The 144055-nt window shown below is 43.0% G+C and overlaps 1 protein-coding gene across 2 annotated transcripts; it reads right to left on the bottom strand.

Annotated features, from left to right (window-relative positions):
* Window positions 1-28016: 28016 nt before the first annotated feature.
* On the bottom strand, window positions 28017-138989 carry SUSD4 (sushi domain containing 4). Of its 2 annotated transcripts, none has more exons than XM_030557435.1 (9): window positions 138863-138989; window positions 137904-138080; window positions 72965-73177; window positions 64501-64680; window positions 59375-59563; window positions 32634-32825; window positions 30724-30868; window positions 28826-29208; window positions 28017-28293 (listed from the first exon to the last, which is right to left on the bottom strand). In XM_030557435.1, the coding sequence occupies exons 2-9, from the start codon at window positions 138043-138045 to the stop codon at window positions 28265-28267; spliced, it is 1473 nt and encodes a 490-aa protein (XP_030413295.1). In that variant the 5' UTR covers window positions 138046-138080; window positions 138863-138989; the 3' UTR covers window positions 28017-28264. The 2 variants fall into 2 exon arrangements, with proteins under 2 accessions (XP_030413295.1, XP_030413296.1); XM_030557436.1 differs by having other exon boundaries at window positions 64501-64674.
* Between the last annotated feature and the right edge of the window lie 5066 nt (window positions 138990-144055).

Here is a 144055-nt window from a genome sequence, read left to right as displayed (position 1 = left end):
CCCAGGGAAGAGCTCTGTGTAGTGTGAAAGCTCCTCTCTTCCACCTACAAAAGCCGGGCCAATAAACAATATTACCTCACCCATCTCCTCACACTACCATACCAGCTGGTTTGTTGAAAACACTCCAGATTGTTCAGTGTAAATGTTCAGTAGAAAAGTATCTTCAATAAATCTGGCAGTGTCCTCTTTTCATTGGAGGCTTCTCTTTGATCACTTCTGCTACTTTCATTTTTGATCCTGCATCCTCCCCCCCCCCCACTTCAGTGTAGTTTCACACTAGAGGAATATGAGGCCAGATAAACTAGTCTATGTGAACACAAATTATTTCAGATCAGAAATAGCAAAAACTAGCAGCACATATGTAACAAAAAAATGTGGGTTTGGTTCAGTTTGCAGCCTGTGCTATTTCAGAGCACTGGCATGATTTAGATTAGTTACTGATTAATTAATAAATCATTAGGATTAGCAGATGGAATATGATCTCTGCTCCTGCAAGATTTATTCCCAGGCTAAGAAAATTGTAGATGGGAGAAGGACCAGTTTAGATTCATCCATGGCCCACTGTTGACCCTCTCATAATCACTAAATTGCTTACATTTACACACTCAGACAAGTTTATACCATCAAAGTGATGCTAGTGTTGATGCAGTTTATACAGGCAAAACTGCAGCTATACTGCTAAAAGCACAGTTTTGCCAGTATAAACTGGTGTGTCTACATTAGGGGCTTTTGCTGGCTCAGGTATGTCAGTCAGGGAATTACATCCCTAACATACCTATGCTGTCAGTGGTTTGTAGTGTAGACCTGGCCTCACACGCATGCATGCATGCACACACATTCAGGGAAGGACATGCAGTCCCAACCAGAGGAGAGTAGGCAGCAGCAGAGACTAAGGGAGGTCCCATTGATCCACAGGCGGAGGTGGGAAAGCCAGTGACAGCCCTTAGGATGCCTTGGAGATGTATCCAAGTCAGAGATAGCAGGCAGAAAGGCAAGATAGGAGTGATGGCCAGCCACCGCCCCCCCCCCCCCACTTCCCAGCACACTCCCTCACACATCAAATATCCCCAACTTCCCTGCCCTCAGTCTCTCACCAGGGTTGTCAACAGGTGGTGATTTTAAATCCAGGCCAGACCACCAACTAGGGAGCGTGTTGTGCTATGAAAATCTTAGCTGCGTGGCTAGATATATTGGCTTCAAAAGTTCTGGCTGTCTTATTAGGCCTGGAATCATCTCATGCATTAGGAACATAAGAACGGCCATATTGGGTCAGACCAATGGTCCATTTGGCCCAGTATCCTGTCTTCCGACAGTGGCCAATGCCAGGTGCCCCAGAAGGAATGAACAGAACAGATAATCATCAAGTGATCCACTCCCTGTCACCCATTCCCAGCTTCTGGCAAACAGAGGCTAGGGGTACTTCAGAGCATAGTTTTGCCTCCTTGCCCATCTTGGCTAATAGCCTTTGATGCACTTATCCTCATGAACTTAACTAATTCTTTTTGGAATCCTGTTATAGTCTTGGCCTTCACAACAGTATTTCCACAAGGCAGTATGCAGCCCAGCTATTGGGCTGGAGGAGGAGCGAGGTGCACACTGTGGGAGCCCCTTTCATGTAAAGGCTCTCTGCTATTGGAGGTTTCACAGTAGGTCAGAACCAGGCCTGGATTGGAAGAATGAATGTCAGTCATCATATGGACTAATTCTGAGTGTGACAGAGCTAGGAAAGATATTTGCTGTTGCCTTTCCCACTGCTTCAAAGTGCAAGACTTCAGAGGTGGCAGCAGAAGCTGCAAGGTCTCTTTGCCTCATAAAGGCGATAGATACCCACTATCTCCTCCTCTGAATGAGATTTTGCTCAGGGACCATTTATTATTGGAACTAGTGCAGGGACAAGAAACCGGGGGGGAAGAACAAGTAATGAGGTAAAGCAACGTGCAGGGTCAGGAAAAGCAACTGAAGTTGAGCAGAAACATTTGAATTCTCCAGCGTCAGTCACAAAGCCTGTTTGGCAGCTCCAGTTACAGTGAGCGTAGTGCTAGCAAAAGGCACTGATGTCCCATCCACACTACTGTAGCTTTTGCCATTTCAACCATCATGAAAGCATTTAAATCTGAGTGATGGCCTAGCAGTGCAAAAGGCAAACTTAAGGCCCTCTCCACAATTTAAAGGGCTATCATTGCCTTGAAAACTAGTCCTGTTTCATATATATAAAGTGAAAGTAATTCCAAACACTGCACCTGGCCCTGAATGTTACAACTGCTTTTTCTCATCTCCTCCCCTTGTTTCTGTAAAATCTACAAGGGACAACTTAACTGTGCAGGTGAAACAACTGAAGTGACTTGACAACACTTTGGCCCCGCTCCACAAAAGTTGATGGAAGTTAGTCTAAATACCTTTGTGAGATCTGGGCCTTGTGACCTAACGCACAGTGAATAAAATGAAAGCAAAGACTTTTCCCCTGCAATCTTATAGTCATTTTAGGTGTTAATTGTAACAATAGAGGGTAAAACATCTGTAGACAGAAATGTGTTTTTGAAACAGACTATATCTCCTTAAAGCCCCTGGCAAGCCAGGCTATGGGGTTTAAGTTGTACAGGAATGCATTTCCACCTCAAGAGACTTATAGTAAGAGAAGACCGGTGTTATGCAAGGTGAAAGGGCAAAAAGAAGATGAAGGCAAGAATGAGATAATTGTCGGGTGTGAAATGTTAGGGGAAAGCTGGAAAGGGCAGAGAATGGACCTTAGTCTTTTAATCAAAATGTGAATGTGGGGAATAAAAATGAAGAGCACACAAGATTAGACAGAACCTTTCAAGAACAGGAGGAACAAAAAGTCAGTCCCCTGAAATAGACAGAAGGATCTGAGAGTTGGCAAAGCTAATTTTGCAGGAGCCACCACTGCTAAATTGTAATTGGTTACTGTACTTAACCGCTCACAAATTAAGAGGGTGAACGACAACAGCTAGAGAAAAGAAACTAAAATTCAGGCTCTGGCAGGGCCCAGCCCTTTACAAGCAATTTACAACAGCACTGTTTAACAGAGTGACAAATGAATGGCCACGGTCAATAACAGGGCCAGTGGCTACAAGGGTAGGTGGCCTAACCTAAGGGATGATTGGCTTCCTCTCCTTATGAAACTGTAATAATTATCCCCAGCATGTGTCATATTCAAAGTACTCTGCAATCATTCTCCAGTTCATCCTCTGTCCGTCCCCTGAGGATGAACAGGAGAACGTCATTATTATAATCATCATTTTACAGATAGGGAAGAAACAACAAACATTAGCAAACATGCCCCTGGCCATGTGTGTAGTCAAGTGTCAGAGCAGAGATTTAAACTCAGTACTCGTTCCCAGTCCCATGCCTCAACCACTAGATCACCGCTGGTGAGGAGCTCTATAGATGAGAAAAATCCCTCTTTATCAGCAATATAACATACTCCATTTGTGCTACAGGTGTCCATTGCCTGGTTCTTGGCAGAGTCTAGAACAGGGGTTCTCAGGACCCCATTTTAATGTGGTCACCAAGGCTAGTGTTAGACTTGCTGGGGCCGAGGGCCGAAGCCACAGCCCGAGCCACGCCACTCAGGGCTGAAGCCCTTGGGCTTCAGCTTTGGCCCCCCCAGGCTGGAGTGGGCTCAGCCTTCAGGCCCCCTTGCTGGGGTTGTGTAGTAATATTTGTTGTCAGAAGGGTGGCTCATGGTGCAATGAAGTTTGAGAACCGCTGGTCTAGAAGGCTGATTTCCATCCAGCTGTTGGAAACTTCTTTCTTTAAAATCCCAAATTACACACATTAGCAAACTACTTCCAGGTAGAATTATGGAGATCAAAATGTGGACTGAGAGGGTCTTAAGAAAGCCATGTAGAAGACTATATAGTTCAGGTAGGATTCTGCTTGCAGTGCATCTTTCTTACAAATACTGCTTGAATGCTTATATTTTGACAGCTAGTCCTGAACTAGAGGGAGAGAACTAGTTCTTCCCAGGGCTGTCGCTTGTCAAGCCAGCTGCTAGCTTTGATCTCTGTTCTTCGCCCCAGTGGGTAGCTCAAGAATTGATACCTTTCATCAGATGTAGTCCAGCAGCATACATTCCTACTCTCTAGGCTGTAACAGTTATGTTTAAGACTGTGCTGACTTCCAGTTATCATCTTTGGCCAGGAGGTGTAAGGTTTTTAGTTCACAATTGCATCCCTGACTTGGTTTAAACCTAGGTCCACACTGACCTGAGTGTTCAGCAATAAAACTGATGTGCTTCAAGAGCTGGGCTGGAGCCGGACAACTCCAAGAGAACAAGTCATGTGGTCTGGAGATAGTGTGCTCTGGGGGCTAAAACCAGGGCTTGAAATTGAGGGCTGCCATGTTCTCTACCTGACACTGCCAGTAGCTCATTGTGGATGACCTTGGGCAAGCCAAATAACATCTTTGTGCAGGTCTGGCTTGCACTTTACACCCTGTCCCCACCTCATGTGAGCACTGACAAGACAGTTACCTTTTCCGTAACTGGTGTTCTTTGAGATGTGTTGCTCATGTCCGTTCCACAGTAGGTGTGCATGCTCGCCACGTGCACTGGTGCTGGAAGTTTTTCCCTTAGCAGTACTCGTAGGGGGGGAATGCCCCCCGCAACCCCTAGAGTGGCACCTGCCTGGCACAGTATAAGGGGCGCTGCGCACTCCCCCCCACCTTCAGTTCCTTCTTGCCAGACGTCGGCAGAGGGGAAGGAGGGCGGGATGTGGAATGGACATGAGCAACACATGTCGAAGAACACCAGTTACAGAAAAGGTAACTGTCTGTTCTTCCAGTGATTGCTCATGTGCGTTCCACAGTAGGTGATTCCAAGATGTACTTGCTGGAAGTCAGTAGGAATTCACAAGTTCTCAGGACGGAGCACTGCCCTGCTGAACCCGGCATCATCCCTGGTTTGGGAGACTATTGCATGGTGCAAGGTGAACGTGTGAATTGAAGACCATGTGGCAGCCCTACAAATGTCCTGAATGGGGACATGGGCCACAAGGCAGCTGACGAGGCCTGTGCCCGCGTCAAGTGTGCCCTAACAATAGGTGGCAGGGGAACACCCATCAGTTCATAACAGCAGCCGATGCACGAAGTGATCCAGTTGGACAGCAGCTGAGTGGAAATTGGCTGGCCTCTCACGCGCTCAGCCGAGGTGACAAACAGCTGCGAAGACGTTCTGAACAGCTTGGTTTGCTCGAGCTAGAAAGCCAGAGCCCACCTCACATCGAGCGTGTGGAGGCAGTGTTCTTCATTAGTCGTATGAAGTTTGGGGCAAAGGACGAGTAGAAAAATGTCCTGACCCATGTGGTAAGCGGACACCACCTTCTGGAGGAACGCAGGGTATGGGCGGAGCTGGACCTTGTCCTTATGGGACACAGTATACGGTGACTTGGAGGTCAGGACCCTGAGCTCCGAGACCCTCCTGGCTGACATGATAGCCACCAGGAAGGCCAGTGAGACCAGGAGCACGTGGTCAGCGACTCAAACGGGGGCCTCGTGAGCTGAGCCAGCACCAGATTCAGGTTCCACTGTGGGACTAGAGGCTTAGAATATGGGTAAAGCTGGTCCAACTCCTTAAGGAACGGGTCGGTCATAGCATGGGAGAACACCGTGTGTCCTTGCACCGGGGGATGGAAAGCTGATATGGCTGCCAGATGTACACTGACGGACGAGGGCACCAGGCCCTGGGCCCTCAGGCTGAGGAGGTAATTGAGGATAAGCTGGATCAGGGCAATCATTGGGGATGCACCTTGGTCCATCGCCCACCTAGCAAAACGAGACCACTTCACCATGTAGGAGCAGCGAGTGGAGGGCCGTCTACTCTCAAGGAGGACGTGCTGAACCAGAGCTCTCCTCTCCTCACCACCTAGCCACTGAGCAGCCATGCTGTGAGGTGAAGAGCTGCCAGGTTGGGGTGGAGGAAATGGCCCCTGTCCTGAGAGAGCAAGTTCGGGCAGAGCGACAATGGCCACAGCGTAGCCACTGCCAGGCCCAAGAGGGTCCCGTACCAGTGCTGCCTGGGCCACACCACGGCAATGAGGACGACTCTGGCCTTGTCTGTTTTTATTTTCTCTAGGACCCTGCTGATCAACAGGAATGGGGGAAAGGCATATAGAAGCTGGCCTGACCAGGGCAGGATAAAGGCATCGGAGATAGCACCCCTCCCCAGACCCCACCTGGAGCAGAACTGGGGGCATCGTCAGTTCTGTCAGGTCACAAACAGGTCCACCTGGGGAGTTCCCCACCTCCGGAAAAGCTGGAGGGCAACTTCTGGCTGTAGGGACCACTCGTGCTGAGAGGAAAAGTCCTGATCAAGCGATCTGCCCTCATGTTCCAGGTGCCTCGTAGGTGAAAAGCTTTTAGGTGGATGTCATGGGCTATACAGAAGTCCCATAGGTTGAGGGCTTCATGGCGGAGGGTGGAGGATCAGGCCCCGCCCAACCTGTTGATATGGAACATCGAGACCATGTTGTCCATGAGAACCCTGACTACCTTGCCCTTCAGGTGCGATTGGAAGGCTGTACACGCCAGTCGCACTGCCCTGAGTTCCTTGACGTTTATGTGAAGGGTCAGGTCTCGCAGAGACCACAGACCTTGGGTCTGAAAATTCCCCACATGGGCTCCCCAGTCCAGGTCTGATGCATCGGACACCAGCTCCACGAACGGGACCCTGTCCCTGAACGGGACCCCTCGGAACATGTTGCTCAGTGTGGACCACCGCCGTAGGGAGGCGGTCACTGAGTCCGGCACCATGAGGACCTTGTCCAGCCTGTCCATGGCTTGGGAGAACTGCGAAGCCAGCCAGAGTTGTAGGGGCCTCATCCTGAGCCTGGCTTGGCGGATCACATACGTGCACACCGACATGTGACCTAGCAGCTGCAGGCAGGACCTGGCTGTTGTCACCGGGAACCTTACGATCGAGTCGATGAACCATGTGGCTGTGTCCACTGCATCCAAAGCAGCCTGCAGAGATGCCCTTGCAGCAGCTGCCCCTTCCTCCATGAGTGCCTTAAACTCCTTTCTATCGCGCTCCCGGAGGGAGTCCTCGAGCTTGGGAAGGGATCCCCAGAAATTAAACTTGTAGCAACCCAGGAGAGCCTGATGGTTTGCTACCCTCAGCTGGAAGCTTGACGATGAATACATTTTTCTCCTGGAAGCATCCAGCCTCCAAGAGTCTTTGTTCTTTAGGGTCGGGGCTGGCTGCCCTATTGCTCCCTGTGGTTGACCGACTTAACCACCAAGGAGCTGGGTACCGGGTGGGAATACAGATACTCATACCCCTTAGTGGGTACGAAGTACTTGCACTCCATCTTCTTAGAGGTGGGAGCCAACGAGGCTGGTGTTTGCCACAAGGCATTTGACATTTTCGCCACTCCTTCATGGAGTGGTACAGCCACACTGCCAAGTGCCAAGGGGGATAGCACATTGAACAGGGAGTCTGAGGGCTCTTCCGTTTCCTCAGCCTGGAGATGGAGGCTCACTGCCATCCTTTTTAGTAAGTCTTGATGGGCCCAGTAGTCCTCCTGTGGGACAGAGGGGGGCGGGGCCACAATCTGCTCCTCTGGACGGAGTGAGGAGGCCGGTGCAGTACTTTGGGTGTCGGCTGGCACCGGAGGATCTATCACATGGTCAGACTCCAGGCACGGACCCAAGGAAGCAGGGCCCATCAACTCCTTTCCTGGCAGTCTAGGAATGGAGGCTGATGGTGCTTCCAATGCCCTGGCCACTGAGTGAGCCCTCACCAGAGGCTGCGCTGGAGGCCACGGTGCCCACTGGTATCACTGGGCCACCCACAATGCATGGTGCCACTGCACTTGCTGAGGCACTGATGAGGCCATCCCATCAGACTGGCTAGCCTGGCCTGTAGATGGGTGACTGTGAGCGGAGGTCGGGCTGGCATACGACATGCTGCTGCCTCTGGACCAGGAGTGGTGGCAGTGCCGGGATCTACGTCCACCATGGGACCACAACCTCGAAGCAGGAGAATGGTACCGACGGTAGTAGCTGCTCCACGAGTGATCTCTATGGGCAGACCCACGACGGTGGGGAGCTGGCGATTGACGCCCGGAACTACAGTGCCTTGGCGGAGATTTCAAGCAGGATTCCTAGTGGGAACGGTGTCGATGGTCATGCCGTGACTGACTGTGATAACCCTTTTGAGTCAAGGACCGCTGGCGACATCCACCACAGTCCCGTCTGGGTTCGCTCCCTGAAGACGAGCGGTGCCTGGAGTCCCGATCGGATGGCACCCACCCAGACAGTCTGGCCAGTGTTGAGGGTGATCCACATGGATTGAGCCCTGAACGGTCACTAGGTCGACCGAGACCAGTACTGGTCCGGCGATGACTGCGGTGATCCCAGCAGCGGCTTGCCTCTGGAGCGTGGGGCCGACATCGGCAGCGCACCTGGCACTAGCATGGACATGACACCCTTAGTCACCTGTAGGGGACCAAGGACTACCCGACATGGGTCCAGCCTCTGTCCCAGACTTCCCTCAGTGCTGTTGCAAAGAGGGAATCTTTCCAGTCCTCTTGACATGTCCTGTGGAAGGGGAGCGGTGCCGACTAGTCGAGGGTACCTCAGGGTCTCCGTGCACTGGTGCTGCCAGGGTCGGGGCCAGCTCTGACTCAATCAGGATGGCCCAGAGTCTAATGTCCCTTTTATTTTTTTCAGTCTGGGGCTTGACCGACTTGCAGATCTCACACCTTTCACTGATGTGGGTTTCTCCCAAGCAGCGCAGACAGTCTGTGTGTAGGTCACTCCTTGGCATAGAACGTCTACAGGAGCCGCACGACTTAAATCCCGGGGTATGGGGCATTCCCCGGCCTGGGCTCACTAAGTAACTAAACTTCACTGAAAACTAACTGACTACAGGTACTACTGAACAAACAGTTCTGGGGACAAGCTGCAGCAGCGCTGGAGCTGAGCAGTTCCGACGCACCTTCATTGACGGCAAGAAGGAACTGAGGGTGGGGGGAGCGCGCAGTTCCCCTTATACAGGACCCCCATGGTTACAACACTGTGAAATTTCAGATGTAAACCTCTGAAACTGACTATTTAAAAAACTTATGACCTTGAAATTGATCAAAATGGACTATGAATTTGGTAGGGCCCTATCAATGTACGATGGTGGGAGAGCTCCATATGAACACAGTGGGATTCAAATTCATAGTGCTGATGCTGCACTGGAGTCCTGTCCTTGCATGGGAAGTTCAGCTGTAGGGTCAGGAAGTGTCATGTGCATACAGCTACAGCAAAACTGAGTGGATTGGCCAACCTCGGTCCTAGCCTCCTGGCTACTCTCCTAACCATGAGGCTGCTGTGCTAGCACCAGGCAGAACAGTTAGCACAACAAGGTTGTGAAGCAACTCTGGACAGTGCAGGCCATGCTAGGGGGTGGTTGTCCACTGCTGTGTTTTCATATTTGTTCAGGCACCATGGTGCACTTTTGCACTTTAATGTCAATGAAGCTACATCGATTTACATTAGCTTAAGGTTCTGGCCAACAACCGCTTCCAAATAATCAATCTTTGTATTTTTATTTTTTAGACCCAGAGATAGAAAGTGCTATAATACATGTACATTATTACTGCTATTTACTTGTTGCAGGTTAACAACAGACATGGCTTACTTGTTGCAGGCCAACATGTTTCTGATCATAAATCACCTGGTGATGAGAACCTCAGCGATGGCGAGAGCTAATTTGTCATTGCAAGAGGAGAGATTTTTAAAATGTCACTGTTTGCCTTTGAGTACAGCCTTGTGCATCAAGTGCTGCTGGAAATATCCGCTATAGCTGGACTTTTTTCCTGTCCTCTTACAAGACAGCGTTAAGCAACATCCTGTACAGTACACAGAGTTCTGGCTCACAAAGGAAAGAAGAGCATGAGTCTCTAGTTGCATAATCAGTTTCCAATGCCTAACAAAGGAACTCTAATTTACAGAGTGATTTTTTATAAAAGCCGTTGCCAGATTATGACAGCACATTCAATCTGAAGCTTTTGGGGGTTGTGTGTGTGTAAACCTGCCATATATAAATCAAAGATATCAGGTTGTCACTGAACAATAAACAGAAGATATTCAGCAGCCACACAAACTATTATTACAGCTGAAAAGCCTCTGCTGAATAAAAACTTTATAGTTAATTATTAAGCAGCTCCATCTTTAAAATACAAACATAACAGTGCTTTCAGTACATGGGTACCAGCATATCAAGGTATAATAGAAGCATCTCATCCTAACAATATGATTGTATAAACATGCTACAAAGGAGAAACTACTTACTGCTACACTGCATAGGAGAGGCAGCGTGAGCTAGTTGCAGTAATTGGGGACCGTGAATTGGCACACCTGGTTTCTATCCAGGGCTTTGCCACAGACTTGGTCTATGCCTTTGAACAAGTTACTTGACCTCTCCTTGCCTTTTTGTGAAGTATTTAAAAATACTTACATGAAAAGTGTTTGATAAGTGGATTTGCATTTCATCTATGAATTCTAAGCACTCACAACCACTACAGAAATTGATGTGGGACTGAAGCCAATGGGAGTTGAAGGTACTCAGCAGTTCTGAATATTAGTCCACTCTCTTTTCCTTATCTGCTGTGTGGATGCTGTTTACAAGCCAGACTGGGACATACTCCTTGAATATCACTGGGGTTTCTGACCCCATTCTGAATTCACCTCGAATTACGGCCCTTGTATAAACAGAGTTGACACCATCCTAAAGTTTGCATCTGAGCATTTTTTAAAGGAGATGCTTCTAACATGATAATTATTTTGGGATGATGTCAGGTTATGAATATGAGATACTTCAATAGAAAGTTTATGCTTCTCTCAAGATAAATCCAGGGTGATTAGTGCCAGATTACTGTAGGAGAAGATATACCCTGATGACCAAACTAACACCTCCATCACCACCTCAGGCTATATTGCAGCTGCTGTATTTGACAAACCAAGAAAAATCACTTTGCTGTATTAATTTGTCATTCTCCAGGGACACAAATGAGATGTGGCAGCTAAACCAGAAGCTGCCTTTGTGGCAGGGACTGGGCAACCACCGTGTTGTTTCAGTTCCTACATTTATCTCAAGCTGTGACACACACACAGTGAGTTAAACCCCTCGCTGGCTTTTTTTGCATGCAACTCTCTGCTTTTCACATGCAGTTGCAGGCACATTTTTGTGACCACAGATCTGTCACTTCTAAATGCCATATTGAGGTTTCCACTGTGACTACAGTGGAAATACCAGGGGTACTTCCCTCACCCCAGTGAAAAACACTGAAAAGCTTAAAGAGGAAGCCTATTTGTGGAGTTTCCTTTATTTTGCCTGTGTCCCCCCGATCGAAGCATTGATCAATTAAAGCATTGAGGTGGAACAGTAAGACACAATTATTTGTAATTTAGGGGGAAAACCACATCAAGGCTATTGGTTGTACATTTATAAAGGGTTAATAAATGATTAATGACTGGTTAACCTGTTGTTTATATATATTGTTATAGTCTCCAACAGGACAATATGTTGTTTATCACCATGGCTTATAACGCTGACTGTTGATACTGCTCAGGTCTGTAACATGATTATAACATGTATCAATAACATACAAAGCCTTGCTAAGCCACTTATAAATGGAATCTTCATATAAAGTGTGACCAGAATAGTTACTGAAAGATGACCAAAACCAGACATTTTCTTGCACGCATGAAAAAAAAAATTAACTAGGACTAGCGCTGGACTTATACTGCAAAAAGGATTTGTCCTCAGCTCAGGATCAGGTCAAAATGAACTTAACTGAACCCACGAAATGTGAATAGCCATGGATGAGATCTAAGGTAACGACCAATACTTTCTAAGTGAAGTCCCCTAATTGTACTTCGGTGATTCATAAATTAATTGACAATTTATTTCATGTATTGCACTGACTAAATGTATTTCTTATTGCACCTTTGGCCTCTTGCATATTGTACAACAGGCAGGTTAAATCTTCTTGGGGGACACAATGGTCTCATCTATAATGGGTTCCCAACCATGTAAAATCAAAATCAAAGCCATTGCTTCTGGTATCCTCTCTATGCCTGCACCATAATAAAGAACTGTGTTCATTTGGATATGTTCCAGTAATAATAAGGCACAGTTCCTGTTATTTCTTGTCTCAGCATTTAAAAGATCAGCCTGGAAAAGGTTTTAAAATACCAAGTATTTGAATTTTTCCAGCTGATTTTCACAGGACGTATAGAAAAATCTGTTCATTTTTCAATAAACTCACAAATTCTGAAGAGCCCAGATGTGTACACAGGCTGGGAGGGGAATGGAAGGTGACTCCTGGATATTCTTCAGGCTTTTTAGAAAGCTTTTATTAAAGCTACACACCCAACAGTTTGTTCACCAAAATTATGGAGACACAAAAAAAATTACAGTATGTGCTTGGACATCTTTTCTTCCCTTAGAAAGTAGAGGTGAGCCCAAAGAAGATCCTCTAAGCCAACACCTTCCAATTTCACATGGCTTGGATTCAGCCATGGGTTTCTGTGTGCTTTGTTCTGGGTCAACTCTGAAACTGCAAGGAGAGTATTTTTTAATTCTCATGTGGTCAAAAATCTTGCAATCACAGCACGAAGAAGTTACACTGGGGATTGATCTGGCTCAATGGAAATATGAACAAAGGAACAGAAAAGTAATGACAGTCGGACAGTGCAGTCTGATTAAACCAAATAATCTCATTGATCAAAACATAGAACATTCCTTCAGACTTGGGGCTCCTAGCATGTTTTATTTTGACTTGCAAATACCTACATTATGATTATGGACAACTGAAGCAGCACCTAGTTGGCCAAAGTTTCAGCTACTTGAGTTACTATCAGATCCTGGTAAAATGGCTCAGAATTTAGACATCGTGCTTTAGAGACTATGGCCAAGAAAGAGGGAGGGAAATGATAAGGGTTAATGTTGGAGGGCCCAATACTCCCAATTTAAAATGGTCTCAGTGGAATTACTCATATGATTAAAAGTTGGACACTGAGACCACTCTCTATTTTTAAACTAGTCTAAACAACATACAAGCTTGATGAACCCTGTTAAATCTACCTGTAACAGCTTTTATCATATTGGTGTGTCTAGAAGTTTGCACATAAACATAGGCGGACTGACCTGTTGGTCCCTGCCCATTGCATCCCCCTGAATCTCCCATTCTATGCAGTGTCAATAAGCCAGCTAGTGATATCGGCAGCGTGTGAACAAAAGCAGGGATGAAGATCAAAGCCAAGCCACCAGTAATACCAAAAGAAATACCCTGTGAAACAAATTATAAATTGCACACACTGGCACACGCTTAACTCCAGTGCAACTGCAGCTTAAACTCAGCACCTTCAAGACAGCCTTGTGCCTCACAAGTCACTGAGGAGAGCTGTAATTATGAAAAACAACCCACTGGTATGGCTGTATTGCTTCACTCTGACAACGTCCTCAAGTGTGGAAATAGTGGAAGAGACGCTATACTGTAGCAGAAGTAGTAACATTTTGTACACGTATGAAATGGCAAAGCATAAAAATTGCGGAGCTAGTCACATTTGGCACATCAATTCCTCTTTTTTATCTAGTGCTTTATCAATTCTATTTAATGAGCGCATAACCCTGCAGTGACATAATCCCAGTTTTAGAGCTGAGGAAACTGAGGCACAGTGATTGCCAAGGATCATACTGGCAAAGTTCAGAATAGAGGCTTGGAATCCTGGCTGCCAGTCCCCTACTCCTCTTGTGTAGCTGCTAAACCACATTTCCATCCATAAGCAAGTGGGATTTGCATGCAAAAGTTCAGCAGGAAGGACAGCACTGCCTCATGTCCGCCTTTGTGGGCCTTTGCATTCAGCCCTCTCCCTTCCAGGGTTTCACTTCCTTCCATCTCATCCAGTGTCCATTTGACCCCTCCCTTTGCAAACTACCTTTGCAAACACCAACCTGCTCCCTTCCGGAGGTTCTCATATTTTGGTAAGTGATCACTGATCAGGTATACTTAGAGCAAGAGCTCATGAGGCTGTAAAATGAAGATGGTGGTCCAGATCGCTGCAGGGAACAACACATGGAGTGTGGGCTGGGGCATCAAGGAGGTAGTTTCCCTGATCCTGGAGTCAGTCTTACATCTGAGTTTAGAATAGCCAGGAAGCTGTTGTAAACTTTGCCCCCCAGGTGATGACTTCTAAGGAGCCAGACTGGAGCATGCTTTGGAAACTGCCCCTACACTATAGAGTGAGGTCAACTCGTCCGGGGCTTGCTGCCAGTCTCTGCAGATTTTGGGTACATCTACACTGTAATAAAACACCCATGGCAGGTCCATGTCAGTTGACTTGTACTGCAGGGCTATAAAATTGTAGTGTAATGTCCTGTGATGGGAAGAGGGTCCCAAAGTCCAGGCTCCAGCCCAAACCCAGATTGTCTACATTACAATTTTATGGCCCCGCAGCCCGAGGCTGACATGGATCAGCGGGTGATTTATTGCAGTATAGACATCATACCCTTTGGACAATTGGTCTAAGCCCCACAAACACTGCTCACATCTGTTCCATTTCCTCCTGTTGCCCTGTGGAGGCTTAACCAGGGCCACCCAGAGGATTCAGGGGGCCTGGGGCAAAGCAATTTCAGGGGCCCCTTCCATAAAAAAAAAGTTGCAATACTATAGAATACTATATTCTTGTGGGGGCCCCTACGGGGCCTAGGGCCTGGGGCAAATAGCCCCCACCCCCCAGGCAGCCCTGGGCTTGACTGAGGTCATGAGAGAGACCATGGAGCCCAAGTTCCACTGGACAGATACCTACTATTATTTTAAAAGTCAGAATCAAATTGGAAATCATATTTGCCTCAAAATTATGTTCCTGCTATTACAAGTAGCCACCCAGATTGATAATTTAGTTTCTTTATTTTGTGCATTTGAGAGTTTTTGAGTATAGTCACTTTCATTGCAATGTTGATGCTCGGTTGCCCTCCTTGCCTCATGCAACTACTCTGTACAAGGGTGGGTTGCAGTTAACTGCAGCAGCAAAGCTGAAACAGAAGAGGCTGTGGCCAGAGGAGTGCACAGAAAGGAAGGTGGGAGTAGGGCAAACACATTTGGTGGTGTTACTCTCAGGCCCACCTGTTTTTCTCTACTGGCAAAAGAGCCTTATAGGGTCTGTCTATACTGAGATTTTTGCACTGATGTTGCTACACAATGCAACCCCCAGTGCATGTGAGCTGCAATAGTGTAAAACCAGTGCAAAAGATTAATAAGACTGGGACTTTTCAGCTTGGAAAAGAGACAACTATGGAGGAATAAGAGGTCTATGAAATCAGGACTGGTGTGGAGAAGGTAAACAAGGAAACAATTTACTCCTTCTCATAACACAAGAACTAGGCGTCACAAATGAAATTAATAGGCAGCAGGTTTAAAACAAACAAAAGGAAGTATTTCTTCACTCAACTCACAGCCAGCCTGTGGAACTCCTTGCCAGAGGATGTTGTGAAGACCAAGACTATAACAGGGTTCAAAAAAGAACTGGGTAAGTTCATGGAGGATAGGTCCATCAATGGCCATTAGCCAGAATGGGCAGAGATGGTATCCCTAGCCTCTGTTTGCCAGAAGTTGGGAATGGGAGACAGAGGATGGATCACTTGAGGATTATCTGTTCTGTTCATTTCTTCTGAAGCACCTGGCATTGGCCACTGTCAGACCGGATACTGGGCTAGATGGACCATTGGTTTGACCCACTATGGCCATTCTTATGTTCTTATGGAACTAAATATTTTTTTCGGAATATGTCGGGAGACCTTAGCTTGTTTGCAAATGTTTGGTTTGGGATTTAGAAGTCCCCTGTTCCAGAACGATATAGGGAACAGAAGGCACGGTTGTATGGCAGAAACCTTAATACCAGTGTAACAAAGATTGTTGTAAGTGATACTGATCTGCAGGGATGCAGATGACTCAAGTACAGTAATTTATTTTAAAGAAACTAAACAAGCTGCTTAAAGTGTTCTCTATCAGAAACCTGACTTCTAAAATTAGGTAGTTAAAAAAAATCCAAGTTGACAGAGCCCCTTTACCATCCTTCAAAACATACTTATCACCCTCCACACAGTTGCTTTTATTCTCCCCCACCTCCCGAAACTACTAATCTCTTGACTCGTTATCCTTGAAGCTCTAAGTAATTCTATTCATTCTGTAAAAGAAAAAAAATTTCACCAAATGTCAAAGTTCACAAATGTGTTTTATTTGTACTGCACTTGTGAATATTACACACAGTTCCCTTCTGACTGGTGGCCAAAGATACAGGCCCACCTTTGTAGGCGTACAGATCTATTGTACAGAGTATAAATATGTAACTGCATTGCAGAAGTTGTATCTTTCCAGCAAAAGCACTTATAAACACTAGCAATTAACGCAGGGATACAGCTTGCATTAAGCTTTGAGATTTCAGTACAGTTATGGGCTAGTACTAACTCTTCTTAACCAATGACACTTTCTTTCTGGGCTCTAATTTTGACCATGAGTCTGATCTGCTTTAAAGTGGGCTTCCTTAGCTACTTAACTGTTTTTATATTAATTTTCAAATTTAAAATTAAAAAACAAAATGAAAAAGAAGGGTAATAAGATCAGGCTCAATCTCAACGTCTAATGTGCATTTTGGTTATTTTAACCAAGTAACCAGTTCAGGGCCTTCCTGAGAGGTGCTGAGAAGTCAATGGGAGTTGAAGGCATTCAGCACCTTGTCAGACTGGCCTGAAGAATCCATTCGGCATATTTATTGATGAGGGTGCAGTGCACTTCTGATGCAAGATTTAAATGGGCATCTTAGGAAAAAGGATCCATTAGGAATCATAGAATGGGGAGGCCAATTCATCCATAAACTATAATGTAAACAAACAATGTCACTGGGGATTGTAACACTCCATTTATTAAACAAGCAGTGTTAGTGGCACAGTATAGAGCAGCACATGGTCAGTGGTGAATGGCCCTCAACCCCTTGTAGGCTCAGGCCTGTTTGGTTTCCTCCTAGTGGAACCACAGACTGTAATAGTTCTGATTGTTTCCTATAAAAACTGGATTTAAAATTGCAGGTATTATCAGATCTACAGAAGAAAGAAATCTATTGCATGAAGATGCACCATTAATGGTATTTCTTGTGGAATCAAGATGTGTCATAGTGGTGAGGATGCAGAACAGCACAGCTTTGCTTGGCAATTCTTTCCCCATCCCATAAAAGAGAGAGACTCCCATACCACAAACCATCAGTGAAATGTATTTGTAATAGAAACTGCCCACCCCTTGGAATCATAGACTCATAGATGGTGGGCAGTTTCTATTACAAATACATTTCACTGATGGTTTTGCTAACTCTGAAATTCCTGACTCTTAATAGCCACCATCCCAATGTTCTTAGGAAGACCTTTTGTACCAAGCACCTTGTTGAGAGGCAGCAATTATATCAGAGGTGGGCAAACTACGGCCCGCAGGCCTGTCCTGCCCGGCCCCTGAGCTCCTGGCCAGTGAGGCTCGCCCCAGGTCCCTCCCCTGCCATCCCCCCTTCTCCGCAGCCTCAGCTCGCTCGCTCCGCCACCAATATAGTGCTCTGGGTGGCAGGGCTGTTGGCTCCCGGGGCAGTGAAGCTGCAGAGCCTGGCCTGACCCAGTGCTCTGAGCTGTATGGTGGCAGCAGTGGCAGCATGACCCAGCTCCAGCCAGGGAGCTGGGGAAATGGATTGATATCACCACTCATTTCACATCCCAACATCTTGTCAGAGAGACAAGTAAACAGTGTGAAGAGTGGATAGAGAAAACAAAGAGGAAAGACTAAGAAGAAGGAAAAAGCAGAGGGGAAGTAAAAAGCAAATATAGAAAGATTGAGGAAATTCATCTGAGCACAAAGAAAGTCTTATCCATGGCAGACAAGAGACAAGCAGAGCTAATTCAGGCACCATGAAGTGCAGAGGCAAGAGTGAAGAACAGAATCAGTCCAAGGTACCTGAAGCATATTCTTGTGGAATCTCTCTCTTTGTGCCTTTATTTCATTTTGAATCAGTTCCAAGGCCTTCCCATAGTGCCTGTGAGGGTGTTTCCACTGGCTTTCACTGCTTTTAACCCATCTATTCTGCAGGCTTCTGCTTCAATTATGTTATTGTATGGATCTCATGTTCCTTTAGTTATTAAATAATGACTGAATGGATCTTAGCCCAGCTCCTCCTGCCTTATCCAGAAGAGGATTTCTTTCTGACTCGCCAAGGAAAGCTGCCACCATCAGATCACAAGGTGGCTAGTTTGAGTCTCAGCTGTGTTAACATGCAAGGGGGACACACACACACTTTCTGTTATTGTTAAATATTGGCTCCTCCGCTCATGGAAAAGGTGTGTCTGGAAAGTCTGGGCCACATTGCTTCCGTATGGGGAAAATCCTAACGAGCATGAAGGACGCTACATGAGTTCCTACTGAAGAGCTGTCTACCAATTATTCTGGGACACAGACGGGAGAGCGGCAGGGTTTGGCTGCTCCTCTAGGATGGCTCCCTCACATTACCTGCAGAGGGAAGGAGCATACATAAAATGACCCAAAACAGGACAGGGCAAAGCACGGCCCCTGTCTCTCTGCTATGGCAGCGTAACTCCCTCAGAAGCAGCCTGAGAGGGGTGGGTGTTACAGCTGCACAGTGGGATTTGTTACTGGTTCAACCAGTATTAGTTTTGGAGCAGATGTGCCCTTGGAGAACCAGAGAAGCTGCTCTCTGGTTCCTCCATGTTCCTGTCTGCTCCAAGAGAGACCAAAATCCAAGAGAGACCAAAAGACAGGAGCTCCACGTGTAGAAAGCCGCAGGTGTGCTGCTCTCCCCCCCTAGGTCCAGGTTTGACTTTTAATGTGCCATGCTGTGCTAACTGCTGCATTAGGAAGCAGAGAGGATTGGGCAGCCTTATGAAATTCCTTTCATGGAACCAGAACAATGCTGAGGGGAAGGAATATTCTGCATGAACCTGACAATCTGACCATGTCAGTAATATAATTACTGCCTTCTCTGTAGCTCTGCACTCAGAAACTATTGTCTTCAGCTAAATGCGGAGGTTGAATGACCTCGCAAAGTGCACAGGGAGTTTCCAGTAAAGAGCCCTGCACCCACTGAACAGCCAAAGCTAGAAGTGAAGAGCAGATGAACACAATCTCCGATTTGATATAGGGTGAAAGTCATAGAAGACAATGGCAAAGCTCCCATTGGCAGCAGTGGGGCTCAGATTACACTCAAGAGGCTCTGAGTGGAGCCCAGGTATATGGAGTACTTCCACTGCTGGACTGGAGAACAGCTCTGTCTGGAATCTGTGCAAACACCAAAGGGACGGCGAACATGCAGAAGAAAATGTACAGGATACATGACTATACAAATAACTCTGAAAACAGGCTGAAATGATGAGACCTGGGCTAAGCCCAGTTATTTCTCCTAAATCCTTTGAGCCAGTGCATCTGTGACACTTCTGGAAAGGTCTGAGAGTTGGCCAGTCAAATTTGCCTGACGCTTATTTTTGAGCATTTTTTTTCAGGGGCAGATATGATGTCCGCAGAGATACAGATGCTCACTGGTTCAGAATGAGGCCTCAGAACACCTCTGTCTATATTCTTCTGACCAAACCTGTTGGATCTCCTGTTCATACTTCTATGTTAACGGCTGACATCTTAGTTAACACTTCAGTACCAATATATGCTGCAATATCCTTAAAGAGAGGTTTGTCTGCTATAAGCAACTACACTTCTGTCTCCAAATGGTTAATGAGAACATCTCATACTGGACATGACAGGAGCATGTTTCTGTTTTTTCAGTCTGCATTTGGCAGCACTGTGTGTGCCGTCTGCACCAGCATTCCTCCTCTCACTAGGTGGGTCTTTCACATGTTGACACAGGAGAGAAACTTTTTTTTTTTTTCAAAATAGGACATTATCAAACCAGGGAAGCTTGCAGAGGGACTGCACAGGAGATATAGCTGCTGGAACTACTTTTAACCAGTTTTTGAAACTGGCTAGATTTCAACATTGATGTTATTTCTTTAAAGGTGACTATAAAATTGAGTTTGCAAAATTCCCCTCACCTGTACCAAAACAATAGATACTTTTTATAGTGCATCTCTGCCCCAAAGCCTCTGGGAACCTCAATGTGTCCAAAGGCCAGGGTAGTTAAAATATTCTTTTTATTTTTTGTAGGTTGCAGGATTTTCAGTGTCACTTAGGGGCTGCAGCAGCTTCTTGTATGCAATGCACCAGCAGGTACTACGTTGTGGTCATCCTAGCAACCACATTACCCAGCTGGAACTGATTCACAGAGGAAGATAGTGGGTGCCTTTACAAAAATTAATACAGTGAGCCCTATTAGCAACAGTTGATTCCCCACCCCCCTTCTCAGCTCTTCCCCAGAGGCAAGGAGTGAAAGGGCTTAAGGGTACCCCACAGGAAGGAATTCCCAAGTGTGCCTTCCTGGTCTCTCAAAGGGGTTCTGCACTTGAGCGGTGGCAGCATCTACCAATCCAAGGTCAGAGAGAAGCTGTAACCTTGGGAGTTTAATACCAGCCTGGAGTGGCCAGAATTAATTTTTAAAATCCTCGCGAGCCCCCACCTTCTGCACTCGAAGTGCCAGAGTGGGGAATTAACCTTGACATGGTGGCAATGGTCATAGGCGCTGACTCCGTGGGTGCTCCGGGGCTGGAGCACCCATGAGGAAAAATTGGTGGGTGATCAGCACCCACCGGCAGCTCCCCACCCCACCCCTGCCTCCGCTCTGCCTTCTCCCGAGTGTGCCTGTGCCCACTTTCCCTCCCTAGCTCCCAGTGCTTGCGCCATGCTTGGGGAAGAGACGGGGCCAGGATGGGGATTTAGGGAAGGGGTCCAATAAGGGCAGGGATGGGGCGGAGTTGGGGCTGGGACTTTGGGTAAGGGGTTGGAATGGGGACGGGGTGGGGCCAGAGATGGAGGGTCACGAGCACGCACCGGTGCTGGGGAAAGTTGGCGCCTATGGCAGTGATGAGATCACTTTGAACGAGAGGCACTGACCTCAGGATTTTAAAAGGACACATTTTTCCTTTTGGCAGCCTGCAAAGCCAAGGAGTTTCTTTTCTTTTCTGCCTGAGGGGGAACAGGCACACAAAAGGTTCAGCCTGAAAAGCCAGGGAGTCCAACAAGCAGTTTATTTTTTTTCTAGTTTTGTGGCAACAAAATAGCTAGGCTAGAGTAGGGCAGCCTGGTGCATGAGGTTGCAGTCAGACACCTAAACCCTAGAGCAACTGGTGTTCCCAAATTCACACGCTACCGAGACGACAGACCCAGATCAAGCCCAGACATCCAGCTCCATGACAGAAATGCACGGAGGGGATGGAGGACCGGAGATTTCCCTAGAGGGAATGGTCAGCCATCCCTAACCCGAGATCCAGGTGCCCAGATGAAGGGATGCCCTTAAACCAGACTGAGTTCTAACTGTGGAAGACAGGAATTTCTTCCTACAGATGAAGCGCTTGGAGGCAAAAATGGAGGTGAAGCACTTAGAAGCGGAGACAGAGTGGAAACACTTAGAACTGGAAAGGGCTAAGCTGGGTCAGCCAGGTAGCCCTATCAGTCCTCCTCCAGGTATCACTCCCCATTCCAAGAAATTCCCCCAATACAAGGTAGGCAGTGATACAGAAGCCTTCTTAGAAAATTTTGAAAGGGCCTGCCTTGGGTACAACATCCCTACAGACCAAGATATGGTGGAGCTGAGGCCACAACTCAATGGACCCTTAGCAGAGGTGGTAGCTGAAATGCCTAGAGAACACATGAACGAGTATGAACTTTTTAAACAAGAGGCCAGAATTAGGATGGGGCTAACACCAGAGCATGTCCGTCGGCAGTTCAGAGCCCTAAGGTGGAAATCAGACATGGCATTTTCCTGACACACCTACCACAGAGTAAAAAATTGGGACACCTGGATATCAGGAGCAAATGTTAGGTCCCTGGAAGATCTGTCTCTCCTAATACAAGTGGAGCAATTCTTAGAGAGTGTTCTTGAGGAAACAGAAAGGTATATCATAGATGGGAAACCCAAAACTGTAATCAAAGTGGGGGAGATTGGAGCCAAATGGGTGGAGGTGGCAGAGAAGTAGAAAGCTAGTTGCAGTTAATGGGGATACCAGAAGGGGCAACCCGAAAAGACATCCACCATTGGAGTCAGCCCAAGGCCCCACCTCACAAGGAGGAGCCCTCCACACGGTCAGGAAGACCCCAGATGTCCGCTCGTCCCACACCCTACTGTCCAACCACACACCTCGCCCCAGCCCACAGTCAGCTAGGCAATGTTTTAAATGTAATGAGCTGGGGCATGTGAAGGCCAGCTGCCCCAAGAGCACCAGCTAACTGCAACTCATCACCCCGGGATCCCACCGAGAGCTGTCACGCCCAGATGCCTCGCAAATAACCCCAGAGCAAAGGGAAACAGAGTGTGGGTAGGAGGAAAATTACTGCGTGGAGAGACACTGGAGCACGGGTGTCAGCTAGCCACCAATCCCTGATGGACCCCAAATTCATCGACCCAGAGGCTCAAGTGACAATGCAACCCTTTAAGGCCAACTCTTAACTTGCCTACAGCCAAGCTGCCTGTCCAGTACAAGGTCTGGTCAGGAATATGCACTTTAGCAGTCTCTGATGATTATCCCATACCTATGCTACTGAGAGAAGACTTAGCCAACTATGTGAGGCTAACAAGGAGGATGGAGATGGTCACCCGCAGCCAGGCTAAACAAGCTAAACATTCCTGAGCCTCCTACAAGGACCCAGTCTATGTCCCCTAGGGACCCAGTGAGTGGTGTGGAACCAGACCCCAGACCAGAGTTTATGGCAACAGCTGTAGATCCAGTTCCTGGGACCTAGCCAGAACCAGCCCAAGGACTGGAACTGGTGGAGCAGTCAGCACCAGGCCCGTGTTTGCCACCCCACCAGAGTCAGGGGGGCCAGTACCAAAGGGTGACACAGAGCCTGCACCTGCAGCAGCAGCAGCTAAACCAGCGCAAGAAGCTCAACTGGAGCCTGAAATACAACCTAGTGCACCCACAGAGAGTGGTTCGCATCGACAGAGACATCCCTATCACCTGCATCACTTCCATTGGGACTACGCCCAAGTCCACAACCCAGCAAGGAACTAATGTCTCCCGCGTCAAGGGAGCAGTTCCAGGCAGAGCAGGTGTACTGTACGAAATCTCCTGTACAATGACTGTGTTGAGATATGGAAGTAGACATCTTGTAGGTCTAGGACTGGAAATCAATCTCCATCCTTGCTCTAGAGCTGGAGTAATGGCTGCTAGCATGACCATCTTGAACATCTGCGCCTTCCCATATTTGTTTAATGCCCTTAGAACTAGAATGGATCTCCAACCTCCCTTTGCCTTGGGGAATCAGGAAATAACGGGAGTAAAACCCCTTGCTCCTGAGTTCCACAGAGACTGGTTCTGGGGCCCCTTGGCATAAAAATGATATATTTCCTGATTAAGTAGGCTCTCGTGAGAAGGGACCCTGAAGGGGGACAGGGAAGGAGGGTTGGAATGGGGGGGGAAGAGGAACAACATGAATTGAATGGTGTAACTCTTCCAAATACTCTCCAGGACCCATCTGTCAGAGGTGATATTCTCCCAACTGCTGTGAAAAAGGGCCAGGCAATTTCTGAAACGGCATGACAGGTGTGTAGGTGGCAGCTGATGTTGCAAGGTATAACTGTTCGGGCGCTCAACCAGCCCATCAAAAGTGCTTAAGGAGGCAGGTTGAGAAATCATGGATTGGGGTGCGAACTGATTCTGTTTTTGAGCCCTGGTCCTCTTACGCTGCAGCTCCTAACAGCACTGAGATGTTGAATGTTGAGGAGGTTGTGACCTGTGCAGTGGCTGAGAGGTGTATCTTCTCTTCTGTCTCACAGTGCAGATTCCTAGGGAGTGTAATGTGCTCCGGGAATCCCTCAGGATGTGGAGAGAAGAATCTGTCTTCTCCGCGAAGAGTTTGGGCCTTTCAAATTGGAAGTCTTCTGCAGTTCTTTGGGCAACCCAGAAAAGCATTGCCAAGAAGCCCACCTCAGTATCACGATCATGGAGAGCGGGCGGGTCACTGTATCAGCTACAACTAGTGTTGTCTCTAGCACCAGTCTGGCAATTAACTGACCCTCTCTGAGAATGGTCTGAAACTGTTCCTTTTGTGTCCAGTAAATGTTCCAGAAATGCATTGAGTTTCCCATAATTAATAAAATTGTATTTGGCCATGACAGTTTGGCAATTCGTGACTCTAAATGGTAATGTTGCTGACAAATATGCCATCGTGCCAAGCCCAATTGTATGGGGTCGACTTGGCATTATGTTGCTTGCTTTGTGCATTAACCACATCCACTATGATGGAGTTTTGTTGCACCCGGTACTAAGTTTTCTCTGGGCCACTCTTTTAAAAATGGTACAGTAGTTGTCTGTCTCCTTAGGGGGCAGTATTGTTGCCTCAGAGCCTGACTGCCTGAGCCCCTGGCTTCTACAAGTGGTGCAGCTCCTGCTGCAGACAGCAGAGCTCATAGCGAGGCCCCCTTCTGGGTACCATGCTTCAGAGCCGCTGGTGCCGTTGGTACAGAGGTGGCTGCACCGGGAAACCCCTTTGGCTGGCCAAGTTGGAGCCCTTTTTATGAACCTTTACAGGGGGAACCTGCTGAATTTTCTTCACGACTCTACCCTCTTTGAAGTTAAAGGCTCCAGGGATGATCCGGGGTCAAATAAAACAACTACGACTTATGCTAATGATGCAGATAAGGAAGGGACCACTGCTCACTCCCTTCCAGGCCAAAGGCAGTTGAGAAAGAAATGTGTATGTGTGTGGGGGGGGCTGTTCACCAGCACAGTGCTAGATATCCTTGAGGCAGACCACGAGGGAGGGAGAGCACAGGCACGGGCTCAACAGACACTGCTACCAAAAATCTCTGATTAGAGTCGCAGGGGCACACATACACCTATGGTGGAGCACCCGTAGGGCACTACTAGAAGAAGAAATGATTGTCTCTTGCCCTCTCTACAAAATAAAATTTTTCCTGTTTATTTTTCACCTTAGAAATTTCAGAAATGTCAAGTCTGCTGTTATTGGTTTTCCTGGAGATCTCAGAAATGTAGGTTGTGAGCTCTTAACCGTTAAATGAAGGAGCTTGTGTGCAGAATCTGTAATAGAGTTTTTCCCCCAAGGGTTTCTCACATATTTATGTTAAACAGATGTTAACAAAAAACAAACAAAAACCACAATAAGAATAATACCACCTTACCCTTCCAATCTGCTTCCACTTGCCAGGTAGTATCATAATCTTAGCAGTTCTCCAGTGACCTAATGTGTCTTCCAAGAAAAAACATAAGACCTGAATTTCTAGGGGGGAATTTTCAAACATGCTCAACACTGCTGCATGTAACTCCCTTTATAATTCCACTCCAATGTAAACAATCAGAAAAAAATGTTAAGCAAGCAAGTAAGCAACAAACCATCTGGAAAACCCTTTCAGGCTATCCTGCATATCATAAAGAATTAAACAGGGCACAAACTCAATTTTTTTCCCTCTGACGGTCACATTTAATACAGCACAGCACCGTGATCAAAAGACTACGGGCAGCTTTCACTTTTCTATTGCATTTTCAGGTCTACAAAAAAAGTCCAAAAAACCATAACTCTCAACTGATACTTTGAAAGTGTTTTGAGCTAAGTTCTTCATTTGAAAAATAAATTTCCAAGTTTGGAAAAAGCTGCCCTTTCTGACCATCTCAGCAGGCTGACTGTAATACAATGTATCGAGCAATGCCAGTCTGCGGACAGGCAGACATACATTAACCAGGCAGCTACCACCATAAGAGTTAACATAAAGGAAGTAAGTAATTTCACAAGAATTGAGATTTTGCAAACTGTTAACACAGGGGACTGTGGATAGCAGCAAGTACATATTTCACTATATTTTTATAGAATAAATGTAATATGTTTAATATTTTGCAAATCTGTGCAACAATACTATAAAATGAAATCATTTCATTAACCCTATGCTCCAGAGGGTCTTCCTTGCTTGATATCACGGCACCCACACAGTATATATGCTGGGATGGCAAACTGAACCAGCAATTGGTAATACAAGCACAGCTGGATACTGTGGAAATGGCCTGCATATGGAGGAAATCTCATAGATATTGATACAACTGAGAGAACTGTCAAAGCAATTTGCAGGTCTCATTTAAGCAACAATGGAAGATGATACTGTATGCCTCTTACCTTTCAACACCATGCTTTAGAGATTCTGATCTCAGTTAGTCTGGGGCAACCGAGATCATAACAACCATTGTCTCAATGTTACACTGGCTCCCTCTCCCTGTTTGCTGTATCCACCTATTGTCTCATCATATAGTTAGACTGTAAGCTCTTCAGGGCAGGGACCATCTCCTCCTTCTATGTTTGTACAGCGCCTGGCACAATAGGGCTCTGATTGATGTCTGGGGCCTCTAGCTGCTCTCACAACACAAATTAATAAATAAATAAATGAAAATAACAGTGTAATCTGGAGTGACTCTACTGATAACAGAAATGCTTCTGATTTGTTCTACTGCAGTTAAAACTAGATTTAATTGCTATATTGCTTTCTTTCTTTCAGCCAGCCTGCACAGATGACATTCTGTCTCAGTCAAGATAACTGTGAGTTATTGTTTAAACCATTGTAAACTTAACATAAGTTTCTTATATCACTTGTGCCATGCTAGAAATGAGATGGAAAATTTGCTTGGCAAATGAATAGCCATGTTGAAGCAGGGAGGAATATTCCTTACAAATAATGTAGCACATAATCCCCCAGGAATATACCATAGATACAGGATTTGTTTGCAGTGGTTAGATTGTGCCCCAGCTCCACATGAGGAGAAGGAGAGAAATGGAGCCACAAGTGGATCAGGAAGCCTGCTGTTCCATTCTTGCAAAGGAGGAAATCCAATTTCAACAGCACTCTGAGCACCGTGCATTTTCTTTAAACAAAACCACTGTGTCTATTTGTACCCATGATGAGTGCGTTTAAGGCTGACTCCATTTCCTTATTTCCTTTCAAATGTTCCTGCATGGAAGCCAACATGGTAGCAGAGCACTTGATTAGTAATAACAAACTCTATGAAGGTCAACTGGATACAAGCTGGTGACTCAGAAAAGCACTGAAATACATGTAATGTCCCTTATTTTTTTTTAAAAAGGTACTATAGTATAGTACAGTAATGACCCAGAGTACTATCCCATACAGTAGGGACACTGTAATGCTTTGGGTTTTGGCGGTAGAATAATCTATGTATATTTGTATGGGATGGGTGTAAGAAATGGAGAAACTAGACAGTCGTTTAACACCTCCTTCATCATGACCTTGTTATTTTAACACTTTCTAAATCCATTCATTAAATAACAGGATTTATTAAATGTAATGTAGAAGTGCTGCATAAATACAAATATTGATACTTTACCCTGAACATTATATATTATATAAATCCTACTTTACTTAAAAAAAAAAAGCTCCAGATCATCTTTCTCTTTCTTTCTAATTTTCTTTAAAAGAATGTGTGTGTGAGAGTGTATATATAGATAGATAGATAGATATATTTATTTTTATCTTAATGTCAAAATTTATAAGAGTCACATCTCTTCTGTTATGCTCTCTGCAGACAAGGTCTGAAATGATGTTAGCAAGAAATAAAACAATGGCTTCCTCTTAAAAATCTGGTTAATACAGGAAATTCCAAGGAGTTTGTTTTCTTTTTTCAGATTTCAACACTGATTTAAAAAAAATATATAATAATCATTCATAAACCAGGGTCCACAGATATTACAGAGCAGCCTTTATAAGCAAATCTACACAATCTGACATGCTTTCATGAGGCAGTTAGTACTTGTATCAAAATTCAACAATGTTTCCACGGAATCATCTGACTTCCTGCGATGCAGAGATACCTTTATTTCAGTTCCAAGAATTCACAGTTCTTTTTTTTTTTTAAACAAATGGTCTCATCAAACCGCCAGGATTCATTTCACAAACCTGCTGTTCAATTGCTCATGCTGCTAACCACACAGTTGATTAAGATGTGCACACAATCTGGTGACATCAAACGGAAGATCAAAAAATAGGAAAAATCTTTAAATAGTCTTTTTATCTCTTTACCTGTATGTATATATATGTGCATGATTCATTTTGCCTAGTGCGATCATATAATGAAAAAATTTTGTGCTGGTTAAGGGTCTTCTTCCATCAATGGAATTTCTAGGGGAAAAAAAAAAAGAATTATTGGCTTTAGCCTATAGACTGCTTGGATCAAGGGGACCTGTCATTTATTTGCCTGCAGAGTGCAATCTCACACCTACCAATTGGTGATATACAAATAGTGCATGATGAAAGGCTGTACTTTTGAGCAAAACATCCCCAGTCTAGTCCCTCCTCAAGACCTGCTTCTGTTGTGATGCCAGGAATTAGCCAACTAAAACCTCCCTTCACTCCAAAATAAACAAGGAAAAACTCTCCAAGGAGTGGTTTTGTTGCCATTGTGAGACTTGTGAACATTCCTCCCTGTTCCATTCCTGGAGAGCCAACTCTCCTTGCTACCTGGCTAGGGATTAGCCTGGTGTGGTAGGGGAGATGAGACCCTAAAAGCACTGAAGAATTTGTTCTGAAGAAAGCATAAAGAACAACATGTATGCTGCAAATAATTCCTGCTCTGAAGCATAAGCACATGAATTGTATTTATTGACCATTACCTTTGACACACATCCCATGTAACATATCCAGCAAAACTTACCATCTGCAATATCGATACTTGGGCTTGTGGATGCAGCCTCCCCAGTGGTGCTATTGATCACCTCAGTTCTATCTGAAATAGGATGCACACCCATTTGGCACACAGAAGATGAATATAAACTTTGGAGAAGTTCGGAGGAGCCTGATATGCTATCACAGCTCTCAAATTCAGCAGGTAATGTGTCTGTATCTCCTGGGCCGGGATAAGCTGGAGGGTTCTGATCTTCTGTCTGCAAAACATGCCCCTGGCCTGCAGGAGATGAGTATCCTGGTGCCAAGGAATTCAAACCACTGCTCACAGCTTCATCATAGGAAGGCAGCATGACAGGAACACCATCCACTACTACGAAGTTGGGGTCACTGGTGGAACTCTCCTGGGCACCTCTACATCAAACAAAGACAGATTATCATGGAGTCTTTGAACATTTTCAATAGCATCTTGAAGCAACCACTTCAAAATGCAACATTTTCTAATCACATGAAATGGAGCTATACAAGGTCGTTAACATTCAGGGAAATACCCACTTCACAGATCTGCAAAAATCAGCTCAGACTGATAGGTGTGTGCAATTTGTTATGATGAGATAAACAAAGCCAATAACTGAGGCATTGTTTAGAGAAGGAAAGGAAAACAGGTCTGAGGCAGAGATAAGGAGCATTCTCTGTTGTCCCATGCACAGTAAATATCAGGGATATAGAATCATATTGAATGGGGGTGAATCAAAAAGTGTGTGAATCCCTGAAGAGATCAGCACTGGAGCTAAAAGGGTAGGGTATTTGCAGCACATCCAAAACCATACAGAGCTGATAAGTGCTGGATGACGCAAGCTTTGAGGTTGAGATTTTGAGCTCGCTTCACCCTTAGTTTGGAAGGATGCACATTTGCCCCCACCTCCACACTACTAAGAGGATATTTTCAAGCAAACCATGTCAATTAGATTACAATGGAGTCCCACCAGGATCCCATGTGTTTTTAGGATATGGGAACATCTGAAAGAGGAAGACAGGAGTGTATTTCAGCAAGTCAGAGGAACACAGGCCCGGACACCTGTCACTGGAGCTGCCTCTTAAATCTAGAGGCCTTTTCACTTGCGTATATATAATTTAGGTGAACTAGTCCATCACCTACACTGGCACAGGGACAAACTAGTTGACCTAATATATTTTTCCCATCTCTCATTTCTACAAACGACATAAAGAAGAAACACAAACAGAGAAAGACAGACTGAAGTGTCGTCTAGCAGTCTAAGCACAGGCCTGGGTCTAGAAATATGACTGAACTAAGCTATGACACCAACTCACTTATGTAGCCCTGTCTAGTCACTTAACCCACAAACCTTTGTTTTCCCATTTGTAAAGGAAGGGTAATAATATTTACCTCCCTGTCTTGCAGGGAATAGCATGAGCATTAATAGCAGGTAGTTGATGTCTGCACAGTGGTGAGTGAGTTAATGAATATCCTGGAGGGGTTTCAATGGTGGCCTCACTGAAGTTTTAAAAAAATATTTCCATTGAGAAAAACATTGTTTCTGAAGTTTATGCTACTAAGTCCAATATATTTAAAAGAACCTACTCCCCAACCCCCAAAATTGACATATTAAATTATGTGGCTTCTACCTGTAAGTATATCCAATCAAAGACAAAACTCTCAATATTATTATACTCACACCCAATGTGAATCTGGCAAACTTTGCCTCTTCTTTTTGCCCTAGAAAAGGCCAGAAGTACTATGGAATTCCTGAGGTTCCAACGCCATGGGTTGCCTAGATATTTCCCCATTCCCTCTGTTATTTATTGTTCAAAGCAAGAAAAGGAGATATTTGCAATGCCATTTTATTTTCTCTCCAAAGGGCATTAAGTGAAATAACTAAATTAAAGCCCTTCATCTCCAGTACCAACCTTGGAAGGAAATGCGTCTTAAATTTGGTCTGGAACATCCTGGCTAGAATAACCAATAGAAGTACCAGTAGAACACTGGTAGCAGTAAATGCCACTATTTTCCATGTAGTCAGGAGGGTTTCCTGTGTATTTGGCCACGTTTGTTCTGTAGCAAAAGGACAATAAGTAATTGCATTAGATTATTATTGTTGTTTCATATTTATACTGCAGTAATGCTCAGAGACCTCAATCAGGATCAAGGCCCTAGGTTTTGTATAAATGCATAGACAAAATCCCTACCCATAAATTACTAGATCTTTCAGTGTCTTCCATGCTATTTTTATTAATGTGTTTGTAATCTGGATTTATTTACAACAAAATAAAGAAGAACTAACAGACATTTAATATGCACCTGTAAGGGGACTGTTGCCCCCTTACTAACATTCAGTGGGAGTGTTTGGTTGCTAGCTCCCAGCACTAAAAAGGGAGGGGTCGATGGGAAATCAGGAGCCTGACAGTGATAGTCTCCAGGAACAATGTGGAGAGGCCAATGCTCTAGATCAGCCTGATTGACAGGGCGGGCAGGCTAATCAAGGAGTCAGGAAGCCAGGGGGATCCTGTCCTCCGTGTGAGCTGGAATTGTCTGAATCAGATGGAGTGGGGCCGAGCTAAGGAGAGAGTAGGGGCCCAAGCTGAACTGATGAGAGCAGAGCTGCAGCCCAAAAAGCCAGAGCACAGCCCAGAGAGAGCAGACCTGCCCTAGGAGGAGAGCTGCAGCAACCAAAGCCAGAGGGGCCAGACAAGCAGCCCAGGAAGCAGGTGAGAGCTGAGAGAGAGTCACAGAAGCAGCTTGCAGAGCAGACCTGCCCTGGGAGCAGAGCTGTAGTAGTTGGAGCCAGAGAGGCCAGAGAAGCAGCCCAGGGAGCTGAAGGCAGAGCAGCAGCAGCAGCAGCTGCCGTGCTGAGGCAGTGTGGAGCTGGGGCTGGAGCAGTCCGAAGGTGGGTGCGGTGAGCAGCTGGGGAGCGTGAGGGAGACCCTGGGCAGTGGGCCCAGCACAGGGAGACGCCTCAGCCAAGAGGCTCTGCAGGCTAGACTTGGAGGGGGATCATAACCCTGACAGAGCGGGGGTGACACTGGGGAGAAAGGTCCCTGCCACCCAGAGCCTGAGAGTGTGTGGCCCCAGCCAGCGCAAGTGTCCAACCTGCAGAATCTCTGCAGCACAGCCAGGGCCTGAGAAGGAGGCCTGGGACTTACAAGGAACAGACTGTGAAGTGCCCTGATGTCCAGAGACACTGTTTGTGATGGTTCCTGCCACAGAGCGGGGTGATGTGTTTTCCTTTAACCTTTCCCATTTTTCCTTATTCTTTTTTAAAATTGTCAATTAAATAACTTGTATTTGCTTTAAATTGCATGATGTGATCAATGGGTCAGGGAGGCGCGCAGTGCAAAGAGTGTACCCCGGAGTGGGGACACCCTAGCTCCTGTCCTAGGTGACCACAGCAGGGTTGGGGGTTGAGCCCCCCAGGAATCCTGGGCCCAGCCTTGTTGGGGTTACGAGGACTCTGCCAGACAGGAGAGTGGAATGGGAATCCTCAAGGGCAGGGAGGGCTCTGGGTAAAGGAAGTGGGAGCGAGGACTCAGATCCTTTCTCCAGCCCACTTCACCGGGGTAGTGCAGAAGCCAGGAAAGTTCCCCACAATAGTGGGACCATTCCTCTGCTTACATACCTTTTCGCATTTGTGGAGCTAGCTGCTGAAAATTCAAGATCATAAAAGCAGAAAATAACTACATCTTACTAATGTTTCAAAATGAACCTGTAAAATTTAAGACATGACAAAAATGTAGTTCGACAGGCAATGTCAGCCTGTGATTATACTGTTAAAATAAAGGGTAAACTCCCTCAGAAACTGTGAGTTTAGTGCTATTTTTACCTGTTCTGACACAGTATACTTGAGCTGAGGGAAACCATTCTCCTTTTTGGCAGGTGATGTATTTGTAGTCATTGGTAAGCGTGTAACCAGGATCACAATAGAATTCAACCACAGTTCCATGGTTATAATGCTCACAAGGCCGCGGATGGCAAATATAATCTCCATGAATCACCACTGGAGGTAGTGGACAAACTTGGGCAAAATGAAAAAAAAGTCAACAGCAGCAGCAACCATTTCATACAGAATATCTTCAGTGTATGGATTTGACATGACACTGTACACAGGATCATAAACTGCCCCCTGTATAACTGAACTCCAAACCATATTAATGCTACTGGAAGCCTGAATTCTGACTGTGAATGACCATTGTCACTTGTTTCTGGTGCAGTGTGGGAGAAGGAATGTAGTGCCCATAGCTAGGTCAGGAAAAATCACATGGCAGAAATGTGCAGGCCATACCTCAAGACTTCCTTCCCAGAACTCAGTGGCATTTATCATGAAGATGTTGCCTTTCTGTGGACCTTTTGGGGGGGGGGGTGGGGGAGTGGAGGGGATAAAAGCGAAATCATAATTACGGCAGAAAACTACCACTCTATAATCCCCCTCTATCTTGAGGTTTTGTGGCAAGCACCTTTACTCAGCAGCTGGAATTCAGTCCTAAGGTCCTGTTAATACATATATCATTAATACTATCAAATAGTTTAAACAATAATTCCATTCTTAAACAGCTTATGCTACGAAACCAGTTGTTGTAAAGCATACTGTAATAGACACAATACAGGTAATATTGCTAAAGCAATTAAAGCCCCTAAAATATATTATTTTGAAGCCGGTGTCAGAGTCTGATAACTTTACTCAAGTCAGGTAGCACTTCACATCGTGAGCAGCCCCTTTGATTTCAGTGGGCCTGCTCGGGAAGTAAGGCATTAAATGCAACCATGATAGATTCTGGCTCTGTATTAATAAAGCATACTACAAAGGGCCATGCAAATAAGAAAGAATTGCAATATAAACATGCTTTAAAAAAGACAGTGAAAGAAAAAGAAATCACTTTGTTGGGTGGATGAATTAAATGAAGGAACATTTTTAGAAAACAGCAGTAGCTGAAGGGTTTCAATGCATTGCTTTTTTGTATAGCAGAGAAAGCCTCTTTGCCAAAAATAAGATTAGTTGACCACTGGTTTGGTTACTGTTTCTCAAAGCTGCTGCTGTGATTAATAAAACGACTACAATATGGAACTGAGCGTTCTGAGAGCCCAAAGTGTCCGAATTAGCTAAAAGGGTCAGTTTATTTCCCTTCAGAGGAGTAACAAATAACCAACACAATCAGTGCCCCATAAACAGGCTGTTCATGCATCTGCTATGCAGTAAAGACTCACTGCATAGATTTAAATAATGAAAATGCCATTTCTCTAAAAGAGAATCTCCACTGAAATCACAGTTCAGTTGCTTCTCTCTGTGAATCTTGTTACGTGAATAATGGATTTAAACGCTTAAACAAAAAAAGAAAGAAAGAAAACCCACGAGACATTAAACGAAACTTCAAGAGCGGCTGATTATAATATGCAGCACTGTCTACTCCCTATACCCTGAAGACAAGCTTTGTTTGCATTTTCGCTAGCAAGGCTTAATAATAATGTGAAACCAAAGGCAATACTTTGCATACTTTCCAAAGTGGACTAAACCCAGAGAAAGCAGGAATGTTTATTAGGAAATCCAGAAAAGGTCTGAAGGTCTCTTTTCTTCTGCCTAAAACAATTCTTCTAAGTGTGGCTCAAAGGAGGGACACCAAGACGACAAGGGACAATGCCTATTATCTAGATCATGGACAACCTCACTACATCAATCTATGAAAGCACAATCCCAACCCACTACCATGAGACATAGTATGTTTTATTCCATACATATATTGCCATCTTCCTAAGGTCCCCTGCTATCTAAACTTCTTTGCACCTGGGTTCAAAGCAAGCTTTGCAAGATGTAACAGGGCTGCCAGAGATGTGTCCATATACAGTACTGCTCCAGCCATGTGCAAAATAAAAAGCTTCTCATCACAGAGATCAACTGCTTCAAGAAGCAAATTTCTAATCTAAAGCAATGACACCTGCTGCCTCTCCTGGCGCTCAGTCCATTAATGATATTAGGGGTTGCATCAATCTTCTGAATGCACAACACCGGCCTTCCAGCATTCTGTGTTGGACCAGTAACCAAGCATTTTTCAACAGTAAGATTAAAAAGAGTACATTGCCGGCTCAACTCAGCTATGATACTGTCACAGCCTGCTTATATTGGGAGACGTATTTTATTAAATCCTGAAAACAGGCGCATTAATCTTAGTGTGTCCCTAATGATAAAACTGAAGCTGGTGCCACATCCATTGTAAATGTCCTCCAGCTTTCAAGGGAAACTCATATTGCTGCTGCCTGAGAGCTTTTGTAAACAATCCGCTTTTTATCTTTGTAGAAAATTTGTCTTGGGTAATAAATAAAACGAAATGAACCTGTTTTAAACACTCTAGCCTGCCAATGGCTCTTTTTATTACATTACTTATTATGGACAACAGATGGGAAAAGAATGGAGCAGGTTGAAAATGAGCAAGTTAAACTTAATTCAGGCAGTACTCTATTCTTATTTCAGTTACCCAAGAGAATAAGGGCTTTTCGCTCACTTCAGGCATGTCTCACTAATGAATTTTATGCTAATCCAGTCTAAAGAATCTTCAATGCACTTCAAAATTTGCATAGAACACAGGCCTAGGGTTATATTCAAGTCTGCAAATTGAGATATTGATACTTGTAATCTAGAGGTAATTAATTATTTTTGTCAAGATCCAAATTTCTTGGTCAAGGTATGGTCAAGGTAGAGACACCAGAGAAAATAATACAACAACAATGATAATAATAAGTGAATAAAAAGTTTTTGTGGTCCATTGAAAAGCATCTGGTGGTCTGGATTTGGCCCACGGTCCATCTATTGACAGTCCCTGGTGTAATCAATAACATTCAGATTTATTGAGTCCTTCTCATATCAAAGCAAGCAAGCTACATTACAAACAACCCCTTTCAATCCATTAATTGAGTATGGAGCAGTCTGTCATATTCCCAGTTCTCTTCACAAGCCACCTTGTGTAAAAAATAACTACAGGCCTGATTCAAGTCAATGGAAAGACTCCCAGGGACTTCAAATACGCAGGCACTAAAACAGCACTATTTTTAAGGGTCTGACCATGGAGGCTGCTGAACACGCTTGCCTCCCAATGAATAGAGGGTTCTGAGTGCAGCAGGAGGCGCTAGCCACTTCACAGGATCAGACCCTACATTTCTAACACCTTAATTATAATTAAAACACGATGGAACTCTGCAGCTATTAAAATTCTGTTTCCTGTAGGTGCTCAGGTGTGTTAGAAACCAGTATATCACACTGGTGTCCTACAGATTAAACAGACCCTATCAGATCAAATATGGCCCCAAATTTAGGTTACCAAACTGAAGACAAGTAGCAATTTTTCCATGAAACTAAAATGAAAAATTCCATTGCATGTTAAAAAAACAAAACAAAACAAAAAAAAACACCACAAACAAAAACAGTTCTCACTGTGTTTGTAATCCACAGACTGAAGCCTTGGGCTAGTGTAGTAGAGATCCAACAAAATGAAAATGGCAACAAACTTATTAAAATAACAGAGGTGAAGCTGACAAGCCTTTTTCGTGGTCCAAGCTCAGAGAAATGTGAAAAGTAAATAAAGAACATAGAGAGACAAGCAATTCCACTTCAAAAATTCTTTCAGCTTTAGTAATCTATGCCATTATTTGTAACATATGTAAAGAATCCTTTTACATTATGACTTTTAAAATGACAGAATCCTTTTAATATCTGTAGATTTCATTATTTTCAGCACTTCATAATGCTTTTTCAGACTTTATTTCAGTAATTACACCCTACAGTCTGGAGAATCTAAAATCACCTTTTCTGAGAGTTAAAAAAAAGACAGTTTCTGAGTTTTTAACTCTTAACTTTAAAGCTTCTCAGTGGCATGTGTGTGATTCACGTCTTATCTTCTGCTGATTTTGAAATGTGTGACACTGGGTAGCCAAGATCAAATGAGCCTTGTTCCTCTATATCAGGGGTCAGCAACCTTTCAGAAGTGGTGTGTCCAGTCTTCATTTATTCACTCTGATTTAAAGTCTCGCGTGCCAGTAATACATTTTTATGTTTTTCGATGGTCTCTTTCTATAAGTCTATAATACACAACTAAACTAGTGTTGTATGTAAAGCAAATAAAGTTTTTAAAATGCTTAAGAAGCTTTATTTAAAATTAAATTAAAATGCAGAGCCCGCCAGGACCCAGGCAATGTGAATGCCACTGAAAATCAGCTTGCGTGCCGCCTTTGGCACATGCGCCATAGGTTGCCTACCCCTGCTCTATATTTTTGTTTCCTGAGAATTCAGGTATTATGGGCAATGGCCACAGTCTGTAGTAGGCTCATTATTTGGCTGGGTGTTTTGCAGCTGCACATTCCAGATGAAAACCTAAATGGTTAACCAGAAATAAACTACCCTTTCCTCCTGACAAGAGAAACAAAAATCACGTCTGTTTAACATAACAAATCCATCCTCGGATACTCAATGCTACAGTTGGCGAATGAAACTAAGGGAGCTCAGTTTGATGTGATGAGCTTGTACAATTTTTTTTTTTAATGACAGCAGGAACAAAGGGCTCTAGTCTGAGATATATTCAGTGCCCTCAACTCCCACCGATATCAATGAGGGTGTGCAGCAACTCATAAGAAGTGCTTATAACCTTGAGACCAGAGGCGCTGACTTTCTGGTTTCCTTGGGGTGCTCGACCTCCACCCCAGGCCCTGCCCCCAACTCCACTCCTTCCCCCAAGGCCCCACCGCTGCCCTGCCTCTTCCCACCTGCACCCCACCCTTGCTCCGCCTCTTCCTGCCCCTGCTCCTTCCCCTCCAGTGCCTCCTGCCCACTGCTGAACATCATTGGTGGGCGGGAGGCACTGGGGTGGGGGTGGAGCTGATCCGTGGGGCCGTTGGCAGGCAGGAGGTGCTATAACTAAATTTATTTATTGAAGCTCACTGTAAAATACTCAGGGCGAGAGTCTTTTCTGTGTCTCCTGAGAGAGTGCAGAAGGCACAGAGAGAGGCAGCGACAAAGGTAGTTGCTGCACCTTGTGGCATCCTCCAGAGTCTGCTCTGCCGTTCAGAATCCTCAAATATTCTGCACACCCCCACCTCAAGGCCTTCTGGGGAGCGGCTGCAGCATGGGGCCACTTACAGCTTAGACGCTACAGAAGTTGATGGTATTTCCTCAGAACAGCTTCCTACTCATTGTGGACAAGTGGATTTGCCTGCAGGATGTTAGCCTATTCCTACATTTTTGGCATTGCTAACTTCAGGAGAGATTCTGGGCATTTGACATAACTCCAAGTAACCTTAATAGGGAAACAAGAGAGATGTAGTGTTACATTTTTTGAAGGTGCAGACTGGAAGCTGACATTGTGTTACAGTATTAACACAACTAAATTAACAGTATACAACAATTTAGTTCCTTAAACTGCAGGGGTCATAGTTTCATGGGCACAGAGTTATTTTTCATCCTGGCTGATATGCTTAGTCTTTGGACTTCTGCTAAATGGTAGGAAAATTATTCAAGCTTTGCCTTGACTTTCACACTCAAGGCTGATAAAAAGAGCAATATAATCTGTTGATCCAGGGCATTTCAAAGCCCATCTTCTGCCTTTGAATCAGAATCTGAATCAAATATGTTTTCCTCTGGTTAGCAGACTGCCTCCTGTGTCAGACTAGCAGCTGCTTTTCTGTCTGTGCTAGATTATCTTCAGAACATCCCTGTGCATGGCCTGATTTTTAATGTTTCATACGGGGAACATAATCAAAACGCAGGTGCTTTTAACAAAAATAACATTTGTTCGAAATGTGCTGTGCATCCCTGCTTGTTATTTTTTAAAGAATGAAAAAGAATTAAGATAAATCTTTATAATGAGGCCAGTGCAAGTAAAAGCTGCAGTGGGCAAAGTGCAGGGAAAGCACTTTTTCGCCTTTCGCTTAGATAATAATGGAGATTGGAAATGTCCTGGCATGCCTGCGAAGTGCATACCATCTGTGCACAGATCAGGAGAGAGAAGAACTTCTCCTGCCCCTCTTGTTTGTCATGCTCATACACACAGTGCACACCAACAAGCTGGATACTTGAAATCCAGCCATCTGCATTTCTCCCCTTCCACAAGTAGTCTTAGTGTCCCCCTGTGTACCGGAAAGGCAACTGGACTTCATGTTAACTAAACTGACGTTAGATGCCAGTCTATTACTGTACTGTCAGCAAAACTCTTTCCCTCTCTTTAATTAATGTGAAGCAGATGGCAACGGAAAAACAAGGTGATTTTCACATTTGTTCCACAGTGACCAGATAATCACTATTTATTTTATCGCGAAGGAGGCACACAGGAAACCTCAGTCTCCTAAACATATGTTCCATTACCTTCCCCAAGGCTTATCATCTTGTCATAGGCTTTGGAAACCAAGGAGGAAGAGCATTACTTACCTTCCAGATTGGTCCACATTACCAGAGTGCAGTGAAAGTCATTCGCTCCCCATTCACAGGAAATGAGAGCCGTCTTTTCAATACATACTTCCTCTAATCTACCATCCTGAAAGAGAGACTCTGACCTCTCTGAAAGGAGCATTTGCAGGTAATGTGCTAACCTTTCCCATCATCTTCATCCTGGCCCACTAATTTTCACTCTGATAATACTCCCCAGCAGAAAAGAAGCAGGCGGCCCCTTCAAAGGTTAGTGTTAGCAATACCACAGCTGGCCACTAGAGGGGAGAATAGAGCCAGGAGATCTAGTCATTCTGGCTGGGGGACAGGGGTACTGCCAACAGAGTCTGCCCAGGAGTGGTGCTGAAGGAGCCTCTCCCCTCCAGGTGGCCTGACCCAACTATTCTGGAATGGCCCCACCCCCTTTTGATGGCTCCAGGAGGCCAGTAGAGAAAAGTGTCTCAAATACTGACTCAAAAGCAATTACCCCACATCACAATGTAAACTTTTGCACAATTTGAAAAATAAGGTTTTAAAGGTAACCTGAAAAAGAAACAAAAAAATGATGTTTGTGCCCATTTCTGCTTCTTTATGAATATTGCCACTAAAAAACATTTCACTTTCAACAGTGTCACCCTCACTCAGTCAAACGCCCAGTTAAGGGACCATTCTTTCACAAACCACATAACCTAGTATCTAGTCTATCTGACAGACTCGACTACTCCACAAATAACTCCATGTATCTCTAACATGTGCACGTGTGCCCTATACACACACCGTATTACTCACGCTTGCACTACAACTCGAAGCCTTAACTCCAACCTCATATTCCCCCATTATAACATATATCACTACAGAAATTACTGCAGTGCCTATATCTTCATATTTAATTGAAGTGGCATAGGTGTCAGAATCTTTCACAAAGAGCCTTTTTTCTTCTAAGAATTTTGTCAGGAGTATGTGGTAACAAGAACACACAAAAGGATGAGTGCTTTAAACAAAAAATAAAACAGCCAGTTACTTCAATTTTAGTCTTTAGTCTCATTATATCATCATCCAACCAGTTCTCCAGTTGTCCATAAAGACTTCTGGAGAAAGATCAGTAGCCAAGAACTGATATGTCTAATGCGAAAACAAGCAAGAAAAAATATCTTATTTTAGGGCTGGAAAGGGAAGGAACAGAAATTCTTTACGCATTATAAATAAGCAAAAAAGGGCACTTTTTCTATTTTTCTGCATCACTGAAGTTATAGGATCATGAAAATAAATTAAATTAAAAACATCTTTCATTCTCACCTGCAAAATAAAAATATCTCAAATTATATACAAGTCCCTTCTCAACCCACAGCGTAGTCTGACACTGGTAGGAGAGAGATTTATTCTCAGACTCAGCTGGTCTGCAACTTGATGAGAGCTGGAGAATAGAAGAAACCACAGACCCAGTTGCTTAAAAAACAAGCATTATAAAACCACAATGATGTAGAAAAGCTTCATAAACCATAATTTACTTCTAATCAGTTTCTTATGAAACAGGAGTAGAACAGGAAGCTTTATTAGTAAATTCCTATCAATCATGACAATAAATTAACAATTTCCTATTCGCAAATGAAAAAAACACTGCCAGGGTCATGAAAAGGGTCTCTACGAAGAGTAGGCATTCTGGATACAAAGTGGGGCTGACAGTGTCCTCATTTGCATTCCAATACCCAGAATGCATTTCCAGTGTACACACAGCTGTGTAATAGCTATAACGGGACAAACTGGAAAGTTCTTGTGCATGTCGAATTCATGCTGACAGATACTGAAGAGGTGCTTTCAAAGAATTTTTCAGATTGCCCCACACACCCCGCAGCAAAACAACATTGAATTAAACTAATTTCTAACAACAAAAAAGTCACCACAATCGGTAAAGACAATAGCATGAAGACTTGTAACTGACACAACTTAAAGTGACAGAGGTATGAGGTGATCACATCGATCATGGGAAGCTGTTAAAAGGCACTAAGAAGAATCTTGTGGAGGGTATGATGGGGTCTCCACACCACACAAGGTCTGAGCAGGTTAAAAAGGGCTGATTAACCTGATAGGCTGCACCTGGAGGAGAGCCAGGAACTGATGAAGCCCACCTAGGGGAGGAACTGGGCAAGGCTCATAAAGAGGATGGCAGGGAGAGGCTCTGCAGTCACTACCTGTAGAGGAGGGGAATTGGCAGAAGACATGGAGATGGTCTAGGGGGAGAATAAACCCTGAAATCCTCCCTTGGACTATAGACTCTGGCAAGAACCTAAAAGGGTGTGCAATAGCCACAAGGAGTAGAGGAAGCTCCACTGGTAACCCCAGAGGGCCAGAGTTAGAGAAGTGAAGTAGGAAAGAGCCCAGGAAACAGCAACAAGTTGGAGCAGGAGCAAACAGTGGTTGGTGGGCATAGAGTCCCTGGCTGGAATGCAGAACAGTGGGCATGTCTGGGTTCCCCAATCAGCAACTGGGGAAGTGGCACAGTCTGACTAGCAGATCAGAAGACTGCCTGAGACCATTTGTCCAGAAGGATATACCAGAAGGTACAATCTATAGTGACCTAGCCCCAGTGCAGAGCCACGAAGAGAGAGCACCCCAAATGCAGAAAGAGACACATACACACATACTACAGGTGGGCAACCAAAGGAGGGGGGCATCAGACTGGTCGAGAGCTAATCCCCCGATGAGCCACAAGAAGGCACCGCAGCAGTGAGTAGTAAATCCCATCACAGAAGGTTGAAAATGTGAGAATAATATGCGATTGGATAGCACCTTTCATCCTAAAATCTCTCTAGCTCCTACAAACACCAGTCAATTAAGCCTCACAACATTGTGTGTATATTTTACAGTTGAAGAAAAGAAACACAGAAGAGTTAAGCGACTGGTTGAAGGTTACCCAGCAAGGCAGTGGTAGCTAACAGTAGAATCTTGGTCTCCTGACACCCAATTGTTTGCTCTAGGTACTAGACCAAAAATGTCTTAATTCTGTGTAATCTCCAAGAACATTTGTTTGAGTACAAATTGTAAGATTCAGAGAAAAACTAGCTATATTAACATAGCACAGCAAGCTGAGCGTTCACATGATGAGCAGCATTTTTCACCTTACAAAAGTTGTGAAATGAGTTGAATAATTACATTTTTAATGAAAACCTGTTTTTCTAGTTGCCTCCGACAAATTTCTTGCTGAAAATTGGTATCAGGCTCATACTGCTGGTGTCCCACTAAGTGAGAGATTACAAAACCAGTTCCCATTCTGTTTTTATAATAGTTTCACACTGAAATGACTTTCTGTGCTCCTTTAACAACCACTTCACTTCCTTGTGACTGGAGGTACAAATAATGGGTTCAGTTTTGCAAGTCCCCACTCAAGCAAAACTCCCACCAAACTTTCAGACTGGCCTCTATAGCCGTTGTTAGTAATGCAACCATTTGCAGCAAAGCAGCTGGGGAAATGCTGATCTTAATTAAACGTTGTAGTTTCGAATACATTTCACAGTTTATACATGGAAAGGCACAATTCTCCTGATCTTTTGCACAGAGGTTGATAACCTAAACAACTGCAGCTTTCATTTAAACTTCAAATTTTGGTTATGATCTTGCTGAGGTGCTAGGGAGTAGATGACAACACTTTACAAGATGGGGTCTTTTTTTTTTTCTTTTTCTTTTTTTTTTTTAAAGAGGCATGAGCTGAATCATGTTTGAATACATTTATGCGCTGTGCTGGGAGCACATGGAGTTTGGAGCACTGGGGCTGCAATTACAGCAAGTACTGTATTAGTCAGTCACAACATTACCTACCTTCTGTGCATTGTTTTTCCTTCTGTAAACATGTACCCCAATGAACTCAATACCTCTCTGAATGATGATGTGTTGTCTCTTTAAAACCTCCAGGGCCAGACAGTCAATACCTGGCCTTGCTATTCAGGCTCAAAATTTGTGGGTGTGAGTTCAGTTTGATGTTCATAATTATTTGCATGTGCAGTTGATGTCATTTAGACATCCCACTACCTGAACTGCTGCTACAATCAGGTACTGTACTTAGGTGTCCAAACAACATCAGTTGCATCCACAATCATAGGCAGGAGTCCAGATCTGAGCCCTGTTCCAAATCAGGCCTTTAATTTGGTACAGATGTCAAAAAGGACATTCCAGGAAGCTCCATCTTTCTGGACCATGTGTGATGGATGTGAAGCTGAAATAATTTATGAATGCTGAATACTGACCTGTGCAGACTGCTTGTGGTTTTAAATCCTTTTTCCTCTAAAAGTTTTGTTCCTAACTAGTGAAATAAACAGTGCTTTCGTTTTAAGAAAGCTGCCTGGTCACTATATACATGAATGATCAGAGAGTTCCTAAGGGAAGAACCACAGCTGCTGAACCAAGCCACATCTGCTGAGTAAGCATGACTCAGGCACAGGGTACTATAGTCCAGGATCTGGTCAAAGAGTGGAGGACTGCATGATTCTGCCTTAGGAGAGGCCTGAGGGCGTGCACTCAGAGAGACCAGGAACCAAACAGACGCGCAGCTTAGAGCCTTGCAACCTGACGGAACTTGACAAGTGTCGGGTCTGAAAACAACCTGAACCTCTTGTGCTTGGGTCGGGTAGACTCTGATCACCTTGGCTTGCCTGCAGAGTTGGGGTGGCACAGGTTACATGCCTTGCTTCTGCTGGCTGCAGCTGCCTTCCTGCACTGTGGAGCATGGTGTTGATACATTGCCAGTCACTCTGCAACATGTGCGGTGCAGCAAGGCAGGAGTAGGGCACACAGCCACTGCCATGCCAACTCCACAGGCAGGAGGGGGGTCAGAGACAGACTGTGGCCATGGGACCTGGGAAGTCCCCACCAGGCTAAGTCCCTAGGATGAGATGGTGGTTTTGACACAGGTGGGTCAGTTCTGAAAATGACCTGATACTCTTGGGTCAGCTGTGCTTGGCTTAGGCTTTAAAATTAGACCAGAGCAGACTCTAATCCTTACATTACATCACCATACAAGGCCAGGGTGGTATCAGAGTACAAGTGACATAATTTTGATTCCAACCCTTCGTTTGCTTATAGCCTCTTCTATTAATTGAGTTTGAACCTTTGACTCCTGCCTAAAAAGTGAACAAACCGATTTAGCACGTAATATATATACAGTTTAGACTCTATAGTGAGAGGGCCAGATCTTCAGCTAGTGCTAATCAGCATAACTCCAATGACTTGCAGTCAATGGGGCTGCACTGATTTCTACTAGCTGCGGAGCAGGCCCAGCGATGGCAGTAAGTGGACTGAAAAAATCAATAAATATGACCTTGATGCACAAAGTAATATTTCTCCCTCCAGTGACACAGCGTAGAGCTCTTGTTCTGTTAGAGGTGCACTGTCAGATAACATTTAAGTTCAATATAAAACAGCCCTGAGGCAGAAACCTGATCTGCTTTCCCCTGTCTAATCCCTCACACATTTGCAACACCATGGATAAAATGTATCATGCATCTGTGGGCAAATGTGAAACATGAGGACAGGAAATTATGGTTGCATGAAAGTTCCGATGTCTAGCTGATTTGGGAAAGGCTAAGGAGTTTCTGCAAAGAACACAGGTGATACAGCAAGTGTAAAATGGTGATTTGTTTCAGCTTGATCCATAGCGGTGCCATAGTAAAAGACCAAAAAAGGAACACACTACAAGTTGGCTTTTGCCTTTCTTGTAATGCTATGAAAATGCAAGGTGCATCAACTTCAAGACAATGAAGATGAAAGAACATTTCTTCAATGCAAAGAAGGAGCAGTCATTTGAAATGTAATATTGTTTCACAGATTAATCATTTTCCCCAAATTATGATTGTAGATTCAGTTAATTTAAAAATAAGAACAACCATTTCCTTTAGATTTTTCAACTAGCCAGGCCATCTTCATAGATAAATGAAGTAGGGAACAGGTCACCATTGGTGTGAATGTAAGTCTTGTGAGGCGGCTGAGAATCAGGTTGAGGCCACAAGACAGGATGGTGTCTCTAATGTGGGAGAAGAGATTACCCAGACCCTTAATAATTCTGGATGATACCAGGAGAGCAAAAATGGAGAATCCCTCTACTGGGGTATGAAAGGCTGATATGGCAGCCAGGTGTACCTTGACTCAACTGATGGACAATCTGGATGTCTTCAGATCCAGCAGGTAGGAACCAATTCCAGGAACCAATTCCAGCTAGAGGTGCAATGGACAAATGGACTGCACCACTGGACAATTTTTTTTAAAATTCTGCAGGGAAGAAGAATAAGTTGATGTTTTTCTGCTGTTTAATAACTTCTGCTGCACAGCCATAGAGCAGGAAACCTATATTCCCAAGAACTATCCGGAGTCACACCCTGAGGTGTAGAACCACCAGGCTGGCACGAAGCATGCAACCCACATCCTGAGACAGGAGGACAGGAGAACAGGAATGGCTGGGAGCTTGATTGATGGCTGGATATTTTGTTGAAGCAGGTAAGGGTAATAAGCTTGTCTCAACCAGGTAGGTACTCTGAGGATAACTCTGGCCTCGTCCTGCCTGATCTTGTTCAATGCCCTTAGAATTAGGGGCACTGGGGGAAAGGCACAGAATAGACTCTTCCTCCAATGTTAAAAAAAGGGCATTCCCCCAGGGAGTGGTGATCCAGGCCTCCTGTCCTTGACCAGAAGAGGGGACACTTCCTGTTCTCAGAGGTGGTGGAAATATCCATCTTTGGCATATGCTGTGCAGGGCTGCCCAGCGGATTCCGGGGTCCTGGGGCAAAGCAATTTCGGGGGCCCCTTCAATAAAAAAAAATCACAATACTATACAATACTATATTCTCGTGGGGGCCCCTGTGGGGCCCAGCACAAGTTGCCCCACTTGCTCCGCAGCCACGGGCGGCCCTGGGAAAAATAAACCTCCTGCATCTCGCCACAAACCCAGTTTTGAGAAAACTTCTTTACAAGGTATCACTGGTTCTCAGCATCAGCTAGTGCTAAAAGGCACTAAAGCTCATTAAAAGGGTTGAACAAATATGTGCCGCCAAAACTTTTTCTGGATTGAAAACTAGGGGTTTTTAAAAAGCAGAAAAAAAAATCACGGACAATGTCTGCTTTCCTTCAAAATATGTTTTTTTTTTTAATTGAAAAGCTGAAATTAGTCTGCCAAAACCTGAATATGGTTTGGAGTTTCAGAAATGTGTGGCCAAATATTTGCTGCTTGCTGTGTTTGATTGTTTAAAGAAACAATAAAAAAATTCTGCTTAAAAAAAATCCAAAACTTTTGAACCACCTCAGCTTGTGACCAAATGCCTGAGCCCATCCAGTCAGATTTTTCCAGGTTTCTGATACTCTGCTGGCTTCCTTGACTCATATCTGTCTCCATAACTTTGGGTTCATTTAGGTTAGAACATAAGAACGGCCATACTGGGTCAAACCAAAGGACCATCCAGCCCAGTATCCTATCTACCGACAATGGGCAATGCCAAGTGCCCAAGAGGGAGTAAACCTAACAGATAGTGATCAAATGATCTCTTTCCTGCCATCCATCTCCACCCTCTGACAAACAGAGGCTAGGGACACCATTCCTTACCCATCCTGGCTAATAGCCATTAATGGACTTAACCTCCATGCATTTATTTGTTTCCTAGAGACTAGCTCCATGGGGTCCCTCATAAACTGGAGACGGTTACTGTGCGTTAGTCTTTAGTATAGCTTATGTACATACTCCACGAACTGAGCATTTGAGCTTGTTCCAGAAAGTGGGATAAACCCATGTTGTGAAAACTGAAATGTTCAAAATAGCACATGCATGTGACTGGAACAGGCTGCTAAAATTAAATTAACCCAGGGGTTCTCAAACTGGGGGTCAGGACCCCTCATGAGGTTATTACTCAGGGGGTCACGAGGTTATTACTGGGGGTCGCAAGCTGTCAGCCTCCACCTCAAACCCCGCTTTGCCTCCAGCATTTATAATAGTGTTAAATATATTAAAAAGTGTTTTTAATTTATAAGGGGGGGTCGCACTCAGAGGTTTGCTATATGAAAAGGGTCACCAGTATAAATGTTTGAGAACGACTGAATTAACCACTCTGAAGCCTCAGGGAATGCAGGGCAGGGGGGACTCCCTTGGTAGGGTTGGGAAGGAGGTCGGGGGTGTAGATATTGCTCTTCTCATGTGATCCCTCCCCTAGTGGCTAATTTTAAACGAAGCTACCCTCCCCTGACATGAATCGCCCTATGGCACTGAAATTAAATATAGACTATAATTTGGCATTTGAGAAGTGAAAGGGATGGTAGCCCTAATGGAAAAGCTAACAGCTTGGCTCTTCTGCAAGCCTCAAACTGCTGAATGAGCTTTAGGGTAGGGAAGGCTGTGCCTCTCAAACAGCCTGGCCCTGGCTCCCTATCCAACCCCCACCCACTTCCTGCCCCCCAACTGCCCGCTCCCCTCAGAATCCCCAACCCATCGTGCTCCTTGTCCCCTCACCATCCCCCAGAGACCCCCCACCAGCCACCATCCTGGGACCCCACCCCTGCTCCCTGTCCCGACTACCCTGACCCCTATCCACTCCCTCGCTGAGTCCTGACAGGCCCCTGGAACAACCATGATCCAACCCTCCCATTCCCTGTTTTCTGACTGCCCCGACCCCTATCCACCCCCTCGTTGAGTCCTGACAGACCCCCGGAACGCCCACGATCCAAGCCCCCCATTCCTTGTCCCCTGACCGCCCCCTCCCTGTGCCCTGACTGTCCCCAGGATTTCCTGCCCCTTAGCCAGCCCCGGCCCCTTACCTCTAGATCCCCCCTCACCCGGAGCCTCCAGGACCATACCTTAACAGCTGCAGCGTGGCTCCAGCGAGGCCCGAGCGCCACCCCGCTCAGAGTCGCGTGGTAAGGGGGTGGGGCTTCAAGCTCCACGCCAAGCGGAGGGAACTCAGGCCCCGCTGGAGCTCACAGCCCCACCCCCTTACCACGCGGCGCTGAGCAGGGTGGAGTTCAAGCCCCACCAGAGCCATGTTGCAGCTGTCAGGGTACGCTGCTGGATGCGCTGAGGCTCTGGGAGAGGGGCGGAGGTGGGGTCGGGCCAGGGAGGAAGCCTCAGCCATCTGCCCTGATCCCTGAGGGTATTGCAATGGGCACCCAATCTTAACAATGATGCATCGGTTGTTAGCGTCATTGATGAGCTTGGGTGACAGAAAGGGACACCTGCACAGATATGGAGTTCTGAACATGCAAAGGGACCATCACTGCCCTGTCCAAGGTGTCTGTTTGGAGCACAAGCAGTTCTGAGCCAACCCTGGAATCAGCAGAGCTATAGCCTTGTGTAATTGGTCACAGAAGTGCAAGCTGCCACATGGCTGAACAGTTTTTTTATTGTGGTCCTAGAGCTTCCCTGAATTGTCACTACCAGTCCTGACAAGGTCACAAATCTGTCTAAAGGGAGGTATGCTCTGGCTGTCACAGAGTCCAAGAACACCCCTATAAACTGTATCCCTTTGTACCAGCATTATCATGTATTCTTTACGTTCAGCTGGAGGCCCAACTTTTGGAACAGAGTAAAGGCCTTCTGGGTACATAATAATATTGCCTTGAAGGATTGGCCCTTGAGTAGCCAGTCATCAAGGTACAGGAAGACCAGAATCTCTTCCTGCCAAAAGTAAGCTGCCATTACTACCAGAACCTTTGAAACACCCTTGGGGTTGAGGATAGGCCGAAGGGGAGCACTTGGTACAGTACTGGAACTGATCTTGGCCTGTGGTGAATCGGAAGTATTTCCTGGGCAATGGATGTATAGAAGTAGACGTCTTGTAGGTCACGGGCTCAGAACTAATCCCCTTTCTCTAGTAAAGGAATTAGAATTGCCAGATTTACCACCCTGAACCTCTGAAGCATCACAAACTTATTCAACTGTCTTAGATCTAAGATCGGCCTCCAAACCTCCATCCTTCTTGGGCACTAGGAAGTATTTTGAGTAGAAACCCATGCCCTGTAAGGGAAGGGACCAGTTCTATTGCTCCTAGTTGGAGGAGAGACTTCACCTCTTGCCTTAGCAGAAATTTGCGAGAGGGGTCCCTGAAGAGGGCTGGGGATGGGGAGTGGAAGGGAGGGACTCACAAACTGTATGGTATAGCCTGATGTTATGTCCTCCATGACCTATTGGTCCATTGTGATTTGCTCCAAAGCCTGGTGGAAATGGATAAGGCAGTCCCCAAAGCGAGAGAAGCAGGCTAAAGGCCACAACTGTAAATCCAGAAAAGTGGGAGAATTCAAACTCTTGACCAACCTATCAAAAGTGCAGTTTCGATGACATCTGGGTGGTCATATGGGTGGTTGGGTGGCTCTCATCCTCTGAAACCTGTGTCTCTTTCTGGAGGGTTCTGCATGTCTATGATACCCCAAGAACTGAACAGGGCGTGAGCTCAAGGCAGTCTGTGACCTACTAAAACACTTCTTGCTCATAGCTGTGTAAATGCTCAAGGAATGTAGGGTAACCCTGGAGTCCTTCAATGTGTGCAGTGCGTCATTCGTGGTCTCCAAGAAAAGCCTATGACCAAAGGGGAGGCCCTCTACTGTGTTCCGAACCTCTCTCAGAAACCACAGAAGTTAGGGCCAAGACACCCTTCGCATAACTACCACCGCAGAGATGGATCTGGCAGAAGCATCTAGGGATGTTTGGAGAGCAGTTGCTCCCTGCAGTCATGCAGCAGCTGCTCAGTACAGGCGGTGAGCTTGTTGTAATTAGTAAGGTTGTATTTGGAGACTGCCTGATAGTTTGCGATCCGGAGCTGCAGGCTGGCAGATGAGAGACTTTCCTCCAAAGAGATTCAGCCGCTTTTGTTCCTTGTCATAAGGGGTATCTCTCAAAAAGTGCTGCCTACCCCGTTTATTCATTGCATCCACCACTAGGGAGTTAGGTGGGGAATGGGAAAATAAAAAGTCAGACTCCTTAAGGGGCACAAAGTACTTATCTGTCCTTTTGCACATGGTGAGGCAGTAGAGAAGGAAGTGAGGGCAGTTCCCCCAGCACACCTAGATAGCCTCGGTGTCTGCCATGAAGAGGCATAAGGCACTTGTGCAGGCCAAACAGACATTGCTAGCTAGAAATCTTCAATCAAGGGCTTGAGAGACACATGCACACCGGAAGTGGGACCACATAGGGCCACTACTCGAAGAAGAATGATAAGCAACTGAAAACAGAATCTTATAATGGCAAGTGTTGAGCAACCTTAACTATGGCATTAGCAATTATTGTCGAGAACTCATGGAAGATGGATGAGGTTCCAGAGGGCTAAAAAAGATAAATATAATATATATATATATATATATCTTTAAAAGGGGGTACAGAGGACCCCAGTAAAGCTGATTGGTCTATACTAACTTTGATACCTGGAAAGATACTGGAACAAATTATTAAACAATCAGTTTTTAAGCACCTGGAGGATAACAGGATTATAAGAAAGAGCCAGCATGGATTTGTCAAGAACAAATCATGACAAATCAACCTAATTGCCTTCATGAGGGTTACCGACCTAGTAGATGGGGGTGCGGGGGGAAATAGATGTGAGGGATCTTATGTAAGTAAGGCTTTTGACACAGTCCCACATGATATTCTTGTAAGTGAATTAGGGAAGTGTGGTTGTCATAAACAGATGGTTAAGGGTTAATGTCTCTTTTACCTGTAAAGGGTTAAGAAGCTCAGTAAACCTGGCTGACACCTGAACAGAGGACCAATAGGGGGACAAGATACTTTCAAATCTTGGTGGAGGGAAGTCTTTGTTTGTGCTTTTTGTTTGGTTCGTTGTTCGCCCTCGGGACTGAGAGGGATGGGACATCATTCCAGGTTTTCCAAATCTTTCTGAATCAGTCTTTTATGTTTCAAGATTGTAAGTAGTAGCCAGGCAAGGTGGATTAGTCTTATGTTTGTTTTCTCAACATGTAAATGTGTCTTTTTGCTGGAAGGATTTTTACCTCTGTTTGCTGTAACTTTGAATCTAAGGCTGGGGAGGGGGTCCCTCTGGTCTATAAGAATCTGAATACCCTGTAAAGCATTTTCCATCCTGATTTTACAGAGATAACTTTTACTTTTTTTCTTTCTTTAATTAAAAGCTTTCTTTTTAAGAACCTAGTTGATTTTTCCTTGTTTTAAGATCCAAGGAGTTTGGATCGGTGAGAAGCCTCTCAAGGCAACCCAGTAAGGGGATGGTGAATTTCTCCTTGTTTTAAGACCCAACGGGTTTGGATCTGGGTTCCCCAGGGAAGGTTTTGGGGGAGCAGAAAGTGCGCCAGACACTAAATTCTGGCTGGTGGCAGCGTACAAGACCTAAGCTAGTATTAAGTTTAGAAGTGTTCATGCAGGTCCCCACTTCTTGTACTCTAAAGTTCAAAGTGGGGAAAAAACCTTGACATGGTGAGCAGCGGTTGGGATTTTTAGGCACCAAAAGCCAGTAGGATTTTTTTTTCCTCTCTCCTTTCTAGCTGCTTGGAAAGCAGCCCGAGGACAGAGATGTTAAGTTTTAACAAGGGTCTTTGTTAAGAGGAGGCTTCAAGGTGTAAGCCAGCAGACAGCCAGCAAAAGGCATTTACAAGTTGAATTGTTTTCTTTCTTTCTACCTCTCGGGTATAGCTAGTTAGAAAATCTCTTGTTAACAACGCAGCTCTGAGTTGAAGCATCCCAGTCAGTAAGCTGCAGAAGTAGTGTGGCCAGCACAAGAAAGCAGAAAAAATTAGCACCAAGGAAGCAGTTAAACAGGAACTGGCTAGACTGGATACAGAAGAGAAAGCCAAAGAGGCTGACCACAGGAGAACTATGGAGATGAAACAAAAAGAGCTAGAGATTAAAGAAAAAGAGATGGAGATGAGAGAAAGAGAAGAAAAAGCCAAAGAGGCTGACCACCAGAGGGCTTTGGAGCTCCAGAGGGAGGCCCTGGAATTAGAAAAGGCTAAGCAGGATGGAACAGCCAACCCTAACAACCCTTCTCCAGGTACTGTTCCCCATCCCAGGAAATTCCCCAACTACAAGGCAGGTGATGATACAGAGGCCTTCTTAGAAAATTTTGAAAGGACCTGCCATGGGTACAACATCTCTACAGACCAGTACATGATAGAGCTGAGGCCACAGCTCAGTGGACCCTTAGCAGAGGTGGTGGCTGAAATGCCTAAGGAACACATGAACGATTATGAACCTTTTCAAACCAAGGCCAGAATCAGAATGAGGCTAACACCTGAGCATGCACGTTGGTGGTTCAGAGCCCTAAGGTGGAAACCAGATGTGTCATTCACCCGACACGCCTACCACACTGGAAAGAATTGGAATGCCTGGATATCAGGAGCAAATGTTAACTCTCTGGAAGAACTGTCCCTCCTAATGCAAATGGAACAGTTCTTAGAGGGTGTTCCTGAGGAAATAGAAAGGTACATCCTAGATGGGAAACCTAAAACTGTAACCGAGGCGGGGGAGATTGGAGCCAGATGGGTGGAAATGGCAGAAAAGAAAAAAGCTACTAGCAAGGGGAGCGAATATCACAGGGGGTAAACCGAAAATAAACCCTATCATAGAGGCCAACTCAAGACCCCACCTACAACCCAAGGGAAGCCCCAGACACCCTATTGTCCCACCTCACCAGTATCTAGCAACCCACCTCGACCCAGAGATCAGTCAGCTGGGCGATGTTTTAAATATAATGAACTGGGCCATATAAAGGCTAACTGCCCCAAGAACCCCAACCGAGTACAGTTCATTACACCACCAACACACCAAAGATCCCCAGGCCCAGACGCCTCTCAAATACCCTGGGACCGAAGGGAAACTTTGAGAGTGGGTGGAAAGAAGGTTATCACGTGGAGAGACACAGGGGCACAAGTGTTAGCTATCCACCAATTCCTAGTGGACACCAAATTCACCAACCCAGAGGCCCAAGTGACAATTTACCCATTCATGTCAAAATCTGTAAACTTGCCTATAGCTGAACTGCCTGTCCAGTACAAGGGCTGGTCAGGAATGTGGACTTTTGCAGTCTATGACAATTAACCCATCCCCATGCTACTGGGGGAAGACTTGGACAACCAGGTGAAGCGGGCCAAGAGGGTGGGGATGGTTACACACAGCCAAGCCAAGCAAGCTTCCAGACCCATCCCTGTTCCTGAGCCATCCACAAGGGCCCTGTCTGTGTTACCAGAGACCCAGACAGAGCGGCTCCCCTGCCAACGACTGCAACAGCCATAGTGCATCCAGTCCCAGAACCGGAACTGGAAAAGCAACCAGCACCAGAACCGTTGCCAGCACCGACTCCAGCGCTTGCAAACCCATCTCCAACCCCAACGCCAGAGGGCACCAGCGGGCCTGAACTGGCAGAAGCAGCAGACAACCCTACCCAAGAGGCTCAGCCAGAGCCTGAAATATCGCATAGTGTACCAGCGGAAAGCGGTTCACCATCAATGGAAACAACCCCATCACCTACATCGCTTCCAGAGGGACCAAGCCCAAGTCCAAGGAAGAACTGGTGTCTCCAGCCTCAAGGGAACAGTTCCAGACTGAGCAGGAAGCAGATGACAACCTTCAGAAAGCTTGGGCAGTGGCACGGAGCACTCCACCGCCTCTCAGCTCTTCTAACAGATCCTGGTTTGTTGTAGAACAGGGACTTTTATACAAGGAGACTCTTTCTGGTGGACACTAGGAAGATTGGCATCCTCAAAAACAGTTGGTAGTTCCAACTAAGTACCGGGGAAAGCTCTTAAGCTTAGCCCATGATCATCCCAGTGGCCATGCTGGGGTGAACAGAACCAAAGACGGATTGGGGAAGTCCTTCCAATGGGCAATTATGTCCGGTCTTGTGAGGTGTGCCAAAGAGCGGGAAAGCCCCAAGACCAGGTCAAACCCCTCTCCAGCCACTCCCCATAACTGAGGTTCCATTTCAGCAAGTAGCTGTGGATATTCTAGGTCTTTTCCCAAAAAAGACCCCCAGAGGAAAGCAGTACATACTGACTTTCGTGGACTTTGCTACCCGATGGCCGGAAGCAGTAGCTCTAAGCAACACCAGGGCTAAAATTGTGTGCCAGGCCTTAACAGACATTTTTGCCAGGGTAGGTTGGCCCTCCAATATCCTTACAGATTCATGAACTAATTTCCTGGCAGGGACCATGAAAAATCTGTGGGAAGCTCATGGGGTGAATCACTTGGTTGCCACCCCTTACCACCATCAAACCAATGGCCTGGTGGAGGGGTTTAATGGAACTTTGGGGGCCATGATACGTCAATTCATAAATGAACATTCCAATGATTGGGAACTAGTGTTGCAGCAGTTGCTTTTAGGGTTTTCACCATTCGAACTTGTGTATGGCCACGAGGTTAAGGGGCCTTTACAGTTGGTGAAGCAGCAATGGGAGGGGTTTACGCCTTCTCCAGGAACTAACATTCTAGACTTTGTAAGCAAGCTACAAAGCACCCTCCGACACTCTTTAGCCCTTGCTAAAGAAAACCTAAAGGATGCTCAGGAAGAGCAAAAGGCCTGGTATGATAAATATACCAGAGAGCGTTCCTTCAAGGTAGGAGACCAGGTTATGGTCTTGAAGGTGCAACAGGCCCATAAGATGGAAGCGTCATGGGAAGGGCCATTCACGGTCCAAGAGCGCCTGGGAGCTGTTAACTATCTCATAGCATTCCCCACCTCCACCCTAAAGCCTAAAGTGTACCATGTTAATTCTCTCAAGCCCTTTTATTCCAGAGACTTAAAGGTTTGTCAGTTTACAGCCCAGGGAGAAGATGACACTGAGTGGCCTGAAGGTGTCTACTACAAAGGAAAAAGTGACGGTGGCGTGGAAGAGGTGAACCTCTCCACAACCTTGGAACGTCTGCAGCGGCAACAGATCAAGAAGCTGTGCACTAGCTTCACCCCACTGTTCTCAGCCACCCCAGGACGGACTGAACGGGCATACCACTCCTTTGACACAGGTAGTGCTCATCCAGTTAGAACCCCACCCTACCAGGTGTCTTCCTCATGCCCAAGCTGCTATAGAACGGGAGATCCAAAACATGCTACAGATGGGTATAATCCACCCCTCTACCAGTGCATGGGCATCTTCAGTGGTTTTAGTACCCAAACCAGATGGGGAATATGCTTTTGCGTGGACTACCGTAAGCTAAATGCTGTAACTTGTCCTGACAACTATCCAATGCCAGGCACCGATGAGCTATTGGAGAAATTGGGACGTGCCCAGTTCATCTCTACAATAGACTTAACCAAGGGGTACTGGCAAGTACCGCTAGGAGAACCCGCCAAAGAAAGGTCAGCATTCATCACCCATGCAGGGGTGTATGAATTTAATGTGCTTTCTTTCGGGCTGCGAAATGCACCCGCCACCTTCCAAAGACTTGTAGATGGTTTCCTAGCAGGATTGGGAGAATATGCAGTTGCCTACCTCAATGATGTGGCCATTTTTTCTGATTCATGGGCAGAACACCTAGAACACCTGGAAAAAGTCTTTGAGCGCATCAGGCAGGCAGGACTAACTGTTAAGGCTAAAAATGTCAAATAGGCCAAAACAGAGTGACTTACCCTGGACACCAGGAGGGTCAAGGAACAATAAATCCCCTACAGGCCAAGGTGGATGCTATCCAAAAGTGGCCTGTCCCAAAGTCAAAAAAACAGGTCCAATCCTTCTTAAGCTTGGCCGGGTATTACAGACGATTTGTACCACACTACAGCCAAATCACTGCCCTACTAACAGACATGACCAAAAAGACCCAGCCAAATGCAGTTAAGTGGACTGATGAGTGTCAGAAGCCTTTACCCAGCTTAAGGCAACACTCATGTCTGACCCTGTGCTAAGGGCCCCAGACTTTGACAAACCATTCCTAGTAACCACAGATGCATCTGAGTGTGGTGTAGGAGCAGTTTTAACGCAGGAAGGACCAGATCAAAACTTCCATCCCATCATGTTCCTCAGCAAGAAACTGTCTGAGAGGGAAAGCCACTGGTCAATCAGTGAAAAAGAATGCTATGCCATTGTGTATGCCCTGGAAAAGCTACGCCCATACGTTTGGGGATGGCGTTTCCAGCTACAAACCGACCATGCTGCGCTCAAGTGCTTCATATTGCCAAGGGAAACAACAAAAAACTGCTTCGATGGAGTTTAGTTCTCCAAGATTTTGATTTTGAAATTCAGCACATTTCAGCAGCTTCTAACAAAGTAGCTGATGCACTCTCCCGTAACAGTCTCCCAGAATCAACTGGTTAAAAATTGTCCTTAAAATGTAAAAAGTCTTGTAGTTTACATAATTAGTAGTATATGTAAAGGTGCATATGTTTTATTAATCTGTTTATTCTGAAGTTCTAGGAAGAAATCACTGCCAGTGTGGTTCCACACTGTCTGAGATTTGGGGGGCGTGTCATAAACAGATCATTAAGGGTTAATGTCTCTTCTACCTGTAAAGGGTTAAGAAGCTCAGTAAACCTGGCTGACACCTGACCAGAGGACCAACAAGGGGACAAGATACTTTCAAATCTTGGTGGAGGGAAGTCTTTGTTTGTGCTTTTTGTTTGGTTCGTTGTTTGCCCTCGGGACTGAGAGGGATGGGACATCATTCCAGGTTTTCCAAATCTTTCTGAATCAGTCTTTTATGTTTCAAGATTGTAAGTAGTAGTCAGGCAAGGTGGATTAGTCTTATGTTTGTTTTCTCAACATGTAAATGTGTCTTTTGCTGGAAGGATTTTTATCTCTGTTTGCTGTAACTTTGAATCTAAGGCTGGGGAGGGGGTCCCTCTGGTCTATAAGAATCTGAATACCCTGTAAAGCATTTTCCATCCTGATTTTACAGAGATAACTTTTACTTTTTTTCTTTCTTTAATTAAAAGCTTTCTTTTTAAGAACCTAGTTGATTTTTCCTTGTTTTAAGATCCAAGGAGTTTGGATCGGTGAGAAGCCTCTCAAGGCAACCCAGGGAGGGGAAAGTCTGGGGGGAAAAGGAAGGGGATGGTTAATTTCTCCTTGTTTTAAGACCCAAGGGGGTTGGGTCTGGGTTCCCCAGGGAAGGTTTTGGGGGAACAGAAAGTGCACCAGACACTAAATTCTGGCTGGTGGCAGCGTACCAGACCTAAGCTAGTATTAAGCTTAGAAGTGTTCATGCAGGTCCCCACTTCTTGTACTCTAAAGTTCAAAGTGGGGAAAAAACCTTGACAGTGGTCTAGATTAAATTACTATAAAGTGGGTGCTTAACTAGTTGAAAGACTGTACTAAAAGTAGCTATCAATAGTTTGCTGTCAAACCAGGAGAGTTCTCTAGTGGGGTCCTGCACATGTCTGTCCTGGGTTTATGACTTGGATAATGGAGTGGAGAGTATACTTATAAAATCTGCAGATAAAACCAAGCTGGGAGAGAGGTTGCATGCACTTTGGAGGACAGAATTAAAATTCAAAAGGACCTTGACAAAATTGGAGAATTGGTCTGAAATCAACAATATGGAAGTCAATAAAGACAAGTGCAAAGTATTTCACTTTGGCAGGAAAGATTAAATGCATAGCTACAAAATGGGAATAACTGGCTATGTGGCAGTATTGCTGAAAAAGATCTGGGGGGTTATAATGGATGGGAGACAGGACCCCTGAAGTCTGATGCTTCTTAAATAAGTCATTTAGGCCAATATTTTCAAATGTGAACACCCGAAGTTGATTTACAAGTGCTGGATGGAACTTTACAAGTTCAGTGTATTCTAGTTACACCAGTCCCACATGACACTTGAAAAAATGGAATTGTCAGCTGTAAGACTCTGTCCTCCCCATACGGAAACAGAAAGGATCCAAAAATCTCAAGATAACCCATTTTTGTACTATCTGAAACATTTGTGGTTTGTCCATCACCTTATATATGGGGTTTCTACAAGTAATCACCAGGAAAAAAAATTGGTCTTAATGTTACAATAGAACAAGACCTGTGCCAAAAGTGATCATGAGGAAAGATGAGCTTGTGATTAAGGGACTGGAGCAGGACTCAGGAAGTTTAGGTTCAATTCCCCACTCTGCCACAAACTTCCTGGATGACCCTGGGCAAGGCACTTAATCTCTGTCTCAGTTCCCCATCTGTGAACTGGAGATACTACTACTATGCCTCTCCCACTCTTTCTTTGTCGTGTCTTTTTAGACTGCAAAATCTTCAGGGCAGGGATTCTCTCATACTCTCTGTATACTTTTAAGAAGTCTTCCACAATGGAGCTCTAGGTGCTAATATAATACAAATGATACATGCCCTCATTAAAGTCAATGAGAGTTTTGCTATGTACTTTGACGAGAGCTAAAACAGGCAGTTCAGACTGTCATCTGTGTTAAGTGAGCACAGGGAAATGACATACAAATGTATGAAACTGAAAATTTTGTGTTTGTGGGTTTTAATGCTCCTATCTAACACATTAAAGACTTAACTTCTGGCTTATCCTGTTTCATTTTGTAATTTCTTTTACGATATCTGACAGGCAGTCTCTCTAATAATTTTGTCTGTAACACTGTATTACATGTACTACAAAAAATAAAAAGAAAGATGATTTATGCAGGGCTGCTTTGTGTTTAAATTTCTAGGATGTTAGATCAGAAAATCAGTTCCTATAGGTGGAACCCTCACACTGCAAAGCTCTTTTAGAATTTTGGAAACTGAACTGCTAATTAAAAATAAGCAACACTCCAGTACTTTTGGATAGTGCATCCAATATTCTTAATGCAGAATCACGCAGTATTAGATTGTGCATACACCTGGCATGCAGGCTGAAATGAAACTTGATACTTAATAGTATTTACAAATGCTTTTAGTTCAGAATGGTGTGGTGCTGAATCTTCAGCTACTCAGGCTGTCCTTACGTGAATATAGATTCATTAACTTTCTCAGCATTTCATTAGAAAGACAGCAGATTACATAGTTTTTAGATTTTAAGTATAAACAGTTTTTGTTGTTACAATCTGCATCTATTATGATTACGATACCGACAGAGCAAACATAATGGAAGTAACTTTAACAATTAAGCTATGCGATGTTCCAGATTACACAGTATACATACAACAAAACCGGAACTTGAATGGATACACTTTGTATGTCCTCAGAAGGCAGTGGGCAAAATGGAGCTAAAAATTGTAGCCCTAAGTTCAAATAAAATATATCATGTTAATTGTACAAAATTAAAAACAAACAAACTGTTTTACCTTCCACATCAAGGCATCTAGGTGAGCTATGTGACCAGATAAGGTTATACATGCACTCAAGCAGCTCTGTCCCCTTTAGTTTATATCCAGGAAAGCACTGATAATATACCACTGTTCCTACTGGGAAGGAGGACTCGAACTCAGATATGTTAATGTGACTATGAGGAAGAAGCAATGGCCTCAGGCAACCTGCAAATTAAGAAGAGGAAGGTATCTTTTATTATGAGGCGCTTGTCTTAGTCATTGTAACACATCTTGATTATGGTTCCCAAGTTGAGAAGCACAATACTTCCCATCCTCCCCACAGTGAATGGCATTCCTACTTAATCTTTCTCTTAGATGCTCAACTGTCATTACCTCATTTCAAGTTCTTTTATTGCTTAGCCCACACATTCTGCCAAGATAAGATATATCCTTTGCAAATCCAACATCGCATTAATGACAATTGCAATGTTTTGTTTTGCACACCCACACCAGGTTAGCAGTTGTCACTTATTATGAGGTGGAATCCTTAATAAAGGCTGTCACTTATACAAAACCATGGGTTTTAGTCCTCTCCTCAAACAGGCAGTCACAGAGGTTATGAGATGTGCAGAACACCAAAAGAGGCCAAGATTTCAAACATGAGTAGTGATTTTGGGCCCCCAATTTGAGATAGTTTAGAGGAGCCTGATTTTCAGAAAGTGCTCAGTGCACTCACCTTCCGGAAATCAGGCCCTTCAAGGTGTTTCAGATTGGGCACCCAAAAATGGAGGCACCTAAACTCAGTCATTTTTGAGAACAGTGGCCACAGCCGATCTAGAAAGGGACAAATTTGCCGTCAGTGGAGTTACACCAGGAATGAGTTTGGCCCAGAGTGATTAACTCCAGGCAGACTTTGTAATTTTGGCACCCTAGAGTGGGAATTGTCAGCAGTTGGCTTCACAAATGAGATGACTTTTGGAATAAAAGGAAAATCACTACATGATCACTCATGACTTTCTAATATTTAATTCACATGTATGCAAATCATGTTCTGAGTGGATATAGAGACTTGAGATTTCAAGTTGTGTACTGAAAAGAACTAGAATTATTTTGCTCACTGCCTTAAAAAATGACCCTCTTGGTAATGACTAATGGTGTTGATTTTTAGCTTGCAATGATTTTGAGGAACGATGATTAGCAATCTGGGAATGAAAAAAGCCTTATGAAAATTTATGAGACTAATAGAAGCTGTTTGTTGTGGCAACAACCACCGTTAATAGGCCTCTTGTCACTATCAGGAATTCCAGAAGGAAGGTCACATAATTTCAAGTCTTGTTAGACAAACTGTAAAAAATTAAAGTCTTACTTGATCAAAATAAAAGCTACAGGACAGATCTTCCAATTTGAGTACATTCCGCAAAGCGCTGGGTACCATCAATTCCCTTTTCTTGAGATGCCCAGCCTCTATTTTAAAAACACAGCTTCTAACTAGTCCAAAGGGAGGAGAATAATTCAGAGCACTGGCAATTTGGGGAGAAGGGATGGAAACTTACTGCAGCACGTTCAGCCCTCAGCACAACGGCTTTTAATAGTATTTTTACTAGTTCATGAATCCCCATCGCTCAAATAGAGCCACAATGGCCCTATTTATTGGCTATTACCTCCTCTTCTGTACCAAATATAAAACACATGCACTTCTCCAGGCAAAGAGCCCTGACTATTAAATGTTGCAAGTTTACCATCAATGGAATTATACCAGGGTGAATTTGGCTTCTTGGCTAGATTTCTAAAGATATTTATGCCCCTCACGAAGAAGGTAGGCATCTAGTGAGATTTTCAATAGGTGCTTTAAAAATCCCACTAAGTGCCTATACGCATCTGCAGACACCTAAATAAATACCTTTGACAATCTGGTCCTATCTGTCTAAGTTCAGACAAGGTTTTGTTTGGATTTCCAAATAAAAATGACACAGCTCTTATGCACGCACCCCAACAGACCACTGTGTAAGTGCAAATTTCAAAAGTACATAGTGAAATGTACTATTAAAAACTGGTTATAATTCCTTATGTGACTGTACATGATGTGCAGAAAATCATATTACATTTCAATAGTAAATCTAACCTGCCCTTTTCTCAGACATTTAATCTGGGCTCATAGAAAGATGGTCTCCCATTTCTGGAGGCAAGAGAGTTTGGAGGGGAGGGAGGACCCCTCCAATATGCAAGTTTCACAGAGCATGGTATATAAAAAAAGTATCAGTCTTCTAGTACAGTTAAATGGAGGTCTATCCAGAAACAAGGAGCCTCCCATTTTCACTAGGAGCGTGAAAACTTTAATTCCACAAGAATCCATCTTAAAAAACAAGAAAGACAGTGGCATCATCCCGTGGGTCACAATTCTTGGTGATCTAGAAAACTTTTTTCTATTTAATACATAACTAAAATCCTGTCATTCAGTAACAAGGAGTGTGTAATTCCAAAATCAGCCCAAAAAGATAATCTGTGTTATTACACATCAGACAAATGCACTCATGAAGGGTATGTTTACACTGGAGCTAAAGGCGTAATTGCAGCTTGGGCAGACATACCAATGCTAGCTTTGATTGAAATAGCACCTAAAAATAGAAGAAACAGCAGTGCAAGTGGTGTGAGGTGCTGGCAATCAGAGCTAGTGGAGGTGTGTCTACTTGGACTGACAGTTGCACCTCCAGCTCCAGGGCAGGTATCCCCAAAGTCAGAGGTGAGCAGATTTATGGGCCACACTTATGCTTTGCACTTAAGGATTGATGACATCTAGGCCCTGATCTTCAAAGGTATTTAGGCACCTAACTGAAATCTGTGGGAGTTAGGCACCAAAATACCTTTGAGGAGCTGGGCCTTGGTTTCCAGGCTCAGCTTCTCTCACCCAAAAATGTAATTAGAAGGTCATATTCATTTTCCGCTATTTTTAAACAAATTAACTTTATCTACTCTAACAATTTTTCACTGTTTTTTCCTTTGCTAAAATTGCTAACTTGGCGAACAAAGGCGCAGAGGGGGTTGGTATTAGAAAACAAAGCCATTCACGTCTATCCATCCCAGTACCGTCTAATGCCTAAAATCATTGGGTACATTTCTCATTTAGACCAAGACCTCTTTATACTCCTCTGACAACTTGAAAGGGGCCTTAGCGTAACAAGAATCAGGTCCTAGTGGACAAGTGCTCACCTCATATTTAGCACTCATGATGGCAATCTTAACAGACCAGATACACCCAGAACAGCTGCTAACTCTACAATAAGACTTGAGAACCATTGGAGAGCAACATAAGGAAGCCAGCACTGTGACTGCCTGTACTGTACCTGTTTCATAAATACTGGATTTCATATCGCTTACTTGCACTAAATTTACTTTTAAAATATGGTTAATGTTGAAATAAACAGGAGGAGAACTGAGGTGCGTATTTAGGGGGCAATATCAATCCACTGCAGCTGAGGTGTGTGTGTAGCAGCAGTTGTCTTTTGTTCCAAGGCTTTAATATCACACTGGAGGAAAGCAATGGATGCTACTGCTCATCTGAACAATAGCCCAGAAAAATTCCACCTGTAAACTGGGTGAGCAGGTCCCTTAAGTGCAAAACAAATAGTGTTTGAGTCTGTCACTGTTTAAAAATGGCCGGGGCACTTAAAACTACTACACAAATGTCCTTTGCACCAACATGCAATGGTGCAAAGTGCATTCACCATTTTGACTGGAAAAGGTGATTTTCTTAAGGGTTCTGCTTTTTCTGCTAGCATCTACAGACACAATTTATTTAATCTCTAAGATATGTGCAAAGCAACATTGGGCTATGGCAGTTGCCTAACTTCAACATGCTGGTGCCACATGACAGCAATAAGACCCTTCTTTGTGAAATATGTAGAGACTCTGTGGCCCGTTAAATTAAAAAAAAAATAAAGCCAGAATTAATCACTCAGGGGCTTGTTTTATCTTCTATTTGGCCACAGCATATTTAGGAACCATCTCTTAGGTGAAATTTGATTATTTTTCTGCTCTCCCTGCATTTTAAAAGATTTACAGAATAATGGGAACTATCGAACTGACAAAAAATACACATGCACCATGCTGACAAGTTTTAATGTTCAATGCTTTCTGCAATCCCCAACGCCATTAAAAATACAATAGTTCATTACTACATTTCCAGATGTGTTCCAAATGTATGGAAATACCATGAAAGGGGCTGAGCATCTGTGATTTCAACTCAAAAGGGGGCTCAGCACTCTCACGTCCAAGCCCCAAATGACAGTATACTTCCTAAATTGTATTACACACAGAAGACCTGTCTAGATAAGGAGAAGAGGTCAAGGTTAGCCAATCCTAATCTTTCCCTTGGTGCAGAAGCAGGTTAACACCTTTGGTCTTGACTAAAATGGTCAAGACTAACCCCAGGGGAGCCTAGGATCAACCTCAACTAGCTAAATTGAGGTTAAAGGTGCTAATCTGTGGCCATGCAAGAGAAATGGGTTGTGGTTAGATCAGGGTATTTAACACAGGTCCACTAATGGCAGCCTAGCCTCAATCACTCTTCTCAAGTCTAGACAAACTCAAGCTGCCGCCTTCTCATACACCGTCACTAGCACTAATGGCTCTGCTGACCAGATTAGTCCCTGTGCAACTGCACAGTGTTCAGTCAATATCCATGGGTATAACTGATTTAAAACGTGGTGAACCTCTCAGTTGATAATGCACAAGATGAAATAGACTAACTTGTTCTCTCCTAGTCGCATCAGCTCTGCAGGGCTAGTGAAGTGAAAAGCAGGAAAAAACCTAATTCTTTCACTAGATGAAGTAGTGCACAGGTTTAGGTGGTCCAAAGGGCCTTGAGCTGACCTAACCGGAGTGAATTTCAACCTGTTTCATTAAAAGAAGATATGCCCTCCTTGGATTTTAGACTAGCAAAAAGTAACATTTAACATAATATTTTAAAATAAAGCTATGCTGGAACATGGAATTTTACCTCCAAAACCAAATAGTAGGGATGAGCAAATCCAAAAGCCTTTGCAGATATACTGTACAACTGGATCTATCAGCTTATTGCTATCCTCTGTAGCTGAAGAAAAAAGTGCTAGTAAATGATTACAAGGTGAAAGAGCTATAAAATAAGGTGCTCTGGTGTACTATACCTTGACAAGTGGGCAGATTATCCCACATTCCATCATCTTGACATATTGAAACCATGTTGTCTAAGTCAGGGTAACGGATCTGGAATCCTTCATGACAACTGATTATTAACTTATCTCCAGTCCTGTATGTCTTGTTATGAACCTCTGCATCTTCAACATGTGGAGCAAGGCAATCTGTGACTTAACAAAATTATGTATTATTAATTTAGTTACAAAAGAAGAACCATGTCCAGTTGCTCAATAGTCAAGCTCTTAAGCAAAATTAACCCATAATATACCTGTTCTGGTTAAACAGTTTGCCGTCTGCACAGCACAAAATGCAATTCAGTTAATATACATTTTCTTAGTCACTCATCAGGACCATAGTCCACTGTATGATAGTAGAGTCTGGTGTGTTATAATGAGAGTACATATTTCCAATTGTTGTATACAAGCAGATGAAGAGAGCATAGCTAGATTGATCTTAATATTTTCCTTCGGTTGCAGCACAAGTTAAACTGCATGTACAGTAAGTCAGTGCAAGCAGGAGGGAGCTGGGGGAGGGGAGGCAGGGGTGGACAGGAGGAAAGAAAAAAGAGGAAATGCAGATACTGTGTAAAGAATAAAGAATTGCAATTTAAGTGAAGAGAGAGATTGGGACCCTTATAAATGTAGTTGGTTCCACTTAGATCTGTTCTACAGAGTTCACACCAAATATGCCTTTATTTTAAGCTCCTTGTCAGCTAAGTCCCCCAGAATAGTATTAATAACTAAATTTCTGTGGTCAGTGGCATATTTCCCCATTGCCTGGGAATCTGTACATCAGCAGGGCAGCACACTTAATTTAACCCCACACCCTTATCCCACCCTGCTTGTCTTTCAGATCTACTTGCTGTGAATCTAGCTGTGGGATGGGGTTTGCATATTTATATCTTTCTCCTTACACACGGTCAATGTTTAGCCAGTAGCAAGTCCCACATTACTAGCGTTCAGTTTGCTCATTCGTTTTTTGCTTTTAGTGATTTACATTACGATCACTCACAGACAGTAACAGAATAAACACATAGCTGAAGAGATCACATCATGTTATCCATTTGCAGACATCAGTCCACAGGTTGGTCATAAAGAGGCCACAAAGTTGTAATTCACATGCATACTTAATCTTCCCAGGCTGCATACTGTGCATATTAGGCAGAGATGCTGAATAAGGTAAATCAATTGAGGACAATGTCCAGGGCTTAAATTCAGTCGGAGCTGTCTGGAGTGGAGCTCCAGTAAATGTTTTCAACCCCCGGAAGTTTTTATAGCAATGGCTGGGGGCCTCCCAGAAATTCTAAGAGAAGTTAAGCCCTGATGATGTCTATTTGTAAAAATGTGTAAACTGTATGTGAGGCATTAGTTCAAAGAATGAGAAAAATTCCCTCTTTCCAGAGAGAATGGAGCAAATTCTCTGCTGCATGCGTTCCAGCAGTTGTATACCAGTATGCCTCTGCTGAAGTCAATGGAGTCGCAACAGTGTAAAATGGTGTAAAACAGTAGAGACTCAAGCCCAGCGTGTGTTCAGTGGCCAAGACTTTCAAAAGTTACAAGCGATTTTGGATGCTTCAGTTTTTTGGTGCCCAAACTGATATGCCTTAAAAGGTATTTGCTCAGCACTGTCAGAAACTTCCCTCTGAAAATCAGGCCCTCCACATAGGTACCTGAAAACTGAGCTGACCCAAAATCAATAGCCACTGTTGAAAATCCTGTGTTCACTGTATGAAATATGAGGAAGAATGGTGGAGAATTGATACACAGGCACAGACACAAACAGTGGTGCCAAAGCAGCAAAAGTGGAAAAATACACAAATAAATAGATGAAACAAAGGCTGGAAGGTGAGGGAGGACAAAGAGAGAGAGAAATTCTACTAATACTAAACAGTTAACAGCCAGGTAAATTAATAAGAGAACTGTATACATAACTCAGAAAGTTCATCCTCCTCATAAATATAAAACAACATTAGAAAGAGGAATAAAGGAAATCTTGGAGAAATATGCCCATGTAATCATCTGTCTGAATGCCAGGAACCAATTCATGTCAGAGACAGCAGTTAAGAATTTGCAGACACCGGAAAATAGGAGAATAAAGGGCTCCAAAAAAAAAAAATATACACACACACACACACACACACACACACCATGAAATCCCTTTTTGTGCTGCTTTACAAACATCTCTCTCCCAGGAGATGATCACCCGCACTATTACAAAAGGAGCCTAACTACCTTGTTTTGAAAATCACTTGGGAGCTGCAAATTTTAGAGAACTAAGAGAAATCTTCTGCCAATTTCAGTGATAATATATTTTTAAATTTACAGTTCAGGAATCAATTATCCATAAAGAAGAGAAACTGAAACCTCTTGCTTTCAAGCTGCTTGTATACTAGGGGCACAATTTCTAAGCAAGGCCTAGACATTTAGAACTGGACTAGATAAACTTCTAGTAATGGCATGCAGAGGAACTTCTGTTCTATGATCCTTTCGGCCACCAAATCTCACTGACTTTAATTGGAGACTGGTGCCTTGCCCCAATTTAAAAACACATCCCTCTGAGTTTTCAATTTATACCTGTCCTTTCCGGATTACATTTTATTTAGCAGACTTTATTATATCATCTGGAAACAATCAGTAGTAAAAAATGTGATGATTTCCTAATACCTTTAACTATTTCACTACTGCTGAATTTGCCAGGTATTTTGGCAGAGCACACCAACTGTCCACTGGAGTGTTAATAGATGATGGCGGGTGTTGCAGGGGAACAGCAGCAACAGGGATTATTAATTTATAGAGTGCCCACATATCGGATAATGTGTACACTAACAAAAAGTTAAACTCACGTCATGTTAAAAACCCTGACATTCCCTCAAAAAACTGGACAGCTAGTGAGCATGGGAGTGAAAAAATGGTGTCCTGACCCAATAGAAAAGCCTTACGCCAAGTCTTGAATACTGTCATGAGGGGGCTTCAGTGGAAGTCTTCAGGGATGGAACGACAGACATGGATCCCAATTCCTAGCCTGATGCAGATGGAAGCTCAGGACAGATGGCGAGAGACAATACCGATGAAAAGCTTACTCACGGGATAATGGTGTCCTGCTGCTACATAAACACAGGAGCAAACTATACACTGAGATGAAATATGAAATTTTATTTTCAAAGCAGAGAAAATTTATCCTGTAACTATGATCTATTACAGTGACTTCATTCCTGTTATCCCAAATGATGGCTGCAGACTGAAACACTTTACTCCGATGGATATCAGCAGAATACAGTGGCAGTTGCTCACTGTACCATTATTAATCCACTACACCCTGCTTGGCTTAAATAAAAGAATAAACTGCTGTAGTCTTCCCCTCTATAAACTGGATGAGCTGCCACAGATTCCATTTGGAATAGCTGAAAGTAAGTGACTGAACTGAAAGACTTCTTCATCAGACTGAATAAAATGTGTTCCTATCACTGCTTTTCTAGGCACTCTTCAGCAAATCCCCTGGAAGGAGAAATCACATCACATTATAAGTGATCTTTTATCAGCATTATAGAGCAAAGGATTCTACTTGCATGCTCTGCTTAGATCTCATAGGTCAATGTGAAAGCAGGGGAGCCCAAACCATTCTCTTTGAGACACCTTTGTGAACTTCCAACGGCCCAATGGCTGTAAATGGAGCTCATCTTTCATACCAAGGAACATGTTTGTCTGTTCCATTCTGTTGTGACACTGAAACATACACGACCTCTTCTAAATTAAACTTTCAGGAATTATTTCTTAACTGCTTCATGCTTCCAAGAACAGCACACAAAGGCAGCTCAGAGGGACGACAGGACATGCACACAACAGTGAAGAAATCCAGTACTTCAGGTGTATTATTGTAGAGTTGCCCACCAGAGTGGCTTGTATTTTCTCTATGCAGCAGTGCTTATTAAGGGGCAGGTATAGGTCTTTCAGGATTAGGAGGGAAATATGACAGGAATGGCATTATTAAGAACATGCTCAGTTTTAGGTTAACTGATTTTGCCAGTGTCCTCGTAAAAACAAATACAAGGATCAATATTTCCTCATTAAGTTATATTTTTGTAATCTATGGAAAAACTTGGTCTGTGAGTGCTATAAAATAAAGTTGGTAGAATTAGGCTGGTATGATAATTCTGTGGATGGTAAAGAGATTATATTTCTGTAGACATCACAGGATTCCTGCACTTTGTTAATTATCGTTACTCATTGTATAATAACAATGCCTAGAGGCTCCAACTGAGACTGGTGTCCCACAGAGGTAAGCACATGTTTAGAAATTTGGAGCAATTAGTGGTGAAGCAGGCTTTTAATATTTTAACAACCATCACTATAACCCATCAGAAGGTGAAATAATCTTTGTGTTCCAAGCACCACTTGACTGTTTAAGACAGAAGTTGATTGGCAAATATAACAATGTGCCTTATGTAAATTTCAGGTACTGCCATCTGGACCATTAAAATAGCTGACCAAAATATGACCAACAATGAGACAGTCCCGGACTTAACGAGCTTGCAATTTAAATAGACAAGACAGAAAAAAGATGGGAGGAAGAACATATTATCATCTTTATTTCACAGATGGGGAACAGACACAGAGAGATTAAATCATTTGTCCAAGATCACACAGGAAGTCTATGGCAAAGCTGGAAAATGAACCTCAATTTCCTGAGTTAACCACAAGACCATCATTTCTCCCCCTGGGACAGCCTGGCACTGAAAGAACTCAACAGTAACAAACAGTCTTGGAGAATGGGAGTGAGAGAGTTCAGCCCGTAGCACAATAGAGCATCCTCAAGTGGACTGTGTAACTGTAGATTTAGCCGGAAAGGAGGTAGTAGTCTGGTAGTTTCAGCAGCCACGTATTGCAGTGAGAGATTATGGTGTAGAAAACATGACACTTATTCTTAAACAATAAATACAGAATTCTCACCTTGTTGCCTCGGGATTTACGTGCATAATTCCATTAGAACTGATGGAAGTTAGATGCATCACACATTGTAGACTATAACTGTAAGTAAACAGATTTTCGACAAGAACATTTATCATGTATATAGTTGTGCTGTGTGACTTTGTCCTTGCATTGACACTTAAGATCTTCTGCACCTTAACAGGAAATGGAAGGTCTATTTAATCAAATCAATTGACTGAAAATCTCCTGATAAACTTATTCATTTAAAAATGAATAACTTTTTATATAGATTGACATTTCATAGTCTTTTAAATAGCACTAATATCTGAGATTGTAGAGCAAATATAAATTTTAGATTGTTCTGGCAAATGACTGTTGTATGTTAATGGTTTTTAATGATCGAGTTTTCTAATGTTGGTCATATTAAAAACAGCTATTTTAATGGTCCAGGTGGCGGTACCTGAAATTTACATAGGCACATTGGCAAATATAACAATCAACTTCTGTCTTAAACAGTCAAGTGGTGCTTGGAACACAAAGATTATTTCACCTTCTGGTGGGCTATAGTGATGTATGTTAAAATATTAAAAGCCCGCTTCACCACTAATTGCTCTAAATTTCTACACATATCATTAAAGAAGAAAATGTCTGTGATGCAGACTTTTATGTAAGTCACTAAACCTCTGAAAGGTGCCAGGAGAACCCAAAAAGGTGTTCCAGCTCCTTCCCAACTACACTCCAAATATGCTACTATATTGCCCATCAATCTACAGTTCTCCTGCTTTGTGACTAAGGCTCCTATTCAGGAAAGCATTTATATAACCGCTTAAATCCCACAATTAAAGTTAGGTATGCGCTAAAGTGGTTTTCTGAATCAGTGGCTTATTAGCAGGGGGATGAACTATATGATTTAAATCATTCTTTTCTATTGCTAAATCTATTTGGGTTTCTTTGTTGTAGGTTTTTTTTTTTTAAGTAGTACGGTATTTAGACCTCAGTTCCGAAAAGCATCCCTAACCAGTAAAGTATTATGTTTAGCTGCTTTCCTGAATCAGGGCCTTACTCTCTGGGGTCCCAATCTAAAAAAGCGCTTAAGCAGATACTTAACTCTAAACACAAGTCGTCATGTGTTCACAGTGAAGCTTATGCTTCAGAGTTTTGCTGGATTAAGGCCTTGACAGGCAATGATATGTTATGCCCAATCGTGTAAGTTAACGACTGCCTACGGTGAGATTGTTGGGCACTCAGCCCATCTCATTACCATCCCCCAAACATGGGGTGAAATCTTGACACACACACTCACAATGAACTTATGGGAGTTTTGCCATTGACTTCTATGGGGGCAGAATTTCATCCATGGATGATGATAAACTTTTTTGTGTACACAATAAAAATGCATTCATGCTCGGTATAACAGTTGCAGCAAGTGATGCATATATTGGCTCAGAGATATGCAGAACCCCCAAGCAAACACTTAGCAATGTCTAAAAGAAAATAAGTTTTTACAAGAACTTCTCTTTTTCCCCTAGTTTTACTGCTAACTTTAAACATAACTGTTTCCATTGTCGTTCCATTTTCATTTTTTCATCAACACTCATTTGGTTAGAGAGTATGGATGTCAATGCCAGGTGAATGGAATATGCAAGTGTGTGAATATTACACATGTGCTGTTAAAATGTGGCTGATTTTTATTTTGTAACTATTTTGCTGGTAATGAGACAGTGAAGTAAAAACAAAAAAGTTACTGCTAATTTTACTGTGCTATATCTACAGTATTATTTCTGCGACAGCATGAAATGTGCAAAACATTGTATAACAGAAGCGTCTCTTTCAGAAAGAGCAAAATGGGATTGAACTGTCCTGGGAAGGTGGTAATTTCCTGCTTTGCCAATGGAATAAAGGAGCAAAACTCTCATGTCTCCCTGTTAAAAAGTAAAACAAAACAAACAAGCAAAACTATTGAGATTTACTGAAAGAAAAAGTACCAGAAACAAACTGACTGCAAAAGGTTCAGTTATGATTCAGAAAGAACATGCCACCAGGATATAATTTTACCATCCAGAACCATAAGCCTCTGTACTTTTCATGCTTAGAAGATGCGATTCATAACCACTGACAAAATATTAAAAGGGTTTTCCCTCATAATATATTTGCAGTTACTATATACCTTGAGCTAAGGCTTTAAGTCACATAGCCTTCAGTTGTTTCTTTTGAGTCAGATCTACCCATCTAGGTTATGGTATTTTATCTTCTTTTACATAAAGGGAGCCTTAGCAAATAAAATTCGACCCTGATCTCACTTGTCAATGGGTAATTTGCTACTGACTATAATGGGGGCAAAAGTAGGCCCTAAAACACAACAGGTATACAGTTAGGCAAAAAAAACCAAACAGCAGAAGAAAAATTCTTCTTGGATATACAGGACTAGTTGTTCAGCTGGAGCAAATCAGCATGACTCTACCAGCTGAAGATCTGCTCCCCAGTTTTTAATATCGAGAGAGAGATAACACTCCCAGCCAAATATTATTTATAAGTTCCATAGAGGCAAAGCATTCACGCTAAATCCTGCTGACACTTTTTATGTCTCTTGATTATAGTATCTCTGCTGAACAAAAATAAATCCATTGCAGAAAGAAGTGATAGTTTTAACATTCTTGGTGAAATGAATAGTATGTACTACTTGGACACATTTTTGGCCAGAATTAATGTTTGTGATTTGATAGTCTAATCCTGCTTCCATCTAACATCTTTGAAGAAAAGGTAGCAGTGTCTCAAATACTTAAAACCAGATACATTTTTAAAGAGATCATATTTACATAAAACAAAAATCAAGTTGGTTTTACCCCATGAATGTCTGAATTCCTTAAAAGTAAACATATGCAGTACCAATAAACTACTGCTTGCTCTGCCTATTTCATCCTGTAATTAATTATGAACTATGTACATGTAATAAATAATAATTGATTTAAACCTCTGATTAAAATTCATTTCTAATGATACCAAAGATGCATTATATTTTTATAGTACAATATTACAGAAAGGATCACTAAGTGAACAGTAACGGTAATAATGTTACATGCATCTGACGAAGTGGGTATTCACCCACAAAAGCTCATGCTCCAAAACGTCTGTTAGTCTATAAGGTGCCACAGGATTCTTTGCTGCTTTTACAGATCCAGACTAACACGGTTACTCCTCTGATACTTGACAATAATGTTTCTGTTATCAGTGGCAGTATTCTCTCTCTCTCTCTCTGTTTTGACAAAAGCAGTGATAAATCTATTTGTAATGGGACTTTATTATTTTCATGGCTAAGATTCATTATCTTCCCCTGTTTCTGCCTTGACAACACATACAGGCATGTTCTAGCTAATTTATCTCGATACAAACTTCTCAGAAATTAAAACACATATTGAATGTAATCCTATGAAATGGGTTCCAGGCTTTTGCACTCTGCAGGGAGACATAATGGTATGTAGTAAGTGATAACAATTGAGATTTGTGAAACGTTTAAACAAAGTTAACTTACCTTCTTGTAGGCACACAGGTTTATCGCTTGGTTTCCAGCTCAAGGAGCCATTAAAATGTCTCACACAAATCTTTTTCGAAGGACCCTTAAGCCTGTATCCTTCTTGACAGTGAAGCCGGACTACAGCACTTTCAAAGAAAACACCTGCACTGGGTGTCTTGTATCCATGTTCAAGGACTCCAGGATCAGCACAAGCATGGGGGTCATCAAATCCTATGTGAACAAACATGTAAGTCAATGATGTTCATTTATTACTCAAATAAGTGCAATCTTCCGTTTTCTAGGATTCATCACGTTGGCAGGCTCTGGAGAACAGCGACAGCCAGTGGGCGAACAGTGACATAACAATCACCCACTGCAATCCCAGTAGCATATGGGAGCCCTTAAACCTCCTATTAGTGCCTGTCAGTAAGCTCATCACTAGGGGCATTCTAGGGCACCCCGTCCGCACTAGAAATGACCCATGCCCAATCTCCAGTAGGAAATTCCAGGTGCTGAGGTACTTTGCCCCTTCTCATACCCCCAGCCACACACCTATTGAGCTAGAAGGAGAAGCGATGTCAGCCTAGCCACTCAATATCTAATCAAAGTCAATAAAGACCTGACCCACATGTCTGCAGGGAACAAAGCAGAGTAACGTATCTGTAGCTCATCACAGTAGCTGGGGGACCAGAGTGATGTGGAAGAGCCAAAAGAAAACAGGGAAGAAGAAACAGAAAGAGAGAAAGCGGGGAGGGGAGGAATAGGAAGGGACAGTGAAAGGGAAAGCATAGAGGGTACGAAGTCTAGCTGCGATCCAAGGAATCAGGTGCCAGTCTCGGAGCTGAGCTGGTTGGGGGCAGGATGGGCATTTTGGGGAGTGTCAGTACATAGGAAAAAGTGACTTTCTATGTTGGGCAAATGAGATCCCACAATGAAGCTGGCTTGTGGGTCAGTTCACATATTGGTAAAACCCTGGTTGAGGACCACTAGCAGGAGGTAACACCAGGAGGGATTATGTTAAGACATTTGCTTTCAGAGAACTAACTAATCAACAAACAGCCACGAATCACATTCGTAAAATGAGCGTCTAGCACTTTTTCAAGCTCACTACAACGTATACAGTGTCTTACACAAAATGTTGCCCTTTTTTTTCTTTTGCTGAAGAACTACTAAGGTTTAGTGTTGTACTGAATATGTACAGCATACTGAAGAAGCAAACAGCTCTGCAACAAGATCAGCAGGGGGGCAATCAGCCAATGGGAGGGATGCCTGGAAAAATCTGAAAACCATTTAATGTTTTGACTTTAAAAGAAACATATCGTAAGGCCTCAGTAATTTCCTGCATGATAAGCCTCAAGCGCCTCCACTGTACAGTCAGTCCAGGCTCCATGGCTGCTCTGAACTCCACTAGCTGATCACAGCCCCAGGAGCCACTCCCCCACTTTCAACAGACCCCATCCGCCAGGGGCTGCTGCAGGAGGAATTGCGTAGGAACTGGCTCCACTAGGTCTACACCCTTGGGGTTCTCCTGTACCATGAGGAACCCCAGCTAGAGGGATGCAGCCAGTCTCCACTTCCTTTGCATTGCTGGAGAAGCACCAGGGGGAGCAGCACAGGCCACAGGCTCTTACCCTACATATTCCCATCCCCAGTTAGATGAAGCTCACCCTGAGCAAAGAGTCACAGGAGCTTAAGTCTCATCTGTGATGATACTGTGAAACAAATCCCAAATACACACAGTACAGACCTCATACAACTCAGGACCTACTGCACAAAATAGACATGCTTCCACCACTTTAACAAATGCGGCGATAGTGCAGCCATGGATTCATTACACTGGTGGGGTTATATACCTCACACAAGTCTGAGTTATGCAGAGAGGGTTAAACTCATTATCTGATTCAAAGACAGCTCCTTATCCTGCCACCCATAGAAGCAAAAGCCTCCAACTGAGGCCAATCATGGTCGGTCTCAGCAAAGGATGAGAGGCTTGGAAGATATCTTGGACAATACAGGGGGAAGAAGGTGGTCTTGTCTCTCTTTGGGCCTTGACCAGAAAAGTCATGCCATCTTCATGGGCGTGTCAGCCTCCTGCACATAGAACCAACCTATTATAGATAGATTATTATGGTTGGAAGGGACCTCAGGAGATCATCTAGTCCAACCCCCTGCTCAAAGCAGGACCAGTTCCCAAATCCCTAAATGGCCCCCTCAAGGATTGAACTCACAACCCTGGGTTTAGCAGGCCACTGCTCAAGAAGGGCAGGGGAAGGTAAAAACAGCCTCCAAACAAATATCCCAGTCCGCATGCAGAAACAGCAGATCTGCACAGGGAGAAGCTGCTCATTTAAACCCTAGACTGGTTGGTGATACATTACATCTGTGAAGGCAGAACTAGCCAAATACAATTGGACACTCAAAGAATCTGCCCTTACATTCCACCCAAACCCAGGGATAGCTTGAATTTTAGCATCATTTGAATGCGAATGGTAGTGTAGCAGAATGTGTGCCATCTCTTCAAGGAGATTCCTAACTGCACAATGGAGAGATGTGCAAACTGCCTGGTTCAGAAGTCATGTGACAAAGGATACAACGGTGCCCAGATCATATGCAACTTACAGAGGAAAAAGCAATTTAAGCGTATTCCTGAACCTGTTAAAGCCAAGTATACAAAGTTCCAGCTGCCCTGGCCTTCTGTGAAACCCTGAAGTACATGGGGTAGGAATGTCTTTCTACAGTCTGATATGTACTCTGTCTGCTGATGCCTTTCCAATTACCTTTTGCAACTCAAAATTCTCACTCCTCTCAAGGAACTTTTAGCAAAATATTGATCTCTTAACCCAGGGATGGTCAACCTGAGCCTGAGAAGGAGCCAGAATTTATCAATATACATTGCCAAAGAGCCACAGTAATAAGTCAGCAGCCCCCCAATCAGCTCCCCCCCCCAGCTCCCAGCACCTCCTGCCCTTCTATCAGCACCTCCCCCTCCCTCCTCGCACCTCCTGATCAGCTGTTTTGTGGCATGCAGGAGGATCTGGGGGCGAGGAGCGATGGCATGGCAGGCTCAAGGGAGGGGGTGGGAAGGGGCAGGGTCTGTGGCAAAGCCAGGGGTTGAGAAGTGAGCACCCCCCTCGCCCACTGACAAGTTGGTGCCTGTAGCTCCAGCCCCAGAGACAGTGCGTATACAAGGAGATGCATATTAACTTCTGAGGAGCCGCATGTGGCCTCTGTCTTAACCTATGTCCACCCCTCAGACACAATTTGTGTGTGGAGACTATGTGCACACACTACAGTTTCCAGGAGGGAACTGGAACAGCAAGGAGAAAGTGGAATTATATTCCCTGAAACTTTCCCAAACCCCTGCTTCAAAGTGTTTCCCACAAGCTACACAGTAATATAGGCAGTATAGTCCAGTTGCTGCTCTACAATATTTCAGGTTTCTTGTCAGTGGAGAAAGGAAAAGTGGGGGAATGGTACAGGGAGGAAACACTCAGACCAATTACCTATAGAATATTAGGGTTGGAAGGGACCTCAGGAGGTCATCTTGTCCAACCCCCTGCTCAAAGCAGGACCAATCCCCAGACAAAATTTTGCCCCAGTTCCCTAAATGGTCCCCTCAAGGACTGAAATCACAACCCTAGGTTTAGCAGGCCAATGCTCAAACCACTGAGCTCTCCCTCTCCCCTGATTACACAATAAGGTAATTTATCTTGCAGTAGTTAAAAAAAAATATGATAAAAGCCAAACCCACAATTCTTTTCAGTAATTGCCCAAAATATCCACAGCAGATTTAGGACAAACCTTGGCCCCACCTAAATCAGAGGAAAGTTACTTACATGTAATTCTGCTTTGTGAAAATATGGAGCCAGATGCCAATTAGCATTCAGGTACCTTTATGCTGCTTCAAAGACACGAAGGGAGGTAGAAAACTGGTTTAAAACAGCAAAGCCAGTTCAATGCCACTTCTTCCTGCCTCCTCACCCCACACAGGGAAGCAGGGAAGGAAGGCAGGCAGGCACTGATTGGACTGCATCACATTCTATGGAGTCCCCCGCTCCACATCATGGCCCCTAGAGGGCCACTACAAACGGCTACAAGTTAGAGCAACTCTGAGGCTACTCTGTGTTTTGACAGAGCTGCCCCAGAAAAAGACAGTGTAACCTTCCTTTCCACCACCCCATCCCCCCGCACCAGATAGACCAAGTATTGTTCCACGGCAGCTGAAGATTTATTCCATCATCATGTATAATTCTCAAAACAAACCTAGTACAAAACCCAAAAGTGAGAATCCAATAATAAAAAACAGGAGTGTTTCTGGTAACTTTAACTGGACTAGGATTTGACCCTCTCTCTCTTTCATAATTTAATTTATAGTCTGGGAGCCCAAACGGAAAACGCTCTCTGAATTTGAAATTCATAGCATTTCCCTACATTTTTATGAAGATATTAACCTTAGGAGTGATTTTACAGGGGGATGGTATATTATGTAGTGGTTGCTTTGAGAATTATGGATGTTTTTGTAAATCATGTCTGTGACAGTTTCATAATCATACCACTATGATGAATATGGGGTGCAGAGTGTCACAATGTCAAGCTGTTTTCTGAAATTTCTTTAAAAAGCCAGAGTAATGACTAGTATCAGAAGGGTAGCTGTGTTAGTCTGGATCTGTAAAAGCAGCAAAGAGTCCTATGGCACCTTATAGACTAACAGATGTATTGAAGCATGAGCTTTCATGGGTGAATACCCACTTCACTGGATGCATGTCCTTTATCATGGGTATAATTATACATTGGGGTCATCTAATGCTGATTTCATTACGGCAAATTTACTCTAGATATTTTCTCTGCTCCCACTCTGCCTCTTCAGCCAAGGCCCTGCCCTTGCTCTTCTTCTTCCTGTCCCCTCTCTGCCCTCTTCCACCAAGGCCCCACCATTGCTCTGACTCTTCTTGTCCCTGCTCTGCCCTCCTCCACCGAGGCCTCACCATTGCTCCACTTCTTCCTGTCCCTGCTCTGCCTTCCTCCACCAAGACCCTGCCCTCACTCTGCCTCTTCCTGCCCCCACTTTGCTCCCTCCCCCCTACATTTCCAAAATTTGCCAAAAAATTCCTGCCTGGGATCCCAGACTCATTAGTTAAGATTCAGTCTATGCTGTTGTATAGAAGGAGCACAAATGTATGTCTCTGATACAATTTATAACATTCCAATACTTCATGTCTTTTTTCCCCTCTTACTATATTGTGTCACTTTTTCATCTAAGCTAACTTATTAGGAACAGCCACTGTGAAAGTACTCTGTCCCATCATAAAAATGAAATGAACGCCAATCTCCTCATACGGAGTTGACATCTTTGCTTTGTGACAGGTTTAAATAAATGTGTTAGTCTCTATGTGCCACAAGTACTATTTGTTGTTTTATCTTTGCCTTGGTCACTTTAGAGCATGATGAAACCGGGCAAGAATTTTCAACATGAACCATAAGATAAATCTTTGAAAAGAATTAAAAGATGCTCCAAGTATGAAAAACAATTATTTTTGATATAACAGAAAAGTCTTAAGACACACTCTTTGCAGTTAGCCAATAGAGTAAAAATAATTTCAGAACCAGTGATGGCTCCATTCCTTTGCCAACTGTTAGATAAGTCCCTGGAGAGGAAAGGAATACAACCTTTATTTTGCTTACTGGAGTTTTTCTTGCTATGTTGAACTGGCTCTGACCCACCATCACAGGGGAAAAAATTGCAGTGTCCAATACATATTATATGATTGTAAGATGCAGAGCCAGATTCTGATCTCAGTTACCCCAGGGTATCTCCACCGGTTATTTGGGAAATCCAAAGGATAAACAGTAAGGTTGTGTCATCAATAATGATGTTAAATAATGTTAGTATTCTGATTTAAACCCACAGAAGTAAAGACTGCAGAATTAAGGCTAAAAATCTACCCACCCTTCACCTTCAGGATCAAAACTCCATCCTTTAGCCAGCTTGTTAGGTCTATGTACTGATGCACATCTAGGGCCTATCTTGTAGAGTTATGTGTAATAACTAGGGCTGTCAACGGATAAAAAAAATAAATCATGATTAATCACGCTGTTAAACAATAGAATACCATTTCTTTAAAGATTTTTGGATGTTTTCTACATTTTCAAATATTTTGATTTCAATTACAGAGAATACAAAGTGTACAGTGTTCACTTTATATTTATTTTTTATGACAAATATTTGCACTGTAAAAAACAAAATAGTATTTTCAGTTCACCTGATAGAAGTACTGCAGTGCAATCTCTTTACCATAAAAATTGAATTTATGATTTATGTACTAAAAAATAACTGCTTTAAAAAATAAATCAACGTAAAACTTTAGAGCCTACAAGTCCACTCAGTCCAACTTCAGCCACTCGCTCAGACAAACAAGTTTGGTTACAATTTGCAGGAGATAATGCTGCCCACGTCTTGTTTACAATGTCATCTGAACGTGAGAACAGGCATTCATACAGCACTATTACAGCGGGCGTTGCAAGATATATACGTGCCAGGTGTGCTAAAGATTCATATGTCCCTTCATGCTTCAACCACCATTCCCGGGGACATGCGTCCATGCTGCTGACGGGTTCTGCTCCATAATGATCCAGAGCAGAGCCAACCGACGCATGTTTGTTTTCATCATCTGAGTCAGATGCTACCAACAGAAGACTGATTTTCTTTTTCGGTGGTTCGCGTTCTGTAGTTTCCGCATGTGAGTGTTACTCTTTTAAGACTTCTGAAAGCATGCTCCACACCTCGTTCCTCTCACTTCAGATTCTTAAACCTTGGGTCTAGTGCTGTAGCTATTTTTAGAAATCTCACATTGGTACCTTCTTTGCGTTTTAAATCTGCAGTGAAAGTGTTCTTAAAACGAACAACATGTGCTGGGTCATCATCTGAGACTCTTATAACATGAAATGTATATGGCAGAACACAGATAAAACAGAGCAGGGGACATACAATTTTCCTCCAAGGAGTTCAGTCACAAATGTAATTAATGCATTATTTTTTAAATGAGTGCCATCATGACAGAAACATGTCCTCTGGAAGCATGAAGGGGCATACAAATGTTTAGCATATCTGGCACATAAATACTTTTCAATGTCAACTACGAATGTGCCATGAAAATGCCTGTTCTTATTTTTTGGTGACATTGTAAATAAGAAGAGGGCAGCATTATCTCCTGTAAATGTAAACAAACTTGTTTGAATTAGCAATTGGCTGAACAAAAAATAGGACCGAGGGTACTCGTAGGCTCTGAAGTTTCACATTGTTTTGTTTTTGAGCGCAGTTATGTAACAAAAAAAATCGACACTTGTAAATTGTACTTTCACAACAAAGATTGCACTTGTATGAGGTGAATTGAAAACATTATTTCTTTTGTTTATCATTTTACAGTGCAAATATTTGTAATAAAAACATACTTTGATTTCAGTTACAACACCAAATACAATATACATGAACATGTAGAAAAACATCTAAAATATTTAATAAATTTTCATTGGTATTCTATTGTTTAACAGTATGATTAAAACTGGGATTAATCACAATTAATTTTTTTAGTTAATTGCACGAGTTTACAGTGATTAATCGACAGCCCTAATAATATTATTGAGATAAGGGATGTCCCTTTTGATAAGGGACTGTTGACAATCCTAGATTAAATGTCCCTGGATATCCTAATAGTTTACTCCAGTGGGGACATGTGCTACATTTATTTTTATCAAGGAGTAACCTGCCATTTTTACAGGCCTCATAAAGTCTGGATTAGGAAGCAATTGTCCATGAATGGAGATGCTTATGTTAAGAAGTGTTTTATTAGGGTTGGCCCTATAAAAAGCTTTAAAAACATGGAGCAAATCCTGTCCTGAGGTGTCCTGACAATATCTGGCAGAGGGATTTCCAGAAGGTGAGCAATTTTGTGAGTAGCTAAAATTTTGGTTCAAAATTGAACTTGGTTTGGAAACCTCCAGACTTCTGAGAGATAATTAGCTGCCGATTTTTCAGGCTTTTTATCATGAACAAGATGAATCATTATATAACAGACAATGTAAAATGTAGAATTTCAGTAGTAGTCGTTTCAAATGGATTATAATGGTTCATTATCTACCCAAAACAGAGCCCTGCTTTTTTAGTCTTCTGATTGATTTTTCATCATATTTTTACACTGACAATACAAAAGTAATTTAGATAGAATGAATCTGAATAAAATGCTCTCTTGAACATGCCATCTTATCCATGTTGTGAGAACTGCTATATCTTTATGACCACAATTTGGTCCAGTAGTAAAATGCAGCCTATGGCAAAAACCCCTTCTGCATCAGGACACATCTTATTGCTGCCAAGTAACTTCCTCACCCCTGAGCTACAGCAGAATGTGGTATTACTAGGGCTGTCGATTAATCATAGTTAACTCACCTGATTAACTCAAAAAAATTAATCACAATTAATTGCACTGTTAAACAATGGAATACCAACTGAAATTTATTAACTACTTTTGTTTTTCTACATTTTCAAATATATTGATTTCTATTACAATACAGAATACAAAGTATAGAGTGCTCACTTTATATTGTTTTTATTACAATTATTTGCACTGTAAAAATTATAAACAAAAGAGATAGTACTTTTCAATTCACCTCACACAAGTAATGCAGTGCAATTTATTTATCATGAAAGAATAACTTACAAATGTAGATTTTTTTTTGTTTCATAACTGTACTCAAAACCAACAACTTACAGGAGATACTGCTTCTTATTTACGTCACCCGAAACATTTGTATGTCCCTTTGTACTTTGGCCACCATTCCAGAGGACATGCTTGCATGCTGATGATGCTCATTAAAAAAAGAAAGCATTAATTAAATTTGTGACTGAACTCCCTGGGGGAGAATTGTATGTCTTCTGCTCTGTTTTACCTGCATTCTGCTATATACTTCCATCTAGGATGATGCTCATTTTAAGACACTTTCACAACAGATTTGACAAAGCACAAAGAAAGTACTCTCCAAAATCAGAGGGAGGAGATGTGGAGCATGCTTTCAGATTAGTTAAAAGAGTAACACTCCAATACAGAAACTGCAAAACCCAAACCACCAAAAAAGAAAAATCAACCTTCTGCTGGTAGTATCTGACTCAGATGATGAAAATGAACATGTGTCAGTCCGCATTGCTTTGGATCATTATTGTGAAGAACCTGTCAGATGTTTAAAGAATGTTTCCTCACACTTCATTTAATCCTTTTCTAAATGTTCCTTTCTGCATTCATCCTTCCTCATCTGGTTTCTTCCATCTTCTCTCCTCCCATTTTGTACAGCTGTAAATTAGAGTCCATCTCCCATCCCAGGAACTCAAGATTTCCAGATCATGCTACTGCTGAGCTGATTTCTAATCTGCATATGGCAGATTCCTTCCCTTCCAAACCACTGTGTAATATTACATTGTTAAACATCTGCAGCCTGTCATCCCAAAGGTGGTTGCATTTCAGTGCTGGAAGAAGCAATCCCTTGTCAAAGTTTTTATTTCAATTTGTTATGATTTTAGAGGGATAGAAGAATGCTATGCAAATGTGCGGTATTGTTATCGTTATAATGTATTTGCAGCGTTTCTCTTTGGCTGTAACATTATGCTGGTGTGTGGGGTTTCCTCAACCCAGTATGTTAGTCTTTGGGCTTACCAAATTGGGTGGTCTTTTCTCTGTCTTTCTACAGTGTCAAGAAGCAGAGACTTTGTGGCTTACAGGGGGACTGGATCCCCAGCTCACACTTCTCTAAAGCAATCTGCATGTGCAGCTGCAGCACTACCTAAAGTCAAACCACAAGAAAAGGCCACAAGTGCAAACATGCTGAGGGCTCATTTGTCTCCTGCAAAGAAAAAAAAGAGTCATTTCTGTCCCTTTAACAATCAGTACTCTAAGTGCCTCTGTTTTAACCACACAGAGTTCTGTGCCTGGGGCTACTTATGCTTCTTCGTAATCAGTGATATTAATTTAAGCATCTGCTTACCACTACAGAAAAAGAAGGATCTGCTTATAGCATTTTCCCTTGGAAGAAGTGAAATGAATTATAAACCTGTAATTTCATTAGTGAAATCCCTGCTAAAATGTAGCCTCTCTTTAATCCCTTAAATCACTATTACTTGGGCTTCCTCAAAGCATCAGCAGCTCTGTGAAACCCAGCCCTGCTTAAAACACAATTCCCAATCTCATTTGCTATTCTTCCAGAGTGCATCCCAGCTCACAGCGTTGTTGGGGGCTCCTGCTTCTCATACTATACAATCATATCAAGAATAGCATAACAATCCACTGAGAGAAAGGCAGGTATTCCAATTACTATGCAGAAGCAGAATAGCAAACACATACTCCAGGGGGGTGGAGAGTTGGTTTAAACCACAAACTGATCCATAAATCCAAGAACATTATTAAGCAACAGTTTCCTTCACATAACCGTACAAGTGGGGTGGCAGAGAAATAAGGAACTATTGTGCACTGCAATCCACAGGCACCAAAACCTCCCAAGCACAACACAAAGACGACACAAGAACTGCAGAAGTGAGGCAATAAGCCATGAGAGAATGTTAGAAGCCATGAGAGAATAATTAGGGTTGTCAGTTAATCACAGTTAACTCAGGCGATTAACAAAAAAATTAATTGTGATTAAAAAAAATTAATTGCACTGTTAAACAACAGAATACCAATTGAAATTTATTGAATATTTTGGGGTGTTTTTCTTCATTTTCAACTATATCAATTTCAATTACAACACAGAAAACAAAGTGTACAGTGCTCACTTTATATTATTTTTGTTACATATATTTGCACTGTAAAAATGATAAAAGAAATGTATGAGGTGAATTGAAAAATACTAAGTACTGCAGTGTGATTTCTTTGTCATGAAAGTGGAACTTACAAACGTAGGGTTTTTTGTTACATAACTGCACTCAAAACCAAAACAATGTAAAACTTTAGAGCCTACAAGTCTACTCAGTCCTACTTCTTGTTCAGCTAAGAGAAACAAGTTTGTTTACATTTACAGGAGATAACACTGCTCACGTCTTAATTTCAATGTCACCGGAAAGTGAAAACAGGCATTCGGATGGCACTGCAGTAGCTGGCCTTGCAAGATATTTATGTGCCAGATGCCCTAAAGATTCATATGCCTCTTCATGCTTTGGCCATCATTCCAGAGGACATGCTTCCATGCTGATGACGCTTGTTTAAAAAATAATGCGTTAATTAAATTTGTGACTGAACTTGGGGAAGAATTGTATGTCTCCTTGCTCTGTTTTATTTGCATTCTGCCATATATTTCATGTTCATATATTTCAGTCTCGGATGATGACCCAGCACATGTTGTTCGTTTTAAGAACACTTTCACTGCAGAGTTGACAAAATGCAAAGAAGGCACCAATGTGAGATTTCTGAAGATGGCTACAGCACTCGACCCAAGGTTTAAGCATCTGAAGTGCCTTCCAAAATCCGAGAGGGACGAGGTGTGGAGCATGCTTTCAGAAGTCTTAAAAGAGCAACAGTCTGATGCGGAAACTACAGAACACGGACCACCAAAAAAGAAAATCAATCTTCTGCTGGTAGCATCTGCTTCAGATGATGAAAATGAACATGCATCGGTCTGCATTGCTTCGGATCATTATCGAGCAGAACCAGTCATCAGATGGATGCATGTCCTCTGGAATGGTAGTTCAAGCATCAAGGGACATATGAATCTTTAGCACATGTAAACATCTTGCAACGCCAGCTACAACAGTGCAATGCAAATGCCTGTTCTCACTTCCAGGTAACAATGTAAACAGGAAGCAGACAGCATTATCTCCTTCAAATGTAAACAAACTTATTGGTCTGAGCAATTGGCTGAACAAGAAGTAGGACTTATTGGACTTATAGGCTCTAAAATTTTACATTGTATTATAGTACATAATTCTATATTTGTAAGTTGAACTTTCACAATAAAGAGTGCATTGCAGTACTTCTAATGGGGGAATTGAAAAATACTATTTAGTTTGTTTTTTTACAGCGCAAATACTTGTAAACAAAAATAAACAAAGTGAACACAGTACACTTTGTATTCTGTGTAGTAATAGAAATCAATATATTTGAAAATGTAGAAAACATCCAAAAATATTTAAATAAATGGTATTCTATTATTGTTTAACAGCGCAATTAATTGTGGTTAATTTTTGTAATAGCTTGACAGCACTAATAATGATATATTCATAATATGAAGTAATATAAATTGGTTTAAAGGTGGCAAACAGAAATGTGATCATGAATTCATGGAGGATAGGTCCATCAATGGTGTTATTTATCCCTTCAGATAATAGAAGAAGCAGTGATCACCCAACGAAATTAATAGGAAGCAGGTTTAAAATAAACATAAGGAAGTGGTACTTCACACAATACACAGATTACTGTGGAACACATTGCCAGGGATGTTTTAAAAGCCAAAAGCATAACTGAATTCAAAAAAAGAATTCATAGAGTTCATAGAGGATAGGTCCACCAATGGCTATTAGCCGAGATGGTTAGGGACATAACTCACAGTCTGGGTGTTCTTAAAACTCTGACTGCTAGAAGCTGGGACTGATGACCATGGATGGGTTGATTACTTGATAATTTCCCTGTTCTTTTCATTCCCTGTGCAGCATCTGGCATTGGCCACTGTCAGAAGACAGGATACTGAGTTAGATGGACCCTGGCCTGACACAGCATGCTCATTCTTATATTTTTATGACTCTGCAACTTGCTTCCCCACTTGGTTCACAATAGCCCGAATTTGATGGCCTTCCAGGCACTCTGCAACAGGTGCTTGTTTGATAGGATGTTTGTAAAGCATTAAGGGCATAGTTCCTACAATGACAAAGGGGTAGAAATAAATCTCAGTTGTAATGATTACATTACTGTTGCTGGGATGTTCCTATATTATCAATATGCTAGGGTGCTGAGCGCCTTGGGTAGGCATCTATTTAATTATTTTAAAGATAAATAAAATATAAAGTAAAATAAATAGAGATATAGGATTATTCTGCTGACATCCATCAAGCAGACCAGTTGAGTCTCATCACCTCCAACTCAGAAGGACAAAAGGCCAACAGAGAGTCTGAAGGCAAAAAAGGGAAAGCTAAGGAATGAGATATAATTACTATCATACTATCTACTATTCTTAAATTAAATATAAAAGAAAATCCCAGGTGGAGCGAGTTTTAGACAGATATCAAGCATGTTTGTGAGAGTGCGCATGCAGAGTTCAAAGTAGGCTGACTATGTGGCTGTTTAAAGGGACCTCCTTCAGTGCAGCCTCCCATCCCCCTTTGTTCTAGTAAAAGACTAGAGTAGGGATCGGGGGGGGGGAGTCTAGGGGCTCCAATAAATTTTGGGGGCAGGTTATCCCATAACTGCCTAGTGCAGGTTTCTTGCACCTTCCTCAGATGCATCTAGTGCTGCCCGTGTCAGACACAGGATACAGGACTAGAGACTATTGGCTTAATCCAATGTGGCAGTTCCTAAAGGTTCATAGGCAAAGAGAACCCTCTCTTAAGTACACCTAGACAATCGTAGATTCCCACCTACGTGATAAAAAGATGACTCTGTTAGGCTACAATTTAATTCAAACAGTTTTCAAGAAACATTTTACCCCCTCAAAAAGATTCCACAAAGGTTGAATAGGAGCAGAAAGAAGGCTCTTTTCTCAAAAACTACCCTCTATAGTGAAGGACATTTGTGTATTTGAATCTATATACATAATAAGAATAATCAAGGCCCATATCGTCAATCAACTTTGCACAGGTGCAGGGGTCCACCCAAGCAATATTTGTTGCAGGATCAGGTCCTAAATCTTGTCAATTTATCTATTATTTATACTTTTGTCTGCATTTTATGAAATCTGAGGGATGAAGTGACAGCTGGGTCAGGAACTGTCAAATCCAAATATGCAGATTTCGAGTGGATTCACATACATATCAGGTCCAATTCAGACAATCATCAAATCTTTAATTTACGTATATGGCCAAAACAAAATTTTAAAAAATGCATTTGTTTCTTCATGGAGCAGTGTGTTTATTCTTAAAAAGCATCAGTCTGTCTCCCTAATCACAAATTCCTCCTACAATTAAAGTATATATATGCCTCTTTACAAATACGCCATTTCATTTATAATGCAAGCGGCATTTATTGTTTCCAGCCTCTTTTTGTTTTTTTAAAGCTGACAAGTTTGACTGCATAATTTATTAATCCCTATGAAATAACAAACGTTACACACTACGGTGCAATTCTCTGAACTTTGCATCAATTAAATGAAAGACAAAATTTAGAAAGTAAATCTGCCAGTTCTTCTGACAGCATTTAGCTCATAGCAACACAGCTTACATTTCAGTTATAAAAACTCAGCATAACTGTCAAAGGAGTGTATTTTCATCTTTTATGTCTGAGCTGGAATTTATACACAAAACTCATCGGCTTAACAGGGAGTTTTCCCAATTCTTGCTGTGAGAATATACCCTTAGGTACGCAACATGAAGTAAAATAAAGAAAATCAGAAGATTACTTCTATGGCATTTTGAAAAATATATTTAATATTCATTTCAGTGTTGCTGTTGTGTTTATCATACATTTTTCAGCAGTATGGAAAAAAATAATTACTATTACCATTTGTTAGTTTACTCTACATATGCATCCCTGAAAACTCCCAAAAACAACAGAAATGAAGCCTGATGTGGTTAGTATAATAATACTTATTCTAGGCCAATAGTATAAAATACATTTAATCAAAGCAAATCCAGAACAATAAAGTGTCACTTAAACCATGAAGCAGAATACCTGGTTTCCTTCAAGGCACAATGACAACTTCAGGAATCAAATACTCATGTACATGGATGGAGGTTTCAGCATTCATGTTCTCATCTATGATAAATAATAATCCACTTTGGAAGTGGGCTAAGCCAAACCACACACAGGCGCTAGTAGTGCAGAATAAGTGTCTACACAGGGAGCTAATGAGGAATAGCTTTGACAAATACCTATTCTGGCCTATTTTCCCATGTAGACAAGTCTGAAGAGTACAGAAAATGTGTGTTTTGCAAGCTGGCTACTTATTTAGTTCTAGGTACAAATATAAAGAACCAAAAAACCAAGATACAAACCCCTGCTAGGCCTGGCACATTATTTACCTAAGAAACTGGGACAAATAAGATTGGCTAGGTGCTTTTGCTGAAAGCAAGGTGTTTTTTAGTTGAGGATCCCCACAAGGTCTTTGGACGTTGCCTCAGGTCATACAGCATTTGGCAAAATACTTCTATTCAAGTAAGAGTTTTAAATGAAACATTTAGAACATTTATTTTTTTAAACATGGTCTTCCTTTGTGCCTCTAACTTGCATACACAAATAATTCCAAGTTTATGTCATTGAAATGTCTAACTACAGGACTGTCACTGTACATTAGGTAGACAGACATTTCTGTGAAATAAAATGCACAGTCAACTGTACTATGGACACAGAGAGGGACCAGGCTGGAAAAAAAAAATAAAATCAGGCCCTCCTTTACTTTAGGAGTTAGATATTATGGCAGGTGAGTTCTCTGCGAGGAATTCTGTTTTATAGAAAGCACCTAGACACAGTTCAATTATGCATTCTCTATACACTGACGAATAAAATATTCTCCTCATCTGAATTTAATACTTAAGGATTTCAGGATACACTTTTACTACCCATCCACCCCAAGCCCTTTCACATTGCAATAACTTCAGGAACAATAATACTAACTGTAATTTAACAAGCGCCTCAAGGCACTGAACTGCAAGAACACAGCAAATAGCATTATGCAATACCAGATTTAAGTCAATACACAAAAATGTAATAAATGTGTCTCAACGCATGTATTCAAAATAATAAGGCCACATAAAAATCACACAGGACTCAAATATTCTGACAAGCAACATGAGAAAGTGGAAGCAGCATGTTTTGAACTAAATTCTGCCTTCAGATCCAAGCAAAGTGCTCCCACCGACTTCATTAGGACTTGTATGTGTACATACTATGGCAGAATTTGGCCCCTCAAGTTTAGATTTAAAAATTGCCAAAGCTGAAACCTGTGGGAGTGACTTAACATACCATTCACACAATCTTTAAAGTGAAATATTCCCTCCTAGCAAAGAGTGCTTTTGAAGACATGGGCCAGATCCCCAGCTGGTATAAATTATCATAGCTCCACTGACATCAGTGAAGTAATTTCCAGAAGCTGAGTATTTACCCCTTGGTATCAGTATTCCCCTAAAAACGATTAAAGAAAGAAAAAGTACCAAATTGGACCAATACCCCCACCAAATCCAGCAGCCTGTCTCTGACAGTACCCAGGCTCTTCCAAGGAAGGTGCAAGAATCATCTCTGTAACAGACATTTATGGGCTAACCTGACAATAGGAGGACTTTCTTCTTAAAACCAGGCACTTAATGTCTGGCTTACATCTTGAAGTTGGAAGGTTAATACCCCAACACATTTTTATCCTATCTACTGTAACCAGAGATATTCTTATTATCCATATAAATAGAAAATAATTTTTAATCCTATTAAGCTATCTGTTCAGTAATATCTTGTGGCAATGAACTCTATAGGTTAACTGTGCACTGCATTTGAAAAAGTGTTTCCTTTTTATCAGTTTTATATTTGTTGCCTTTTAATTTCATTGGGTGTGTCGTTGCCCAGAGGAGAACTATGATCACAAACTTGACCTTCTTTGAAACAAGTCCCCTCTTATTAGTCTCTTCTCTAAGCTAAATAGCTCCTAATCTTTGTAATCACTCCCTAAATCAAAGTCTTTCCAGGGCTCCAAATCATTTTCATTGCTGTTCCTTGGTGTTTTCCATTTCTGCTATATGCTTTCTGAAATGGGGTGACCAGAAATACAGTATTTGAAATGACGGCGTACCATCAATGTATATAATAAGCACTCTCTTATCTTCAGATTATTCTTTACATCTTTCTTAACACAAGCTAACATTTATTTGCTTCTTTTATTACTTCTGCACAATAAGCAGATGCTTTTATTGAGGTGCCTACAGCACCCAGAGTTTTGTTTTCTTTTCTGGAGGGGTTGTAGTTATAACGCAACCATCATCTCACCCAGCCACCTAGCTTTGTTAATGGAGTTCCTTAATGTCTTTTCTGAACTTGACTAACTTACTGTTAATAATTGTGTATTACATGTAAGTTTGCCACCTTACTGTTCATCCCCTTTTCCATGTCACTGAAGGAATACATTAAACAATATTAGCCCTAATATGGATCTTTGGGGCACTCTTCTACTAATCTCCTTTCATGCTGAGAGCTGCCCATATATTCCTACACTTCACTAATATAAAACATCCAGCACAGGTTTTAGTTTGTGGTTCCCCTTAACAAGTGTACATTCCTTGGAGACAAATGACAAGTTTGCTTGCTATTTTTAGAGAATGATATAAAATGAAACAACTGAATACAAAGGAAGAGAAATCTACTTGGGCGTAGCTAATGAACCATCATCATCAAAATGAAATGGCTGTATTAGTGAAATTATACATTATAAATGCTCTGAACTATAATGAGTCATCTTATTCATGATGAAAAGGCTGTAAAAATGAGAAGTAGGTTACAACAACAAAATGCAGAAGTAGGTTTCTAACCCCTGTTTCTTCCTGTCCTTTTGAATCAGAATTGCTTCCAATTCAGTTTCCACAATACCAAAGGAAAATGCTCCTAAAGCTTGTACGCTTCTTCCAGATACAGTCTAGATGGCTTAGTAAAGACCTTGAACCTCTTAGGAAAGCACTCCATTCAGGGCCGGCTCTAGCCATTTCGCCACCCCAAGCACGGCGGCACACGCTCTGCCACTCGCCAGTCCCGCGGCTCCGGTGGACCTCCTGCAGACGTCCGTGGGGAGGGTCCGCTGGTCCCGCGGCTCCAGTGGAGCATCCGCACATGCAGGAGGTCCACCGGAGCCGCCTGCCGCCCTCCCGGAAACCGGCAGAGCGCCCCCCGCGGCATGCCGCCCCAAGCATGCGCTTGGCACACTGGTGTCAAGTATCAGAGGGGTAGCCATGTTAGTCTGGATCTGTAAAAGCAGCAAAGAATCCTGTGGCACCTTATAGACTAACAGACGTTTTGGAGCATGAGCTTTCGTGGGTGAATACCCACTCATGCTCCAAAACGTCTGTTAGTCTATAAGGTGCCACAGGATTCTTTGCTGCTTTGGCACACTGGGGTCTGGAGCCAGCCCTGACTCCATTCTAGGGAAGTCACTATTAAAATACTCCTATAAGCACCTCTCTAAGATCTGTGGACCTATGGTTTTGAGCAAGGAGGCTGTCAAAGTGACAAATAGTAACAGGACACTAGGTGGGCGAGGTAATCTCTTTTATTCGACCAATTTCTGTTGGTGACAGGGACACATTTTTGAGCTTACACAGAGGAAATGTACACAGAGTGTCACAGCTAAATACAATGTGGAACAGATTGTTTAGTATAAGTAGTTAACACATTTCAAGGGACCATTCAAGGTGAAGTGGCCCATTAACATCTCTACAGTCATAGGAGGAAATGAAGAGGGAGGGAAGGCAGCTCGGCGGGGAGTAGCAGGTTACAGATTGTGTAAGTAGCTATTAATCCAGTGTCTTTATTCAGTACATGATGTTTAGAGTCTAACAAAGTTAGAAGGTTCATCTTTTGAAGGTGTTGTGCAGATTTCCTTTGAGGATGAGGACTGAGAGGTCAGATACAGAGCAATCACTCATTGAAAAGCGTTCACCCACAAGTGATATGCTGATTTTGTCTTTTATGGCATTTCTATGAGAGTTCATTTGAGCGCAGAGTGATTGTCTGGTTTCATCCACATTGTTGTTGCTGGGACATTTAGTGCCCTAGATGAGGTACACTACACGTGATGAGCAAATATAGGTCCCAGGGATCTCAAAAAGTGTGTTGTAGGGAGTGATGATCATGTAGCAGACACATTTTGCATCTGTTGTTCTGGTAGGATCTGGTGCCGCTTTGATTCTGGACAAATGAGCTAAACTCCCTCATATTTCCACCACAATCTCAACAACCACTACCCGTCCATTAAACTCCTTTCAGAACACTCCCACGCTAGCATCAGGTTCCAGGTCACCACATTCAGCTTCAGCAATGAAACTCTACAGACAACCATAAACCCAGGTAATCACCACACCTACCTTCACAGATCCAGTAACCACTCCAAATACACCAAGAAATCGGTTATCTACAGCCAGGCACTGAGATACCAGAAAATATGCTCCAAGTCCAGGATATAGTCTTAATACACCTTAATCAAACAAGGGTACGCCACCAGAGAAGTAGTTTGCATCAGGAAATGGGGTCACTTAACTAACTTTGCTTCAATGCAAAAATAAAAGACTCCTCTGACCATACACCCCCTAGTGGTCACTTACCACCCCACACTGGAACCCTTATGGGGTATAATTAGACAACTGCAACCCATGCTTGATGGGGACCCCTCCTGAAAGAAATTAAATCAAGAAAGAAAGAGCTTGTAAGCATCATGGAAATTGTTTTGAATAGCTGTATCGTGCCATTCACAAAAAGATATTCATATTTAACCCTCTGATTTCATCTGGGTGCTAAAGAAAGGTGGTTGATAGAGGAAATGTATGGAAAAAGCAGATGGCACTGGGGAGCAGCAGCAGCTGTAGGCAGAAAGGGTGGCTGGAGCACTCATTCCTGAGCAAGTTCATGGAGAATCTAGCCAAAGGCCAATTTGATGCACATCTAGTTGAGGTCAATATTGCAAACTCAGAACAATCTGTATTCAGGCCAGGACACAGAACTGAAACTACTTTTAGTGGCACAGATGGATGATCTCCTGCTGTCAACAGATAGAAGACATGCATTCTCATCCTCCTAGACTTCTCTGAAGCATTTAACAATATCGACCATCATACTGCTGCCTTGCCTGAGAGAGAGACTTCTTGGGAGCTAGTTGTACTAGGTCGACTCAACTCCCACAGGAACTAAGGATCATTATAACCTCACTACCTTCCACTCCAAGTGCAAGGCATTTTTCTTTGACTTGCCTGCTCTAACAAACACAAAGCAACATGGGTACATACAGGCAATGCATTGCTTCACAACAATACACTAGAAGATTTATATTTTGTGGACAACACAGTCCTTCTAAGTAACAGCTATACCAACATGCAAGCAAAAAATGAAAGATGGGGTTAATAATGAGTTACAGAAAAAAAACAAATTTAATGAGAACCCCAGCAATTTCCAATTCAAGCATTATGTTAGATGGCAAAGGTGAGTCAATTTACATATCATGGCAGTAACCTGCAAGGTAAATGGGATATCCAGAAGGAAAAAATGTCATGAATTGGCAAGGCAGCAGCTGCAAGAAAAAAACAAAACAAAAACAAAAAAACCCTACAACTCAAAAGCCCAAACTACACATATTCTACTCCAATGTTATTTCCACCTTAATATGAGGATGTGAAAACTGGAAATCCATCAAAAAGTAGAAAGACAGACATCTAAACGACTTCAAAAACAAGCGCTCAGAAAAGTGCTTGGTGTGAAATGGAATAAATTTATAACAAATGCCGAGATTCAGAGATTTCAACAACTCCTTATCTCCAAATAATCCAGAAAAGAAGATGGAAATATCAGGGACATGAGTTGTTAATGCAGCCAGAGCATCTGCCATTGCAGAGGTGCCATTGAGTAGCTGGAGCGGTTCTCAGAAGGGGCCGACTGAAATAATCTCTCCATTGAACAGTACTTAGACAGGAAAAACTTGTTGGACTTAACAGAGAGGACACGCAAAGAGCGGCCCAGGATTGTCAGGTATGGTTGAGTCTGGGTCATGCCCTAAAAGGGATGTCTGATAGCAGGGAAGGATTCATATTCAGATAGTTAAAAAAAAAACAAAAAAACACACTAACCAAAAGCAAAACACTCCAATGTTCACATTTCTCCCCCGGGGAGAAAATAAGTAACAGACTCACATGACACATGTTAGTCACACTGTTTAGTACACTACTGCATGGCACTCAGATATGACAGTGATGAGAGTCATGGGTTGTGGGTGAAGCCCCCTTTTGGAGAGGCTAGACCCTGGCTCCTCCCCTTCCACCCGCACCCTCCCCATGACCAGAGCCCCTCCCCCCACCACCGGAGTCCTGGACTGGCCAAAGCCCTGAGGGCCCCCCTCCATCTGCCTGGAGGAGCCCTGGGCCAGCTGAAATCCAGAGTGCACTCCCATTGGCTAGAGGAGCCCCTGGCTGGCCAAAGCCCTGAGCCTCCCCCCCGCCCCGCCTGGAAGAACCCCGTGCTGGCTGAAGCTCCGAGCCTCCCCCCACCCTGCCTGGAGGAACCCCGGGCTGGCCGAAGCTCGAGCCTCCCCCACCCTGCCTGGAGGAACCCTGAGCCTCCCCACCCCCTCCCCGGCCTGGAGGAACCCCGGGCTGGCCAAAGCCCCGAGCCTCCCCGCACCCCACCTGGAGGAACCCCGGGCTGGCCGAAGCTGCACCATACCGCCCCTCCCCAGACCCAACCTGCCCGAGGAAAAGCATCTGTTAGAAGACGCTTTTGATATGCCCTATGCAGGTCCCCAAGGGGGGTCTGGTGGTTGCAGCCCATGATGAAAGCATGATGATAAATACCTATATAGAACAGAATAGAGCAGGAGGCAGAGGTGGGGGTTGAAGTGACAGCTGCAGAAGGTGAAGCAGTGAAAATGGGAGAAGCTAGAGAAGCAGTAGAGAGGCTTTGCTGGACTGGAAAGGGCAGGTGAAGTAAAACCTCAGGCTGTAGGCTGGGTGAGAGTGGTTTGGATGCAGCCATCATTAGAAGCTGGGAAGACATGAGGAGTCGGGGCAGTATGAAGTGTGGGGAGGGATTCTAGGATCCAGAACAGCAGAAGGCTGGGGGAGTGGCACGGAACCAGTAGGGAAGAGACGAGTTGACAGACAAACAGATGTGAAGGAGAGTTGGGGGGGCAGAGGTGGGAGGTGGCATTGGTGCCAGGAGAGAAATGAAGAGAGGCAGAGCATCTGCACTGCACACTTCTGACATGAACAAGCACTGACCTTCCTCCAAAGAACTATAGGTGGCCATCACATGCAGCACAATGACAGTGTTGAAGACCTAGGTAGTCAAATTTATACAGTAACAAAAATACACACCCCATGATTAGTTAACTGTGATATCTGATGCTCAAAATATTTTAGATGTTGGTCCTGTTCTTCTGGAGATATTCATATCCCAAGCTGCCATGCAAATAGAGTCATCATTTCAAAATACTGGAGGCAGAAAAAAAACAGCTGTTATATGTATTTTCTATGGATAGCATCATTTGTCTGATTAGCTGGGAGCTAGGAAGGATCTGAAAGCAGCAACGATATAGTCCACTGTTCTTATTCCAGTAATACTGATAAGAATTTTAGACACCTAAACAAGCAACTTATTTAAATGTTATTTTTCTTTGTAGGGTTTAAGGTAAGTATTCCCACAGCCTCTTCTCCCTTAGTGCTGTATTTCTTTCTGACGCAACAGCTACATGAGATTTATCTTAAATAAATAACACATTTTTAAAAGAGTGCATTCAGTCAGATCTATACATATGCTGTGCTAGAGAAACGCCACATACCCAGATCTGTTTGTGTGCAGGTGACCAGGGATTGTTCTTTCAAGAACTTCATGCTGCAGTGATCAGACTAAAAATTCCAAACTAAGGCTGATGCTTCATCCTCAGCAAACCTCACTATCCTGAATTACATAGCAAGGAGGTTTAGAAAAGTGCAAGACCCTACATCCTTATGCTGCAGCCTCCAGCCATGTGCATAATGGGTTGCCTGTCTCAAGTCTTTCCTTTTCAGTTCCCATATTGTTTTTACTAAGAACTGGACTTTGACTTTTTCTTGTGAGGATAAATGTTGTCTGTGAGATAGATGGTAAGGCCCTGGGGCAGGCGGGCAAGGATCTTACCTTTTACTTATATGTAGTACCCTATATGGCCTCCTACATAGATTATACTTAAAGATGGTCCTGATAAATTCTTATCTTTTAATTATGTTTTGTGTTCTTGAAAAATCCTGAAGGTACTTTGTGGAATTTCCCTTGCCTGCAGCTAAAATTCTCAGTATACAGTATCATACTTCAGTACAGGGACACCATCCTTTATCTGACTTCCAAGGTAAGAACTAATTGTTCCAGGACGGCAAAGAAATACATTTACTTCTAGAAGCATTTTTGATCGGATCCACCTCAGCTATCCCTTGGGTCACAAGGGATGCGGTCTTGACTGTTTTACAATGAATGGTAGTGATGTTCTAATATCCCTGGCAAACACAGCCACTCCAAACCAGAATGAACTCAGCCATTACTGAATGTCATCCAATCAGTGCCAATAAAGCTTCTGGTTCATATTTACTCTGACAGCTAAAAAACACACATGGGTACATCCATTTCAAAATGTACTTTACCCAAACAGAAGAGGAAATTGTTTTAGATTTAGAACAGTGAAGACCTGTATTCTTTCTGGTAAGTACCTTGTGAAGAATATGCTTTCCTTTCATATTGAAATCTTGTAGCATTTTAGTCTGTTCCATATGTTAACAGATTTCAGCAGAACCATGAAATCCTCAGTGTTTATTAGGCAGTTAAATGTGTCTTGTAAAAGCATGGGAAAATACCTTTTCACCCAGGGCTTTTTATACAGTGATTACATTAATATGATGACTGGTGTGGGTGTTGCCTTCTGTTAGGATGACCAGATGAGAGACATGAAATATCGGGACACGTGGTGGGGGGAAGGGGATGCACCAGAGCAACAAACAAACAAAAAAAGGGCGCTGGAGTATAGGAAAAAATTGGTGGGGGCTGAGCACCCTGGCAGCTCCCTGCCCATCCGCGTTCTGCTTCTCCCTGCCCCCCACTCCCTCCCAAGTGCTTGCGCCACCATACAGCTGATTCATGCAAGGGAGGGAGGGAGGGGGGAGGAGGAGGAGGAGAAATGTGGTGTGCTTGGGGAAGAGGCAGGGCCAGGGCAGGGATTTTGGGAGGGATCCAAAGGAGCAGGGAGGGGGCAGAGTTGGGGCGGGTCCGGGGCTGAGTTGGGGGCAGAGGGGGCAAGAGCCCCCTCCCGCCTGTGCGCTGGAGTGCAAACTATTGGGACAATTCACGTCCTGACCGATGTTTGATCAGGACGCGGGACAAACAAGTAAATATCGGGATAGTCCCGATAAAATAGGGACATCTGGTCACCCTACCTTCTGTCTTACTGCTTCCTGCTCCCTGTTCCTGTTTATTTCCTGGTTTCTGCTCCCTGGACTCACTGTTCCAGTTCCCGTGTTTGTATACACGTAGTGTTGCTGTATCATTGTGAATGAGGCTATGATTGGGAGAGGATGTAGAGAGAACATGGCTCGACCACTAAGATGCACTCCATTCTATGAAAAAGTTGGAGAAGCCTTGTTCTTGTGCTATTGAGATGTTCTTTAAAGGAAATGGTGACAAAGAACAGAGCAGCACTTAAAACTCATCATCTTTTTGGTAAGACAGAGACATGGGTCAGCACATGACTCGTAAGAGAATTATCCAGACTCTTTATTGCATTGTGAACAAGTTTCCAGATCTCTAGCACGACACAAGAGGGTTGCAGTTGTAGATGAGGATAACTGGACTAGCATTTGTCATTTCTACAGCTGGAAAAGAATAAATTCAAGTTCCTGCAGCTGTGTGAGGTCCGATCAATCCTGTCACTCAGAGAAAAATAGCGTGGAAGTTGCAAGACGGTTGTGATAGTTCAATACACTGCTTCCATCCAGCTGCAGTGGGCTTGGGATAATGAGGCACAAAAAGATATTCCTTAGATAATACTAACAACTAAAATGAAGTTTTGAATGATTTTATGTATGTTTTGAGTGCTTGGAAGAATTACCTCCAAAATAATTTACAAATCTGATAAACTGATGGGCATAGTTTTGTGCCCAGCATGTTCTCATTATAAAAATGAACAAGGCTCTACACCGTACTTATCTGTTGTTAAAGTGCACACCAATGCGGGAGCTGGACTCCGCACATGGACACAGGTACAATAGCTCCTGTTAGTTGAGAAGATGAGGCTGTTCCTTTAGCTTATCAAATAGAGAAGCTGTGCTTTGACATGGGAGGTCCCGAGTTCTAATCCTGTCTGTGTGCGCCTGATCAATAATTACAGTATCTGAATGTGCATTACCAACAGTCATGCTGGGCTGCAATTCCTTCAGCTGTTCTTGCCAGAAAGCATTTCCTCACCCCATTCTGAATGAACCTGCATCACTGGCCATCATCTCTTCCCTCCCTTCAAAAAGACTGGAATTGTGAACACTGGTTCTTTGGTTTGTGCCCCCTGCATCAGGCTGGTCCTGTGAGTGTGTGCATCCCACATGCATGTGGGGGGGGGGTTTGAGCCATATTAAGTTAAAGTAGCCACAAGAGAGTGTCTCTGAAACCTCAATATAATAGAAAGATATTATGACAAAGGGAAAATAATTAAAACAATTATAGTTGAGAAGTTAAGTTCCAAGAAAGGGTAGTTATTACTTCAGACCAAGTTCTACTAACATGTATGGGTTTATGAAGAGCAGATGTAATTTATTGTAGAATTTGCTCCATTCAGCAAGGTAAAGTTGAGGAGAAAGAACAAGGAATTTTCTTCTTTAAGTGGCCAGATAGCTGCATGACCAGTCGAGTTTTGCAGAGGACACTAGAGCAAGCAGGTTCAACTACACAACAAAAAGAATTAGCTTCTGGGGAATAAATAGAACCAATTTAGATCAAACAAGCAACGTCAGCCTCTAAAACACAGATATTTAATGTGAAAGTACAAATATTAGAACAGAATCCAAATGCTCAGTTCTCCTGACACAAACTTGTTGTAATTAAACAAAATTTTTATTACACATGCAGACACACACCATGGATAAACTACATATGAGGCTCCACAGCTGGATGAAAGGATGAAAAGAAAGACGACTCTTTATAGGGAACTTTCCCAGTTTTTGTTACCATCTTGCACCATTTTCCCCTTAATTCTCTGGGCTACTGACCTTCAAAATGTTACTAATAAACAAAACTAAAGGTAGCTCTATCATGATTTGCATCCCATTCCTGGCACAGTCCTTCAAAGTGAATTTGCCTTAAAGTGTAAAATGGTTTGAGATCAAGACAGCAGGCAGTAACTGTTCTCTCTTATAGCACATTTATTGAAATAATGATAATTTATTCTTACTCTCTGACCTATATCTGAATTGCTTACTCTGTGTCTTGTTTATACAGTTTATGTATTTAAAGTATGCACTTAAAGTATATGAACAGTCATTCTCAACTATCATCCCCCTAGCCTGGAGGATACTGCCAATCTGACTCCCATGCCATAGTAACAAGAACCCGTGTTTTGGTCTGCTTGGAGTGGAATGAGGGAATATTCCATTTCTCATCCTATAAACAGGAAGGGAGGGTCGACTGGCATCACTGGATTGTTCACTAGATAATGCAGATGATTGGCATTCACCAGATCCTTTTCACATATTGAAAGCATCATTTTTACACATCAAACTTCCCCTTTGTGATTTCCCATGTGGGTTTCTCATCTCTTGTGTAACTGGGCTCATAGACCCTATCTGGAAATCACATGCATAACAATTTTTTTAAGTGTTTCCCCTCCCCACATACTTTATGTAACACTACATGCAAAAAACCTAGGTTAGACTAAGGGAGCTAGAATTAAGGTTGCAGAGACAATTTTGAGGCCAGCATTTCCTAAATTTGGTGTGTTTGACTTTGCAACCTTATTGCTCTTTTAACCTAGTGTTATTACATTTAAATTTCTAGGTTGCTAAAAAGGAAAGTGATATAACAAATTCCATCAGCTGGAACCATATCGACCATCCTCCCTCCCAGTCAACAGAAGAGCAGAGATTAGAACTCATGATCTCCAGGATTACAGCCCAATACCCCCTTCCCATAGGCTAAAAGGACAGTTGCTATTTCGCAACACCTGAAGCTCAAACTATGTGGGAACATAGAGCATGCTCCATGAAGAGGAAGGCCCATGGAAGCCATGGAGCATGCTCAGTGGAAGCACGCAGAAAGAATGTTCAGAGATTTTATCAACTCTCTGACAAATTCTATGGAGCGTGTACAAATGGTGCTTTTCTAAGTCCATAGCTTGACCAAATCGTGGTAGATTTTCATAGGGACAGCAAAAAACGCCTCCAACCTCCGGAAAATTTCAAGTTCCTGTTCCAAATCTTTAAGAGATCTGGAGCTCTTCAAAATAGCGATTGAGAAAATAATTTAACATTGGCGAAACTACCTATTTTCCCCTAGCCTCATTTTCAAAAACAGCTGAGTCCTTTTTGCTGAAACTTTTTAAAACTGTTTAGCCACAGACAAAGAGCATGCACAGGCATTTTCACCCAAATGTTTATATACTTTTGCCAGACTATAAAGCAACTGAAAACAGGGGCTCATAATGGAAACTGTTAGTAATTTTAGTGCTACCAGCTCCCCCTTCTACAACACAGCTCATCATACCTAACGGTCATTTGTTATATAATCAACTCTTGATGTCAGAGAGAAACTGAGAAATAACATTTCTATCAAGCTTTTTTCCCTCAAACTTTCTCTTCAGGTGACTGTGATCCACTTCTCAGACCACCTAATTTCTCTCTACAGAATCTTATCAGAATAGAATAAAATAAATTAATAACTAAAACTTTACACTTCTGCTAAGCCTTTCACGCTAAATAATGCTTATGTCTTCATCTGTGATTTTTTAAAACAGGGACTCTTTTGCATTGCCTTTACTGCCATTGTGAAATGAAAAAAAAAACCCACCACCTGTGGCACAATGGGAAAATACTCTGTATGCAGAAAATGCAACCTAACATGGCATCAGTGGAAAACTGACACCAATTTTAGATTCAGAAACAAGACCAAAATCGTCAGATTAGAAACAGGTTTTCAAAGATGTTATCTTGATATAAAGGCTCCCAGCCCCACATGAGATTTTCCCCATGTGTTTGGAGCCCTATTTCTCACCTTTCTTATTTCCCACAGGTATGAGAGTTGTTATCCAAGTTTTATGTAGAAAACAAAGAAACATTCAAGTGATCAAGAAATAAATGCCAGAATGAGATAAGAATATAGATAAATCTAGTGCTTGGTCAATAAAAGAGAACGCAGAGAAAGTGGTTCCCTTAAGATCTGCTCTTATCATTTGCTTTTTCTTGACATCTCCTGGCACAAGCACTACAGTTCTTGTTATGGATGCAGGGTGCTCTCACAAGGTATAATAGACAAGGGTGCCAAGTACAAATGCAGTGGGGAAAAAAAAATCAAGAAAATAAACTTTAGGCACAAAAGGGTGAATTTTCTGCTGGTGTAGGATCAACACTCCTGGGAGACTAACAAACTGTAATCGGTCAAAGCATACCAGGGAAATTTTAATGAATGGCAGCAGGGTCCACACAGAAAGTGTGTTGGCACGCTGGAGTGCTATAGATTTAAACCCCAGCGTGCTGCGCAGTGAGTGTTTGCCTAGACACGCCCTTCAGGAACTGCACAGACACTGGCAATGTGAGCGTTCTTTCACCTCAGTGCACCTCAACCTTGTGCTGGCCAGATCACTTTTAAAGGTGAGAGTACTTCAGCTTCCAGGGTTCATTGCAAACTTGGCCTCCATTCAGAGACTGCAAAGGGTCAATTAGGATGCTTCTGTGGTGTGGACGCCTGAGCAACTGGAACCAAACTGAGAACCGCCAACTTATTTTATATGCTAAATCATCCAATGCCAGTTAGCAATAATTCTTGGTCACTATTCACTGGAGCACAATCTGAACTGGCTTAAACAGTACATTTCTACAGCCCATTATCCAGACTCCAGAATTTTTTTTTTGAAGTAAACTAGCTCTGAAATGGTGCTTAAAAACAACCACTAGCCGAGATAACTAGCACATTCCAATAAAAGCCAGTTCATATGACCTTTCACATCTTTGATTTAACCAAGCCTGAAACATTCCAACCAAGCTATCTGCTCCTGTAATAAAAGCAGTAACACAAGGAAACTGAAGAATGTGAGCTATCCTCCCAATGGTTTGGTCCTAGTTATGCCAAGACAGCACACGGTCAAGCTGCATGTTCATAACGACACAATGCAGTAAATTGTTTCAAATTTCAGCTGATGTACAATTGCCAAAGGCAAATGTCAGCCATAATAATTATTATAATAAATAATAGACCAGATGAAGAAGCATTGCCCTACATAAAGCCTGAAGTGGCCTTTTGATTTCTTAAGTTCAGTCTCTCTACTTTTATGTCATTACACTTAGTGCAAAGTTCCCACTGTTGCACTTTTAATTTGTACTTGGAAAGATTGCTAAATTGCTTAATCTTGATCCAATCCAACAGCAACTCTGGAGGCGAGCCAGGGAGAGCAAGAGATAGGTGGTGCTATATAGAGATTAAACATTTTTAAGGCCAAATTTACAAATAGGTGTCCACTCAGCACAATATACAATTTTGCATGCACAGTATACAAAATAGCACACACACATACGAACCTGCACCTTGCACGAGTGTTAGAATTTGCAGCTATAAAAGCTGGCATTTTTGAATGCTCAGGTGTTAAAATTTTTAGTGTGTCAAATCTACCATTCCCGAGCAACGTAACTGGAGAGCAGGTGAAGATCATCATCTCCAGCAGTACGTACTAGACTCCTCAAAGCCAGGATACGGCAGCTAGATGGCACTCTTAGCTATGGATAGATATTTATATTCAGATTGCTGAGACACCTTGTAACAGGGTGGCTGGACTTGCACTATGCTGGCTTTGAACACTCCCTTAGGATAGATCAAAGCAGATTACTGCAGGCAGCTGTTCTTTTGCTTTGACATCACTCACCTGTGAAGTCCCACAAGGCTCAATCATTTCCTCCCATCCTATATACAGCTATATAAACCTCTGCAGAAGACAGAGATGCTATGGACTCCAAAGCCAGCTGTAGAGAGATAACACCCATCTTGACATGGCCTTCATATCAAATACAGGCAGTACCCTCATACAGCTCTCTTGATGCTTCAGTGAATATTGCACCTGCAAGAAGGGCTGCTACTGGAAACTAAATCCAAGCCAAGACAGAGATGATGTTAATAGGAAGACAAAAGTGTTCTGGAGAACTAGCCAAGCCATATCATCACCCTCAATCAAGGGTAAATGCTTTCCCATCCTGAAGGTGGTATGCTGTTTTGAGGTCCTTCTGGATTCTTTACTGCTCCTGGACATCCAAGTGGCCCTTGAGCAGGCTAGAACAATCACGCCCATTTGTGAGAAAGGCGGCCATAAGCTGCATCACCTCCAAGCTCCACTACCAGAACTCTCTGCTCCTGGGGATGAACAAAGAAACTCCAGAGAGTCCGATGTGAGATGGCTTCCATTCTAACCAGCAAAATGTGCTGAGGACACATTACTCCTACTGCTCTACATGGCACCTAGCCCAAAAAAACAATTCAAGGTCTAGATTTTCATCTTCAAAACTTTCAACAGGATGCTCCCCAACTATCTCCTAAACCACCCCCAGCTGCTCCCTGTTTGTAACCATGAGAGCTGCACTCCCCTCAATGATCCTAGAACTCACCTTGCCTAGGGTAAGACTTGCAAGTGTAGGGGATGCAGCTGTCGCAGTACAGTGCCAACTTCTGTAGAGCTCCCATGCACAGGCTATCAAGATGACCATTAACGTTATCCCCATCAGAACAAAATGTAAGACCCGTTTCACTCAGTTAGCTTTCCTACAATAACTTCCTTCATACTCAGATTGTTGAGAGACAGGGCACGATGGGTGGATTGCACTGTGCTGGCTTTGAACATTCCTCTAGGGTAAACAAATATAAGGAGGATCAGGAGGAAATTTACCCAACATGCACCCTTCCGTGGTGCATCATTAAAATAAGGGGGAGAATAACGATTTTTGGCTGATTGCTTTTTGTGACTTTGGTTGCACTGAGAGCTCAAATCATCAGCATGTTATTTGTAGATTAGGTTCAACAGAACTGCATGGGTTGGCAGGGGCTAAAAATCAACAGTTAAAATGCATGGGTTAAATCAAATTCACCAGCCTTTACTCACTGAGTTCTATGGACATCAGTAAGGCTTTTCTGGCTAAATAAAAGTTGCAGGATTTAGTCTCAAATAATATACAGGCTTCGTATACACACCATTGAGGCAGTATCTAGTATAGAAAAAGGAAATGCTGGAAACTGGCAGAGCTTTCTCTGTCTCTCTTCCTGCAGAAGCAACTGAGGAGAAAAAAAACGTGGGAAGGGATTCTCATGACAGATCACCTCAAAGGCTGAGATTGCTTTTAGTCTCCTTTGCATTTTAAGAATGTCCACACAAGCAACAAATGTTCTCTCAGATTTTAATAAGTTAGAGCCCCCACCATCACCTTCAAACCTATAGCAAGTCAAGATGGATTTACCCAGCACAGAATTTTAGGGCATTAATAAGTAAGAGAAAGGAACTGGAGGTGTTACAGCTATGATGGTGTACAAAGAACAGAAGGCAGGAGACCAACTCCCCTCACCCATTTGCCACACACACTTGCCAGAGACTGAGATTAGCATCTCATACATGTAAAATCTCTGCTGTTAATCAGGAAGTTCCTTCTCTCAGGTGTCTTCTGAGCTGGCAATGGAAACACACCGTTGAAATAATACACTCCCATTTCAAAACTGAATAGAAATAAATCTTGGTAGAGAAATGGCTTCATGGCCTGCTAAACCCTGGGTTGTGAGTTCAATCCTTGAGGGGGTCATTTGGGGATTGGTCCTGCTTTGAGCAGAGGGTTGGACTAGATGATCTCCTGAGGTCCCTTCCAACCCTAATAACCTATGGTTCTTGAATTTTAAATAAGCTATTTAAATGCTACTGCACTCCTCATTCAGACTCTCCCATCATTTATAACAATATAGAAAAGAGAGTCTCCACCATTAGATCCCAACTCATTTTGCTTGAAGGAGATAACTTATCTTTCTTGTGTGGGAATGCAAAACCCAAAATGCACTGGCTCAACTAAACCTGTGTGTAGGCTGCAAACAAGCATCCTCCTTGTGTCAGAGGAGTTCTCTGCAGCAACACGGCCGACTGCAGGCCAGGCAAAAGCCAACAGCATGGCTAGCGAGTCCATAAACTACACAGGTTCACTGCCTGAAAACCCACAGAGGAGGAGCTTAGCAAGCTTTGAGATCAACTATGGATGAATGGAGAGAATTCTTTCATACGCCCACATTTCATATACTCACATTTACTCAGGCTTTGCACATTGGAGGAGATTTTCACCCTTAATATTTAGTCTCAGGAATAACCATTTCTTCGGTAGAGGTGGAAGAGTTAATAAAATATTTTATGCAAACATATAAAATTGATGTTATTTGTTTTATTGAAGAAACCACTGCCACAACCCACCACTTGCATATTTTATATATATTTAACTAAAACTTGCTTTGGAAAAGAATTAGTAGCTAGAATACAATGCAAAAACAAACAAACACTTTCCAAATCCTCAGATTTAAGATGCATTGAAAAAAACCCCACAAATTATACAAAGCTTAAAGCAATGTAAAGATTGTGTCAAAATCCATTAAAACCCAGAATTTCACAGTTAAACTTGATACTCAGGGCTAACTTGACTTGTGGCATAAGTAAAGGTAAATTCACTGAAGTGATGCATTTCCCTCCATCTGGAAACCTCTTGGCCTTACCTACTTATTGCGTCTTAGAGTATATAGAATTATCTACTGACCTAAGACCTTCGTAATAGCTAGGCACAGGAGAACACTTACTAATAATGTGTTAGCCTTACCTAATTTGCTGGTTTTAACTGATTTATTTTGCAACTTGAACTTCATTTAAACATTATTTGTGTGCATGATGTGTGGGTCTGCTTTGTTTTTTTAAAATAGGTTATTGAGAGAAGTGTTCTGCCATATAAATGGTGAAATACATATTTCTCTGATGAAATACATATTTACAGCTTTTATGAGCTATTCATTGTGTGAATGTGTTTAGGGGCTATTTAAAATGCAGATTATTTACACAATAGAATATAAATAGGGGCCTACCAAATTCATGATCCATTTTGGTCAATTACACAGTCACAGGATTTCAAAAGTCGTAAATTCAATGAATTCAGCTATTAAAATCTGAAATTTCATGGTGTTGTAATTGTAGCAGTCCTGACCCAAGAAGGAGTTGTGGGGTGGGGGTGGGGTCACAAGGTTATTGTAGGGGGGTTGAGGTATTACTACTCTTACTTCTGTGCAGCTGCCTTCAGAGCTGGGCAGTTGGAGAGTGCTGGCTGTTGGCCGGGAGCCTGCTCTGAAGGCAGAGCCACTGTCAGTAGCCACTGTCAGAAGTAAGGATGGCCTGGTATGGTATTGCCACCCTTCCTTCTGCGCTGCTACCTGCAGAACTAGGCCCTCAGTCAGCAGCCACCACTCTCTGGCCAACCAGTTCTGAACGCAGCACAGATGTAAGGGTAGCAATTCCACAACTCCCCCTAAAATAACCTTGCGACCCCCCTGGAACTCTCTTTTGAGTCAGGATCCCCAATTTGAGAAACACTGATCTCCCCCCATGAAATCTGTATAATATAGTATAAAAGCACACAAGACCAGATTTCACAGCAGGAAGACCAGATTTCACAGTCTGTGATGCATTTTTCGTGGCCGTGAAATTGGTAGGGCCCTAATTATAAATGCCCCTTTAGGAATAATCTGTTTTTTTCATATAAACGTGTATTTTTAAATACGTGGTTCTGTGTCTTTATTGAAAGGTGAAATGTTTCAAAAAATGAAATCCCAAATCAATTAGCTTCTTTTTTATTTCACAGTACTTTTACTGAACAACTTTAGCAAAAATATTCCCAACATACTGGGCTAATATATTGGGCCACTAAAGTCAATTTATAACAAGGCCAATATATTTTGCCCTAGGAAGGTATTGGCCAAATGGATGCTATTCAGGGACCCCCAATATAGGGGTAAGGGCTTGTTCCCAACTGATGGTGCTCAAATGACCTGTAGTCCTAATGGGTAGGTGTCTTGATTTGGAGTCCAATTTTCAAATGAGCTATGATATTGCAACTCCCATTGATTTCAGCAGGAGTTACAGGGCCCAGTAGGGTGACCAGATAGCAAGTGTGAAAAATCGGGATGGGGGGGTAATAGGAGCCTATATGAGTAAAAGAACCAAAAATTGGGACTGTCCCTATAAAATTGGGACATCTGGTCACCCTAGAGCCCAGCAGCTTGGAAAATCAGGTCGCTCTGACAAAGCTGTGGCTTCCAGAGTTTCTTTTCTACCTCAGAGGGTCAGTGACATTGCAGTTAGGCTGTGACCGTGAATGTCAAGTTTTAGCTCCAAGCAAAAGTTGTACAACTGACTTATAAGTTCCTGACTAACAGGAGTTTACAATAGAAACTATGATGCAGTCTTAAGAGTGGTGCACGATGCCATCTGCTCACACAGATTAGCCATCACACTACAGCTTCTCAAAAGACAAAGCCTAAATCCTCCTATTTTGATTTTGTGAGTTGCACGTTTAGAGTTGACAGGCAACAATTTCTGACGGCAGGTCAGCCAGTTATACAAGAGATGTGCTCCAGAGAACAGCAAACCACTTTTAAAAAATTGGCACTAATTATCATTAAAAATAAATTCAAATGAAGTTAACTATATATTTCTAAATAACCTTCAAGTTAGAAGGTACCATACAAGCAGCCCTGGTGCCTGAATTCTTCTGCCTGTTCACTCGGGACCTGATTTTGCTCCCACTGAAACCTATGGCAAAACTCCCATGGACTTCAATGGAGCAGGATAGGGTCCAGAAGTGACCCAGCATGGCCTAGTGGCTTCTAGCTTCCTTATACTGCCCTACCAATTTATGGCAACCCTGTTCTAGGTTGACAACTTCTACAGTCAAGAAGGTAACTCATTCTCTATGTCTATTTAGTACACAGCCAATCTCTCAAGACTGGCAACAAACAAGCTAAATTAGTGTCAGTTGCAAAGGGGGCACAAGATAAACACTACCCACTAGGACCACAGGTCAACACACACCATCGGTGGGAACAACTTTAGGTCTGGCTCTGGCAGGGAATGACCTTTACCAGGAGGAAGGCTCCATATCCCATTACAAATCCTCAGTCCATTCGGCCCTCTTATAATCAATTTAAAGACTGAAAGACTCTTCTACGCATGTCAAGTCTGTGTTCATCCCTTTTTTTATTATAGGACATATTTTCAAAGCACTGCTTCTATTTGCTGTTGCAGAACTCTGCATGTACTATTTTTGCACACAACCACATGCATACAAAATTACAGCCTTTATGTGTGCGGGTCCATTTGTAGGCACAAACACCCACACACTTCCCCTTGGGTGCTAAGTAATTTATCATTGTGGTTAGTTAAGTGATAATCCCAACTACATGCAAGCAACTAGAACTCAGACTGAGTTCCAATAAGGAAATTGATTTTATTTCACAAATGGCACCAATTGAGACAGATATTGCAATCTCATGCAATATCTTTGAGGACCATATTGTATTAAGTTTCTGTATCACTGTGGACCAGGGATTACACAACTCCACGGGGAGGGTCGCCACAACTCCTCCAGAAATCAAAAACAAGGGGGTGGTGATTAAAGTAAATCACTTAGGTTGTGCATATCTCCAGGAAGATATCAGCCTTGGGGTGGTTAGCATATACTCATTCAAATTGGGTCTTCAGAGACCAATAGACAAAGAGAGCTTTTGGCATCAAAAAACTGCATATGAACCAACTCAACCGATCCTGCAAATGGACTGAACCTTTTGTCCAGTGAGAGCCCCAAAACTTGCCCAAAAGTTGGAAAGACTTTGGCTTACTAGAGCTCCACTAGACTGATGGGTGACTCCTGGCACATTTTATGTGTGTTCAAATCTGCCTATTGTTTTTATTACATTTTTTTACGTAATGCTTTAACCTTAAAATAAAGGTGCTTTATTAGAAGGAGCTCTGTGGTAACTTAGAACTGCTGGCAATATACTGTTCATAGTCCTGAAAGAGAGAAAACAATGCACAAGCACTAGCCTTTAGGCACACTAATTTGCTGAGGATGCCATAATGTAAGGCACGGAGCTGTGCAGCCTTAAAACCCCGATCACAAAGGGAATGGGACAAAGGTTCCTGGCAGATGACAGCTGGAGACCTGACTAGGAACTCCTGGAGTGGAGGAGGGAGAGGAAGAAATAAACATGGTTACCCTGAAATTGTGACTTGTGCAGTTAACAGAGCGAGACTCAGAAAGCGCCTGACTCTTAGCACATCATATCCTTAAAAGGTCACAGTGGTCAGGTGGATGCAATGAAATGAAATCCTCCCACCAGAGTATTCTTTTTCTGTTTAAATGCCTCCCTGATACAGAAAAAAATTAGCAACTGTCCGAGAAAGTTAAAATCCCATTCTCTAGCCTGAGGACTGCTGGTAAAACCTGGGTACTAGAGTTTTTCTGCAGTTACTGTCACACACATGCCCATGATACTATCTGTTTTTTCCTTGCCAGCTGAATTCTTGTAAGCAGGCATGGTCCTGAAATTGACAAGATTCCTCCTCCCTGAAGAACTGGGAGAGCAGAAGTCTTGTCAATTTTACTCCTCTGCCAGCTCAGGGGATCAGAGAAAGCAAGGAGAACAGACCGACAACGTAACATGCACAAAAACATCCCTGACCCTATGTGCTCTTGATAGATCACTTAGCAGAAGACCTAGAATTTTAAACACAGCTGCAGCCACAGTCCTGAATAGCCTACGAAGTTCTTTTCTGTATCATGGACAGCTGAATATTTCAAAAAAAAACAAAAACTCTTTTTTAGAGTAGGGAGGCATTTAGGGCCTGTCAACCGTGACAGCGTCCCTTTAATTCCTAAAATGTATCTAACAACTAAAGACTCTCTGCAGTAGACCATAATTCATAATCTTCCATGTTATAGGATAGGACTCGTGATAGGTCTTGATTCCCCAGCTGACCTTTTAGTACACAGAAGCTGCAGTGATCTGCATGGGGAGGATGCAAATAAGCTTCATTCCTACTGTGGCACTTTATTCTTGAGTCTGGAGGGCTCTCTACAAGAAAAAGGATTTACATTCAGGCAGCGTTCAACACCCACGACCCTGGCATATTTAGCAACGTACAGTGATTCAGCAGCAGAGGCAGCCTCCTCCAATGCACAGAGAAAGGCTTAAAAATAATATAACTGCCTTGACTGTGTCTCCTAATGCCAATCAGCTCAAAGCTGCCACTTATGATGCTTGAAAACTGCCTGTGCAAGTGAAACTGTACATGTAAAAGATTACTTGGAACTCGCTAGACATGAATACAAGACTGGAAGAAAAAATTACCCCAAAGACAGAACACCATAGGGGCAGGCAGATGGTTACTAAACAAAACAATACTTTTTACAGCACTTTGAAGGGGAATGGCAGGAAAAAAAGGATTTAAAAAGGGATAAGGGTGGTGCAAGAGGCTCTACTGCACCACATTGCCCTGCGGCACTACCTAATGGATGCAGCAGTGCTCAAACATATTATCTGCAATCAATATGTTGACCCTGGAATAAAACAGACATCCATAATCAATGCTGAAGGAATGCAGGATTGTGCCTAGTATACTGGAGAAACGGTTCAAGAATAGTTCATCCTTGTGGGGAGCTTACCCTTGTGCAACTGTCAGAGTCAGTGTCACTGTGAGTTATCAGCCACTGTAAGTGCTGGCTGAGTAAGTTAAAACTGCCTGGAGCAAGCTTCAAACTTATTTGAAAAATGTCTGTCTTACTTTCTGTAAGCTTGCGATTCCCTGTTTACACAGGGCACATTCTCCTCTTTTTCCTCCTTCTCTGTCCCTTCCTCCCTTTTTGACTCACATGCACCAGGATGAAACTCCATTACAGAGAATTAAGTATTGCTCAGTAAGATTCTTGATCCATAGGTTTTCCTTATAAATTAAATTCAAATTAGATGTACACAAGGCTAAGTCTTTCCAGTAAAGCGGCTGTGTGTACAAGCTCTCGGAAAAACTAGAACTAAAATAAAATAAAAATAAAAAAATCCTTTCCTTCACCTTCATGCACACGCAGTAATCTTCTCATCAAATACACTGCCTGAGCAAAAAAAGCTATTATATCTGAAGCACAAAGACCCAACACACTTGTATTCTGAATGCAGCGCTTTTGCTTTGGTTATACTGTTATCAAGTATCTGAAGAGCATTTAGCAGCAACTTAGGCTATATCTACACTTAAAACATTACAGCAGCACACTACATTCTCTACAGCAACAGGAGGGGTTCTCCCATCATTGTAGTTAACCCACCTTCCTGAGAGGTGGTAGCTAGATCGATGGAAGGCGGCTTCTGTTGACCTAACACTATTTACACCAGGGGTTAGGTTGGCTTAACTACATTGCTCAGGGGTGTGGATTTTCTTTTTTAAAAACACCCTGAGTGATGTAGCAGGGTTGATCTACATTTTTGGTGTAGACCAGTGGTTCTCAAACTTTTGTACTAGTGACCCCTTTTACATAGCAAGCGTCTGTGTGCAACCCCCTTTTAAATTAAAAACACTTCTTTACATATTTAACACCATTATGAATGCTGGCGGCAAAGTCGGGTTTAGGGTGGAGACTGACAGCTCACAACCCCCTATGTAATAACCTCCTGACCTCCAGTTTGAGAACCCCTGGTGTAGACATTGCTTTAGTTGCTTTCCCCTACGCTTTCAGAGTTGCTTATGGTTTTAGTTCTATTCAACAGCTAAAGCTTGTTGTAAAATTAGTTGTAAAGTCACACTGAGGTCACAGAGATAAATCTTAACATGCTGCTTTGGTACTTAAGAGGTTACATTTTTCTAATGAGATGTGAACTGTCAAAACTATTTGCCAAATATATCTTTAGTGATAAATGTTGCAGCTCTACAGCCTTCTGAACTGGCCTGGCCAAATGCAAGGTCCTTCATAATGAAAGCAGGAAAGCTTCGGTCTAGATCCTCGTGAACACTGAGGGAAAATATTGAATTTTGGGTTAAATTTGTAAAAGTGCCTAAGTGACTCAGGAGCCTAAGTTCTATTTTCAAAAGTCACACAGGCATTTAGGCTCTTAAGTCACACTGAACGTCAGCATGACTTAGACTACCAAGGCCCAGATCCACACAGGAATTTAGGTGTTGCAATGCCAATGACTATTGCAGTATGTGGATTGGGCCCCAGCAACAAGATAGATGGTGGGGGGGGAATGCTGTTCTTCACCTGGTTTGAGGAGCCCACTAGGTCTCAGGCATCCAGAACCTAGAGCAAGGCAGCATTTTGCATGCTCAGAGACAAAAAATTAGGTTTCTAGGGAACCTTCACAGCAAAAACTGCGGCACTGGCTGAGATTAGATAGCAGCTCAGCAGGGGTTCTATGGTCACAGTGGTATTTACAATTGGGACTTAGGCACCTAACTCCCTTTGTGTATCTGGTCCCAAGTGCCTAGGTCAATGCTGAATAAAGGAGTCTCCTAAGTCACTTAGGGCATGTCTACACTGCAAAACAAAACAAAAAGAAACCATCGCAGCAATCTCACAGACCCCGGCTCATACTACAGCACTAAAAATAGCAATGTAGACATCCTGGGTGGGCTCTGAAGCCTGAAAGGTCTATGTGGCTATTTTTAGTGCCACAGTGAAAGCCTGCGTCTGTAGGCCCACGCTCCAAGGCTCACTGTGATGAAGTTTGTGTTTAGGACATACCCTCGTGTACTTTTAAAATGTTAAAATTTTGATCTTTTTTTCAAGTCCAATATTTTCTCCATTCACTTTTGTTGATTTTAACCATCATAATGTAACAGCGACAGACCTTGGTTGTTGGCAGGATCAAACCTGGGAGCTCTGAAACTCAGTGTATGAGTTTCTATTGCATGAGCTAAAAGCCACATGTCTCTTAGCCAAGGCTGTAGTAGACTCATCAATCGCTAACTGGGCAAGGGGCCACTAGAGGGGGACAGAGCACGACACCAAGCTGGCATGGGTTACAATAGCTCCTCTTTAAAATGAAAACGAGAACGGCTTAAGGCAGCTGTGGCAGTACAGGACTCTAATGAAACCTTTCTGCCAGCCTCTACATTGGCTTCCTACAGACTTCAAGATCTCAGTCTTTATCTATAAAGCGCTCCATAGCCTGTGGCCATGATAACTAGAACACCGACTGAAGCTTCAGGACAAAGACTATGGTTGACAACTTCACTCCTCTGGCACAATGCAACTCTCACCATTAAAAGTAAAGCTCATTTGTGCAGGACACAGTACTTTCTCTGAGGGTGGTCCGAGACTGTGGAATGAATTCCCAAAACTCCCGACTCCCATTCCAAGTGTTGGGCACATTTCTTAAACCTTTCCTTCTCTGATGAACACATATAGCAACAAGTATATGTATTAAACACTACCAAAACAAGACACTCCACTCCCTCTGGGGAGATGATGAGAGAACAAACATCTGACAGATGTGTAGTCACACTGCCTAGTGCACTACAGGAAGCAGTTCAGATGAGTGTGGTAGAAGAGCAGCATGGTGATGAGTGTGGTAGAAGAGCAGCAGCCACAGCAGATTTACATGAATATGATGTAGCCACGGTGGCACAGAGAATGAATTTCCATCTTGAACGGTTCCTTGCAACTTTTCTTCCTTTGGCATAGTCAGTATGGGACAGTTCAGACTTCTTAATCCCCTCAGAACTGCATCTTCCAGCTTCACTCATGGTTGGCTCCGTGCTCTACTTCCCTCAGTCTCAGCTCTATAAACCTTCTGTAAAAGTATACCTTCTTCTGCACATTGGACATGACCCCACCAATGCAGGCATCTTGATCTCAACTGATGCAAGACTGCAACTCACTGGGATTGTTTCATTATCTCCCTGTTTGTGACAAAATCAACCCAACAGATGCTAAGAATGTGCCATAAGTTTTGAAGCTGAAAACTGATTAGTTTCCTCTCTTCAGTTGTCTTTAAACTCTCCTCCTCTGTTTCTGCTCCATATAAGAGAGTTATAATCACTGCCACATTTGAACACTTGTATCTTAGTTGTCTCACAGACATTTCCACTGCTCAAACATGGGCTTCTGAAGACGCTGAAATGCCAGCGAAGCAAAACCTGCCTGATGTGCATTCCTCGGATATAGAACCTCCTGCTGTCAACCAACTACTCAGACAGATAAAAGTAACAACAGATTCAGTGTCATTGCCTTCTCCATGTAGCATCAGCAGGTCATTCATTTCAGTTTTATAAGAAGCATGCGTAGCTTTGCTTTTATCCCACTGATTGTAAGTCCCATAAATTCTGCCATTTTCCACAGCTCTTCCAGTATTAGCTGTAGTTAGTCAGTAGTCTCTCCAAGACAGACAATATTATCCATATACTTGAGATCCTCTAAAGATTAATCTTTAAATTTCACACCCCATACTTTGGCCTCAATCAGCTCTGTCATTAGAAAGTCTATTAAAATATTTAAAAAACATAGGTGATAACACATCCCTGGTGTACTCCTGATCCTACTGAAAACCAGTCTATAATACAACCGTTGACCCTCACACAACTAAAAGTACTATGGTACAATTTCTCCCTAGGCATGCTAAATCCTCAGACACCCCTTACTGGCCTAGCAGTATCCACAATGCTGATAAATTCAGAGCCAAAAATCAGCAGTAAAGTCTATAAATGCAACGTTAACTTCCTTTTGTTGCTCTAAATGTTGTTCAATAACATTCTGCAGAGCATATATAGCAGGAATTGTAGATCTGTCTGTAAAGAAACTACATTGGTTGTCTGTCACTTTTGGGTTGAGACAATATTTCAGTCGATTCAGTAGTATGGTATTTGCAGTAATACCTGGGGCTGATAGCAGGCTTATTCCCCTGTAATTTGAGAAAGCTGATCACTCTCCTTTTTGAAACATGGGATGATGTGGCCACTTTTCCAACCTTCTGGAATGTAACCAGTTTCCTCAAACTTTTAAGACAATTGTATGAAACCAGTTAACTAAATCTGTGCACCCAGTCTTTAGCAGTTCCGATGAAATACTGTCATGACAAGGTAATTTATCATAATTTCTTCTAATGTCACTGGCCTGTTTTCTGCTGGGTTCACTTTTGGATTAAGTTGTAATTTTCATCTTGGTGAGGGATCAGTTCATTAATTTTAAAAAAATAAAAAATGCTCAGACCAAAGCTCAGGTTGTGCATCAATATCCTGGCAGTATTCTCCATTTTTATCCGTAACTGGAGGAAGCCACAAAAATGGACATCTCAAACACACATTTCTGATCATGTCTTTCAGAGGCTTCCAGTGCCATACTATTCCACCACTGATTATTATTGCTCCAACAGGCCTTCTTGAGTGTGAAATTCCCCAGGGTACAATCTGGACAGGTCGCCTCAAATCATCAACCTGGGATGTCTTTTACACTGCTTCGCTGTGAGAACAACCACTCCTGGTCCTGCTCACACACAGCCACTAGCATGCAAAGTCACTCTCATCTGAACTGAAAGACTGTTATAGCTAACCACTCAAATTACATTACAGGACAACACTAGCAAATTCCCAGTCTCAGACTTGTCCCTAGAAATGTGCATCTTGCGCTGCCCAGTTCTTTCCTTCTATGCAGTACATGCTCATAGAAAGTCTGTCATTTCATTAATAGAAAATGATATGCACAAATCTTTCAAATGGATGTTCCCAAACACTACAGTCCAAGCACACTAGTTTAGATAAAACAATAAAACAAGTTTATTAACTACAGAAAGAAAGCTTAAGTGATTACAAGTAATGAGGCATATAAGTCAGAATTGGTTACAAAGAAAATAAAAAAGATAAAACACCACTAAATATCTAACTTGGCAAATTAAATGAATTAAAGGCTAAGATTTTTCTCACCACATGGTTTTTGCCATCTTTACTGGCTAAAGCCTCCCAGCCATGAACTCTTCCCCAGTTCAGGTTTTTTTCCAGGCATTGTTGCTGCCGTCAGCAGAGAAGAGCGGAGAACAGAAATCTGTGTTAAGTGTTCTCTGTTCTTATACCTCTCTCTTCTCTTTAAGGATTAACTTCAGCTGGGTACAGGTGACAGCCAGTCTGTCACACGGGGAAACACCAGCTGTTACATCACCCAAAATGTAAATTTCTTGTTCACACTTTTCTTTCTGCCAAAGAATGGCCATTTATCTAGGTGATAGTCTACTTGATTATGCTGACACCTGGCTGAGGTGCTGGCTAACCTTTTGTCCCCGAGGAACTAATTTGGGCTGCTTTTCTAAACTTGGAGCATGTCTCAACAATGTCATACAGTAAAATATTATAACTTTATATACAATATTGCTACACACATTTTACCAGGACAATAATGTTCAGTAGATTATGAGTTTTCAAATGATAGTTCATAAGGCATACTTTGTACTTTATCATCATTTTGAAAAAAGGTGAACATAAGAGTACACACACACACTCAAGACATGTCTGTTACTCTATTGCCCACTTCCTTCTCTCTTCATTGACTCAGTTCAGAACTTCATATCCATTCTGAATTGCACTTCTCTCCCCCCCCCCCCGCCATGCACAGTATAAAAACCTGAATAGAAGAGACTAGAATAATAATAGCTGTTCAAACTTCACTGGGAGAAGTAATGAGAATGCTAGTATGAATATTAACTTAAATATAAGTTAAATATAATGCAACTTGCCCGGGCTATGAGTGCTTTAGCAGATCAGTAAAGGGCTTTCAGAACCAGTATAATTTTCCAGATTCTGGTCTCGGATCAGTGACCACAAAGAGAAAAAACTGACCCCGATCTATTTATTTTAGCATCATTACACAAATTTTGACCCCTGAAATTATTATTTGGAATAAACTTTCACTATTGGAACTGAGAAAAGAAATGATCCAATCTATTCCAAAAAGTCTGCTATATTGCTACTGTAGGTAAATTCCTGCCTCTGCTACTCCTGCTCTGTCTGCAGGTACTCCAGCAGCTCAAGTTTCTAAGTCATGGTCCTTGAGAACCATAAAAAGGACCCTTTGCAAAAGAATAGCAACAGATCACCTATCAACTTCACTGAGCCATTCTTTCAAGGACTGACACTGTAGTAAGAAAAAATTGAACAGCTATAAGTACATCCTGCTGAAGTTTGATTAAAGAAGGAGCCCTGGACTTAAAAACATCAGTAGTGGCAGATCATCCTTAGGAAACAACAGCTGGTGTGGCAAGATAAGTAAAGCCCTCAGACCAACTCTCTTCTCTTTAGAGCTAAAAATAATAGTGACTCATGTCAGCATCAAACTGCTGCTGTTTAGCTTTACAAATCCTGGGCCATCAGGCCTAGATATACAGAATCATTCCGTTCCTAATATACAGTATGATAGTAAGAACATGAACATTTATGAGAGGCATCTATTGACCCTTGGATTCAAATATCAGCATCCATGTATAGCATCTTGCCTACCAGATAAGCCTAGTGTAAATGCCAACTTGAGTCAGATAAGACAAACAAGCCCAGACCTACCCGCCACCTGAAAAGTGAAGCTACACCCAAGCCTTTGAAAGTTTACCATCAAGACAAACGTTCCATTTCACCTCCTGTGACAGAATGTCTGTCAGTCATTTATATTTCATGGCAAATGAAATATTTGAAAAAGATTTCAAAAAGAGGGCTGGATAATCTGGAGATAGCAAGACCAAATGATCTGAGAAATGCTATACCTGATTTTGGTAGATAAGCAGGTCACATTGATACTAAGCGTTGTTAAAAGGACCTTCACCCCATCCTCAGATAATCTCCTGGGGAAAGCGCCAACCCTTACTGTGTTTTATATTCAAACAACAGTTTTGGAAAATGAGGTATAATGCCCTGGATTGAAGGGGCCAACAAGGATAAGGATGGGGACAAGAGAGTTTTCTCTGGACATTGGAGGGAGAGGCTATTAGTTTGATCAGGAGTGTAAAAAAGGACTTGCTTTCTAGAAATGTGAGATTTTCCTTTTTTCCTATACCTAGGTACTACCAAATTCACAGTCCATTTTGGTCAATTTCATGGTCAGAGGATTTAAAAAATTGTATGTTCATGATTTCAGTTATTTAAACCTGAAATTGAACAGTGTTGTAATTGTAGGGGTCCTGACCCAAAAAGGAGTTGGGGTGGGGGAGGAGTCTGCAAGGTTATTGTCGGGGGTGGGGGGGGTGCAGTACTGCTATCCTTACTTCTGCGCTGCTGCTGGAAATGGCAGTGCCTTCATAGCTGGGCAGCTAGAGAGCAGCGGCTGCTGGCCAGGAGCCCAGCTCTGAAGGCAGAACCACCAGCAGCAGCGCAGAAGTAAGGATGGCATGGTATGGTATTGCCACCCTTACTTCTGCGCTGCTGCCTGAAAAACTAGGCCCTCAGTCAGCAGCACCAATTCTCTGGCCACCCAGCTCTGAAGGCATGGTATTGCCACTCTTACGTCTGCACTGCTCCTGGCAGGGCGCCACTTTCAGAGCTGGGTGCCTAGCCACCCGCCACTGCTCTCCAGCCACCCAGCTCTGAAGGCAGCTCAGAAATAAGGGTGGGAATACCACAGCCACCCTAAAATAACCTTGTGACCCTGCTGCAACTCCCTTTTGGGTCAGAACCCCCAATTTGAGAAACGCTGGTCTCCCCCATGAAATCTATGTACTATAGGGTAAAAGCACACAAAAGACCAGATTTCACGGTCTGTGTGACTGGGGTCCCAGGGGAGCCAACTGAGGTCACTCAATGAGGGTAAACTGCAAAGAATAGGGCAGTCAATCCCCAAAGCTGGTGGATATTCCAATACTTAGATTTATTAAGCCAGCACAAAACAGCTTCTATAATACCTCACTGGTTACCCAGAAGTCAATCAAGTTCCCTTAAAGTAACCCAGCCTCAGGCCTCCACTCAGATACCCAAGTGAAATATGATGAGGATTACTAAAAACCTTATTCATTATATTAAAAAGTTCTACCAATCCCAAGGGAACAGACACATTAACTCCCAGGTTAATTAATATATCAAAATTTTACCCAAATACACCATTTCAGCCAATTCTTATCAACTAAACTAAAAATTATTTTAAAAAGAAAAGGAAAAAAAGAGTATTGGTTAAAAGATCAGTATACATACAGACATAATTACAGTTCTTGAGATTTAGATTCATAGTAGAGACGGTGAGCTTTGCAGTTGCAAAGAGTTCTTTCATAATTAGTCCATGCTCAGATTCAGGGTGTTCCAGCTTAGGACTGGAGATCTCAATTTTAGGCTTAAACTTCCCCTGCATGAAGCAGATCTGAGATAAAAAGGATCAGGACGCCAGGCATTCTTATACAGTTCCAGGTCTTTCTCAACAGCTCAGAGTCCTTAGGCGAACAATAGGCAATTATGGATACTTTGAAATAGACTTATTTCGTAAGCATCACGAGTAATCAGCTACACAAATTAACATAAGGCAATTTATCCATTAAGCATTCTATCACAAACTTTAAAGAGACATATAGACAATGACATTATTTCATCCAAGGTTCATCTAAATGTTAATATTCTCTTTTGATCTTTGAATCAACAGCTATAGTGACAGACAGGAATTGTCCGTTTACATGGCTAACATTTAACAAGAGTTGAGTACACACATACAATTAGTATCACCTCTAATTTCTAACAATATAGGTTTGCATTTCAAAGTCCTAGCCTAATTACCATTTATATACTTTTCTAACATGTCTCTTAAGGTTGAAACTGGATCATTTATCCTGCTTAACCCTTTCTGGCCATGCATCACACTTTGTATAAGATTCATTGCAATTATACAACAGTGATAGCAACAATGATTTGCATGGTCATATTTTAATTACATAACATCACAGTCCATGATGAGTTTTTCCATGACCGTGAGTTTCATAGAGCCCTATCTATACCTACGGCTGTGGCTACACTACAATTTAAGTGTGAATTAGCCTCCCCACTTGCAACATAATTTATGCCAATTTAAGCACTGGTGGGGAGAGCGTTATGTCGGTGGGAGAACTTCTCCCACCAGCAAAGCTACTGCTGGTCACAGGAGCTGGAGTAATTAAGCTGACAGGAGAGCTCTCTCCCGTCAGCTTAGAGCAGCTACATTAGAGAGCCGACAGCTAAATGAAGAGGAGCCAGCTTCTATGGGATTTTGCAAAGTACTGAAATATGTTATGCACAGTTTCCTTTATTTTCATCCATTTTAATGACTTTGTTTTAATCTGATTTTCTATTTTTAATAAATCTTGTTTCCACTAAAACTTCTACTTTGTGAGTGTTTCACACAAGCTGCCTCTAAAAGGCAGAAATGGTCTTCAGCCTCTAAGGGGAGGTAAAGGTGGTAAAAAAGAGTTTCTGTAACCTAATCGCCCAATAAGGTGTGCTGCAAATGAGTAGGATAGGGAGTCCAAGGGAAGAAGTGTAAGAACCCAGGGATGATTTCACTTACATTTAAAAATAACTGGCTAGGCTTGGGACCAGTCTTCCCAGTGAAGTTCTTCTCTCATCACAGTCCTTTCACAGTACCTGGCAGGCTTATTCAAGGAAGACAGAGAACAGACTGGAAGATTTCATTCTGCTACACAGGAGCAGTTGTTCAAGTTGCAAAACAATGCTACAAAAATCAGGGATTTACCAGATTGAGATAGGGATGTGAAGTCGAAATAATATGCTCAGAAAGACAGCTTTAACATCATCTCATGAAGAAGGGAAGCAAGTAAATCTCCTTCTACTCTGATCAGACTGCGAAGAAGCGGTATCCCTGAATCACAATCTCATTGTTTGGTTTATTATACACATACTTCACACAGAGCCAACTTTTGCTCAATTTGGATACGATCTTACACTTAGAATGAAGTCTTTGAGTGCTATCTGGTAATCTTCGCAGACAACACATAAGATCCAAATTTGCCCTTGTAGCACTCAGCTATGATAGTAGTTCTCATAATCCCAGGCTTCTCAACCTGAAGGGAGGTCATTGTGATGCAAACCACTGAGAGTAAGGAAAGACGACTTGCAGGGGGAATGGAAATATGATCAGTAGGAAAAATCCCCAGATCCTACCTCCAAAAATTGAAAAAAGTGACAAAAACGAACACATTATTTTCAGTTTAACGTATACAACATGGGGCCATTTACTGAAGAGCTACTAAATCTACAAAGTTCTGGTTCAGCTCCCTGAAATGCTTTAGTTTTGCATTACAAAAGAAATATTGACCACACAATCACCTGAATAAAAAGCTACAAAAAATACCACCACTTATAGAAAAAAAGCTTTTTATAATATGCATTGTTTGCTACAGTAGCAAGGTTTTTTTTTCTCCCCATCCAATCAACTTCAGAAATTAAGTTGAAAATAACAAGCTTGTACAATTACTACAAACATCAGATGGTAGACTGCTTGGTGAAATCATCTAGCACAGTGGGGGACAAACTTTTTGGCCCAAGGGCTACACTGTGGTTGCAAAATCGTATGGAGGGACGGGCAGGGAAGGCTGTGCCTCCTCAAAACAGCCTGACCTCTGCCCCCTCCCACTTCCCATCCCCTGAATGCCCCCCTCAAAATCCATGACCGATCCAACCCCCCCGGCTCCTTGTCCTCTGACCACCCGCTCCCAGGAACCCCCAACCCTAACCGCTCCCCCAGGACCTCACTCCCATCCAATCCCCCCTTCTCCCTGCCCCCTGACTGCCCCAACCCCTATCCACACCCCTGCCCCCGACAGGCCCCCCAGGACTCTCACGCCTATCCAACCCCCACCCCGCTCCCTGTCCCTGACTGCCCCCCCCAGAACCTCTGTCCCATCCAACCCCCCTGCTCCCTGTCCCCTGACTGCCCCCCCGGGACCTCTGCCCCTTATCCAATCCCCTGACCCCCTTACCATGCTGCTCAGAGCAGCATGTCTGGCAGCCATGCCACTCGGCCAGAGCCTGCCACGCTGCCCTGCAGGACCACACAGCCCCTCCACCCAGAGCACAGCCAGCATGGCTGCGGGGGTGGGGGACGGGACAGAGGGGAGGGGCTGGAGGCTAGCCTCCCTGGCAGGGGGCTCAAGGGCAGGGTAGGATGGTCCCGCGGGCTGGATGTGGACCACGGACCGTAGTTTGCCCACCTCTGATCTAGCACCTACTGCTTTAAAGTTTCCTTGACGTAATAAGAACATGATTCTTTAGACCATATTTAGAACAATGTTGTATAAAAATGCAGACATTTTAAAGCACATTTCTAAAAGAACATGATTCTCTGATCTGAGACGCTAATGTACCATGGAAAAAAAAATTAGTTAACATAATACAGGGCTAATTTATAATATTATATAGTAAACAATGTGCTCTCGACTTAATTTTTACACTGTATTAATACATAACAGTGATTTTACTATCTTTTATAAACCATATGTTTTAAATAACTTTTTACCCTCTTGTTTATTGGTTGATCCTTACCCACCAAGGCTGATTGATGATTTTTTGAACACGATGGATTTACTTGTTCTATCCAGAGGATTTTCCAGAGAATCCATTAGGGGAATTGAGTAAAAGTTTCACACACAGAGAACTTGGATTTAGAAACCGCATGGATCAATAGCATCCAAGACAGAGATTTCCCCATCAAATCACGTCACTGTAAATAGGTATTTTTCAGCCTATTTGTGACAACATCCCTCTCTCTCACAATTAACCCAATTTATGTGATCTATTTCTCTTTCATTTGGAATCTATTTGAGGAAATACAGGGCTGTGTATTACATAAAAATGAAATGGAAACTGAATATGCCAAGCCCAGTGCTCCTTTTTAACACCCACACAAATGGCACTCAGATAGAAATGTTAAACGCAGTGCCCATGCCTCACCGCTCTGCTGCTCTCCTTCTTCCTCCTTAGCCTTACTAAAGTTGCTTTAAACTACTTGAAGATATCCTTGAAATGGCTGCTAATGAGTGTAACAATTTTTTTTCCAACTCCCACATTGTTTATTTTTTACTTTCATGGCAAGTGTGCGTGCATGCATGTGCACACAAGATTAAGACTAACGTACATGCATGTGTGCATAAAAGCACACATCATTATTAGTCGGTCTCTTTCTCCACATTCTTCTCATCTGTGGGCCCATTCATTTAGTTTCTTCCTCCTGAATCCTTCACAGTTAGTATAAAGCAGCATGTTCGGTGATAAAGTGCCCAGCTCCTCTGAGGTTCTGAGTGTGACAGATTGGGGGGGTAGGTCTGTGTGTCAAACCATAAACTCCATTTTGTTTTGTGAATGCCATTGTGACTGTCACTTTTGATTGTATTCACCACATCTGAATAAGATATCCAGTTTATATTGAAAAAACAGCCTAGCCTGACATGGCCAGTGTCTTTTGAACAGTGTCCTGCTCATGCACGGGTGTGGGACACTTTGGAGAGAGCTAACAGTGAGAAAGCCATCAAGGATCATTAATGGTGACTGACTCTTCTCTTCTGGAATAATGGGTTTTCTACTGGTAGGACCACTGATTTTTGAATGACTCCCTACACCGGGGCTGCACTCTGGAATTTCCTGAAGCACATGGGAAAAAGGGGGGACAGACTGTTTTAAAAGGTGAGTGATTCTCTGAACAGGGAGCCAGACCACTGCCATATGCAAGAAGGCCAGGCTAAGGAGAGAGACGGCTGGTGGAAGGGCCATCTAGCCTATGAACCCATACCAAACCCAGGCCTCACAGAGGAGCGACATTACACTAAAGGGGCTGCATATTCAGGATTGTGTTGTTTTCCAAATATCTGTAGCTCTCAAGTGTTTCAAGAATAAAAAGTACCTGTTTCTTTTAAGCAATTCCCTTGCTAAGTCTGTGTTCCATGCGCCTGCCACTGTTGTCCCTGAAGGGGTTAATCGAGAAGCTCAGAGTGCCCACAGTCAGGCAGACTCCGAGGGAGTGTGCACAAGCTACCGGGGGCTCAGGAAGGCTGGTTCCAAGGTTTAAGGTAGCCAGCTCTGCAGAGCACCATATCCCAAGGAAGGGGTACAGATGTGAGGTCTACACCTGGGAACAAGCCGTAGCATTTGTCTACACTGCAATAAAACACCTGTGGCTATCCCATGTCAGCTGACTCTAGCTTGCAAGGGCTCAGCCTGGGGGGCAGGGGCTATAAAATTGTAGTGTAGACACTTGGTGTCCTTCCAGAGTGGAAGTGGGCAAGTTTCTGACACTGAGAACCTTCTGTGAGGCACTGAGAGCCCTCACCAGGAGGGACAGATGCTGAACACTTTGCAAGTTAAGGCTAATAGCCTGTGCATTCCTACATTTACTGTTTCCCCATAATGATAGTCATTATTTTGTTGTACTTCTCCTTGTGTTCTCAGGTTACCATCTTTAAGGTTAAAGCAGCAATTAGTTCCAATTAAGATATTTTAAAATACACTCATAATTCCAATTTATATGCAACCAAATTAATTACTATTTATTTTCCTTTTGGAGTGGATCATTTGTATATTCTCTGAACAGTGTGTTATTCATACAGTATCTTTAAAAATATCGTAGCAATTGTAAAGAGATGTGATGCAGAGAAATATGCCTGTTTCACTCAAAGGCATCATGCTTCCCGAATACTAATTAGTGTTACAAAAACAATGGTGTAGCATTGTGAGTTTACAAAGAACTTTAAAAAGCATAGATAAAAAGACACATTCCTTGCCATGAAGTGCTTACAATCAGAGGATCTGATGCTGAACTTATGTTGAGTACCATTTTCTCAAGTGATTAGTTCCACTGACTTCACCCCCATTACAAACCCACTATTCTTGATTAGACTGTAAGTCCCCAATACACCTCTAAGTCCCCCACATTTCATCCCCACCTAGAAATGCTCCAGACACCTTTCTAATACACTTCTTGCATAGCTCCAGACTATTGTGCGACACAAACATTCCTAGATAATAACCACCCCCAATTTATACAGAGTAGGAGCTAAGGCACAAGGACATTAATTAGTAACTATCTCCAGAAATTCTGGTGCATGATGCTTGCCCAAGACCACACAGGATGTGTATATATAAAAGCCAGTTCACCTGTGGTCCAGTCTATTATCTTAGCCACAGGACCACCCATTTTTTCCCCTGCAGCCTCATTCATTGCATAGAAATGCCATCACGTGAAACTATTTACTACGCAAATTCATCAGTGTGTCTCACAGTGCCTTTCAGAGGTCAATATGCAGGAGTAGTCTCTTTGTACAGACAGCATAGGAAAATTAGGCCAAATCTGTATACTTGACTGAGAGGCACCAGCCTACGGGGATAAGGGCTGGCTCTGATATACAAGGGACCTGTTCTATTCCTGGCTCTGCCTTGCAGAATCTCTGCCAGCCCCCAACCTAGCCTGGCCAATCTGTCTCTTTTGATCGCTGTTGGGGACGATACACAATCTAGTTTTAAAACAAATGTAGTGAACCCCTCAAAAAAACGGAAAAACAGAAATTTCATCACCTTAATTACTCCTTCATGGGTTGGCAGCAAGGTTTGAACACAGAACTTTTAGATCTACACCACAGATCTCTGCCACTTGAGCAAACACTTTGCCAGTGAGTTACACAGCTATTTGTTAGACAGCAGTAAAATATTGGGAATTAGGATTTTTTCTATTCCTAATCTTGGAAATGAAGTGTAATCTAGTGGTTAGAGCAGGCAGGATAGCTAAGGACACATACTTAGCACATTCATTCTGAAAGGCAATATAGCTAAAGAAATGAGACTTGTTTGACACATTAAAGACCTGGGTCCTATTCCCAGTTCTCTCTTTCCTTACAGTATCTGTAAAATTCAGGAAAAGATACCTTCCTGCCTTTTAAATAGGGGTATGAGTCTTTGTTTAACAAGTTGTCAAGTATAAACAACATCTAGTGCCAATCAGTGAAAGAGATGAGAGTAGGACCCATGGCCTCCTGGCTCCGAGTTCAGTGCACCTTCCCCTTTGCAAAAGTGTGGTTTTGATGGAATGCGCACCCCCCCACACACACAGAGTATACTGGAGAGCTTTAGTGTTGATTCTGTACAATCTCCTCAACATTGCATTTTAACAACTCTAATTCCAAAAACGAGGTCTGAAAACCCTTTTTAGATTTCGTAGGTCTTCTTTTCAGTTCTTTGAGATCTCAGCAAAGGGAATCCAGCTTCATGTGTCTCCTGCATCTGGCTATTTCCCCTATGTATGTGTGCCAAACAGCATTAGAATAATTTAGCATCTTTGTAAACAACTCATCGTTGGGATGCAGTATTTCAGGATCCCCTTGATCGTAAGAACAGAAGAATGGCCATACTGGGTCAGACCAAAGGTCCATTTAGCCTCATTTATTACATAGAAATGCCATCATGTGAAACTATTTACTACACAAATTCATCAGTGTGTCTCACAGTGCCTTTCAGAGTATCCTGTCTTCCAACAGTGGCCAGTGCCAGGTGCCCAGAGGGAATGAACAGAACAGGTAATCATCAAGTGATCCATCACCCTGTCACTCACTCCCAGCTTCTGGCAAACAGAGGTAGGGACACCATTCCTGCCCACCCTGGCTAATAGCCACTGATGGACCAATCCTCCATGAATTTATCTAGTTCAGGGGTTGGCAACCTTTCAGCAGTGGTGTGCCAAGTCTTCATGTATACACTCTAATTTAAGGCTTCACGTGCTAGTAATACATTTTAACATTTTTAGAGGGTCTCTCTATAAGTCTCTATAATATATAACCAAACTACTGTTATATATAAACAAGGTTTTCAAAATGTTTCAGAAGCTTTATTTAAACTTAAATTAAAATGCAGATCTTATTAGTTTAGTGTGATCCTTGCCCTTGCTTTTCCTTGCTGAGTTTTCCAATGTCTGGTGGCATCTATTTGGATACTTTAAGCTGCACATAGGCTTCTGAGTGATCAGTTGATAACCGGCTGGCAGGAGGTCAGCAGCTGGAACCCCAGAGTGGCAGGTGAGGTGAGTGGAGCTGGCAGCTGGTAGGGCTAAGCAGGGCCGGAGGCTGGACACTGTCTGGCAGGGGGCCTGCACTGGACCTCCAACCAGAAGCAAGGTGAGTGGGGCTGCGGCAGGGACCCTGGCTGGCAAGGGTCCAGCAGCCAGAACCCCAGAGCAGCAGTGGGCTGAGCAGGTCAGCCCACCCAGCTCTGGGGTTTCGGGCATGGGCTGAGTGTCTCTGCCCACCTCCGCTCTGGGGTTTCAGCCATCAGCTCCTGCAAGCCAGGGTCTCAGCCCACTGCCAGCCTGGGGTTCCTTCCCCTAGGCCAGCAGCGGGTGCTGAGTGGGACCAGCAGCGGGACCCCGGCTGGCAAGAGGCCAGCAGCGGGAACCCCAGAGCGGTGGTGGGCTGAGCAGCTCAACCTGCCCTGCATGCCATCAAAAATTGGCTCGTGTGCCACCTTTGGCACACGTGCTGTAGGTTGCCGACCCCTGATATAGTTCTTTTTTGAACCCTGTTATGGTCTTGGCCTTCACATCCTCTGGCAAGGAGTTCCACAGGTTGCCTGTGCATTGTGTGAAGAAATACTTCCTTCTATTTGTTTTAAATCTGCTGCCTATTAATTCCATTTGGTGACTCCTAGTTCTTGTGATATGAGAAGTAGTAAACAACACTTCCTTATCTACTTTCTTTACACCAGTCATGATTTTATAGACCTCAATCATATCTCCCCTTAGCCGTTTCTTTTCCAAACTGAAAAAATCCCAGTCTTATTACTCTCTCCTCATACGGAAGCCGTTCCATACCCCTAATCATTTTTGCTGTCCTTTTCTTAACCTTTTCCAATTCCAATATATCCTTTTTTGAGATGGGGTGACCACATCTGCACACAGTATTCAAGATGTGGGTGTACCATGGATTTATATAGAGACAACATAATATTTTCTGTCCTTTTATCTATCCTTTTCTTAATTATTCCCAGCATTATGTTCACTTTTTTGACTGCTGCTTCACATTGAATGGCTGTTTTCAGAGAACTATCCACAATGACTCCAAGATCTCTCTTTTGTGTGGTAACAGCTAATTTGGACCCCATTGTTTTATATGTATAGTTGGGATTATGCTTTCCAATGTCCATTACTTTGCACTTATCAGCATAAATTTCATCTGCCATTTTGTTGCTCAGTCACCCACTTTTGAGAGATCTTTTTGTAGCTCTTTGCAGTCTGCCTGTATCTTAACTATCTTTAGTAATTTTGTTTCTTCTGCAAATTTTATATCACCTTACCTTCACTTCCCCCAGTCTACTGTAGCTCCTGTCCTTTCTGCCAAGCTTATCTGACTCTTCTTTGCAGGTTTTTCCAAAAATGGAAAATTTGGCTTTAAACGGAATCTCACCTGCAACCTCAACTATGGTAAGCCTAAACCTCTCCATAACACACAGCTCAATGGAGATGTCGGAGGCTGTGCTTCTGAACCTAGAGTACCTCTTCTGTCCCAGAGGCCTTTACCTGGCTGCGAGTAGTAGCTGTAAGGTCTGTCTGCCACAAGGCTACGTCCTTCCAGCTACATCTCAAGGAGGCAGTTCCCCCTCTTCTTAAAGTCCTTCAGCAGTCCCACTGACAGAGGAAAAATATAAGTCTGGTAGTCCACAAACGGTCTGGGTTTGCCCCACTATGATTACAAGGCAAATGGACTATTTATCTCTTAGCAAGGGCTGGGTATCTAACCCCTTTATCAGTCTGTGAGGCCCATGCTGAGTATCCTAGGCTGTAAGGAAAGAGAAGACAAAATAAAGAAGGTCCCTTCACTTGTCCAGAGGCTCGAGGCGGTAGAGGCCCTTCAGCTAGTTTCCGGGTCAGCAGTTCCGCTCTGTGGTTGCAGGGAGCTCTGCTGCCTTCCGAGTGCCTCCCTTAACTGTGTTTGGATCATGCCTTTTAAGTAGCCACCCTTCTCCAGGTGGAACAGGCATCAGCTGACTGTGCCCAGAGGAGCTCATTAACCCCTTCCTGGCTGGAGTGGAACATTTCCTACCACAGACAGAGGTGAAAGTAAGCCGGTCCGGTCTGGTACGGCGTACTAGCAAGAGCCAGTACGCCGTGCTGGACCGCACCAGCTTCCACAGCGGGGATTGAAAGGGCTCAGAGCTCCCCGCCGCTGCAGGTAGCCCACAGCCCTTTGAATCCCAGCCACGGCTGAGGTTTAAAGGGCTCAGAGCTCCCAGCGGCTGCCAGCAGCCCAGAGCCCTTTGAATCCTGGCTGGGGCCAGGATTTAAAGGGCTCCGGGCTCCCATCAGTGGCAGGAGCTCTGGGCCCTTTAAATCCCTGCTCCAGCCTCGCAAAGCTCGGGGTTCCCCCCCGGCAGCCGGCGCCCCAGGCCCTTTAATTTGCCCGAGCCCCAGGGGGCTCCCAGCCACCTCTTCAGCTGGGAGCAACTGGTTGATTTAAAAGCCCTGGGTCCCCCAGGGCCTTTAAATCTTCAGAGGCCACGAATCTTCCGAATGAGGCCATGCCCCCTTCAGGACTCCAGCAGTACCAGTAAGTTACTTTCACCCCTGATCACAGGAGAATATGCAGAATGTGACAGCAGCATAGCCATCTGGTGTAAACAGCAAGGAACTGAATTGAACTGTTTCTTCAGTTTCTTTCCCTTCATGCAAGGAAAACGTCAGCATTATTTGCAGGAGGAACACAGTTGTAGGAAGAGAAGAATTTTTTGAGTGCAGCCATTCAATTGCCACTGATCCCAAAACAAATGACAAGGGTGGTGGTGTTTTCTGACAGTGGCTTACAGACAGCTGGCTGTTCACATGGAATTGCCTCTCCTTATTTCCAGCAGCTAAAGCACATTAAAATTACCTGCAAACACATTCAATACTTTGCTTATCTTACCTTTCCATGTAAGCAATTGCTGTGGTTGCTGCAGAACTGTTATATGACAGTGAAAAGTTCTGTGATCATAATTGGGAGTGACATCTATGGGATATCCATGACATACTCTCTCACTATTAATGTAGGTTCCTTACTATGAAAAAGTATAAGAACCCTATCCCACAGACCATCAGCTAGTTCTAAGGAGAGAGAGAGAGATGGCTGGTTTTCCAAGGGTAATGCTTCTTTATTGTTATTCACATAAAGATACTTCTGATATTGGAAAAACGTCATGTGCCACCTGAGATATACACATGTCCACACACCTACTCCTGTTTGGAGGTATTATGACAGATAAATCTCACCTGGAAAGATTAGATTAACCGTCTGCCTGTGTAGTTTCTTTAGGCAACACATACGGTCTGAGTTTGCTCCCAGTAAAATGAACGGGATTTCTGTCACTGACTTCAGTGAAGAGAGAACTGAGTCCAAAAAGATAGAGATTTTTATTATACAAATGTGGCATCAAAAGAAAATTGTAGATGTTGCCCACTTCGCAGCACCTCCATTTTAAATTGCAAGTCATTTTTCCTTTGCTTTGCCATGGAAAAAATACAATTCAATGAACAGGGCCAGAGGAACACTCTATTTCCAGAGTTCTATTACCAGCTCTGCCACTGACAACGCAATGTGACCTTAAGCAAAGTAATTTCACTTTTCTGTGCCCATTTTCCCCAACTACAAAGAGAGGATAATGATATTTAACTTCCTTTTTTAAAATGTTTTGAGATCTAGGGACAAAAAGGGCTATATGAAAGAGCTATGAATTATTTATTAATTATTATTATTTATTATTATTATTAACAGGCAACAATTTTTGCTAGAATATGTTTAATCTTTTCTTTTAATTTCATGCTCCTGGCAATGTGTTAGTAGCGATGCTGGCAGACTAACTCCACATATTACCTTTCTAAGGCCAATAACGTTGACAATAGAGAGAACTGTTCAACCAAAAAATTCTCCTAATAAAGACTTGAACTTCCTCACCGAGTGGACGCTTTTATCATTCCTTAATAATAAGCAGAAATCCAACTCAATATGGACAGTACATCATTAAGAAGATATGACTAAATAAAGGAAAAAAGTGATTCAAGGGTCACTCTTTGCGAGTGTGAAAATATGTCTGACACATTTTGTCAGCATGTGCTTGGTGTGCACAAATGGTATTAACAAATTGTTCTAATGTTTTCAATATGTGAAAAAGAAATGTCCCAATTTAGTCTAATCATATGAGCAGACCAGTTGTTTGGGGAAAGGCATCAAGAACCCCTTCTGCAAACACAGAGGGCCAAATTAGCACCAACAAACAGTGGTGTAAGGTGGTTAGAGAACATGTACACCTCTACCTTGATATAACGCGGTCCTCGGGAGCCAAAAAATCTTACCACATTATAGGTGAAACCACGTTACACCAAACTTGATTTGATCTGCCAGAGGGCACAGCCCTCCCTCTCTCCCTCCCTCCCCTCGGAGCACAGCTTTACCACATTATATCTGAATTCGTGTTATATCGAGTGGCGTTATAACATGGTAGAGGTGTGTAAATAAATGTTAAGGGTCAGTACTGCAATTTGCTCCAATCTGACATCAAGTTATTCTGTGTAAGCTTGACTCTCTCACCGAGAGAAGTTGGTCCAATACAAGCTACCAGGTGGGTATGGTAATGTTTCCCTGGGACCAACATGACTACAAGAATACCGCATACATCCAATGGGTGTGTAAATCACATGTAATTAACATGCTGATGGATTTGTAACATGGCAAGGAAAGTAACAAATAGGAAGAAGTGAAAAGAAGTAGGCAGGCTACTTTATCTTACACCATAGTTAGCTGGATTTCCTGCAACACATAAATCTTCAGGCTCCTCAGCGTGTAAGTTGCACATAAAATCAGTGTACTGAACAATACATTTGTGCAAGTTACACCATTTTACCCTATACACTCATTTTCTGACCAATTTACATGAGATGTGTAGCCTATGTTCACTACTGAATTTGGCTCAGTCTTTCAGGATGTTGCATTTGCTTACATCAGATCTGAATTGGTTTCACATTCTGCCCTTTTTGGCCCTACCAAGAACCACCCCATGCATTTTTTACATCAGTGGGATTGTAAGGGCGCAACAGTTATGGTTTCTAGTGAGGTTTATTTTGTTACAAGGAACATATGAATATCAGAGAGGCAGAGGTGGTAGATACTTGAAAAATTCAAAGTGTGTGATCAAAGCTCTATACAGAGAAATATCCATAAGAAAAGCTGTAGAAATCAAAAGGGATAAAATATTTCTACCTTCATTAGGGATCTTTACTTATTAATCTTTGAGGCAAACAATCAGTGTTGAATATTCATCTTTTACTTTATGTAATAATAAATACTTTTCACTTCACAGCATCTTCCATATGAGGCTCTCCAGGTACCTCACAACTTCTCTGTGTGAAAGAGATTATTGTGCAGAGAAAAAAATCAAAACATTTTTGCAAACTTATATTCACCCACTCACGTGGGATGAATGATAATCATCATCATATTTTACAGTCCAGCCAATCACTGTTCATTTTTTCATTAGTGCCAATCATCATGGCAGAGAAAGCAGGCATACAAATTTGGATCAATCTGTAAGGATGTGCTAAGTGATTTGCCAAAGGTTATAGTGCAAGTCAGGGGCAGAGCTGGAAACAGAATGCAGATCTTCATCCTTATTTCCATGCCTTAGCAACAAGATCAATCTCCTTCTCATGAAGTGCTAAGTGACTTCGCAAGAAGGAACTGCTACTAGTATTAGCCTATCAGATAAGTCCATATCTCAGAAGGATGTGGGTGGACACACTACTAAGCAAACTATCTGTTGTCATGCCAAGGTGTGTAGAAGACCTTGTCATTTTAAATTAGAATTACACAGTGGAATGAATTTAGAACATATCTCAGAAGATATATGAAAGGAAGCTACACTGCAGATATATTGAAAGATATGACAGTGCCTAAACCAGCTTTTACAAAGTAACAAGCCACGGCTGATACTGTAAAGCTAATTAATGATTTCACCAATCTCGGTTACATATTCCAGGTTGAAAAGAAAGTTGCTGTCTGTTTTGCTTGTCAGCTGAGGCAGCCACACTGGAAGGGGAGAAACAAAATATGCTGGCTAGAGATATATTTATTGGGGTGTCAGTCAAATACGAGTCTGATCCGAAAAGACTCTTTAAGATCTAAGAGACTGCAAGCACCAATTAAAAAGACAGACAATCTCAAACAGTTTTGTGTCTCCAAAAACCACCAAAGACAGACAATAGGTTGTCAAAACAAAGGTGATACACATCCCTAATGTGAACACAAGTCATCTGCATGCAAAGGATTTGATGTATCCAGATGGAACAGTTCTTCTTTGTTTGGCAACCTGAGAAAGATTTCTTATGGAATCATCAAATCCAGAATTAGGCACAGTCCAGACTCCAATACAATAAAATCACAGAGCAATAAAAATTCAGCCTATATTTACAAGCAAAAACACTACTCTTCATGGTTTCAACAAACTCCAAAGCATGTTTGAGTACCTCAAAAAAACCAGAATGCAACACTCTTATTCACAACGAATAGTACCTTACATACATATCGTATGTACTCTCAATGGGAACTATTTGTCCAGTATGGGATTACTCAGTGTGAGCAAAGGTATCAATCTGGCTCAAAGAAAGTATCAACCACCAAAAAACGACATTGATTCAAGCATACCAAAAATACTCCCTCAAATTGCAGTAGCGAGCTTCCTCAAAGGGCTATCCAAAAAAGAGTGACATCCCAAAGGACTAGAAATACTCCAGAGCCAACAAAGAAAAGAAAACAGAGAAATTAGCTCAAGTGCCTCTCCTGTTACAACAGCAAAATCGAAAGCCCACGTCCAAACTCAGAAAGTGACTAAAATAAATCTTCACATGGTGAATTCTTTGCCCCCAGTCATTAGAAAATTCCGAATTCCTGGAAAAATTAACACTTCCAGAAATCTGCAATGTTTGGAAAATATATATATTTAATATCCCCTCAGAATGATACATGTACAGCCATGAACTCTGTAAATTGCTTATGTGCAATAAATATCTTGCCTTTAGCACCAGCTATGAATTTAGTGTGTCTGAAGATCTTAACACTGGTTATTTCTATTATTAAAAACACTTCTTCTTCATTATAGACTAACAGTAAAAAGCACAAGATGAGCAAAGATACCAGGTGACTAGAAGAAAGTCCCAAGCTAATGTCAAGGGGGTTTAATTCATCTCTAGTGTGAATGTAGTTACACACACCAGGGAGGAATTAGGCCTACTGAGCTTTGAAGAGTTTGTTCTTTTGACTTCATTTGTGGAGTGAATTTTCTGATGGATCATTCCAGGAACCACTTTTGAGAGAGTAAAAATACTACAGGCAGATTTATTCTTTGTAAAAATCACTGACAAGAAAAAAAAAGGAAGGGTTATAAATAATATTGATTTGGGGTGAACTGGCAGAACCTTAAAATCAATACAGTTTATAGAAAAGTCAGATGTAAAATAAAAGGAGCTATACAAGTCATGACAAGATTACTACTTAGGGCCAAATTCTGCCCTCAGGTAAGAAAGGGAAGAACGTATTTTCATCCTTAAATTGAAAACAGTGCTCCATGGCAAAGTCTACCCTATCATTTTCCTCTTTTTCAACATATTAATTAGTTTTTATTTTTGCCTTATAGCACATTGATGTTGCTGAAGATGAACCACTACTGAAACAAAATAATAAATACTTTCCACCTGTGTAGCATCTCCAATTTAAAATCATCAAAGCTCTTTATAAACTATTAGTTATGTTTCATCACCCTGCTTGGTGAAGGGCCTATTTTACAGATGGGGAAAACTAAGATACAAAGAGGTTAATGGCCAAATTTTCAACAGTATTCACTGATTTTGCATGCCTTAATATTTGGATATCCAACTTGTGAGTACTATAAAAGCCAGATTTTCAAAAGTGCTGAGCAACCACAACTCCAACTGAAGTCCAATCGGCGCTCAGCACTCCTCAAAAAAAATCACACCCTGTGTCTCAAGTTGAGCAGTCAAAAACCGAAGCATGTAAAACAAGTGGCCGAAGTGGCTTGCCCAAGACCATAACAGAGTGGGAAATAAAGATGATGAGTCTTGGCTCAATGTCTCCTTCTTTAACTGTAAAACCCCATTGTCTCACCACTTCCACCCTTCAGAAAAACAGGTGTATGTATTCTACTACATGAAAGATTTGTTGATTTAGCAGACTGTGTATATACAGTACTTCTCATTGGAAAATAATATTGCCCAGAAATAAAAACTTACATTTTTCACTGGTTCTTTTAATCAAAGTTGTTTAATGCATTAATTTTCAGTGGGATCAGGACAAGAATTTCTCTTTTGCCTCAAGCTGGCCTATAACAAAAGCTCTTCATATTAACAAACAATATATTGGATTCATATCATTCTTCTGAACCTTTCATCCTGAAGGATCCCGAAGTGCTTTACAAATGTTGTTTGACATAGAAACAATATCAGGTTTCACTATTGAAGTGAAGCGCAGCAGCTGTTTATTAACATCCACCACCATACAAGAGTTCAGCACAGGTAGTTAAAGAACAATGACTTCCAGAAGCTCAAGAACTGTAGTTTACAAAGCACCTTCCATTAATCAGCAAATTAATTAAGTAGTAGGATATGGGGTTATGGATCCATGGGACATTCTTGCTCTTATGAGGTGGCCCACAAAATGAATGTTGGCCTGTCTAACTGAAACTGCAAAGGAAACATAGGTGGGCAGAACATCATTACACTTTAGAGTTGGACAGGACATCAAAGTTAACACACTATTCTTGTGAAATATGCCAACAACTGAAGCAGGGTGTTGAATGACCACACTTGTTTGTTTGTTTATTTTAAAAATGACTCATCAGAAAGGCAGCACATCCAAAAAACACAGGGTCTCTTATAGCACAGGAAGTATGACTGCAAAGTAAATTTAGCTGGAATATTAGCAGCTTCAAGGGATTTCTACTCTAAAATGACATTATATTCTTGAGAGGAGAAAAAGATACGCCAGCTTACAAATGGACCACATAGTTTATGAGAGAAAGTGTGTCAATGTAGGAGCTGCTTGAATTTCTTCTCATGCCTGTTAACCCAGGCCAAATTTTTCAACCTTGAGTTATCTATTATTAAGTACCTAAAATACACTTTAGAAAAACTGCCTTATTTTCAGAAGACGATGGGAGCAGTACATAAACACCAAAAACAGAAGTGGGGTGAGTAATAGTGGATTTCTGAGCCTAACTGCAAGCACCGAAGTTTGAACAGTTTGACATAAATCAGATGCATGAGAAGAACCCCAAGCTACTCTTACACTGCCTCTCAGTTTGCCATTAATTGTGTGATTCAATTGCAAAACAGCTCATTCCCCCCCTCAAAAATATAACACCATTTTAGAGTGGAAATTCTTTGAAACTGCTAATGTTATTCCAACTAAGTTCACTTTGCAGCACAGCAGTTTATCTGAAGACTTTTCCTGCAGTCCAGACCTAATTAGGGAATCAGTTTCAAGCAATTTGGTAATTAAACACATCTGCTTAAAATACCTCAAAAGCTTCAATAAAATAAAGGTGTAAAAAATTGTAATTAAAATCATAAAAAGAGCAAACATGAACTGGTCCTTTTTCAAAGAGGATGCAATGGAACTGAATTTTAATGTCTCTTTATTTAGCCCCACGTTAGATGTTTTCCCCTCCACCAAACACAGAACAGGTTTGCTTCTCCAGATGCAAAGAACAGCAAGAGAGCTAACAGAAGAGGATTCTTGCTATTATTATTAAAGCATTACATTATTTTTAAATAAAAATTCATGTGTGGTTATAGTGGAAATATTTATTACTACTTGCTTCTCTCCAGCCAGCATTTGGGCAAGGCTGTCTCTTGTCACCACTTAAGTGCCTTGGGTAGTTCTCTCCACACCAACCTACATGGTTGTTCTTTCCTGCAGGCAGCAGGGAATGTTCTCTCCTCTCAGTATCTGTATGCATGTATGGAAGGGGAAGCAGGGTGTATATAAGAGTGAGAGGGTCACCCTGTCAGCATCCATGTGTTTGTATATGAGGGAAGTTTCTCCTCTCCTTTCAGCATGTGAGGAGGGGTGTATCGCCTGCCAGCATGTATGTGTGGGATTTTTTCAGGAGAAAGAGGATTCAGTTCTCCAGTTTGTGTCTATGAAAGGGAAGAGAGGGGGTTGGAGAGAAAGAAGTGTGAAGATTTTCTCCTATTAGTATCCATGGTTTGGTTTTTGGAATGAGAAAAGAGGAGGATAAGAAGGGGGAGACTCTCCTGGCAGCACCTCTCTGTGCATGTGTCTAGAAGGGTGGTGGGCAGAAGGTTTCTACATAAGCATATAGCGGTGGGTCCTGTCAGCAGGCCTGAGTGTTGGAGAGCAGGAAGGGAGAGAAGGGGTTCTTGCGTCTCAGCATGTGTGTGCGTATAGGCACATGCGGGAGAAGGCTCTCATGCAAGGAGGTTGATGTATGCAGTAGGGTGCAGGACAGTCTCTCAGACTGGCACTTGTGCATACGGGGTCAGAAACTAGGGATGTCTCCAGTGCTCGAATTATGGGAAAAATGCCAGAGGACACTGAATGTCAAGTGGCTTGATTTAATGTAAACAGTAGTGAGAAATAAGGGGGGGGGGGTATAAGACAGAAATAAGTTAGCCTTTAAACACAGCAAGGGCACCCAGCACCCCATCACTTGGGATCTCACTTGCCTGCAGTCTGCCAGAGCCTCTCTTCATCTCTCTCTCTGGCTAGCTTAGAGGGACACTGCTGCTGCTGCTGCCTGTCAGTCACATGAGTTAGTCACTCACCGCCTGTGATCTGTGCAGGGCCAAAACACAGAGCCAGCTGAAGCCACAAGACCACCACGAAGAGTCTCCGGGGGGCCGGGGACTGCTGCTGCTGCTTCTCTAGGAACGGATCCCCGCTGCTCGGGTTCATTCCATGATACATCTTTTATCCACAAAGGGCATTCGGTTTGCAATAATCTACAACAAGAAAGAGAATATTATCTAGCCATCTCCCAGCGATCTCAGAGCTGAGAATCAATCCCTGCCCATTCTTCTCCAAGGTGTAATCCCATTCCCAGCTCTGACATGCAACAGAAACCTCTTTGGGGCAAGGACCTTGCCACCTACGCATCTGGACAGGACAGTGGACACCAAAGATAGGATATAAAGTTATTATTATAATAATCTTTGTCCAGCCTGTCCCCACTGTCTGTTCCCTGACATGCAAACCACACTCCCTCAAATGCCCTCTCCTAATATACAATCCCCTGCCCGCATGCTGCGTACACACGAAACCCCTGTGCCAATCTGAACTCTCCTTCTACCCTCCACAATAGCCAAGACTCCCTGGGAATGGGATGCAGTTTCCAAACAGCAAATCAGCCTCAATGCAAAGAGGCAGCACTAAAGCCACCTTCACTGTGCTGCTCCATGCAATTCACAGCTTGCCACCACCTAGGGTCTCCGTTCTGCCAAGACCCCCCCCCCCGCCCCGACTTAGATCTCTCCTCTTATAAATATCGCAACGGTCCCAATTCCACCCAGGACCTAACTGTCGTGGATGGGGTGGGGGCTGTTACCGAATGCAGGCCCTAGCTTCTGTTAATTCTTCCAGAGGGAAATGCACGATTCCCCCTTTAACTCCTCACCCCGGCTTCCCCCTGACGCCCGCTTCTAGCACTGCTCCCCTTCACACTCCCCCATTTACTGCCTTGTCCCTGCTCCCCGGTGCATGGAGCCAGGTGAGCACTGCGCCTTACCTGAGGGCTGCCCGCCTGCATGGAGCCTCCTTGCCTGCCTCCCCCAGCTAGCTAGGCACGAACCGCTGCTACTGCTGCCGCCTCCTCCGTAAGCGGCGGCAGCTCCCCCGCTAGCTGGAGGGGAAGGGCTGAGCCACACACGCAGCGCGCGCCGCCGCTCGCGCTCATCCCACCTGTGTCTGGGGGAGGAGGCGGGCGGCTCCAGAGCCAAGGCTGCGGCAGCTGCCAAGGGGAAGCCTGTGCCCGAGCCTGCACCTGCCCGCTGCACGAGCCGCCTTCAAACCCCCTCCCAGGAGGGAAGACCCCCCGCCTGCTCAGCCCGCATAGCCTCCATCCCCTCCGCATTCCCCTGTGCTGTGTGTGCATGGCAGGAGCAAGCAGGGGTTGCTGCTGTAAAATCTGCTGGGTCCTACTCTTCTGCAGGGACTGCGGGAGAAAGCAAGATCCTGGGGTGCCAGCCCTCCTGGGCTCCCTGCTATGCATACATGACAGCAGCGGACAAAGTCTTCTGCCCCCCCCTTTTCTTTTTGGCAATACACTGTGCTGCATGCAGGGCAGGAGCTGGCACGAATTTGTTGCCATGATGCTCGTGTCCCCTGTGCTGCACGTACAGGAGGGACAGGCAAGAGTCTGCTGTATATGTTCTTTTGCCTCATGCTTAATAATGTCAGGATTAGGCCCGAGCATTCAGTAAACACCCTTACTTGTGCCACCTGCTACGGGCATATCAAGAGCTAGCAAGAATCTGCTGCAAATCTTCCAATATACCCCATCCAGCATGAGGCATAGAAGCCTCATAAACTTAAGTCGACCTATGTTAGGTCGATTTACAAGCAACCACATTAATTACATGACAGCCAGTAGTAGTAAATAACAGTATCTACAGCAGGGGTGGGCAAACTTCTTGGCCTGAGGGCCATATCGAGGTTCCAAAAGTGTATGGAGGAGCACTTTAATATACTACACCCAGGGGCTCTTGCAGCCATGTTGCCTGGCAGGAGCTTGCAGCCCTTCCCAGAGCACTAGCGGCACAGTGAGCTGAGGCTGTGGGAGAGGGGCTAGGGGTTAGCCTCCCTGTCCAGGAGTGCAAGGATTGGGCAAGATGGTCCCGCAGGTGTAGTTTGCCCACCACCGATTTAGGCTGTGATCTTGCAATGTGCTGAGCGCCATTCAGGTGTCATGATTTGGCCCTTCTGACACTTTGTTTGTTTTGCTGTTGTGAAGTGTGTCTCACATCAGATCATAGTAGCATACTCTGAGTCAATGACAGAAAACATAAGGGAGAGGGATAGCTTTGTGGTTTGAGCATTGGCCTGCTAAACTCAGGGTTGTGAGTTCAGTCTCTAAGGGGGCCATTTAGGGAACAGGGGTAAAAATCTGTCTGGGGATTGGTCCTGCCTTGACTTGAGCAAGGGGGTTCAGCTGGATCTCCTAAGGTCCCTTCTAACCCTGATATTCTATGATTGTTCTATGTACAGACAGTTGAAGACCCATGGAAAAGCTGTTCGAGACACCAGCAATTGTACTACTTCTTGTAAGAGCTGGAAGGCACGATCATGACACAGGCCAGGTTTCTGTAGCTCCAGCTATGCTAAGGGTAGGCAAACTGTTTGGCCTGAGGGCCACATCAGGTTCAGAAATTGTATGGAGAGCCAGTTAGGGGAGGAGGTTGTGACCCAGCCCCTACCTCCTCTCTACCTTCCCCCCCCAGGACTCCTGCCCCATCCAACCCCCCTGTTCCCTGAGAGCCCCTCTGGGACTCCTGCCCCATCCACACACCCATCCCCTGATTGCCCTCAGACTCCTACTGCCCCATCCAACCCCAACTGCCTCCTTCCTGACTGTCCTCCCCTGCACCCATTCAACCCCCTATTCCCCCCAACCCCTATCACACCACCACCCCAAACCCCCCTGCCCCCTTACCGTGCTGTCTGGAGCACCAGTGGCTGGCGGCACTACAGCCACGCCGCCTGGCTGGAGCTGGGCCATGCCCCTGCCACCATGCAGCACGGAGCACTGGGTCAGGCTGAGCTCTGCAGCTGCTCTGCCCCAGGAGCTCACAGCCCCACCGCCCAGAGCATTGTGCTAGCAGTGGAATGAGTCAGCTGAGGCTGCAGGGGCGGGAGGGACAGAAGGGGAGGGGCTGGGGGCAAGCCTCAGGGGCCAGGCAGGATGGTCCCATGGGCCGTAGTTTGCCCACCATTCATCTACAGGGATGCTACTTTGCTGACATAAGCCCTACCCCTCTCATGGAGGTGGAGTTATTATGTTGGTGTGGTAGGGCACTTACACCAGCGGAAGCAAGGCTGTAGTGTGTATGCTGATGTAATTAGATGGACTTAAGATGCCTTACTACAACACTTACACTAACTCTGTAGTATAGACCAGGCTGAGTTTCTGTGGCACATGGTGCATTCATGACAGGAGCCTAGTACAGTCATATAGCGCTTTCTGTGTGCATGATCAGAGTCTTATGATATCCCTGTCATTATGAGCCACTTCCAAAGATAGCTATATATCAACCAAAGTGTCTTCTTCCACCTTGTTTGTGCTTCAAAGCAGGGCAAATATATAGGCAGCCCCGAGGGCTTAATGTCATTGAGCCTGTGGTATGTTTGACCAATTACACATAACATCCTATGTGAGACATGATTAATTCCAATTATTCCATCCCTGACATTCCTCACTTATTGTGTGGCCAAAGAGAGGGTGTATTATGAAGCTCTTTATTCTGGTATTTGCCTCAGGTGGGCAAGGGAAGAGCAATCAGGACTGTTGGCTGAAGCAGTTTACCTATTAGGAAGCTGTACCCAGCAGGATTTAGTCAGTCTGTAGAATTCACCACCACAGGATATCATTGAATCAAATACAGTGTCTGGGTTTAAATAAGGATTGGAAAACTATGTCTCCAGGTGACATTTATTGAGTTAGCTAGTGTTTATGTGCACATTGCCTTTTACTGGATAGAGTCAGAACTGCTCTACTAAGTGTCGGGCCCAATATTGCTAACAACTGATAGAGATTCTCCTTCAACGCAGGTGGTAGGAGGCCTATGCTTTTGAAGCAGATCATGGTGCACATATGGGCAACTAAAGTTCCTGAACGCATGCATGCGTGTTAAGGTAAGACAGGAAGCTGTGGTTAGAGTAGACCAGAATAGCAGAGCTCATCCATTTTGATGGTTTTTCTCACAAGTCTGGAAATTATGTGGTGGTAACAGGACATAGCAAGTGGAAGAAAATGGGGCAAAAGAAGAAATATAAATGGAAGGAGTTTCTCTCTCCAAGAGGGGCCCTAGCCAGCCAAACCCAACTATATGCATTGGAGTGTAGTGCAGGGGTTGGGTAGCAGTACATCCCTGGTGCTCCTCACTCCATTTTCTACCGAAACAGAGAATCTATATTGATTCGGGCTGTCAATCGCAGTTAACACACTTGATTAACTCAAAAAATTAATTGTGATTTTAAAAAATTAATCACAATTAATCACACTTATAACAATATCAGAGGGGCAGCCGTGTTAGTCAGGATCTGTAAAAAGCAACAGAGTCTCCTGGGGCACCTTTAAGACTAACAGATGTATTGGAGCATAAGCTTTCGTGGGTGAATACCCACTTCATCAGATGCATATAATGGAAATTTCCAGAGGCAGATATCCTCTGGAAATTTCCATTACATGAGTCTGACGAAGTGGGTATTCACCCACGAAAGCTTATGCTCCAATACATCTGTTAGTCTTAAAGGTGCCACAGGACTCTTACTTATAACAATAGAATACCCATTTAAATTTATTAAATATTTTTGGATGTTTTCCTACATTTTCAATATTGATTTATATTACAACACAGAATAAGTATACAGTGCTCACTTTATATGTTAGTTTTGATTACAAATATATGTACTGTAAAAATGGTAAAGGAATAGTATTTTTCAATTCACTTCATACAAGTACTGTAGTGAAATCTCTTTATCATGAAAGTGCAACTTACAAATGCAATTTTTTTTGTTGGTTGCATAACTGCACTCAAAAACGAAACAGTGAAAAACTTTAGCGCCTACAAGTCCACTCAGTCCTACTTCTTATTCTGCCATTTGCTAAGACAAACAAGTTTGTTTACATTGACAGGAAATACTGCTGCCTGCTTCTTATTTACAATGTCACCTGAATGTGAGAATAGGCATTGTCATGGCACCGTTGTAGCCAGGATTGCAAGGTATTTACATGCCAGATATGCTAAACATTCGTATGCCCCTTCATGCTTTGGCCACCATTCCAGAGGACATGCTTCCATGCCGATGATGCTCATTAAAAAAGAATGTGTGAATTAAATTTGCGATTGTACTCCGTAGGGGGAGAATGCTCTGTTTTACCCACATTCTGTTATAGCAGTCTCAGATAATGACCCATCACATTCATTTTAAGAACACTTTCACAGCAGATTTGACAAAACGCAAAGATGTGAGATTTCTAAAAATAGCTACAGCACTTAAGAATCTGAAGTGCTGTCCAAAATCTGAGAGGGATGAGGTGTGGAGCATGCTTTTAGAAGTCTTAAAAGAGCAACACTCTGATGCAGAAACTACAGAATCCAAATCACCAAAAAAGATAATCAACCTTCTGCTGGTGGCATCTGACTCAGATGATGAAAATGAACATGCATCAGGCCACGCTGCTTTGAATCATTATCAAGCAGAACCCATTATCAGCATGGAAGCATGTCCTCTGGAATAGTGGTTGAAGCATGAGGGTCAGATGAATCTTTAGCACACCTGGCACAAATATCTTGAAACAGCAGCTACAACAGTGCCATGCAAACACCTGTTCTCACTTTCAGGTGACATTGTAAACAGGCAGCATTATCCCCTGCAAATTGTAACCAACCTTGTTTGTCTGAGTGATTGGTTGACCAAGAAGTAGGACTGAGTGGACTTGTAGGCTCTAAGTTTTACATTGTTTTATTTTTGAATGTAGTTTTTTTGTACATAATTCTATATTTGTAAGTTACACTTTCATGATAAAGAGATTGTACTACGGTACTTGTATGAGGTGAACTGAAAAATACATTTTTTTTAGTTTTTTACAGTACAAATATTTGTAATAAAAATAAAGTGAGCACTGTACACTGTTCTGTGTTGTAATTGAAATCAATATATTTGAAAATGTAGTAAACATCCAAAATATTTCAAATAAATG

The sequence above is a fragment of the Gopherus evgoodei genome, chromosome 3 (assembly GCF_007399415.2).
Source record: "Gopherus evgoodei ecotype Sinaloan lineage chromosome 3, rGopEvg1_v1.p, whole genome shotgun sequence".
NCBI classification, from domain to species: Eukaryota; Metazoa; Chordata; order Testudines; family Testudinidae; genus Gopherus; species Gopherus evgoodei.
Note: the sequence above shows the minus strand (reverse complement) of the source record. Positions and strands in the feature narration are given on the sequence as shown.

What these genes read in the sequence shown, in the direction of transcription:
- SUSD4 (XM_030557435.1), bottom strand. Translation starts at nt 138,045, where the DNA reads ATGTATCATGGAATGAACCCGAGCAGCGGGGATCCGTTCCTAGAGAAG. An exon ending in CCCTGCACAGATCACAGGCG is followed by an intron (nt 73,178 to 137,903) that starts GTGAGTGACTAA and finishes TTGTTCACATAG; the next exon opens with GATTTGATGACCCCCATGCT. An exon ending in AAGACGCATTTCCTTCCAAG is followed by an intron (nt 29,209 to 30,723) that starts GTTGGTACTGGA and finishes TGTTTGATGTAG; the next exon opens with AGGTGCCCAGGAGAGTTCCA.